General features: G+C 43.7%; 6 protein-coding genes and 1 long non-coding RNA gene across 13 annotated transcripts; 3 read left to right on the top strand and 4 right to left on the bottom strand.

Moving 5' to 3' along the window:
* Nucleotides 1–34,856: 34,856 nt before the first annotated feature.
* lsm3 (LSM3 homolog, U6 small nuclear RNA and mRNA degradation associated) lies at nucleotides 34,857–38,374 on the bottom strand. Its single transcript, NM_001146369.2, is given in 4 exon segments — nucleotides 34,857–35,444; nucleotides 36,911–37,006; nucleotides 37,373–37,483; nucleotides 38,330–38,374. Coding segments are annotated over 4 exon segments (309 nt in total). The 5' UTR covers nucleotides 38,351–38,374; the 3' UTR covers nucleotides 34,857–35,363.
* Nucleotides 38,375–38,692: 318 nt separating this feature from the next.
* LOC106583721 (gamma-glutamyl hydrolase) lies at nucleotides 38,693–46,858 on the top strand. 2 transcript variants are annotated; one of them, XM_045705452.1, is made up of 9 exons: nucleotides 38,693–39,135; nucleotides 40,757–40,871; nucleotides 41,084–41,134; nucleotides 41,247–41,331; nucleotides 41,659–41,827; nucleotides 43,074–43,159; nucleotides 44,599–44,689; nucleotides 44,991–45,128; nucleotides 46,737–46,858. In XM_045705452.1, the coding sequence occupies exons 1-9, from the start codon at nucleotides 39,033–39,035 to the stop codon at nucleotides 46,856–46,858; spliced, it is 960 nt and encodes a 319-aa protein (XP_045561408.1). In that variant the 5' UTR covers nucleotides 38,693–39,032. The 2 variants fall into 2 exon arrangements, 1 of the variants encoding a protein (XP_045561408.1); XR_006761345.1 differs by lacking the exons at nucleotides 38,693–39,135; nucleotides 41,247–41,331; nucleotides 43,074–43,159; ... (1 more) ...; nucleotides 44,991–45,128; nucleotides 46,737–46,858 and having other exon boundaries at nucleotides 40,211–40,871; nucleotides 41,659–41,927.
* Nucleotides 46,859–51,777: 4,919 nt separating this feature from the next.
* LOC106583720 (podocalyxin-like protein 2) lies at nucleotides 51,778–84,858 on the bottom strand. 5 transcript variants are annotated; one of them, XM_014168253.2, is made up of 9 exons: nucleotides 84,730–84,858; nucleotides 67,648–67,788; nucleotides 67,173–67,370; nucleotides 64,333–65,042; nucleotides 63,507–63,581; nucleotides 61,267–61,423; nucleotides 60,791–60,852; nucleotides 57,862–58,041; nucleotides 51,778–54,494 (listed from the first exon to the last, which is right to left on the bottom strand). In XM_014168253.2, the coding sequence occupies exons 2-9, from the start codon at nucleotides 67,655–67,657 to the stop codon at nucleotides 54,240–54,242; spliced, it is 1,647 nt and encodes a 548-aa protein (XP_014023728.1). In that variant the 5' UTR covers nucleotides 67,658–67,788; nucleotides 84,730–84,858; the 3' UTR covers nucleotides 51,778–54,239. The 5 variants fall into 5 exon arrangements, with proteins under 5 accessions (XP_014023728.1, XP_014023727.1, XP_014023725.1 ...); XM_014168252.2 differs by having other exon boundaries at nucleotides 84,734–84,858; XM_014168250.2 differs by lacking the exon at nucleotides 84,730–84,858 and adding an exon at nucleotides 83,728–83,995.
* A 4,044-nt stretch (nucleotides 84,859–88,902) lies between these two features.
* mcm2 (minichromosome maintenance complex component 2) lies at nucleotides 88,903–107,326 on the bottom strand. Its single transcript, XM_014168247.2, has 16 exons — nucleotides 107,240–107,326; nucleotides 106,247–106,431; nucleotides 105,899–106,062; nucleotides 105,634–105,758; nucleotides 105,352–105,490; nucleotides 103,410–103,629; nucleotides 102,951–103,158; nucleotides 102,636–102,770; nucleotides 102,160–102,351; nucleotides 100,355–100,448; nucleotides 94,409–94,659; nucleotides 93,726–93,965; nucleotides 93,327–93,569; nucleotides 92,868–93,050; nucleotides 91,065–91,220; nucleotides 88,903–89,543 (listed from the first exon to the last, which is right to left on the bottom strand). The coding sequence occupies exons 1-16, from the start codon at nucleotides 107,243–107,245 to the stop codon at nucleotides 89,433–89,435; spliced, it is 2,652 nt and encodes an 883-aa protein (XP_014023722.1). The 5' UTR covers nucleotides 107,246–107,326; the 3' UTR covers nucleotides 88,903–89,432.
* A 337-nt stretch (nucleotides 107,327–107,663) lies between these two features.
* ccdc51 (coiled-coil domain containing 51) lies at nucleotides 107,664–110,800 on the bottom strand. 2 transcript variants are annotated; one of them, XM_014168246.2, is made up of 4 exons: nucleotides 110,369–110,800; nucleotides 109,451–109,852; nucleotides 108,954–109,118; nucleotides 107,664–108,734 (listed from the first exon to the last, which is right to left on the bottom strand). In XM_014168246.2, the coding sequence occupies exons 2-4, from the start codon at nucleotides 109,790–109,792 to the stop codon at nucleotides 107,928–107,930; spliced, it is 1,314 nt and encodes a 437-aa protein (XP_014023721.2). In that variant the 5' UTR covers nucleotides 109,793–109,852; nucleotides 110,369–110,800; the 3' UTR covers nucleotides 107,664–107,927. The 2 variants fall into 2 exon arrangements, with proteins under 2 accessions (XP_014023721.2, XP_014023720.2); XM_014168245.2 differs by having other exon boundaries at nucleotides 110,390–110,789.
* A 1,865-nt stretch (nucleotides 110,801–112,665) lies between these two features.
* tma7 (translation machinery associated 7 homolog) lies at nucleotides 112,666–114,812 on the top strand. The gene is made up of 4 exons (XM_014168243.2): nucleotides 112,666–112,877; nucleotides 113,387–113,442; nucleotides 113,606–113,693; nucleotides 114,138–114,812. Exons 1-4 carry the CDS (start codon nucleotides 112,862–112,864, stop codon nucleotides 114,170–114,172), a joined length of 195 nt encoding a protein of 64 aa, XP_014023718.1. The 5' UTR covers nucleotides 112,666–112,861; the 3' UTR covers nucleotides 114,173–114,812.
* A 23,409-nt stretch (nucleotides 114,813–138,221) lies between these two features.
* Nucleotides 138,222–142,868, top strand: LOC123729673 (uncharacterized). Its single transcript, XR_006761346.1, has 3 exons — nucleotides 138,222–138,424; nucleotides 140,943–141,031; nucleotides 142,806–142,868. It is a non-coding gene; the product is annotated as an uncharacterized lncRNA (long non-coding RNA).
* Nucleotides 142,869–144,179: the final 1,311 nt, after the last annotated feature.

Genomic DNA, 144,179 nt, shown 5'->3' with positions numbered 1-144,179 from the left:
TCCCATCTATGATAGGGTGCTATTTGGGATGCAGCCATTATAACAATGGTATGTATGACATGACAACGACAGGAGAGTTGGCTACAGTATATATACAGAATGGCACCAGGCTAACATTGTAATAAAAGCTTATGGTCTTATTTAAATTATCTGAAATATTGTAACAGTGTTCAAAAAATAAATGCCTGTATGTTTTTCACTAATCTTGTTCCCAGCTGGCTCTCTCTCTATATATATATATATTTGGTAGCTATTGAGCTTGGGGACAAGGTTAGTTTTTCACTGAACAGGAATCAAGTTGTTTGATAATGGAAGATTATTGCTTTGGGTTGGTTCTGCCTGTTTCTGCTGCATAGAGAAGCCCAGCCCACAACCTTCTAACCAGAACTCGTAAATAGTTCAAATGAGGACAATCTAGAGTTTGTTTCCATCGTTATCAAGAAGTCATTTATGAGCATATTATGGAAACTTATCTTTGTTGGGGTTTTTTAGACAACTTTCTTTTACAACTTTTTTTTTTTTACTATCCAAGGCCACTGAGTATTCACCACAAGGTTTAGTTCTATTCTCGATTACAGATCAAGGTTTCACTTTACGTGTGTGTGTGTGTGTGTGTGTGTGTGTGTGTGTGTGTGTGTGTGTGTGTGTGTGTGTGTGTGTGTGTGCGTGGTAGGAGCTTGCGTGTGTTTAAAGGCAATCTCTCTAAAAACGTCAGTAATGATTTTGTCATTTTGCTCCTCCTGATATAACTTCAGATGTCCTTCCAAGGCCGCTGAGCCTTCACCAATAGAAACAAGGTCCAGTTCTCAATTTCTAAAGACAATTTCTAAAGACTTCAGTGATGATTTTTCTCATTCTGTTGTACCTTCCAAAGCCACAATATTTAGTTGTCTTCTCCATTACATATCGAGGTTTAGCTTAACTTAGTCTGTAAACATGTTTTTATTACCAGGCTGTTACTCACTTCTCGTTAGAGATCAAACCGATTCCTCTATCCACCCCCACCCTTAAAATACCTCTCTATTTAAATGCAATACTTCTCTCTTTGAATACAGCTCAGCTATGCAGCGCCGCCCTCATTTCTCATAAAACAGGAGTCAAGGGCATTATATACAGCCTTGCCAATAGCAGAATAGGCCCGCTGGCCTCACCACCATTGTAATCTGATAGAAAGAAGGGCCATTGGAGTGTTTTCTATGAAAGGTGCAGTAAACCACGTTTCCATCCACACTTTTTAAACCAGTAAAGTCATACTATATATAAAAAATCATGATAGCTGTGATGGAAACAGGAAGTTTGGGTACAATTTTATAAATGCCAACAGATACAGTAATTTGTTCAATCGACATGGTGGGATCTTATGCGAGAAATGGCGGTGGAAACGCCTTCATGTCAAATATTGATATACTAACCATCATACCGAAGTGAAGTTGACAAGTGATGATATGGTGTGTGTTCCTCCCACTACGACTCAGGAAAGCATGAAGTTTATTAGGCTACAGATTAAATAAATTATGATGAACTTCACAGGGTGGGGAAAATGAACAGTGATGAGCTTGATGCTCCTTTGTTATAAATATCGAGGGTCTTATTCTGGTGACGTGAAGATCAATGATTGACTGCCGTTTGACAAATACAAGTATTCTCACTCTTATCCATAATAATCTCAAGATGTTGGCTAGAGAGCACGTACCAAGACCAGAGTGGGCACATTTGCTATATAACGCAACAGTTTTTTTGTGACAAAACTATCGATAGAGTTGAAAATGAGATGGAAACACAATTAACTTTATATTTTTATTCAGTACATGAAAACCGAAGTGTTCAAACTAATTCCTCTACCCTCAAAATATGTTATTTTCATGTCGCACTGATTTTAATCTGCAACAAATCAGTTTGATGGAAGCAGATTTTTGAATATTTGCATGAAAATCTGTTCGCCAATTGGATGGAAACAATATACTCATTTTCCCAACAGAGATGTGTTCACATCAAATTGACTTGTTGTGGATAAAAGGCTGTGTGTGATGACGTAGTGCACATAAAAATGAGTTTTGCCGTTACATTTCCGTGTACCGAATGAAAAAGGCAATTGAAATGGGTTTCCATCGCATTTTCAGCTCTACGGATGGTTTTGTCACAAAAAATGTTGCGTTATATAGCGAATGTGCCTACTCTGGTCTATCGTCGGATGGGGCCACAGTGTCTCCCGACCCCTCCTGTCTCAGCCTCCAGTATTTATGCTGCAGTAGTTTATGTGTCGGGGGACTAGGGTCAATCTGTTATATCTGGAGTATTTCTCCTCTCTTATCCGGTGTCCTGTGTGAATTTAAGTATGCTCTCTCTAATTCTTTCTTTCTTTCCCTCTCTCTTTCTCTCTCTCTCTCTCTCTCAGAGGACCTGAGCCCTAGGACCATGCCTCAGGACTACCTGGCCTGATGACTCCTTGCTGTCCCCAGTCCACCTGGCTGTGCTGCTGCTCCAGTTTCAACTGTTCTGCCTGAGGCTCTGTAACCCTGACCTGTTCACCGGACGTGCTACCTGTCCCAGACCTGCTGTTTTCAACTCTCTAGAGACAGCAGGAGTGGTAGAGATACTCTGAATGATCAGCTATGAAAAGCCAACTGACATTTACTCCTGAGGTGCTGACCTGTTGCACCCTCGACAACCACTGTGATTATTAATATTTGACCCTGCCGGTCATCTATGAACATTTTAACATCTTGGCCATGTTCTGTTATAATCTCCACCCGGCACAGCTGGAAGAGGACTAGCCACCCCTCCTCGCCTAGTTCCTCTCTAGGTTTCTTCCTAGGTTCTGGCCTTTCTAAGGAGTTTTTCCTAGCCACTGTGCTTCTACACCTGCATTGCTTGCTGTTTGGGGTTTTAGGCTGGGTTTCTGTACAGCACTTTGTGACATCAGCTGATGTAAGAAGGGCTTTAGAAATACATTTGATTTGATTTGTCACAGCTCACAGATACAGTGTGGTTAGGCTAGTCTACATGCTGAGGTTATTATGGATAAGAGCAGGATTATTTTTATTTGTCAAATGGCAGCCAAGCATCGATCATCATGTCACCAGAATAAGACCCTCAATATTTATTGGAAAGGAGCATCAAGCTCATCACCGTGCACTTTCACCACCCTGTGAAGTTCATCGTAACTTATTTAATATATAACCTAATAAACTGCATGGTTTCCTGACGAGTCGTTGTGGGAGGAGGACCACACAACATGTCATCGCGTGACTCCAAGTTTACTTTGATATGATGGTTATTATATTAATTTTTGCACACATGGTTGTCATACAGTAGGTACATTCTGGATGAAACAATGCAGAAAATACACATTTTCCTAACTGCATGTTCTACTGTCACTTTGCCCATTTAATACATGTAAATGGCCTCTAAACTACACATCCAAAACACTGGTACATTTATCTACCACTCAATTTCAGCTGTCTTCACTGTCACTGTGCTCTAGCGATTGGGGCTAAAAAACAGATTGCCCTACTTTACTATGTTATTATCTTAAATGTTCTTGGAATTCAACAAACTCATCTGGCTGCTGCTGCTGCCATTCAGACCAGAATAGAGGTCTGGTGTTGGGGTTGGTTGGGTCTGGCAAGTCGTGTGGTTACTACTAAAACACATGATTGTAAGCTCACTCACGTGTCACAGTTTCACAACAGTTTGTGTAAACAATGAAATAATTCCCATGAGCACTCAACACAGTAGCTAGTTATCTTCCTACAGCAGGCATCATTAGTTATTTTCCTACAGCTGGCACCATTAGTTACCTTCCTACAGCTGGCACCATTAGTTACCTTCCTATAGCTGGCACCATTAGTTATCTTCCGACAGCTGGCACCATTAGTTACCTTCCTACAGCTGGCACCATTAGTTACCTTTCTATATCTTGCACCATTAGTTACCTTCCTATAGCTGACACCACTATCTAGCGTCGTATATCTGGCACCATTAGTTACCTTCCTATAACTGGCACCGTTAGTTATCTTCCTATAGCTGGCACCATTAGTTACCTTCCTATAGCTGGCACCGTTAGTTACCTTCCTATAGCTGGCACCATTAGTTACATTACTTCATCTGGCACCATTAGTTACCTTCCTATAGCTTGGACCATTGCTTACTTTCCTATAGCTGGCACCATTAGTTACCTTCCTACCTTCCACAACTAACCATGGTCTTCAGTTTAGAATGCAATTTCAGGCGAAATTAATAACACGAGGAGTAACGATAACTTGGCTACTAATACCGAGTCGATGTGCAGGCGTACGGGGGAATTGAGGTAGATATGTACATATAGGTAGGGACAAAGTGACAAGGCAACAGCATAGATAATAGACAGTAGCAGCAGCGTATGTGATGAGTCAAAAGAGTGCAAAAAAGGGTCAATGCAGATAGTCTGGGTAGCTACTTGGTCAACTATTTAGTAGCATTGTGGCTTGGGTGTAGAAGTTGTTCAGGGTCCTATTGGTTCCAGACTTGGTGCATTGGTATCGCTTGCTGTGCGGTAGCAGAGATAAATGTCTATGACTTGGGTGGCTGGAGTCTTTGGCAAATTTTAGGGCCTTCCTTTGACAGAATATTTTTTATTGTGAAACAAACAAGAAATAAGACAAAAAACTGAAAACTTGAACGTGCATAACTATTCACCCCCCTTCAAAGTCAATACTTTGTAGAGCCTCCTTTTGCAGCAATTACAGCTGCAAATCTCTTGGTGTATGTTTCTATAAGCTTGGCACATCTAGCCACTGGGATTTTTGCCCATTCTTCAAGGAAATCTGCTCCAGCTTCTTCAAGTTGGATGGGTTCCGCTGATGTACAGCAATTTTAAATCATACCACAGATTCTCAATTGGATTGAGGTCTGGGCTTTGACTAGGCCATTCCAAGACATTTAAATGTTTCCCCTTAAACCATTTGAGTGCTGCTTTAGCGGTATGCTTTGGGCCATTGTCCTGCTGGAAGGTGAACCTCCGTCCCAGTCTCAAATCTCTGGAAGACAAACAGGTTTCCCTCAAGAATTTCCCTATATTTAGTGCCAGCCATCATTCCTTCCATTCTGACCAGTTTCCCAGTCCCTGCCGATGAAAAACATCCCCACAGCATGATGCTGCCACCACCATGATTAACTGTGGGGGTGGTGTTCTCAGGGTGATGAGAGGTGTTGGGTTTGCGCCAGACATAGCATTTTCCTTGATGGCCAAAAAGCTCAACTTTAGTCTCATCTAAAAGAAACTTTAGTCTCATCTAACCAGAGTACCTTCTTCCGTATGTTTGGGGAGTCCCCCACATGCCTTTGGCCAACACCAAACGTGTCTGCTTATTTTTTTCTTTAAGCAATGGCTTTTTTCTGGCCACTCTTCCATAAAGCCCAGCTCTGTAGAGTGTACGGCTTAAAGTGGTCCTATGGACAGATACTCCAATCTCAGCTGTGGAGCTTTGCAGCTCCTTCAGGGTTGTCTTTGGTCTCTTTGTTGCCTCTCTGATTAATGCCCTCCTTCTGAAGGTAATTGGTTGCACCAGATCTTATTTAGGGGCTTCATAGCAAAGGGGGTGAATACATATGCACGCATCACTTTTCCATTTCTTATTTTCTAGAATTTTTTGAAACAAGTTATTTTTTTCATTTCACTTCACCAATTTGGACTCTTTTGTGTATCTCCATTACATGAAATCCAAATAAGAATCCATTTAAATTACAGGTTTAATGCAACAAAATAGGAAAAATGCCAAGGGGGATGAATACTTTTGCAAGGCACTGTATATACAGTTAAATTAGATCTTTAGGAAGAGGGGAAGGTTTGTGATACGAGATGCTTTTTGCCTTAGAAACCCCTGGTGGCAGAGCATTCCACAATGACATGGCTCTATACCTAATTGAGCGGCAAATTAAATCCATTTTTGGTTAGGTTACCGTGAAGAAACCCATAGTGGCATGCTTTCAGAAAGTTTTCACACCCCTTTCCACATTTTGTTGTGTTACTGTCACACTCTGACCTAGGAGAGCTGTGTTTTCTCTGTTTAGCTAGGCCAGGGTGTGATAGGTGGGTGGGCATTTTATGTTTTGTTTTCTATGTTTTGGCCGGGTATGGTTTCCAATCAGAGCCAGGTGTCTATTGTTGTCTCTGATTGGAAGCCATACTTAGGCAGCCTGTTTTTCATTAGTTTTTTGTGGGTAGTTGTTTTCCGTTTAGTTGTGAGTACCTGACGGAACTGTCTGCTGAAATTTTTGTTTCATTTGTAAATGTTCATTTTTTCATTAAACATCAAGATGAACATATTTCACGCTGCACCTTGGTCTACTCATTCAGACGCCTGTGACAGAACTACCCACCACAAGAAGACCAAGCAGCGTGCACTCTCCAGGAGGAGGAGCGGGACCAAGCAGTATGGCTCAGAGGAGTGGACCTGGGAGGAGATCCTAGATGGGGCAGGACCCTGGACAAGGCCTGGGGTGTATCGGCGTCCGCAATGGGAGATAGAGGCAGCGAAGGCGGAACGGCGATACTGGGAGGAACGGCTAGGCAAGCAACAGGAGGCCGGGAGGTAGCGGCAAAACATTTTTTGGGGGGGCACACGGGTAGACTGGCTAAGGTGAGGTTAAGACCTGAGCCAACTCCCCGTGCTTACCGTGGGGAGTGAGTGACCGAGCAAGCACCATGTTATGCGGTGATACGCACTGTGTCGCCAGTGCGTACTCACAGCCCGGTGCGCTCGGTGCAAGCTCCTCACCGTTGCCGTGCTAGAGTTGGCCGGCAGCCAGGACGAAGTGCGCTGGCTCAGCGTATCTGGCCTCCAGTGCGTCTCTACAGCCCAGGTAATCCTGTGCCTGCTCTATGCACGGTACCCCTCATTCACCAGCACAGCCCAGTTCATCCTGTACCAGCACTCTGCCCTTGCCGGGCTATAGTCAACATCGAGCCAGGACGGGTTGAGCCAGTCCTAAGCGCCAGACCTCCAGTGCACCTCCAAGGCCCAGTGTACCCTGTGTCTGCTCCGCGCACTGTCCCTCCAGTGCGCCACCATAGCCCAGTACGTCCTGTGCCTGCTCCACGCACTCTCCCTCCAGTGCGCCACCATAGCCCAGTACGTCCTGTGCCTGCTCCTCGCACTCTTCCCCCAGTACGCCTCCATAGACCAGTACGGCCGGTGCCTGCTTTGAGCACGCGGTCATCAGTGCGTCTCCCCAGTCTAGTGAGACCGGTTCCAGCTCGCCGTAGGAAGCCTCCAGTGATGATCAATGGTCCGAAGCCTCCAGTGATAATCTATGGCACGAAGCCTCCAGTGATGATCCATGGCCCGGAGCCTGTAGAGATGATCCATGGCACGGACCCTCCAGTGATGATCCATGGCATCGGAGCCTGTAGGGATGATCCAGGGCACGAAGCCTCCAGTGATGATCCATGGCCCGGAGCCTGTAGGGATGATCCATGGCACGAAGCCTCAAGTGATAATACATGGCCTGGAGCCTCCAGTGATGATCCATGGCACAAAGCCTCCAGTGATGATCCATGGCGCGGAACCAGTAGTGATGATCCAGGGCACGGAGCCTGCAGTGAAGGTCCCCAGTCCGGAACCTACAGAGACGCTCTCCAGTCCGGAGCCTCCAGCGACGCTCCCCAGTCCGGAGCCTCCAGCGACACTCCTCAGCACGGAGCCTCCAGCGACGCTCCTCAGCCCGGAGACTCCAGCGACGCTCCCCAGTCCAGAGCCTCCAGCGACGCTCCTCAGTCAGGAGCCTTCAACGACAGTCTGCAGCCCGGAGTCTTCAGCGACGGTCTGCAGCTCAGAGTCTTCAGCGACAGTCTGCAGCCCAGAGTCTTCAGCGACGGTCTGCAGCCCAGAGTCTTCAGCGACGGTCTGCAGCCCAGTCTTCAGCGACGGTCTGCAGCCCAGAGTCTTCAGCGATGGTCTGCAGCCCAGAGTTTTCAGCGACGGCCTGCAGCCCCGTGTCTTCAGCGACGGCCTGCAGCCCCGAGTCTTCAGCGGCGGCCTGCAGCCCCGAGTCTTCAGTGGCGGCCTGCAGCCCCGAGTCTTCAGCGACGGTCTGCAGCCCCGAGTCTTCAGCGACGGTCTGCAGCCCCGAGTCTTCAGCGACGGTCTGCAGCCCCGAGTCTTCAGCGACGGTCTGCAGCCCCGAGTCTTCAGCGGCGGCCTGCAGCCCAGAGTCTTCAGCGGCAGTCAGTAGTTCAGAGCATCAGCGGGCGGTGTGGGGGCTACGCCCCGAACCAGAGCCGCCGCCAATTATAGATGCCCACACGGACCCTCCCCAATAGGTTCAGGTTTGCGGCCGGGAGTCCGCACCTTTGGGGGGGGGGTACTGTCACGCTCTGACCTAGGAGAGCTGTGTTTTCTCTGTTTAGCTAGGCCAGGGTGTGATAGGTGGGAGGGCATTCTATGTTTTGTTTTCAATGTTTTGGCCGGGTATGGTTTCCAATCAGAGCCAGGTGTCTGTCGTTGTCTCTGATTGGAAGCCATACTTAGGCAGCCTGTTTTTCCTTTGTTTTTTGTGGGTAGTTGTTTTCCGTTTAGTTGTGAGTACCTGATGGAACTGTCTGCTGTCATTTTTGTTTCATTTGTAAGTGTTCATTTTTTCATTAAACATCAAGATGAACATATTCCACGCTGCACCTTGGTCTACTCATTCAGACGCCTGTGACAGTTACAGCCTGAATTTAAAATAGATTAAATTGAGGTTTTGTGTCACTGGTCTACACACAATACCCCATAATGTCAAAGTGGAATTATGTTTTTATAATATTTTTACAAATTAAATAAAAATGAAAAGCTGTAAGTCAATAAGTATTCAATCCTCTTGTTATGTCAAGCTTAAATAAATTCAGGATTAAAAATGTGTGGGTCAGTGTCCAGGCAGACTGGTGAAAAGTTCCTGGGCTGATCTCCTCAGCCCCTGGCTAGGAATTAAAGCAGACTGATAAGTGCCACACACTACAATTAAGCTATTGGATCTTATGCACTTCATGCAGTATGAATGGATGATACAGACAGATGCAGTGCTTTGAGCGGACATGATCAAACTGAAGAGAGCTTTTGGGGTTATACTTTGCCTGCATTATGTAATGCAAACACTCCCAGTGCTTTGGGGGCTGTGCTTTGGCAAAGTGGGTGGGGTTATATCCTGCCTGTTTGGCCCTGTCCGGGGGTATCATCGGATGGGGCCACAGTGTCTTCTGATCCCTCCTGTCTCAGCCTCCAGTATTTATGCTGCAGTAGTTTATGTGTCGGGGGGCTAGGGTCAGTCTGTTACATCTGGAGTATTTCTCTTGTCTTATCCGGTGTCCTGTGTGAATTTAAATATGCTCTCTCTAATTCTCTCTTTCTCTCTTTCTGTCTTTCTCTCGGAGGACCTGAGCCCTAGGACCATGCCTCAGGACTACCTGGTATGATGACTCCTTGCTGTCCCCAGTCCACCTGGCCGTGCTGCTGCTCCAGTTTCAACTGTTCTGCCTGCGGCTATGGAACCCTGACCTGTTCACCGGACGTGCTTGTTGCACCCTCGACAACTACTATGATTATTATTATTTGACCATGCTGGTCATTTATGAACATTTTAACATCTTGACCATGTTCTGTTATAATATCCACCCTGCACAGCCAGAAGAGGACTGGCCACCCCTCATAGCCTGGTTCCTCTCTAGGTTTCTTCCTAGGTTTTTGGCCTTTCTAGGGAGTTTTTCCTAGGGAGTTTTTCCTAGCCACCATGCTTCTTTCACATGCTTTGCTTGCTGTTTGGGGTTTTAGGCTGGGTTTCTGTACAGCACTTTGAGATATCAGCTGATGTACGAAGGGCTATATAAAAATACATTTGATTGATTGATTTGATTGCTCACAAGATAGAGCAGTCCAGGTATCAAACTCTTCTATTCTATCCTATTTTATTCGATTGTATTCTATTTTATTATATTGTATTATATTATATTGTATTATATTGTATTCTATTCTGTTGTATTATATTGTACTATATTATATTGTATTGTATTGTAATGTATTGTATTGTATTATATTGTACTATATCATATTGTGTTGTATTGTGTTGTGTAGTGTAGTGTATCAAGCCAAATGAAATCCATAAAGTATCAGATCAAGTACAGCTATTGTCTGTTGTGAGATGAGACACTGTACACATTCAGCCAGGTCACCCGTGATACAAGTCAGTATTCGACGTCTATCCTTGTCTGAGGATGTCGGGAGATGATGTTGAACTCGGCCACTAGGGGCAACAGTGAGCGCTCTTACTTTAAAGTAGGTTTGGCATTTGCTATGGCGTTGTGGACTGGAATAATAATCTGCCTTTGGTGCCAAAGGCTCCATAATTGCAAGTTTTCTTTGCAATGTTTTTTAAAACCCCATCCCAAACCTTAACCCTTTCCTTAACCATTCGGAGTTAATGCCTAACCTTAAGATTTCGAAGTTAATGCCTAAACTCCATCGTTCAATAATGGTCTACAACTCTGGGAGTTGGACAGAAAGAAAAATACTCAGTGTGTCAAAACAAAACAGAGCAGGGTTCGTGGGACATTCTCAGGATAACTCTGTCTCGCCACAAACCGTATTACTTTTCCATGTGAACTCGACTTCAAAACAACTCAGTAAAGCAGTAAGGACATGTTGCCAATGAATATCTCTGGTTGTGGTCAAGCCAGTGCTAATAGTCTGTGGCTTGGTGTCTACTGCTGCACGGAACCTCACAGTCTGTCTGTGGCAGACCTGGGTTGAAATAGTATTTGAAATGATTTAAAATACTTGATCTGTGCTTGACGGTGCTTGGCTGGCACAATGGAACAGTCCCAAAAAAACACCCATCTGGCACCGAGAGGGGTATAAAGATTTCTAATAGTATTTGAACCCAGGTCTGTAGACCATATGTTTTTACTGCTTTTCAATCTGTCTCTCTCTCGTCCTCTTATCCTCTCGTCCTCTTATCCTCTCATCCTCTTGATACAAACACTATGTCTGAGTCCCAAATGGCCCCCTATTACCTATTTAGTGCACCCATAGGGCTTTGGTCAAACGTAGTTCACTTTATAGGGAATAGGGTGCCATTTGAGACACAAATTATTACAACATAGCTACATGGAGTACACCAATATGCCTGTTCCATTTTCAGATACTGTACAGTACCTTCTAAAGGCCAGATTCCCAGACCCAGATGAACCCCTTCTCATCCCCCTGTAACCATTTCCCAGACCCAGATGAACCCCTTTCTCATCCCCCTGTAACCATTTCCCAGACCCAGATGAGCCCCTTCTCATCCCCCTGTAACCATTTCCCAGACCCAGATGAACCCCTTTCTCATCCCCCTGTAACCATTTCCCAGACCCAGATGAACCCCTTTCTCATCCCCCCTGTAACCATTTCCCAGACCCAGATGAACCCCTTTCTCATCCCCCTGTAACCATTTCCCAGACCCAGATGAACCCCTTTCTCATCCCCCTGTAACCATTTCCCAGACCCAGATGAACCCCTTTCTCATCCCCCTGTAACCATTTCCCAGACCCAGATGAACCCCTTTCTCATCCCCCTGTAGCCATTTCCCAGACCCAGATGAACCCCTTTCTCATCCCCCTGTAACCATTTCCCAGACCCAGATGAGCCCCTTCTCATCCCCCTGTAACCATTTCCCAGACCCAGATGAACCCCTTTCTCATCCCCCTGTAACCATTTCCCAGACCCAGATGAACCCCTTTCTCATCCCCCTGTAACCATTTCCCAGACCCAGATGAACCCCTTCTCATCCCCCTGTAACCATTTCCCAGACCCAGATGAGCCCCTTCTCATCCCCCCTGTAACCATTTCCCAGACCCAGATGAGCCCCTTCTCATCCCCCTGTAACCATTTCCCAGACCCAGATGAGCCCCTTCTCATCCCCCTGTAACCATTTCCCAGACCCAGATGAGCCCCTTCTCATCCCCCTGTAACCATTTCCCAGACCCAGATGAACCCCTTTCTCATCCCCCTGTAACCGTTTCCCAGACCCAGATGAACCCCTTTCTCATCCCCCTGTAACCCTTTCCCAGACCCAGATTAACCCCTTCTCATCCCCCTGTAATCATTTCCCAGACCCAGATGAACCCCTTCTCATCCCTCTGTAACTGACTGGATAGATACTGATCCCTGAATATGCTTATTAAATGTTATATTTCAGGTATTTTAAATGTCTGTACTGTCTACTTGTTAATGTTTTTTTTTTAAATGTATGTAAATTGAAAAGTATTTTTGTCTGTAATATTTTTTGTTGTTGTTATGTGTCGAAAACCAGGAAGACTAGATGGCATCATGGCGTCAGTTTATGCTGGGGATCCTTAAAAAATTCAATCAAAATCAAATGAAATATGTTCTCAGTCAACTTATCTGGTAAAATAAGTGTTAATACATAACCCCAGTCATAGTCTAATAAGTATGCCCGACGGAGAATTCCTAGGCTTAACCGGAACTGTTAAGAACAGAACAACATTCACCTCTCTTCAGAGATACAGTATTTTTCCCCAAAGAAGTCATGTGTTGGCAGAGTAGGACTGAACCCCAAATGAATCACTTTCAATGACATCAGTTTTGACACCTGGAGTCTAACTGCACAACAACTTTGTCAAATTTGTGTGAGTGGACATGGTGACAGATGAACGATGATGTTGGACGGCGTTGGATGGACTGTACAGAGCGTGGTCAACATAGAACATAGACGTTAGGCAAACACTCCAGCGCCCCCTTCAAATCCCTGCATCCTGCATCACTGTCCACATTTAAAAAGCCACAATGTTATATAGCTGTATCTGTAAGTGCACAAACAAACACACAAGCACACAAACACACAAACACACACATAATCACAGACACGCAGCCACAACCAAAAAAGGGACTAATTCCGTGGAACAACCCATTTCCTGTCAACAGTCGCTGACTATCATGGCATGCTAGTTATCTAACACCAGACAGACAGACAGACAGACAGGGCCATGGGTTTAATCATTACTGTTGAACCTCCTGACACAGGTAGCCCTGACCGAGATCAGAACCCTGGTCCAGCAACTGTCATGTGATCAGTTGATCTTGGCATAGCCATTTATGCCAAGAGATCTGAACCTCTAGATGAGGTCACTGAGTGTTGGGTGAAGGTCTCTACAGTCTACAGTATATTCCATTCAGCGGATACTGCACGCCATACATGGCGGATACTGGCTAATGACCTTAGACAGCTCACAACTCTCCTAGACTTCTTAGAGGGAGGGGTATGAGAGGAGTATGAGAGGGGTATGAGAGGAGTATGGGAGGGGTATGAGAGGAATATGAGAGTGGTATGAGCGGGGTATGAGAGAAGTATGAGAGGAGTACGAGAGGGGTACAAGAGGGGTACGAGAGGAGTACGAGAGGGTTACGAGAGGGGTACGAGAGGAGTACGAGAGGAGTACGAGAGGGGTACGAGAGGGGTACGAGAGGAGTACGAGAGGGGTGGGGGGGGAGTATGAGAGGAGAGAGAGGGGTATGAGAGGAGAGGGAGGGGTTTGAGAGGAGGGGGTTGAGAGGAGAGAGAGGGGTATGAGAGGAGAGGGAGGGGTTTGAGAGGAGGGGGTTGAGAGGAGAGAGAGGGGTATGAGAGGAGAGGGAGGGGTTTGAGAGAAGAGGGAAGGGGTTGAGAGTAGAGGGAGGGGTATGAGAGGTGAGGGAGGATAAAGCTGTTATGGCCTATATCTGAACTTGTGTACAGTATTAGGTAAACTACACTGAACATAAATGCAACTTGTAAACAGCTCATGTTTCATGAGCTGAAAAAAGCTTACTTCTCTCCAATGTTGTGCAAAAATGTGTTAGTGAGCATTTCTGATTTGCCAAGATAATCCATCCACCTGACAGGTGTAGCATATCAAGAAGCTGATTAAACAGCATAATCATTACACAGGTGCACCTTATGCTGGGGATAATAAAAGGTCACTCTAAAATGTGCAGTTTTGTCACAAAACACAATGCAACAGATGCCTCAAGTTTTGAGGGAGAGTGCAATTGGCATGCTGACTGCAGGAATGTCCACCACAGCTTTTGCCAGATGATTGAAGGTTAATTTCTCTACCATAAGCCGCCTTCAACGTCATTTTAGAGAATTCGGCAGTAAGTCCAAGGCCTCAAAACCACAGACGACGAGTAACCCAGGACCTCCACATTCGGCTTCTTCACCTGTGAGACCAGCCACCCGGACAGTTGATGAAACTGTGGTTTTGCACAACAGAAGAATTTCTGCACAAACTGTCAGAAACCGTCTCAGGGTAATTCATCTGCGTGCTCGTTGTTCTCACCAGGGTCTTAACCTGACTTTAGTTTAGCGTAGTAACCAACTTCAGTGGGCAAATGCTCACCTTCGATGACCACTGGCACGCTGGAGAAGTGTGCTCTTCATGGATGAATCCTGGTTTCAACTGTACCGGGCAGATGACAGACAGCGTGTATGGCGTCATGTGTGCGAGCAGTTTGCTAATGTCAACAGCAGTGGGGTTATGGTATGGGCAGGCATAAGCTACGGACAATGAACACACATTTTTGCATTTTTATCGATGGCAATTTGAATGCACAGAGATACTGTGACGAGATCCTGAAGCCCATTGTTGTGCCATTCATCCGCCGCCACCACCTCATGTTTCAGCATGATAATTCCTGGCCCCATGTCGCAAGGATCTGTACACAGTTCCTGGAAGCTTAAAATGTCACAGTTCTTCCATGGCCTGCATACTCACCAGACATGTCACCCATTGAACATGTTTGGAATGCTCTGGATTGACGTTTACGACAGCGTGTTCCAGTTCCTACCAATATCCAGCAACTTCACACATCCATTGAAGAGGAGTAGGTCAACATTCCACAGGCTACAATCAACAGCCTGACCAACTCTATGCGAAGGAGATGTGTCGCGCTGCATGAGGCAAATGGTGGTCACACCAGATGTGGACTGGTTTTCTGACCCACGCCCCTACTTTGTTTTTTAAAGGTATCTGTGACCAACAGGTCCATGTCTGTATCAGAGTATGTGAGCGGAGTTGAGTGGTTGGAGGTGGAGTGATGTTTGTGCTCTCCATGGGCTTTACAACCGCTCTGCTTAAAACATGCTCCATGCTCACAGGAAGAAATAAAACTGCTGCTCCAAATTCTCTCCATTTATTAAAATCACAATTTAACCAACACCCATCTATTTTTGTGACTAGCCTCTGAACCTACCATTTGGTTTTGAAGTATTGAAACCCAACCATATGATTTGAATGAAAAGTATTTGAATAAACATGAAAAGGTGAATGTAAGAAGCGCTCATTATTTCAAATGGGCTACATGTCGAATTAAACAGCATATAAATACTCTAAATAGGTCAGGAGCCAGACAGGGAGACTAAAAAGGAAGACAAATGAATTATTTAAGCTATATTATTTCAAGGCTTTAGCAAATAAAGAAATACATTGTGAAGCATTTGCGAGTGTGACACACTAGGCTGGTAGGGACATAAAAGGCTCAGCACTTAAACAACATTTTGTTGTACTAAATCATTAATTGCGCATATAGGCTGAAAATTTAATTACTTAGAATGAAATACAAATGAAACTAAAAATGACTTATTGGTGTCTTTGAATTCATTTTTAGAAACAGGAGTTTAGTCAGTATGTGGCTTCAGGCTGCTGTGATGGTGCCTGGAGAGCCGGCCAGCAGAGGAGAACATCCTTCCATAACTTACAGAGCCACTGGGGATGCTAAACACCCTTTTGGCCACTCTTGCCAGGCTGGGCAGAGATGCAGAGTCTATAGGTAGGCCTAAAGATCTTTAGGCAAAATAACCCAATCAATACTGGAAGCTCCTTGAATTTGGGAATATTCCAGGCCTATTGGGCCAAAATCAATTATGGCCTATTGTATAGATAATAGAACAACAATGAACAAAATGTTTAAGAGATCAGATATTTTATTTATAAATAGTTTGCTACAATGGCACAGTTATCTAACCACCTTGTTCCTTTCTTTTATCATGTGCACATAGAGTTGAAGTCGGAAGTTTACATACACTTAGGTTGGAGACATTAAAACTCGTTTTTCAACCACTCCACAAATTTCTTGTTAACAAACAAATAGTTTTTGTCACGCCCTGACCTTGGAGATCCTTTATTCTCTATTTTGGTTAGGTCGGGGTGTGACTAGGGTGGGCATTCTAGTTTCTTTATTTCTAGGTTGGCTTGGTATGGTTCCCAATCAGATGCAGCTGTCTATCGTTGTCTCTGATTGGGGATCATATTTAGGCAGCCATTTCCCCTCTGTGTTTTGTGGGATCTTGTTTGTGTATAGTTGCCTTGACCACTGCATAGCTTCACGTTCGTTTTTGTTCTTTATTGTTTTTGTTTGCCGGTTCACGTAATAAAGATGATGAACCCAAACCGCGCTGCATTTTGGTTCGATTCTTACAACAATGGCCGCGACAGTTTTGGCAAGTCAGTTAGGACATATACCTTGTGCATGACACAAGTAATTTTTCCAACAATTGTTTACAGACAGATTATTTCACTTATAATTCATTGTATCACAATTCCAGTGGGTCAGAAGTTGACATACACTAAGTTGACTGTGCCTTTAATTAAACAGGTTGGAAAATTCCAGAAAATGATGTCATGGTTTTAGAAGCTTCCAATAGGCTAATTGACATCATTTGAGTCAATTGGAGGTGTACCTGTGGATGTATTTCAAGGCCTACCTTCAAACTCAGTTCCTCTTTGCTTGACATCATGGGAAAATCAAAAGAAATCAGCCAAGACCTCAGAAATAAAATTGTAGACTTTACAAGTCTGGTTCATCCTTGGGAGCAATTTCAAAATGCCTGAAGGTACCACGTTCATCTGTACAAACAATAGCACGCAAGTATAAACACCATGGGACCACGCAGCCGTCATACCGCTCAGGAAGGAGACGCGTTCTGTCTCCTAGAGATGAACGTACTTTGGTGCGAAAAGTGCAAATCAATCCCAGAACAACAGCAAAGGACCTTGTGAAGATGCTGGAGGAAACAGGTACAAAAGTATCTATATCCACAGTAAAATGAGTCATCTATCGACATAACCTGAAAGGCCGCTCAGCAAGGAAGAAGCCACTGCTTCAAGACCGCCTTAAAAAAGCCAGACTATGGTTTGCATACCAAGCATACTTCCAAAGTTGTGGCAAAATGGCTTAAGGACAACAAAGTCAAGGTATTGGAGTGGCCATCACAAAGCCCTGACCTCAATCCTATAGAACATTTCTGGGCAGAAGTGAAAAAGTGTGTGCGAGCAAGGAGGCCTACAAACCTGATTCAGTTACACCAGCTATGGAGAGAAATTAGAGCGGGCGTGAAGGCCAACGCTCCAGCCTCTGGGAATCTCGATCCACACTCCAGTCAAATTGAGCACGCTCTGCTCACATACTCTGATCTGTATTCCCAGTCATGTGAAATCCATAGATGAAGGCCTCATTTTTATTTATTTCAATTGACTGATTTCCTTATATGAACTGTAACTCAGTAAAACCTTTGAAATGTTGCATGTTGTGTTTATATTGTTGTACAGTATGTATACTATGGCCTATGGAATCTGCTATTTTGTATGCATAACATTTACTATAGGAACTCAGTAACTTCTGACAACAGAAAACACTCCAAAAGCTTAATCAAAAGACTGTACAGGTTCTATACAGATTGGAGTAGCCTATAGCATACAGTATGTCACACACATTGCACATTGGGCTTTGTAATACACATTGAGCTTTGTAATACACATTGAGCTTTGTAATACACATTGAGCTTTGTAATACTCATTGGGCTTTGTAATGCTCATTGGGCTTTGTAATGCTCATTGGGCTTTGTAATACACATTGGGCTTTGTAATACACATTGGGCTTTGTAATGCTCATTGGGCTTTGTAATACACATTGGGCTTTGTAATACACATTGGGCTTTGTAATACTCATTGGGCTTTGTAATACACATTGGGCTTTGTAATACTCATTGGGCTTTGTAATACACATTGGGCTTTGTAATACACATTGGGCTTTGTAATACTCATTGGGCTTTGTAATACACATTGGGCTTTGTAATACTCATTGGGCTTTGTAATACACATTGGGCTTTGTAATACACATTGGGCTTTGTAATGCACATTGGGCTTTGTAATGCACATTGGGCTAAAATATGGCATGCACATTGGTCTGGTTCGGCGAAGGAGTAGCCCACAGTACGTTATGCATGCTGAACAAAAAACACAAACAGAAGCATTTTAAGTCTTGTTTTTCTCATGCTGCCAGTTCTCCTCTCCGCTGCCAGTCCTCCTCTCTGCTGCCAGTCCTCTTCTCCGCTGCTAGTCCTCCTCTCTGCTGCCAGTCCTCCTCTCTGCTGCCAGTCTTCCTCTCTGCTGCAAGTCCTCCTCTCTGCTGCCAGTCCTCCTCTCTGCTGCCAGTCCTCCTCTCAGCTGCCAGTCCTCCTCTCAGTTGCCAGTCCTCTTCTCCGCTGCTCGTCCTCCTCTCTGCTGCCAGTCCTCCTCTCTGCTGCCAGTCTTCCTCTCTGCTGCCAGTCCTCCTCTCTGCTGCCAGTCCTCCTCTTAGCTGCCAGTCCTCTTCTCCGCTGCCAGTCCTCTTCTCCGCTGCTAGTCCTCCTCTCTGCTGCCAGTCCTCCTCTCTGCTGCCAGTCTTCCTCTCCACTGCTAGTCCTCCTCTCATGCCAGTCCTCCTCTCTGCTGCCAGTCTTCCTCTCTGCTGCTAGTCCTCCTCTCTGCTGCCAGTCCTCCTCTCTGCTGTCAGTCTTCCTCTCTGCTGCCAGTCCTCCTCTCCACTGCTAGTCCTCCTCTCTGCTGCTAGTCCTCCTCTCTGCTGCCAGTCTTCCTCTCTGCTGCCAGTCTTCCTCTCTGCTGCCCATCATATGTGGTGAACCACACTTTTATTGTTGCATGAACAATTAAAACTTGGACTGCGTCTCAAACGCCATTCTATTCCCCCCTGGTCAAAAGTAGTGCACTATAAAGGGAATAGGGTGCCATTTGGGATGCAGCCTCTACATTGGCTTTGAAAGGCCCAAGGAACAGTTGACCTAAAGTAAACAACCAATGTAAACAACAGAAGCATTGTTTTATTACAGTCATGATCTAGAGCAATATTCCTTGCCTTGTTGTGTGTGTGTGTGTGTGTGTGTGTGTGTGTGTGTGTGTGTGTGTGTGTGTGTGTGTGTGTGTGTGTGTGTGTGTGTGTGTGTGTGTGTGTGTGTGTGTGTGTGTGTGCGTGCGTGCGTGCGTGCGTGTGTGTGTGTGTGTGTGTCTGTGAGAGAGTAGACAGAACATTGCATTAACCAGAAGGGTATTCCAATTGAAATGATTATTTACATCGTTAAAAATAACCCAGGATAATCCAACCGTAATGATCACTGCAGAATTTGCACATATCCCCGTCATTGTTCCTGGCAGGCTTCACAAAAATCTTAGGAATCACAACAATGAGAAATGAGAAATCGGAGAAGTAGTATTATTATATAGTATTATTCTGCTACGCACAGCATGACTAACACAGAGTCTGCGATCCCCAATGGAACCCCACGTAGGGCTCTGGTCAAAAGTAGTGCACTACATAGGGAAGATGGTGTGTAATTTGGGGACAAGACAGACAGACATTCATCCTATTGTTGTCACGTCCTGACCAGTAAAAGGGGTCATTTGTCATTGTAGTATGGTCAGGGCGTGGCAGGGGGTGTTGTTTTGGGGTTGGTTTGTTTCATGGGGATTTGTTCTAGTTTTCATTTTCTATGTTCATTTTCTATTTGTGGCTGAGTATGGTTTCCAATCAGAGGCAGGTGTCTTTCGTTGTCTCTGATTGGAAGCCATACTTGGGCAGCCTGTTTTTTCCTGTGGGTTGTGGGTGGTTGTTTTTCGTATAGTCCGTGTACCTTACGTAACTGTCGTTTTGTCGTTTGTTAGTTTTTGTTTAAGTGTTCCCTTTAATCCAAATAAAAGAAGATGAGCACTCAACACGCTGCGTTTTGGTCCAATCCTTCCGACAGATGTGACAATTGTTCACAGTACAAACACCGAGAGCAATGCCAAGGAGGGAGGCTGCCACATCATACAATTTACTTTTTACAAACAATGCCTTAGAAAGATTAGCTTCCCACAATGGACATATCCTCTTTCAACACAGTTTCAAATGCCTGGGGCAAAGCCAGCACAATGGACATATCCTCTTCCAACACAGTTTCAAATGCCTGGGGCAAAGCCAGCACAATGGACATATCCTCTTAGCAACACAGTTTCAAATGCCTGGGGCAAAGCCAGTACCGGGAAACATTCAGGTATTTAGTCCAGCTTTGGTGTTGCCATGGGCTGGCAGAGCAGACAGGCCTAACCTAAACCTACACAACAGGCCAGATTGATTAAGAATCCAGAACAAATATTCACAACACAACTTTGGTGAACACTGAGAATACAGGTTGCCTCTGTGTCTGTGTTTGTGTCTGTGTCTGTGTCTGTCTGTCTGTGTCTGTATCAGTATCTATGTCTGTGTCTGTGTCTGTCTGTGTTTATGTATGTGTCTGTATCTGTGTCTGTATCTGGCTGTGTCTGTAGTGGTGTCTGTAGCTGTGTCTGTATCTGTGTCCTGTGTCTGTGTCTGTGTCTGTATCTTGATGTGTCTGTAGTGGTGTCTGTAGCTGTGTCTGTATCTGTGTCCTGTGTCTGTATCTGTGTCTGTTCCTGTGTCTGTGTCTGTTTCTGTGTCTGTATCTGGCTGTGTTTGTAGTGGTGTCTGTAGCTGTGTCTGTATCTGGCTATGTCTGTAGTGGTGTCTGTAGCTGTGTCTGTATCTGTGTCCTGTGTCCTGTGTCTGTGTCCTGTGTCTGTGTCTGTTCCTGTGTCTGTGTCTGTATCTGTGTCCTGTGTCCTGTGTCTGTGTCTGTTCCTGTGTCTGTGTCTGTATCTGTGTCTGTATCTGGCTGTGTCTGTAGTGGTGTCTGTAGCTGTGTCTGTATCTGGCTATGTCTGTAGTGGTGTCTGTAGCTGTGTCTGTGTCTGTTCCTGTGTCTGTGTCTGTTCCTGTGTCTGTGTCTGTATCTGTGTCTGTATCTGGCTGTGTCTGTAGTGGTGTCTGTAGCTGTGTCTGTATCTGTGTCCTGTGTTCTGTGTCTGTGTCTGTATCTGTGTCTGTTCCTGTGCAGTACACAGATCTATCATGCTTTGGTGCCCCCGAATGTCTATGTGTTTGTGTTGTGTCTGTGGTGTATTGGAGTTGTGTCGCAGAGCATCATGGGTGTTGTGTGTGTTTGAGATGATCACGTTCCAGATAAATGGTTAAACTGATTCCTGTCTCCCATCTCATCATCACTGAACTGCTATAAAGACGTGGTTATGAAACCCACCAGACGTTTCGATGCTGCGCTTCTATTTTTTCAGCTTTGTTATGAAACATGGTGTCTTTGTGTGGAGTCACATTTGATCTCTGACGCGTATAGCCAATGATAACGACACCGAGTAGTGCACTCCTGTGCAAGTCTTCCAAACCAAAGCTTCTTTAATCAGCACCGTAACACACACACAAACTCACCGCTTCTGCAATCAGTTACTATGATCTTTTAAACGAGCAGCTGTGGTTCTGGAGGTTATGCAAGAAAAGGCTAGACCAGACAAGGCAGACCAGACCAGAGCAGGCCAGACGAGGGAAGAAGTCAAAGACTATCTGAAATCAAAGCAAACACTCAAAGTATTTGCATGCTCAAAATACTCTGATGAAGACGTCATGTGATGTCAAAACATCAGTATATCTGTGAAAACATCAGTATGCCTGTCAAAATATCAGTAAATCTGTGAAAACATCAGTATACCTGTCAAAATATCAGTATACCTGTCACAACATCAGTATACCTGTCAAAACATCAGTATACCTGTCACAACATCAGTATACCTGTCAAAACATCAGTATACCTGTCAAAATATCAGTATATCTGTCAAAACATTGGTATGCCTGTCAAAACATCAGTATACCTGTCAAAACATCAGTATACCTGTCAAAACATCAGTATATCTGTGAAAACATCAGTATACCTGTCAAAATATCAGTCTACCTGTCAAAACATCAGTATATCTGTCAAAACATCAGTATATCTGTCAAAACATCAGCCTACCTGTCAAAACATCAGTATATCTGTCAAAACATCAGTATACCTGTCAAAATATCAGTATATCTGTCAAAACATCAGTCTACCGATCAAAACATCAGTCTACCTGTCAAAACATCAGTATACCTGTCAAAACATCAGTATATCTGTCAAAACATCAGTATACCTGTCAAAATATCAGTATATCTGTCAAAACATCAGTCTACCTATCAAAACATCAGTCTACCTGTCAAAACATCCGTATACCTGTCAAAATATCAGTATATCTGTCAAAACATCGGTATACCTGTCAAAACATCAGTATATCTGTCAAAACATCCGTATACCTGTCAAAACATCAGTATATCTGTCAAAACATCAGTATACCTGTGAAAACATCAGTATATCTGTCAAAACATCAGTCTATCTGTCAAAACATCAGTATATCAGTCAAAACATCAGTATATCTGTCAAAACATCAGTATATCTGTCAAAACATCAGTATATCTGTGTTCATCCGATCATGGAATAAAGCCTGAACTAAGAAGATATATATCCCTGCCTGTTTGTTGAGTTCTCCAACCTGTTTACCATGAATTAGTCCTTTTTGGAAAGTTATTTATTGGGTAAGCCCTATCGCTAGATATCCAATAGTATTTGAACCCAGGTCTGTAGTCTAGCTGGAATACACGAATATGATCATGCAAACCATAAATACCCCAGCATAACCTTAACAGCTTCTAATGGTGTTATTCAAATCAACTTAAACAGCTTCTAATGGTGTTATTCAAATCAACTTAAACAGCTTCTAATGGTGTTATTCAAATCAACTTAAACAGCTTCTAATGGTGTTATTCAAATCAGATTAAACAGCTTCTAATGGTGTTATTCAAATCAACTTAAACAGCTTCTAATGGTGTTATTCAAATCAGATTAAACAGCTTCTAATGGTGTTATTCAAATCAACTTAAACAGCTTCTAATGGTGTTATTCAAATCAACTTAAACAGCTTCTAATGGTGTTATTCAAATCAACTTAAACAGCTTCTAATGGTGTTATTCAAATCAACTTAAACAGCTTCTAATGGTGTTATTCAAATCAGATTAAACAGCTTCTAATGGTGTTATTCAAATCAGATTAAACAGCTTCTAATGGTGTTATTCAAATCAGCTTAAACAGCTTCTAATGGTGTTATTCAAATCAGCTTAAACAGCTTCTAATGGTGTTATTCAAATCAACTTAAACAGCTTCTAATGGTGGTATTCAAATCAACTTAAACAGCTCCTAATGGTGTTATTCAAATCAACTTAAACAGCTTCTAATGGTGTTATTCAAATCAACTTAAACAGCTTCTAATGGTGTTATTCAAATCAGATTAAACAGCTTCTAATGGTGTTATTCAAATCAGATTAAACAGCTTCTAATGGTGTTATTCAAATCAGATTAAACAGCTTCTAATGGTGTTATTCAAATCAACTTAAACAGCTTCTAATGGTGTTATTCAAATCAGATTAAACAGTTTATAATGGTGTTATTCAAATCAACTTAAACAGCTTCTAATGGTGTTATTCAAATCAACTTAAACAGCTTCTAATGGTGTTATTCAAATCAACTTAAACAGCGTCTAATGGTGTTATTCAAATCAACTTAAACAGCGTCTAATGGTGTTATTCAAATCAACTTAAACAGCGTCTAATGGTGTTATTCAAAACAGTCTGAAACGGATGGCAGATCAAACAAGAAAGTTCAAGTTCAAGTTTATTTTGTCGAATGCACATGGTGTACACAGTCCAATGAAATGCTTATTGGCAGGTTCCCAACAACAAGAAAATAAATAAAGCTTAATAAAATAGAATAGAATAAAACTTCTGCATAAGTAGAAATAAGCAACATCTCAACTTGCTAAATCAAAGCATGAATCAGTAGTCGACAGCACATGAACGGCGTCAGGGCCCACCTTGAACAAACTGCTCCAACACTGCTGCCATAGGGGCCCACCTTGAACAAACTGCTCCAACACTGCTGCCATAAGGGCCCACCTTGAACAAACTGCTCCAACACTGCTGCCATAGGGGCCCACCTTGAACAAACTGCTCCAACACTGCTGCCATAAGGGCCCACCTTGAACAAACTGCTCCAACACTGCTGCCATAGGGGCCCACCTTGAACAAACTGCTCCAACACTGCTGCCATAAGGGCCCACCTTGAACAAACTGCTCCAACACTGCTGCCATAAGGGCCCACCTTGAACAAACTGCTCCAACACTGCTGCCATAGGGGCCCACCTTGAACAAACTGCTCCAACACTGCTGCCATAGGGGCCCACCTTGAACAAACTGCTCCAACACTGCTGCCATAAGGGCCCACCTTGCGAACAAACTGCTCCAACACTGCTGCCATAAGGGGCCCACCTTGAACAAACTGCTCCAACACTGCTGCCATAAGGGCCCACCTTGAACAAACTGCTCCAACACTGCTGCCATAAGGGCCCACCTTGAACAAACTGCTCCAACACTGCTGCCATAGGGGCCCACCTTGAACAAACTGAAGGTGCATGTTCACCACCAGCCTCCTGCTCCAGCAAGTCATAACCTATACCATGAGAGGGATATTAGTATTTTACCAGGTAAGTTGACTGATAACACATTCTCATTTACAGCGAAGACCTGGGGAATAGTTACAGGGGAGGGGAGGGGGGGTGGAATGGCCCAGATTGGGAATTTATCCAGGACACCAGGGTTAACACTCTTACGATCAGTGCTATGGGATCTTTAGTGACCACAGAGAGTCAGGACACCGATTTTTAACATCCCATCCAAAAGACAGCACCCTACACAGGGTAATGTCCCCAATCACTGCCCTGGGGCATTGGGATATTTTCATTAGACCAGAGAAAAGGGTTCCTCCTACAGCACTTCTAGCAGCATCTGGTCTCCCATCCAGGGACAGACCAGGACCAACCCTGCTTAGCTTCAGAAGGAAGCCAGCAGTGGGATGTGGGGTGGTATGCTGCTGGCTTAGGCTTTGCCCTTCTCGGCCTGACACAAATTATATATTTTTTTCAACCATACGTTACTGGGCACAACAACAACAACAAAAAAATCCCACTGCACAATGGATACTGGTCAAGTGGACTACACACACACACACACACACACACACAACAGTCGTAACCTTCTCAGATGGCACCGCAGAGTCTAGATGTAGACGTTTTGTACATTTTTAGAAGGCAATTTTTTCAGAAGGCTACTTACTGATGAGTCACTGTTCCCCTCCAGCTCAATGAGGAGACACTTATAAACCTTTACACACGCCTGAGCTGAGTCAAACCAAGCCCAACGGGACTAGACTGGCCTGTTTAGATGTACTGGTTATGACCAGCAGTGTCAACCAGCAGTACGCTACATTGGTTTTTGTCAACCAGCAGTACGCTGCATTGGACCAACACACAATAACATACAAATTCCAAGTGTTGTTTTATTTAACTAGGCAAGTCAGTTAAGAAAAAATTTGTATTTACAATGACGGCCTACCCCAGCCAAACCCAGACGATGCTGGGCCAATTGTGCACCACACTGTAGGACTCCCAATTACAGTTGGATGTGATACAGCCTGGATTCAAACCACTGTAGGGACTGTAGTGACACTGCTTGCGCTGAGATGCAGTGCCTTAGACCGCTGCGCCACTCAGGAGCCCTATAGCAGATAGACTATGTGAAAAATGATTAGAAGCAGGTCTATGAAGAGAAAACTGAGTTATATTTGGGATGCAATCTCACATAAATGGATGTATTTACAGTAAATCTGCCAATGCTCATTGACATGGTAGTGAGGTGATAGAATGGCTTTATACCGGCTAGCCAGGAGAGTGTGGTAATAGATAGCTACAAACATGCACAGCATGGGGCTTTTGTGTTGCCGGTTTATGTCAGTGATAATGTTTTGGGATTGTGTTGTTTTTCAAACAGTTCGTAGTAAATTCCTTCTGGGTATTATCATAAATATCCACCATTAGGCCTAGACTTGTTGTTGTGCAAGAAGCTGGTTACATGCATATTATCCAACCACACGACATAGACCACAAACACAAAACCAGACTGGCTTTTTTTGCTTTCTCCGGTTCCTTCTGTTGTTAGTCACTACAGTATATTGTTTTGATGGGTTAATTATTTTTGAAAAAGCAGTTTAATTCAAAACTCACCTTGAAAGTTTAATAAACATATAAATCACCTTGAGAGAGACGCAGTATAAATCAACCACATGAACACATGGTCAGTTTCAGGACACCACAGTAGCCCTTTAAATACAGACAGACCCAAACGATTTGATTCCAACCTTTCACAAGTAAATAAACTTTATAGAATTCCTTTGGTTAAGCTCCTAAGGCTACTTGCAGTCTGGTTTAACTCATTCCAGATTTCCATTTTACATAACAAACTTTGTTAGATGCCTAACACATTGTAATGTAGTAAATGGTGTAGCTGGTTGAGAGAATGCCAAGAGTGTGCAAAGCTGTCATCAAGGCAAAGGGTGGCTACTTTGAAAAATCGCAAATATAAAATATATTTTGATTTGTTTAACACTTTTTTTGTTACTACATGATTCCACATGTGTTATTTCATAGTTTTGACATTTTCACTATTATTCTACAATGTAGAAAATAGTAAAACAATTAAGAAAAACCCTTGAATGAGTAGGTGTGTCCAATATATGATTGGATGTATAGACATTATGGACAGTATGTTGATAGAATATTTAGTATATCTGTAGAATACATAGGATAGAATACTATATATACAGCAATAGTTGAATAGAATGGCATTGACTGGAATACAGTGTATACTGTGTATATGAAATGGATAAAATAGTATGTAAACATGATTAAAGTGACCAGTGTTCCATTATTAAAGTGACCAGTGTTCCATGTCTATGTACACAGGGCAGCAGACTCTAAGTTGCAGGGTTCAGTAACCGGATGATAGCCGGCTAGTAAGAGTGACTAAAGTTCAGGGCAGGGTACTGGGCGGAGGCTGGCTAGTGGTGACTATTTAGCAGTCTGATGGCCTTGAGATAGAAGCTGTTTTTCAGTCTCTCGGTCCCAGCTTTGATGCACCTGTATTGACCTCGCCTACTGGATGGTAGCGGATTGAACAGGCTGTGGCTCGAGTGGATAAAGTCCTTGATTATCTTCTTGGCCTTCCTGTGACACCAGGTGCTGTAGATGTCCTGGACGGAAGGCACTCTCTCAATTCAATTCAATTTCAATTCAAGGGGCTTTATTAGTATGGGAAACATATGTTAACATTGCCAAAGCAGACTCTCTTTCTCTCCCTCTCACTCTTTCACTTACTCACTCTCTCTCACTCACTCTCTCTCTGTCACTCTCTCACACGCTCTCTCTCACTCTCTCTCGCTCGCTCTCTCTCACTCTCTCTCTCACTCTTTATTTATCCAAGTTAATTAGCCTACAAATTCAATCAATCCGTTTGGATTGACGCTATATGTGAATCGCATGGAGATAAATATATATTTTACAATGGAGCCCCGATGCTGAGAGCCCACTTGGCACACCACGTCATTCCAACATTGATAATTGGGTAATATTTGGTTGAGACGTTGGTCAATTAGATTAGAATTTATATTTACCCACTCAAAAAAGACAGCCATAAGTTATCTGAATTCCCAATGTGTTATCACTATGCTTTCAATTATCTAAAAGCACAACCAAATTCCAATGGAAAAACAATGTCTGGTTTTTGGTTTAGTTGTCACCCAAATGTCTACCACTGCGCTTTCAACCATTTAAAAGCACAGTAAAGTTCAAATGTCAGATATTTTGTTTATTTATACAACAGATAAATGTGATATCACTGTGGTACTTCATCTATGAAGATAAAACACCAGGTAAAAAAAACCTAGGTGTCATTTTAGTTTTCTGAACATTAGGAATGTGACTAAAATAGCTTTTTACCACCTGAGAAACATTGCCAAAGTATTTCTTTCTTTCTTTCTGTCTCCGGTTGATACAGAGAGACTCATCCATGCTTTTATTACAAGCAGGTTTGACTACTGTAATTCTCTCCTGTCTAGTCTACCCAAGAAATCATTGGTCAGCTGCAAAACAGACAGAATGATGCAGCATGGGTACTGATCAAGACCAGACGGAGAGCACACATTACACCAGGTTCAGACATGATACATTACACTGTGTTTCAGGTCTCTGCACTCGCTGCCTGTGAGTTTTATCATTCATTTTAACATTCCTCTATTGGTTTTTAAATCAATCCATGATGGTGCAGCCCAATACATGTCAGACGTGCTTTTAAGTTCTGTACCCAGTAGGTCCCTCAGGTCCTCTGGCACTGGCCTTTTAACTCTCCCAAAGCCTAGGACCAAGAGGCATGGTGAGACAGCCTTTAGTTATTATGCCCCCAGCCTCTGGAATAGCCTGCCAGAGAACCTGAAGGGGGCCAAAACTGTGGACATTTTTAAAGGAGATCTTAAAACACACCTTTTTAGTTTTGCTTTTTGGTTTTTAGTCATTCACTTTTTGTTATTCTATTGTTTTCATCTTCTTATGTTTGTTGTGTACTAAATACTTCCATTTTTATTTTAATTGTTTTTTCTTGTGAAGAACATTGTGTTGCATTTCACGTCTGAAATGTGCTGAATAAATTAAGCTTGATTTGATTTGAATAGCAGGACCAAATGACCTGGATTGCATTTGAGATATCATTAAAAGTACATGGTGCAAATATCAACATTTGAAGGATATTTATCTTCTGCTTGGATAGTTCCAAATGTGCCACTGACTTAGTCTGGCTTTAACCTACAAATGAATCATTGATATGTTGGGTTCACGTATCCATCTCAACCAAAAAATCAATGTTAAAGAATAGGACTAAATCAAATACAATTTTAAATGCACTTTAAATAAAGTTTTATTTGATTTAGTCCTATTCTTTAACTTTGATTTTATGGTTGAGATGGAGACGTGAATCCAACATATCAATGATTTATTTGTAGACAAACAGGAAATAAAGCCAGACTAAGTCAGTGGCACAGATGGAACTATCCAATCAGAAGATAAATCTCCTTCAATTGTTGATATCTGGTTGCGTTGACAACCAAACACAATTCAATGTCACTCAATATCATTACCTTTTAAATCAACCAGAGCTGGAAGCACTAGGCCTATTGTACTGTCTACGTTTAGTTCAATTTGCAAACGCTATACAGGCCTAAATAGCATCAATGATGATTGATAAAGTAAGGTCACATTTCATTTGCTCTGTTAAACCTACCCTCCGGAATGACTTCAATAGCAACAGTGAATCTATTTCGTTTTTAAGTGGAGATCTCTCAACAATCATTCTCACATTTGCACATTGGTAATAGTCAGTGACAAATATCAAAGCTGGGCTTGGTTAAAACCTTAGATGGGAGAGCAAAGGGTAGCTGTAGAGAGAGAAAAAAATTCTGAAAGTGAATATAACATTGCATTTGAGAGGTACAAATAAAGGTACAAATTCAACATATGTTATCGAAGGTTTGTCTATGTTGAAATATGGTTACCACACATTCAAATCCAATGTGTTTTCCACATAGATTCCAGTTTTGCCCAGTGGGAGAGGTTATTGTTTCTGTGGGAGTATTATTATTTTATGAATAATTAACTGACTGGGATTTTATTAATTCCCAGAATGCATCACAAGAACACACAGAGAGAGATGCCATGGGTAATACATTGTTATCTTCTAAATAAGTTGCCTTTCATCTCTAAACAAACATCTGTTTACCAGAGGCCAGCCATATTAATGAAGACAGACAGACAGACAGACAGACAGACAGACAGACAGACAGACAGACAGACAGACAGACAGACAGACAGACAGACAGACAGACAGACAGACAGACAGACAGACAGACAGACAGACAGACAGACAGACAGACAGACAGACAGAGAGAAAGGGAGTAGAGTAAGAGACAGAAACAAAAGAAAGAGAAAGAGAAAGAGAAGGAGGAGAAAGTGGGAAGCAGCCTCCAGAAACAGAGGAGCTACTGTACGAAAGAGGATATACATTTAGTAGCCTACTAGTTTTCCACTCTCTCTGACTCTACTGTAAAGTATTGTACAGTACCTACTGCACAGTCACAGTGACCCTATTCGCCATATAGTGCACTACTTTTGACCAGGGCCCTATGAGTCGGTCCCTATGGGACCTGGTCAAAGGTAGTGCACTATAGGCAACAGGGTGCCATTTGTAACACAGCTATAAATCAGACATTTTAAATAAACCTGGTAAATGTCCTAAACTCCTAAGGCCATTCCTGTTGTTGTTGTGGTCGGCTGAATTGGCATCACTGCTCACGTGGCCCTTTCTCCTGCAACTGTCCTGTCCCCCTCTCTCTCTCTCTCTCTCTCTCTCTCCCTCTCTGGGGTTATATAATCTGCCAGGTTTAACAACATATTTGCAATATGAAGTGACACACCCACAAAGGGGGAGAACCATGAAAAATACAAATCACTCTTATCTCAATAAAACTACAATCGATTTCACTTGTTTTTGCAATGTAACATGTTTCCCATGCCAAAAAAATCCTATGAACTGAATTGAAATGAGAGATGTATTTATTGCCCATGCCAATAAAACCCTTTGAAATGAAATGAGAGAGAGATGTAACATGTTTCCCATGCCAATAAAACCCTTTGAACTGAATTGAAATGAGAGAGAGATGTATTTATTGTCCATGCCAATAAAACCCTTTGAAATGAAATGAGAGAGAGATGTATTTATTTCCCATGCCAATAAAACCCTTTGAAATGAAATGAGAGAGAGATGTATTTATTTCCCATGCCAATAAAACCCTTTGAACTGAATTTAAATGAGAGAGATGTATTTATTTCCCATGCCAATAAAACCCTTTGAACTGAATTGAAATGAGAGAGAGATGTATTTATTTCTCATGCTAATAAAACCCTTTGAACTGAATTGAAATGAGCGAGAGAGATGTATTTATTTTCCCTTTTCTACTATTTGCACATAATATGACATTTGAAATGTCCTAATTATTTTGGAACTTTTGTGAGTGTAATGTTTTCTGTTAATTTTTATTGTTTATTCCACTTTTGTTTATTATCTACTTCACTTGCTTTGGCAATGTTAACACATGTTTCCCTTGCCAATAAAGCCCTTGAATTGAAATTGACATTGATAGAGAGAGTGAGCCAGAGATAGAGAGAGCGAGAGACAGAGAGACAGAGTTTATCCATGTCTGTGCATAGTAACAAATGCATTCACATAGTACCAGTGAATTCAGAGGCCATTATAACACAATGATACAGCCAGAGACACTATCCCACATGGCACCCTTTTCTCAGTGACTTGACTTGGACTGAAATAGGTGCCGGTAATCAATTTGGGTGCAGGAGATCCACAATACTTTCCCACCAACATTCTACAAGAGGAACAGGAGCTCAAGCAGTAGAACATTTGAAGTGCTGGTACGGTGAGCTCCTGCTCAAGTCAACCACTGCCTATTCTCTATATAGTGCACTACTTCACCAGGACCCATAAGATCTGGTCAAGATTAGTGCACTATATAGGGAATGGGGTGCTATTTGGGATGTGAACAAGGCTAATGTTGTCTTTACACAAGAAGACAGTGGAGTGAGTGTATCTGGTAGTACTGAAGCACAACTGGCAACGAGATAGAGAAAGATGGTTTCTTGGGATTTCACCCGGTGAGGTTCACATGCCTCACCACTGTATCAACCCAGGCCCCCGTACAATCTCAGCTATATTCGGTGATAAACTGCTGTCACATGGTTATTATTAGTCTGTGGGAAGAAGATGAGTTAGGATGCATCCCAAATGGCAACCTATTCCCTTTATAGTGCACTACTTTTGACTGGGGCCCATAATGCTCTGGTCAGTAGTTCACTTTATGGTGAAATGAGTGTCATTTGGGATGCAGATGGTCCTCCTGGTTGGAGAATAAGTTACTTTTCTCTTCTCTAAAGAACAAACTGTCAGGGAGGGAATGCAAATATCTTGCATCTATTTTCTGAAACATCGCTCCTCTACACCACTAATCACTGGTGGGCAGGCCTGTTGAGGGAATACTGTGATTCCTTATAGACAGGTGGATCTACAGGGTCGGGGTCTCAAGAGGTCGTCTCAGAGTAGGAGTGCTGATCTAGGATCAGTTTTGCCTTTAAGATCACAATGAATATGCAGTCATTACATGAACAGGGGGGAGGGGGCCTGATCATAGATCAGCGAACCTACTCTGAGACGCTAGATACATACTGTGCAATCGGGAAAAGTATTCATAATACCCCATAATGACGAAACAAAAACAGTTAATCAAAATTAAATGCTAATTTATCAAAATACAAAACTAAAATTTACATAAGTATTCAGACCCTTTACTCAGTACTTTGTTGAAGCACCTTTGGCAGCGATTACAGCCTCGAGTCTTCTTGGGTACAAGCTTGGCACACCTGTTTTTGGGGAGTTTCTCCCATTCTTCTCTGCAGATCCTCTCAAGCTTTATAAGGTTGGATGGGGAGATGTTCAATTGGGTTCAAGTCCTGGCTATGGCTGGGCCACAAAGAGACTTAGAGACTTGTCCCAAAGCCACTCCTGCACTGTCTTGGCTGTGTGCTTAGAGTCATTGTCTTGTTGGAAGGTGAACCTTTTCTCCAGTCTGAGGTCCTGTGTCCTCTGGAGCAGGTTTTCATCAAGGATCTCTCTGTACTTTGCTCCGTTCATCTTTGCCTCAATCCTGACTAGTCTCTCAGTCCCATCCGCTGAAAAACATCCCCACAGCATGATGCTGCCACCACCATGTTTCACCGTAGGGATGGTTCCAGGTTTCCTCCAGATGTGATGCTTGGCATTCAGGCCAAAGAGTTCAATCTTGGTTATATCAGATCAGAGAATCTTGTTTCTCATGGTCTGAGTCCTTTAGGTGCCTTTTGGCAAACTCCAAGCAGGCTGTCAGGCTGTAGAGCTCTGTCAGAGTGACCATCAGGTTCTTGGTCACCTCCCTGACCAAGACCCTTCTCCCTCGATTGCTCAGTTTGGCTGGGCGGCCAGCTCTAGGAAGAGTCTTGGTGGTTCCAAACTTCTTCTATTTAAGAATGATGGGGGGCCACTGTGTTCTTGGGGACCTTCAATGCTGCAGAATGTTTTTGGTACCCTTCCCCAGATCTGTGCCTCATCACAATCCTGTCTCGGGGGTCAACGGACAATTCCTTCGACCTCATGACTTGTTTTTTTCTCTGAGATGCACTGTCAACTGTGGGTCCTTATATAGACAGGTGTGTGCCTTTCAAAATCATGTCCAATCAATTGAATTTACCACAGGTGGAATCCAATCAAGTTGTAGAAACATCTCAAGGATGATCAACGGAAACAGGATGCACCTGAATACTTATGTAAATAAGGTATTTCTGTTTTTAATTTCATGAAATTTGCCTAAACCTGTTTTCGCATTGTCATTATGGGGTATTGTGTGTAGATTGATGAGTCAAGGGGTCTGAATACTTCCCGAAGGCACTGGTCTTGACCCCATCTCTTCACCTAATACAATATAACTGGAGTTTGTTGGTGTTGTATGCATATAGACACATTTAACATTTCAATTAAGTGTCATATCAAATTGATTCATCAGGTCTGCCCAGTAACAGCAGTAGTCTTTATATCTTGTCAAAACAAAAACATAAGCCCAAGATAAATGCTCTGAACTTTTGTCGTCATTCCGCTTTGTCAAACTGCTTCGTTATTTCAGTCATTTGAAACATTTCTCTGTGACTATTAGCATAGTTGGTTCAAAGGGAGATCAAAGGAACTGATTGCCAGTCTGATTATATTTGTAATTATTTGATACTCAATTAATGTAATAATTGATACTCTGCAGCAAGCTACATGTGATTATTACAGATTTGAAATGCACCCAATTATTTGCCTGTTGAAATGATCCGATGGGGTGTGAAGATGAAAGATTGTGTATCGGAGTCTTAATGACAGCAGTCCTTTGCACACAAGATTTCACTTTTGTGTGTGTGGGGGGGGGGGGGTAAACCCATGTGTTTGAATAGAGGCAGAATAAATATATTGAAGTTACTTACAAAAGAAAGCCAAATGCATTCTGTTTCATCCGCCTCTGCTATACAATGCATATTGAACAGGCACGCTCTCAAAGTGAAACTCTGGAAGTGCAGACTTGGAGAAAAAAAAAAAAAAGCCTGCTCCTCTCTCCTCAATCAAGTGGATTTTAAGTCAAAACACAATTTGCTATCTCCTCCACCCTAAGCAGTGGAAAATTACAGTGTGTGGCTGGTGAGACACTAGACGTGTAGAGGATGTGTTAATACTGCCATCTTGTGGTTCTAGTACTAATGGACACTGAAGGGTTTGTGTTCCAATTCTCTAGCCTCCTCCTGTGTGCATTCGCTCCCCCTTGTGGATTTCAAAAAAGGAATGGACTCAAAACGTGCCATGAAAAATGCTATGCTTTAAAATTTGTATTCATTACGTTATTTTTGACATTAATACATTTGATAATTCATATTAATACTATAACCTCTTTCAAAACTCTTTTATCAGGTTGGTCGTAATTCATCTTTGTTGGTGAAAATGTTAAATTTTTTGCAAGGCTGAGAAGAAAGAAAAAAATACAGGACTCATGCTAAACGTAATACTCAAGTCAGCTTTATTAACATGGTTTTCCTTTTTTTTAGTCAAGTGACCATCAGACCGAACTTAATAACAAAATGACTACCGGATCGTCTGAGGACATGATTTCTTGTCTCAGCGTAGTTTACATGTTCATTACAAAAACATAAAAGACCAAACTTTGACAGAAATGCAAATACTGTGCAGTAGAGTGGAGCTTGTAAAATTAAAACAACCTAGCATGTTGGGGAATAGACGTGGTACTTGGAACAATTTCAAACCTGAATGAAACCATTACCTTGGTTAATGCATTTAATTTTATGGGGTAATATCAATGTTTTACACAATTCCCAGAGCGATCTAACTAAAATACCAGGCCAAATAATACTTCTGCTTTAACTTAAAACCATTGGTCATTCAAAACTCGCAAAAGGTAACGACTAAATAATTCTCTGCGATTTGTCAACAAAACAATTTTTTTATCCTTCAGGATCCAGGAACGCAGCAGAACATGGTGAGCTGCTAGCCCACCCTGAGCGGAGGAGCTACCAAGACGACTCCGTCACCTCTCACAAACAACATGGGGATGTTCCTCTTCGTTGACTGAAAAATAGAAAACCACATGATGGAATTACGTTGCCGTCCTGAACCTTCTTTCAGCATTTCAGTGTTACATTCCTAGGGCTGTCTGAGCACCTCTTCGGGGATCCAGAAATCTTGGTAAGAGGAGCGCCAGCACACTACCAACTACAAAGACATGTATTTAAACAATGCAGAATTTAATGGAAATAGATTTGATCGTAACTTCGACTTGGTTCGGAGATCCGTGACAAACAAGAAACCCCATTCCTTTTCTAGGGGTAATGAGTGTAAATGTTTTTAGAAATACCTACAAATCACTTCTCCAGGGGGACATTTAACGACAGAAATAGACATTTCAGCCACAACAGCTATTCTTGGGTTAGATCTCAGACACACAGTTGACAATGAAGGGGAAAAAAGCAGAGGGTGGTTGCCCTATCACTGATAGGACAATCTATGCCCCCCCCCTACGGTGCATTTCCTCTCAGTAGGACAATCTACGGCCCCCCTACGGTGCATTTCCTCTCAGTTGGACAATCTATGGCCCCCCTACGGTGCATTTCCTCTCAGTAGGACAATCTACGGCCCCCCTACGGTGCATTTCCTCTCAGTTGGACAATCTACGGCCCCCCCTACGGTGCATTTCCTCTCAGTAGGACAATCTACGGCCCCCCCTACGGTGCATTTCCTCTCAGTAGGACAATCTATGGCCCCCCCTATGGTGCATTTCCTCTCAGTAGGACAATCTATGGCCCCCCCCTATGGTGCATTTCCTCTCAGTAGGACAATCTATGCCCCCCTACGGTGCATTTCCTCTCAGTAGGACAATCTATGGCCCCCCTACGGTGCATTTCCTCTCAGTAGGACAATCTATGGCCCCCCTACGGTGCATTTCCTCTCAGTAGGACAATCTATGGCCCCCCTACGGTGCATTTCCTCTCAGTAGGACAATCTACGGCCCCCCCTACGGTGCATTTCCTCTCAGTAGGACAATCTACGGCCCCCCTACGGTGCATTTCCTCTCAGTAGGACAATCTAGCGGCCCCCTATGGTGTAACTAGCCTGATTCAGCTTATCAACCAGATAATTATTAGAAGCAGGTGTGCTAGATTAGGTTGTAACCTCAGGAGGTAGCTCTCCAGGAACAGTTGAATACCAGAGTCTCTCAGAGGTTGGAGATAAAACCTACAGGAGGGTAGCTCTCCAGAACAGGGTTGGAGTTAAACCTACAGAGGTAGCTCTCCAGGACAGGTTATTAACCACAGGAGGTAGCTCTCCAGGAACAGTTAGTTAAAACCTACAGGAGTCTCGAAATATTAACCACAAGGGTTCTCTCCAGGAACAGGGTTGGAGTTAAAACCTACAGGAAGGCAGCTCTCCAGGAACAGGGTTGGAGAAACCTTCACTAAAGTCTGAGACTTTAGGCCAAGCCCTGGTGTAGCCGAAATTTCTGCAGTTAAAAAGGTGGCGGAAGCCCTTTTTCATACCTTATAAATTTCTTCATACGTCTCCTCATCAATCTCTACTGTTGTCACCGTCTCCTCAACATCTCCCAAGATCATGTTCAAGTGCTGATCGTAGGCCTGGAACAAAGATAAACCGCATTAGACTCAGGCAGGCCTATAGTTTGGCGAGACAAGATGATAAAGCTCAAAATTCAGGATGACAGCTATACACAACATTATAAACTAGGTGATTCGGGCCCTGAATGCTGATTTGCTGACAGCCGTGGTATATCACGGTATGACAAAACCTTTATTATTAATGATCTAATTACATTGGTAAGCATTTTATAATAGCAATAAGGCACCTCAGGGTTTTGTGATATATGGCCAATATACCATGGCCAATATACCACATCCCCTTGAGCCTTATTTCTTAGACTACATCCTTGTTCAAACATTTTGCAACATTACAAAAGCAACCAAGATGATCACACAACTACCTACGTTCAATCTGCCCCTGAGTTCTCGGTCGTTTCTCATCTTAACATATATCCTTTCATCCAAACTGAGCCTGATCAGATCCAGGGGCTCCTCCACTGTGTTGGTGGTCGTTTGCTGCAACACAAAGCACATGGGGAAAGAAGTTGTTCACACTAGATATTGGTTTCATGCTAAATAGTTGCCTAACTGGTATTAGAATCACTTATCAGGCATAGACTATAGATTTGAATACATTTAACGTTACAAGAACTCTGAGGGGGGGGGAATGCAACGTCATTGTATTTTAAGTAAACGTTCAACACCTAGCTCTGGTCCAGGGCGTTAGTGCGCTGGACTACATCTATTCAAACCCATTACCTTTGCCTGAATTTCTAAATATACCGTCTGGAACATGACAGTGTTTGATTCTGGAAATGGGACTCTACAGGCCGGAATGTTTAAAACATATTTACACGTACTCTGCCCATTGTCCATGGTGTTAATCCTTCAGATACTCAAATTTCTATTAAATATATACAGTATCCAAAGTCTCGTTTAGCCGAATTGTTACAGCACGTGCCTTTGGTCATGAGCAAAACATATTTGCCATAATCATAGACCCGCGTTTTGAAGTTGGGTTATCAATAGCGTTACTTTCCGATGGATATTTTTCTCAGATGTCGACCAACACGACGGACAATCGGCAGAGTAAGCTTCAATATAATTCTATTCAACATACGTGTCTAGTTAGCGAATTGACTAATATACAAGCTAGATTGATATAGCTGGCTGCTAATCACCATGCTAGCTAGCCACTGTTGCCTCCATATTAAAACCACCCATGTTTTTACAATGATGTTGGCTAGCTAGCTGGTTGCCGTAATCTACTGATACAAACCGGTGTACAAGTCTATTTCTCTACTCTAAATAAATGTTTTGCACAGAGAAAGATTGACAATAAAACGTTTCGCTAACGCCAACCTGTTCAACTTCATCCGCCATTTTTGAACAGTTTCCCAGAATTCCTTGTGGTGAAGGGTATGTTCGATTTGTTCTCAGTAGACTGCGATTTACATGAGATGCACATGCAGAGTACCAGCGTTGCGTACATTAAGTATCCTACAAATGTAAATAATGTTGACTTCATTAATGGCGATTAATAATTTATCATAACTTGTGTAGAATATTTACAACCTCAGCTCGACCCTGATAAACAATAAATAACAGTCAATCAATGCAAAAGCGCCCCGCATAACCACGCAGATGGATGCGTTCCAGAGAGTATCAGATTTGGGAGGTCGAAAGTTTATTGAACGTGCGATTTTCCCATCCTTTCATGTTATTAATAGCCTACTTTAGCTTTTGCCTTTGCCTTTTGTGTTATAGCCCGGTTGCGATATGTCGCGCATGTCCATATGATTTGTGTCATTAGGTGTTGTTTTCATCATTGCACGCGTGACTGAAACCGAGCTGCGATTTTTCCCGCATGTCCTCGCGACGCGGGATGTAGAATGCAGGGATTAGTCATGCAACCGCAGTAGACTACACACCTCATCATCCTTCTCACCGATACCATCATCATACGGCGCTGCTGATCATTTAAACAGGAGGGCAAGAGTGTCTGGGAATTATATATATTTTCTGTTATTTATTTTATGTTTGTGTGGTAGGCTATCCGAGGTGAATGAGTTCTCCGGTTGCGGTTCTTGCGGTGCTGGCCGCTTGCCTTTGCGGTGTGCCTCTCCCCGTGGCTTGTAGGGACCATCTAAATTACAGACCAATCATTGGTAAACCATTCGAGATCCATCTAGGGTGAATGGGTATGTATGTCTCTCAGAAACGCTCCTTATGTAACGTCTTGATCTGTTTTATTCTAGAATGTTCTGGGACCATATTGTACCAATGTCAGCATGTAACTGTCAATTTTATAGGAAGTGGAAATGGAGAACTCTCACTTCAGAATGACATCTTGACTGTAGATGATCGATTTTTGATATTTATTTTTAATTGTTAGATTTCATGTTTTTCATTGATCAACACGAATCCTCATGTAGCCATTGTATAGTTATAGACGTTTCAATATTTACATAGGGAGTTCCTTTTGTGTAGCCAAGTAGGCTGAATGGCATTCATTTATAAAGGTTTCTAGCAGCAAAGCAGGTTTTGTGAAAGTATGTTTTAAAGCAGTTTATATATGTAAATGCCCCAAAGGAATGTAGGGCTAAGCAACTAAATAGTCTCTTGAAATCACCTATAGATGTTGCCAATCATGACTGAGAGGACGGTTAAGGGAAACGATTAATCTGTGAGATGATGATGGTTCTATTAAACACACATCTTTACATTAACACCATCCCTCAGCTTTACAGCAAACCAAGTGGCTGGGGTTGCTGGTTTGGTATTTTTTCCAAGGAGTGGTCTTGTTAGTCTTGTCCAAGCGAAAACGGCCCATAGGGCAGGAGTCTATTTCCTGTTTCTGTAGTGTGAGGCAACTTGATGTACAACTACATCCCCTGGACAGGATGCTAGTCTTGTTGTTGTAATGTAATCTGTTGTTGTAATGTAAAGTGTATTGTAATGTAACATGTGTTGTAATGTGAAGTGTAAAATGTATTGTAATGTAAAATGTGTTGTAATGTGAAGTGTATTGTAATGTTGTCACGATTCTCTAAGACAGAACCCAGAAGCAGACCAGGACAAGGTGAGTAAAATGAAGGTGAGTATTTATTGGTAGTCTTGATGTGTAAATTGAATAATCCAGGAGACGGAGCGGCAGCGGAGGTGAGTTGATGAGAGTAAATGGGTTGATCCAATGAAGTCACTGAATCCACCGACGGCCAGGCAAGGGAGTTGAATGTTCCGGGAGAATGACTGTAGACGGAGTAAACGGGAGTGAGTAACCAGTAACAAGTACAAAACAACAAGACTAGCTCAGGAAACATGAGGCTGATACGCTGACACAACATACTGTTCGTTGCTAACGATCCGGCAGGGAATGGATGTCAGCTCAGGGTTTATGAAGAGGTGATGATCAGGACCAGGTGTGCAGATGGCTGATGAGATGCAGGTGCGGATAATCACTAGATCTCCCGCCTAGCTTCGTCGCCTGGCAACCAGACAGGGTGCGTTCAGGAACCTCAGACAAAAGACTCCAAAACAGAAAACAGTCAGCTCAGGCAGAAAACAGACTCAGGAAGTGGGATTCCTGACAAATGTGAAGTGTATTGTAATGTAAAATGTGGTGTAATGTAAAGTGTATTGTGATGTAAAATGTGATGTTGTAATGTGAAGTGTATTGTAATGTAAAATGTGATGTTGTAATGTAAAGTGTATTGTAATGTAAAATGTGATGTTGTAATGTAGTGTAATGTAAAGTGTATTGTAACGTAGAGTGTTTTGTTATTTCAGGGGTCCTGGCCCAGGAGAACATAGTGGGAGACCCTCATGCTCAGGGATCCTCCTACATCGCTGCTTCCTATGTAAAGTACCTGGAGAGTGCTGGAGCCAGAGTTGTCCCCATAAGGTATGTGTGACTGACGTGCTTTGAACCAAGGCCTCTTGAATGCCAGTGCATTATCCCAGATAAGTCAAAGCCTAGTGATTTTCTAGGAAATAAAGCACAATGAAAGGCTTTGTAATCCACCTCACAGTTTTTTTTTTCTCAGTATCTGTTGAGTGTCAAAAGTATGTTGGCTGATTGTAATCATTTACTTCCTTCATTCCTTCCTCTGATAGAATAAACAGAACTGATGAAGAGTATGAGAATATATTTAACTCAATAAATGGGTGAGTGAAATTATTGTTCACTTATTTATATAACCGTAATCAGATACCTTCGTGGGAATAATTAAAATGTGAAGGACTATAGGCTATTTGATTGGTTGATTGGTTGTTGTAGGCTGCTGTTACCAGGTGGGGGTGTAGATCTGCAGACTTCCCGGTTCAGTTGTCTGTCAAAGATCTTCTATGATCTGGCTATCAAGGTACTCCATACCCACCAAAATGATATTTGGTTTTTATCCTTCATTGACGATAAATGTATTGAATTGTTTTCAATAACTATAAAATGGTTTCAAAGAATTAATACATTGTTAAATGTCCAATATATGGTACCCACAGTTTACAACACGGACAGCGGGTTCCATTTTGCTCCCTACCTCTTCCCCTTGTTCCTAATGTTTCTATGTTTACAGATCTGAAGTGTCTGGTTAGGTGTTAGCAGTGTAGTGGTTCAGCTTCCACTATATTACTTCTACCTGTTGAGCAGTACTCCTGTTGTTTCATGCTCGTGTTTTGTCATTGTCTTCCAGACCAACGATGCGTCTGATTACTTCCCCATATGGGGCACGTGCCAAGGCCTCCAGCAGATGACAGTACTGTCCAGCAACAAGAGCCTTCTGACTCTGACAGAGACCAAGGCTGTGGCCCTGCCTCTCACATTCACCCCAGGTCAGAGACCACACTGGGTTTCTGCATTCTGTATGTGTATAGGCCTGTGTTTGTCTATGAATATTGATATTCAGTGGTGTAAAATACTTAAGTAAAAATACTTTAAAGTACTACTTAAGTAGGTTTTGGGGTATCTGTACTTTACTTTACTATTAATATTTTTTACTACTTTTACTTAATTCCTTAAGAAAATATTGTACTTTTTACTCCATACATTTTCCTTGACACCCAAAAGTACTCGTTACATTTTGAATGTTTAGCAGAGCAGAAAACAGAACAGAAAACAATTCAATTCACACACTTATCAACAGAACATCCCTACTGCCTCTGATCTGGCAGCCTCTCACTAAACACACATGCTTTGTTTGTAAATTATGTCTGAGTGTTGGAGTGTGCCCCTGGCCTTCTGGAAATAAATAAAACATTTAAAAAATGGTGCCATCTGGTTTGCTTAATATAAGGAATTTGAAATGATTTATACTTTTACTTTTGATACTTAACTATATTTTAAACCAAATACTTTTACTCAAGTAGAATTTTACTGGGTGACTTTTACTTTTACTTGAGTCATTTTCTATTACTGTATCTTTACTTTTACTCAAGTATGACAATTGGGTACTTTTCCCACCACTGTTCATATTGGACTTGTACACTGCACAGATCAAGTTTTCTCTCATTGGAGTTCAAGATTGTGTTCATTGGGCACCAAATAGTAAACAAAACTGACTGAAACCAGGAGGGACTACCTGGACCTTTTAAAGCATTTTGCATTGCGTTTTACATTGCCTGCCTAAATGATAAAGTCGTCTTGACCAAAATGAACTGATAATTGATCTTGCCAATGGATTTTCAGCCTTTATAGCTAGACTCTGCAGTTGAAACAATAACAAGGCATTCACCCCACCTCTGTTTTGTTAAAAAGCGGAGGAATGGGCCTGGATTTAACTAACCCCTTTCAAATGCATAGACAGAGCTATGGATGCAAGGACTGACCATCCATGATATCAAAATGATTGTTTTAACCATGTTTTGAGGCTATACAGTGTTTGTTTACATTGAAGTTGTTTACAAATATTGGAGCAAAAAAAGCTTATTTTGGTTTCTGATGGGGTTTCTGACAGTGGAACTAAGCTTTTATAAGGCATTTATAAGTTATATTCTACAAGAATCAATGGGTATATATCATTACTTTATAAGTCCAAAGATGTCGGTAGCAACTAAGGATTCTAGCTTAAGGTTTTCGTTATCTTAGTTTTGACACAGCTTCCATGAACAGCCAAGGCCTTTCCCAGAGACCTGCTCCTGTCTCTGTCAGAAGACAACATCACCACCAACTTCCACAGCTGGAGTCTATCGCTACAGGTACTGATGGACTGGCTGGCTGGCTGACTGATGGACTGGCTGGCTGACTACAGGTACTGATGGACTGGCTGGCTGGCTGACTGATGGACTGGCTGGCTGGCAGACTACAGGTACTGATGGACTGGATGGCTGGCTGACTACAGGTACTGATGGACTGGCTGACTGGCTGACTACAGGTACTGATGGACTGACTGATGGACTGACTGGCTGGCTGACTAACTACAGGTACTGACTGACTGCTTACTGACTTACTTACTGACTACAGGTTCAGGCTGACTGACTCACTGACGACTGACTTACTAACTAACGGTTCTGACTGACTGACTGGCTGGCTGACTGACTGACTGGCTGACTTACTAACTAACGGTTCTTACTGACTGACTGGCTGACTTACTAACGGTTCTGACTGACTGACTGACGGACTTACTAACTAACGGTTCTGACTGACTGACTGACTTACTAACTAACGGTTCTGACTGACTGACTGACTGACTAACGGTTCTTACTGACTGACGACTGACTGACTAACTAACGGTTCTTACTGACTGACTGACTAACTAACGGTTCTTACTGACTGACTGGCTGACTTACTAACGGTTCTTTCTGACTGACTGGCTGGCTGACTTACTAACTAACGGTTCTGACTGACTGACTAACTAACGGTTCTTACTGACTGACTGGCTGACTTACTAACTAACGGTTCTGACTGACTGGCTGACTTACTAACTAACGGTTCTTACTGGGTGACTTACTAACTAACGGTTCTTACTGACTGGCGACTGACTTACTGACTACAGGTTCTGACTGACTGACTGACTTACTAACTAACGGTTCTGACTGACTGACTGACTTACTAACTAACGGTTCTTACTGACTGGCTGGCTGACTGACTGACTGACTGACTGACTGACTTACTAACTAACAGTTCTGACTGACTGACTGACTTACTAACTAACGGTTCTGACTGACTGACTGACTTACTAACTAACGGTTCTGACTGACTGACTGACTGACTTACTAACTAACGGTTCTGACTGACTGACTGGCTGGCTGACTGACTGACTGACTTACTAACGGTTCTTACTGACTTGCTTTAGGGAAGGGAAGAAAAAAAGGCTAGAACAAGTAATACTATTTCTGAGAATTATAATAATTTTTCAAACCACTGCGACGTAATACCACCTGAACCCGCCCCTGTCTGAAGCTATCTGAAAACGCTTTTGAATGTCTGTGCATCAGAGTTACCAGAATATAGCTAATTCCATCCTCTTCTGTCCTCCCATGACCTAGACTAGAGCAAGGAACTTCCTTCTCAGCCTCACTATAGTGTAGCGCAGAAAGACATTCAATTATGTGTTCTATTCAATTATATCACTGTAACATTTTTGATTCCGGAACGTTACAAAAGAACTAATGAACGTCGTGATTCATGTCAGCAGAACTACAGCCGGAATGCCAAGCTGAAACATTTCTACAAGGTTCTGACCACCAACACAGACGGACGGAGAGAGTTCATTTCTACCATGGAAGGTACTGTACAGTGTCTGAACATGGCTAGAGAGACTTCATTTGGCCATCAAGTGAGAGTGTTGTAACCATGGGATACTTGCAGTGGCATGTGTGTAAAATGCATTCACCTCAGTGTATTGATTATCAAGACCCCAGGTCCTTGTTAGCCACACTGTAACCGGAGCCTCGAGGTTCTGTTGACAAGCTGAATGTTTTCATTGTTCTGCTCTCTTGTTGTAGGGAAGCCATTGTAGACTGTTCCAGTGGCTATACTGTAAAAAGAGCCTAGATTGTACATTTTCATCTGTTTCCTCTCTGGTAGCGAATCACTATCCGTTCTATGCTGTCCAGTGGCACCCTGAGAAGAGTCCCTTTGAGTGGGTAGATAAGCCAGGTATGGTCCACTCTGCTGCCTCCGTCAGAGCATCCTTCTACACAGCACACTTCTTTGTCTCCGAGGGTGAGTTATTTTAGTCCACTTTTCTTTAACCAGGCAAATCAGTTAAGAACAAATTCTTATTTGCACCGCTGGCCTGGTGAGTGACTGTAGATTAGATATTGGACTGTACAACGCTGGCCTGGTGAGTGACTGTAGATTAGATATTGGACTGTACAACGATGACCTTTACATGACCTGTACATGACCTGTAGATGACCTGTCATCCTACAGTCATACGTTGTCAGAGAAGCAAAATGATATGTTAACCCAACATGACACTAACCCTACATTACACATGACACTAGCTCTACATTACACATGACACTAGCTCTACATTACACATGACACTAACCCTACATTACACATGACACTAACCCTACATTACACATGACACTAGCTCTACATTACACATGACACTAACCCTACATTACACATGACACTAACCCTACATTACACATGACACTAACCCTACATTACACATGACACTAACCCTACATTACACATGACACTAGCTCTACATTACACATGACACTAACCCTACATTACACATGACACTAACCCTACATTACACATGACACTAACCCTACATTAGACATGACACTAACCCTACATTACACATGACACTAACCCTACATTACACATGACACTAACCCTACATTACACATGACACTAACCCTACATTACACATGACACTAACCCTACATTACACATGACACTAACCCTACATTACACATGACACTAACCCTACATTACACATGACACTAACCCTACATTACACATGACACTAGCTCTACATTACACATGACACTAGCCCTACATTACACATGACACTAACCCTACATTACACATGACACTAACCCTACATTACACATGACACTAACCCTACATTACACATGACACTAGCCCTTCATTACACATGACACTAACCCTACAGTAGACATGACACTAACCCTACAGTAGACATGACACTAACCCTACAGTAGACATGACACTAACCCTACAGTAGACATGACACTAGCCCTACATTACACATGACACTAGCCCTACATTACACATGACACTAGCCCTACATTACACATGACACTAGCCCTTCATTACACATGACACTAACCCTACATTACACATGACACTAACCCTACATTACACATGACACTAGCCCCGCGTTAGACGAGACACTAGCCCCGCGTTAGACGAGACACTAGCCCCGCGTTAGACGAGACACTAGCCCCGCGTTAGACGTGACACTAGCCCCGCGTTAGACGTGACACTAGCCCCGCGTTAGACGAGACACTAGCCCCGCGTTAGACGAGACACTAGCCCCGCGTTAGACGAGACACTAGCCCCGCGTTAGACGAGACACTAGCCCCGCGTTAGACGAGACACTAGCCCCGCGTTAGACGAGACACTAGCCCCGCGTTAGACGTGACACTAGCCCCGCGTCAGACGTGACACTAGCCTGGTCCCATATGGTTGTGCTTTAAATCAACCAACTCCTTCTTTGACTATTATTGTAATGCCAGAGTATGGTGGCTACAGCACATACAGTAGGCCCACAGATCTGGGAGCATGCTAGCATTAAACACAGTTAGCTAACATCTTTTATTAATCTTCTCATCCTCCTGTTCACAGCCATGAAGAATCATCACAAGTTCTCTTCAGCCAGTGAGGAGGAGAGAGCTCTCATCTACAACTATTCTCCTGTCTTCACAGGTCTAGATGGTATATTCCTGCAAAAGTATTACTTTGATTAGATTTACAATTGATTCTAGTCTATGTACCTTTGCTATTATAAAAGATTGTATGGACTTTCTGTGAAATTTACATTTGTATTTGAGCTCTGATTGTAGCTGTAAAAACTATTGTTGGAATCAATGGTTATTGCAGTTGATGCAAGTTGTTGCTTTTTTATTATATAATTGTAAAAAGGTTAGCCTTTTTGATGTGATTTCAAGTCTTGAGAACTTTGTGTTGTTGAAAAAAAAAACTGTTTGTTTAAATGTACTAACATTGGATGTTATGATGCAGTGTTTTATTAACGGGAAAATATGTCAATTCTACCATCTTCCATGTAAGAACCATTACAACAACATGACTGGAACATCTGAAAATAGAACGAAACTGCCTGCACACAAATCTGTATGAAATAAATAAAAAATCTGCATAGAAAAGTCTTGGCCTAAAGGTTTTTTCAGTCCGCCTATTAGAGGTCGACCGATTATGATTTTTCAGCGCTGATACCGATTATTGGAGGGCCAAAAAAAGCCGATACCGATTAATCGGCTCATTTGTTTCAATCATTTATATTTATTTGTAATAATGACAATTACAACAATACTGAATGAACACTTATTTTAACTTAATATAATACATAAATAAAATCAATTTAGCCTCAAATAAATAATGAAACATTCAATTTGGTTTAAATAATGCAAAAACAAAGTGTTGGAGAAGAAAGTAAAAGTGCAATATGTGCCATGTAAGAAAGCTAACGTTTAAGTTCCTTGCTCAGAACATGAGAACATATGAAAGTTGGTGGTTCCTTTTAACATGAGTCTTCAATATTCCCAGGTAAGAAGTTTTAGGTTGTAGTTATTATAGGAATTATAGGACTATTTCTCTCTATACGATTTGTATTTCATATACCTTTGACTATTGGATGTTCTTATAGGCACTTTACTATTGCCAGTATAACAGTATAGCTTCCGTCCCTCTCCTCGCTCCTACCTGGGCTCAAATCAGGAACACATCGACAACAGCCACCCTCGAAGCAGCGTTACCCATTCAGAGCAAGGGGAACAACTACTCCAAGTCTCAGAGCGAGTGACGTTTGAAACGCTATTAGCGCGCACCCCGCTAACTAGCTAGCCATATCACATCGGTTACACCAGCCTAATCTCAGGAGTTGATAGGCTTGAAGTCATAAACAACGCAATGCTTGAAGCATTGCGAAGAGCTGCTGGCAAAACGCATGAAAGTGCTGTTTGAATGAATGCTTACGAGCCTGCTGCTCAGTCAGGCTGCTCTATCAAATCATATAATGAATTATAACATATTAACACACAGAAATACGAGCCTTAGGTCATTAATATGGTCGAATCCGGAAACTATAATCTCGAAAACAAAACGTTTATTCTTTCAGTGAAATACGGAACCATTACGTATTTTATCTAATAAGTCTAAATATTCCTGTAACATTGAAGGTTGTGCAATGTAATGTCATAATTAAGTAAAATTCTGGCAAATGAGTTCGCAACGAGCCAGGCGGCGCACTGTTGCATATACCCTGACTCTGCGTGCAATGAACGCAAGAGAAGTGACACAATTTCACCTGGTTAATATTGACTGCTAACCTGGATTTCTTTTAGCTAAATATTCAGGTTTAAAAATATATACTTCTGTGTATTGATTTTAAGAAAGGCATTGATGTTTATGGTTAGGTACAGTCGTGCAACGATTGTGCTTTTTTCGCAAATGCGCTTTTGTTAAATCATCCCCCATTTGGCGAAGTTGGCTGTCTTTGTTAGGAAGAAATAGTCTTCACACAGTTCGCAACGAGCCAGGCGGCCCAAACTGCTGCATCTACCCTGACTCTGTTGCAAGAGAAGTGACACAATTTTCCTAGTTAAAAGAAATTCATGTTAGCAGGCAATATTAACTAAATATGCAGGTTTAAAAATATATACTTGTGTATTGATTTTAAGAAAGGCATTGATGTTTATGGTTAGGTACACGTTGGAGCAACGACAGTCCCTTTCCCGAATGCGCACAGCATCGATTATATGCAACGCAGGACATGCTAGATAAACTAGTAATATCATCAACCATGTGTAGTTAACTAGTGATTATGATTGATTGATTGTTTTTTATAAGATAAGTTTAATGCTAGCTAGCAACTTACCTTGGCTTCTTACTGCATTTGCGTAACAGGCAGGCTCCTCGTGGAGTGCAATGTAAGGCGGTTAGAGGGTTGGACTGGTTAGAGGGTTGGACTAGTTAAGCGTAAGGATTGAATCCCGAGCTGACAAGGTTAAAATCTGTCGTTCTGCCCCTGAACAAGGCAGTTAACCCACCGTTCCTAGGCCGTCATTGAAAATAAGAATGTGTTCTTAACTGACTTGCCGAGTTAAATAAAGGTGTAAAAAAACAAAACAAAACAAAGAAAATTGGCCAAATCGGTGTCTAAATCGGTGCAAAAAAATACAAAAATAATAATCGGCCAAATCGGTGTCCAAAAATACCGATGTCCGATTTTTATGAAAACTTGAAATCGGCCCTAATTAATCGGCCATTCCGATTAATCGGTCGACCTCTACCGCCTATCTCCAATAATTTCCGGAATGTTAAAACGTTTTTGAGTGTAAACTTAAACAACTTAAACCAGATCTAAAGTATGTAAGAAAGATAACAGACTAATATATTTTTCAATAAGATCATCTTTAAGAACTTAACAATCACCACAATAACAGCCAGGGAGATTTTAAAATTCCCAAATTGATGCATTCAGGAGTATTTTTGTTATGGCATAGGGCCCCCATTGATTTTGTTATCATTTTTTGAGTCACTCAGATAGCACAAGCCATGTCAAACTGTTTTAAAACTGCAACATTTTATCTCCGCTACATGGCAAAATGTGAAGAATTTGCTTTAAAACACCCACCACCTAAGCCCCATTTGGATCCAGAAAAAACTCTGGAAATACATTGATAGCACATTTTAGTGCTCCCACAATAGTGTCTTTTATTGTTTACTCACCCATGTGTCAAACTAATGCTGCTATTTTTATTGACTTGGCCAAAGCTTTTGATACGGTAGACCATTCCATTCTTGTGGGCCGGCTAAGGAGTATTGGTGTCTCTGAGGGGTCTATGGCCTGGTTTGCTAACTACCTCTCTCAAAGAGTGCAGTGTAAAAAGTCTGAAAAACTGCTGTCTCAGCCACTACCTGTCACCAAGGGAGTACCCCAAGGCTCAATCCTAGGCCCCACACTCTTCTCAATTTACATCAACAACATAGCTCAGGCAGTAGGAAGCTCTCATCCATTTATATGCAGATGATACAGTCTTATACTCAGCTGGCCCCTCCCCGGATTTTGTGTTAAATGCTCTACAACAAAGCTTTCTTAGTGTCCAACAAGCTTTCTCTACCCTTAACCTTGTTCTGAACACCTCCAAAACAAAGGTCATGTGGTTTGGTAAGAAGAATGCCCCTCTTCCCACAGGTGTTATTACTACCTCTGAGGGTTTAGAGCTTGAGGTACTGTAGTCACCTCATACAAGCACTTGGGAGTATGGCTAGATGGTACGCTGTCCTTCTCTCAGCACATATCAAAGCTGCAGGCTAAAGTTAAATCTAAACTTGGTTTCCTCTATTGTAATCGCTCCTCTTTCACCCCAGCTGCCAAACTAACCCTGATTCAGATGACCATCCTACCCATGCTAGATTACGGAGACATAATTTATAGATCGGCAGGTAAGGGTGCTCTCGAGCGGCTAGATGTTCTTTACCATTCGGCCATCAGATTTGCCACCAATGCTCCTTATAGGACACATCACTGCACTCTATACTCCTCTGTTAACTGGTCATCTCTGTATACCCATCGACCCACTGGTTGACGCTTATTTATAAAACCCTCTTAGGCCTTACTCCCCCCTATCTGAGATACCTACTGCAGCCCTCATCCTCCACATACAACACCTGTTCTACCAGTCACATTCTGTTAAAGGTCCCCAAAGCACACACATCCCTGGGTTGCACGTCTTGTCAGTTCGCTGCAGCTAGTGACTGGAACGAGCTGCAACAAACACTCAAACTGGACAGTTTTATCTCAATCTCTTCATTAAAAGACTCAATCGTGGACACTCTTACCGACAGTTTTGGCTGCTTTGCGTGATGTATTGTTGTCTCTACCTTGCCCTTTGTGCTGTTGTCTGTGCCCAATAATGTTTGTACCATGTTTTGTGCTGCTACCATGTTGTTGTCATGTTGTGTTGCTACCATGCTGTGTTGTCATGTGTTGCTGCCTGCTATGTTGTTGTCTTAGGTCTCTCTTTATGTAGTGTTGTCTCTCTTGTCATGATGTGTGTTTTGTTCAAATTTTTATATACGACAAGTCAGTTAAGAACACATTCTTATTTACATTGACGGCCTACCAAAAGGCAAAAGGCCTCCTGCGGGGAAGGGGGCGGGGATAAAAATATATGTATATATTTTTTTATCCCCGCCCCCCTTCCCCGCAGGAGGCCTTTTGCCTTTTGGTAGGCCGTCATTGTAAATAAGAATGTGTTCTTAACTGACTTGTCTGGTTAAATAAAGGTTAAATAAATAAATAATAAATAAAATCAGCAAACAAAACCTTGTTGACATTGTTTCTTATCATCTATTGGGCCAATCAGCTGACATTGTCAAGCCATCTTCAACCAATGAGCTGACATCATCAAGCCATCATCAACCAATCAGCTGACATCGTCAAGCCATCAAGCAGTCAGCTGACATCATCAAGCCATCACTAACAACTCAGATGGTGTGTTCAAGCCATGCCAAAAAGTCATGAATATTCAGATTCAAGAACACATGCTTCCAGAACGGGGAGTTTACTTTTATAGTATACACTAGATGGTGCTATTGTAGCATTTTACAATATCACAAAGGCTGTAAGCAGTCCTACCAAAGGAACATTTCCCAAACGTTTATTTTCTATATATTACATGATACATAAATCCAAAACAGTGAAAGATTAATGAAAACTAATATGAGTTTAAAAAAACAAAATTTCGCACAAAAAGTTGTGGGGAAAAACTAGAAATCATGTTCATTTATAAATCAAAATAACAAATCTTCTAATCTCGTCTCCAGCCATCTCCCTTTCTTTCTGTCGTAGCAATGGAGCCTGGGGACAAGGTCAGTACACTTCTAATAGAAATAACACACACAAAACTTGATGACACTCAAAGATGCGATATTACTTCATCAATAACATCGACATTTTAACGACACTGAGCCACACTTATCGCAGTGTAGCTTTCAAGTGGATAGAGACAACACTGCACGAGCAATACATCGGAGCAGCCCACATAGACCTACTGCTGATTTCTCAGACCAATGCTATGTATTGGCCATTGAGAGGTTTTGAAGCCTTCGGGACGCCATGCTGGTACTCCCCAGTAAGAGCAGTCCTCCACAGGAATGAATGGAATTCTACAGTATTTCAATTAAATGTTCAAGGACAAAATTACATTTTAAAGTAATTTTTGTTGTTGTAGTGGGGACAGTAACATTAGTAATCTCTAAATAGTATGTTTTTATATATATATATATATATATATATATATATATATATATATATATATATATATATATATATATGTTTAGCTCACATAATATAATTTATAACGAATGTAGACATTAATAAATGGATTTATATAGCTTCACAAAAAATGTTTTACAATGGAGGAGTACCAAGATGGCTGCTCATTGGCGTCATTACAATGGAGGAGGAGTACCAAGATGGAGGCACGGAGGCTTCAACACAGCGCCCCCTATCAGTCATTTAGTGTATATATAAATAATTGGTTCTCCTATTCTCTGAACTTTCCTCTGTCGTGTTCATTAGGGAACGCAACGGAAAATGTTTTAAAACATCCTGCAACGGAATATGAAAATGTGTGTTTCTTATTGGACAAGTCAAGTAGTCCCTCCCTGATTCAGTCAGTTTTCTTCCGTTTGATGCCTAATGAACACAACCCTGGCGAGGTCAACCCTCCAATACAGAATTTAAAACACATAGTGGCTATCTGCTTGTTTAGTCATGCGAAATACAACAAACGAGGAGGGGACAGCATTAGTTTAGTAGCCTATCCCTACAATATACTATTTTTGGAAGCTAACACCCCCCCCCCACACACACACACAAAACAGTTTTAGCTTGTGTTACTGATTTAAGCATTTCAAATACTTATAGGCCAAGCACAGTGTAGGCTATGGGCGATGTGTGCCAGCATGCCTGCTTGGTGATATTGTTCCCTTTCTGTAAAATAAGCTGACCTCAAGCTGACTGTGCACTAAAAACATATCCCACCATTTTGAAGCAGTGGCAATACTGTCAGGCAGAGAAGATATATAGTTCACATTTAAATGACAGAATGTCATTAACGCCACAGAAGAAATTATAGCAGCATGACTTCAAATTACATTCATATTTACAGGCCTTCACTTCTAGTTAATAGCCCAAAACAATATTAGCTGTGCTTATAATCAGATAATTCAGTGTGATATATATAACTATAACTGAAAGCATTTTAAATACTGCCAGCCTCCCTCTGTTGTTTGGCAGTCTGGTTGCCAGATGTGCTTGTGCTTTAGCCAACCCCTTGTTTGTTACCATGCCACAGCAGCCAGAGATCAGTTTACTAAAGCAATCAGATCCGGCAACCAAACTAGTTATTTTGTTGACTTATTCTTGATTGTAAGGAGGCTGGGAGTAATGGATGCCTCCAAATTATTGTGTGATTTCGAACTAAGATCAGTGTGAACTGACCAGATGCAGAGCAGCCATTCCAACTTTACATAATACAGAATAGCTAGCATATAGCGTTTAAGTCTGCATTCAACATGTTAAATACAATATCCTAACTTCAACAGTTCCACTACGAACATTCATACTCATAACAGAGGGATATCTCCTCTATTCATTCAGATTGGATATTCTAACATTCAATGTTTCAACATTCTGAAAAGTCCCTGTAGCTGTACAGTGTTTAGTAATAGATGTGAATCATGCTTAGTTGACAAAAAAGCAGAGTAGATGATCAAGTCCATATCATATAATCATATAATCATAGTCAATAGATAAAACATCTAAGTAGCTTAAAGAAGTTGTTTCTTCTGATTAATTTACTTTGTGTGTGTGTTTCTAATTTGACAGCCGATGCATTCACAAGTTTCACAACACTGATGTTTTTTTTGCTTCTTCATCATGAGTTCTCTTTCTAGCCTAGTCCGACTCCCAGATCTGTTTGTGCCGTCTTTACCAAGCCAAATGTGACAATGACTATAAGAAGTCGGCAAGACAGCACAAACAGATCTGGATCCAGGCTACCTTTTTTCCATCCTCCTTCACTCTTCTTCTTCTCTTTACTAAAGGTGTGTGTCCTCTTCCATATTATCCTCTTCCTTCCCTCCAGGTTTGTTGACCAGGACCTGCCAGCCACTGCTCCCTCCCTCCCCCCCGGCCATCCCCCCAGACCCGGTCCCAGCCGTCAGTCCGTTAGCATGATGGTAATGGTGGTGTTTCTTCTCCTGCATCTCTGGCTGCCCTCCGTCACTCGTCACGTCCAGGGTGGGGTTGTCATGGCAGCCGTTCTCCACAAAATGGAGCTCCTCACCTCGAGTCTTCGGAGAGACCAGGAGAAAAAAAAAAATGTTTTAATAACATCAATAATATAAAATGACTTAAACATGAACAAACTGGAATGCAAGTCTTTTGTTGCATTGGTAAAACTAGTCAAATGAAATCCAAATCTAATCAAAGTTTATTGGTCGAGTACACAGTTTAACAGATGTTATAGCGGTGCAGCGAAATCCTCGTTATGTTAATAGCTCCTAACAGTGCATTCAAATGTCACACAAGTACACAAATAATCCAAAACTAGAAACGAGAAATCAAGAATGTCAGAAGGAATATCCAATTAACAAACCAAATAACACTGTCAGTAATCCAAATACAATGTATGAGTATGTACACCAACAATATGTACTAAGAATGATATGTACAGCAGGAAATATATTACAGTGAACTATATAAATACGTGGTGTATTTAAATAGTGTAACAAAATGCCACGTACATTAGTAGATATATTAGAATAAACTATGTGAATAATCCACTATATGAATACACACAGTGTGAAAAACTGTATAAAATAAATGGAAAGTGTTTAATGTCTCTACATGTATACAGTACGTGAGACAGGAGCGGAGCGTTGGCTGTGCAAGTGGGTTTGGGAGTTTGTGAGTTTGTATGTGTGTGTGTGTGTGTGTGTGTGTGTGCGTGCGTGCGTGCGTGCGTGCGTGCGTGTGTGTGTGTGTGTAGTATACAGCATGCACAACACACCAATAACTCCTCTACAATGCATTTGTTCCTAACAAAACAATGACTAGCACTTTCCAAGTCATCAAGCTGGTCTTACCCTAGTCTCTAGCTTAGGCAGTCATCAAGCTGGTCTTACCCTAGTCTCTAGCTTAGGCAGTTACCAAGCTGGTCTTACCCTAGTCTCTAGCTTAGGCAGTTATCAAGCTGGTCTTATCCTAGTCTCTAGCTTAGGCAGTTATCAAGCTGGTCTTACCCTAGTCTCTAGCTTAGGCAGTTATCAAGCTGGTCTTACCCTAGTCTCTAGTTTAGGCAGTTATCAAGCTGGTCTTATCCTAGTCTCTAGCTTAGGCAGTCATCAAGCTGGTCTTACCCTAGTCTCTAGCTTAGGCAGTCATCAAGCTGGTCTTACCCTAGTCTCTAGCTTAGGCAGTCATCAAGCTGGTCTTACCCTAGTCTCTAGCTTAGGCAGTCAACAAGCTGGTCTTACCCTAGTCTCTAGCTTAGGCAGTTACCAAGCTGGTCTTACCCTAGTCTCTAGCTTAGGCAGTTATCAAGCTGGTCTTATCCTAGTCTCTAGCTTAGGCAGTTATCAAGCTGGTCTTACCCTAGTCTCTAGCTTAGGCAGTTATCAAGCTGGTCTTACCCTAGTCTCTAGCTTAGGCAGTCATCAAGCTGGTCTTACCCTAGTCTTCAGTTTAGGCAGTCATCAAGCTGGTCTTATCCTAGTCTTCATCTTAGGCAGTTATCAAGCTGGTCTTACCCTAGTCTCTAGCTTAGGCAGTTATCAAGCTGGTCTTATCCTAGTCTTCAGCTTAGGCAGTTATCAAGCTGGTCTTATCCTAGTCTTCAGTTTAGGCAGTTATCAAGCTGGTCTTATCCTAGTCTTCTGTTTAGGCAGTTATCAAGCTGGTCTTATCCTAGTCTCTAGCTTAGGCAGTTATCAAGCTGGTCTTATCCTAGTCTTCTGTTTAGGCAGTTATCAAGCTGGTCTTACCCTAGTCTTCATCTTAGGCAGTTACCAAGCTGGTCTTACCCTAGTCTTCAGCTTAGGCAGTTATCAAGCTGGTCTTACCCTAGTCTTCATCTTAGGCAGTTACCAAGCTGGTCTTACCCTAGTCTTCAGCTTAGGCAGTTATCAAGCTGGTCTTACCCTAGTCTTCATCTTAGGCAGTTACCAAGCTGGTCTTACCCTAGTCTTCATCTTAGGCAGTTACCAAGCTGGTCTTACCCTAGTCTTCATCTTAGGCAGTTACCAAGCTGGTCTTACCCTAGTCTTCAGCTTAGGCAGTTATCAAGCTGGTCTTACCCTAGTCTTCTGTTTAGGCAGTTATCAAGCTGGTCTTCCCTATAGTCTTCAGCTTAGGCAGTTATCAAGCTGGTCTTCCCTATAGTATTCAGCTTTGGCAGTTACCAAGGTGGTCTTACCCTAGTCTTCATCTTAGGCAGTTATCAAGCTGGTCTTACCCTAGTCTCTAGCTTAGGCAGTTATCAAGCTGGTCTTACCCTAGTCTTCAGTTTAGGCAGTTATCAAGCTGGTCTTATCCTAGTCTTCTGTTTAGGCAGTTATCAAGCTGGTCTTATCCTAGTCTCTAGCTTAGGCAGTTATCAAGCTGGTCTTATCCTAGTCTTCTGTTTAGGCAGTTATCAAGCTGGTCTTACCCTAGTCTTCATCTTAGGCAGTTACCAAGCTGGTCTTACCCTAGTCTTCAGCTTAGGCAGTTATCAAGCTGGTCTTACCCTAGTCTTCATCTTAGGCAGTTACCAAGCTGGTCTTACCCTAGTCTTCAGCTTAGGCAGTTATCAAGCTGGTCTTACCCTAGTCTTCATCTTAGGCAGTTACCAAGCTGGTCTTACCCTAGTCTTCATCTTAGGCAGTTACCAAGCTGGTCTTACCCTAGTCTTCATCTTAGGCAGTTACCAAGCTGGTCTTACCCTAGTCTTCAGCTTAGGCAGTTATCAAGCTGGTCTTACCCTAGTCTTCTGTTTAGGCAGTTATCAAGCTGGTCTTCCCTATAGTCTTCAGCTTAGGCAGTTATCAAGCTGGTCTTCCCTATAGTATTCAGCTTTGGCAGTTACCAAGCTGGTCTTACCCTAGTCTTCATCTTAGGCAGTTATCAAGCTGGTCTTACCCTAGTCTCTAGCTTAGGCAGTTATCAAGCTGGTCTTACCCTAGTCTTCTGTTTAGGCAGTTATCAAGCTGGTCTTATCCTAGTCTTCATCTTAGGCAGTTATCAAGCTGGTCTTACCCTAGTCTCTAGCTTAGGCAGTTATCAAGCTGGTCTTACCCTAGTCTTCAGTTTAGGCAGTTATCAAGCTGGTCTTACCCTAGTCTTCAGTTTAGGCAGTTATCAAGCTGACACGGCCCGCTACCAAAACCTGCAGGCTCTCCTTCACCGCATCCAACATGAGTAAAACATTTAAATGTGTTAACCCTCGCAAGGCTGCCGGCCCAGACGGCATCCCTAACCGCGTCCTTAGAGCACGTGCAGACCAGCTGGCTGGTGTGATTACGCACATATTCAATCAATCCCTATCCCAGTCTGCTCTTCCCACAAGCTTCAAGAGGGCCACCATTGTTCCTTTCCCAAGAAAGCTAAGGTAACTGAGCTAAACGACTATCGCCCCGTAGCAATCACTTCCTTCATCATGAAGTGCCTCAAATTTCTTACCCTAGTCTTCAGCTTAGGCAGGCGTCTCTGCCAGCAGATATAGATTAGACCAGATGCGATGATGACCAGACAGACAGAACCTATGATCACCAGGACCACAAACAGCTTCCCGTAGTCACTACGCGTCTGACTGGGTCTGGAGTGACAGGTGCTAGCACTGCTGTAGCTCTGGATGCCAATCTGGAACCAGAACCAGACATATGGAAAAGTTCAGTTTCATCCAGACAGATTCATTAGTAGCCTGGTCCTGACAGATGAATATACAGTGCCTTGCAAAAGTATTCACCCCCCTTGCCGTTTTTCCTATTTTGTTGCATTACGACCTGTAATTTAAAAATATTTTTATTTGGATTTCATGTAATGGACACACACAAAATTGTCCAAATTAGTGAAGTGAAATGAAAAAAAATTACTTGTTTAAAAAAATTCAAAAAATGTTTTAATGGGAAAGTGGTGAGTGCATATGTATTCACTCCCTTTGCTATGAAGCCCCTAAATAAGATATGGTGCAACCAATTACCTTCAGAAGTCACATAATTAGTTAAATAAAGTCCACCTGTGTGCAATCTAAGTGTCACATGATCTGTCACATGATCTCAGTATATATACACCTATTCTGAAAGGCCCCAGAGTCTGCAACACCACTAAGCAAGGGGCACCACCAAGCAAGCGGCACCATGAAGACCAAGGAGCTCTCCAAACAGGTCAGGGACAAAGTTGTGCCGAAGTACAGATCAGGGTTGAGTTATAAATAAATATCTGAAACGTTGAACATCCCACGGAGCACCATTAAATCCATTATTAACAAATGGAAAGAATATGGCACTACAACAAACCTGCCAAGAGAGGGCCGCCCACCAAAACTCAAGGACCAGGCAAGGAGGGCATTAATCAGAGAGGAAACAAAGAGACCAAAGATAACTCTGAAGGAGCTCCACAGCGGAGATTAGAGTATTTATCCATAGGACCACGTTAAGCCGTACACTCCACAGAGCTGGGCTTTATGGAAGTGGCCAGAAAAAAAACATTGCTTAAAGAAAAAAATAAGCAAACACATTCGGTGTTTGCCAAAAGGCATGTGGGAGACTACCCAAACATATGGAAGAAGATACTCTGGTCAGATGAGACTAAAACTGAGGTTTTTGGCCATCAAGGAAAACGCTGTGTCTGGCACAAACCCAACACCTCTCATCACCCCGAGAACACCATATCCCCACAGTGAAGCATGGTGGTGGCAGCATCATGCCTAGTGGTTAGAGCGTTGAACTAGTAACCGAAAGGTTGCAAGATCGAATCCCCGAGCTGACAAGGTAAAAATCTGTCGCTCTGCCCCTGAACAAGGCAGTTAACCCACTGTTCCTAGGCCGTCATTGCAAATAAGAATTTGTTCATAACTGACTTGCCTAGTTAAATTAAGGTTAAACAAATGCTGTGGGGATGTTTTTCATCATCAGGGTCTGGGAAACTGGTCAGAATTGAAGGAATGATGGCGCTAAATACAGGGAAATTCTTGAGGGAAACCTGTTTCAGTCTTCCAGAGATTTGAGACTGGGACGGAGGTTCAACTTCCAGCAGGACAATGACCCTAAGCATACTGCTAAAGCAACACTCGAGTGGTTTAAGGGGAAACATTTAAATGTCTTGGAATGGCCTAGTCAAAGCCCAGACCTCAATCCAACCAATTGAGAATCTGTGGTATGACTTAAAGATTGCTGTACACTCCAAAAGGGTTCTTTGGCTGTCCCCATTGGAGAACCCTTTTTGGTTCCAGGTAGAAACCTTTTGGTTCCATGTTGTACCCTATGTGAAATGATTCTACGTGGAACCCAAAAGAGTTCTACCTGGAACCAAAATGGTTTTACATGGAACCAAAAAGGGTTCTTCAGTGTTATTTTATGGGGACAGCCGAAGAACCGTTTTTGGTTCTAGATTGTGTCTAGAATCTAAAAGGGTTCTTCGGCTGTCTCCATAGGAAAACAATTTGAAGAACCCTTTTTGTTCCAGGTAGAACCCCATGTAGAGCCCTTTTTACAGAGGGATCTACCTGGAACCAAAAAGGGTTTTCCTATGGGGACAGCTGAACTTTTGGAACCCTTTTGGAACCCTTTTTTCTAACAGTGTAGCTCCAGGAGCCGGTCCCCACTCTCCACACGGATCTCATCCTGATAACAACAACAGGAGAGGTCAAAGGTCACGGTCACAGTGAAAACAGGTGAACCAGGTAGCCTGGTTGTTGTCAGATCAGTTTGCTTTGTGCTTTTAACCAACTCCTATGAAGTTAAGTAACTAGCAGAAACAAAAACAGATCTGGGGCCTGAGGATAGGGTAGAGTAAACAGACAGACAGACAAACAGGAACCCATCCAACTTGAAGGAGCTGGAGCAGTTTTGCCTTCAAGAATGGGTAAAAATCCCAGTGGCTAGATGTGCGAAGTTTATAGAGACATATTCCAAGAGACTTGCAGCTATAATTGCTGCAAAAGGTGGCTCTACAAAGTATTGACTTTGTGGGGGTGAATAGTTATGCACGCTCAAGTTTTCAGTGTTTTTGTCTTATTTCTTGTTTGTTTTACAAGAAAAAATATTTTGCATCTTCAAAGTGTAAATCAAATGATACAAACCCCCCAAAAATCTATTTTAATTCCAGGTTGTAAGGCAAAAATATAGGAAAAATGCCAAGGGGGGTGAATACTTTTGCAAGGCACTGTACTACCTTGGTCCAGACAGATGAATTACTAGCCTGGTCCAGACAGATGAATTACTAGCCTGGTCCAGACAGATGAATTACTAGCCTGGTCCAGACAGATGAATTACTAGCCTGGTCCCAGAGGTGCTGTTTGTGCTCAGTCTACTCCTACGATGTGGATCAGACTAACAAACTACTGTAACATATATAAGGTTGTAAATTCCAAGGAACAAAAGCATCTTACCTTGTGTAAACCTTTCCTTATCTCCCCTAACATCGACAGCACATCCTTGGTGGCAATAACTCCTAAAAGACAGGCAGATTTCAGAAATAAATAAATAATATGCACAAGCCCAAGTAAGCAAGTTTTGTACTCCACTCCAGAAAAACTTGACTCAAAATTTACATTTTAGTCATTTAGCAGACACTCTTATCCAGAGCTACTTACAGTAGTGAATGCATTTCATACATGTTTTTTGTTCTTTTTTTTCATACTGGTCCCCCGTGGGAATCAAACCCACAACCCTGGCGTTGCAAACACCATGCTCTACCAACTGAGCCACACGGGACCACATTCCCTAATGATCTCCAGTAGAAACATGCTCATAAGTAGGTCTGGAACTTGAGTGAAGGGAGAAAGTGAACCAGAGCTGGGTCCTACACACAGCCATAGGTCCTACCCAATGATGTTATACAGTATGTCTGTAGACGTCCTCTTACCGTGTTCGCTGGCCAGTGTGATGAGCAGCTGGTGGTCCTGCATGGTGGGTTTAGAGAGAGAGATGAGCCAGGAGCCCTGAGGACTGTCCATCTTCCTAGAGAAGGCTGTTTCTAGTAGCTCCAGGAGCCGGTCCCCACTCTCCTCACGGAACTCATCCTGAGATGTCACAGGGTTAGGGAAAAGTTAGTTAGTTAGAGAAGGCTGTCTCTACACTTAAAAGCTACACTCCAAAAGGGTTCTTCGGTTGTCCCCATAGGAGAACCCTTTTTGGTTCCAGGTAGAACCCTTTTGGGTTCCATGTTGTACCCTATGTGAAATGATTCTACATGGAACCCAAAATAGTTCTACCTGGAACCAAAATGGTTTTACATGGAACCAAAAAGGGTTCTTCAAAGTGTTATTTAATGTATGTAGGTTTAGGTTCTAGAATGTATCTAGAACCTAAAAGGGTTCTTCGGCTTTCCCCATAAGAGAACAGTTTGAAGAACCCTTTTTGTTCCAGGTAGAACCCCATGTAGAGCCCTTTTTACAGAGGGGTCTACATGGAATCCAAAAGGGTTCTCCTATGGGGACAGCTGAAGAACCCTTTTGGAACCCTTTTTTCTAACAGTGCAGCTCCAGGAGCCGGTCCCCACTCTCCACACGGATCTCATCCTGATAACAACAACAGGAGAGGTCAAAGGTCACGGTCACAGTGAAAACAGGTGAACCAGGTAGCCTGGTTGTTGTCAGATCAGTTTGCTTTGTGCTTTTAACCAACTCCTATGAAGTTAAGTAACTAGCAGATACAAAAACGATCTGGGGACTGAGGATAGGGTAGAGTAAACAGACAGACAGACAAACAAATACACAACTGTTTAACAGTGGAGGATAAAAGAGAAGTCCAGGTGGTGATGTTGTCTGTTGTTGTCATTGCATGCATGTTTTAATAAATCAATATACTGCCAAGTATGGTGTTGAATTAATCACACTCCTGTGTAGGAGCTGCTGTTTCCAAAACAAAACATGTCGTTCTGTGGATCTGAGAGTTTCTCTCTTCCTCCCTGCTGGGTACTACTGGTTACTCTGCAGCGGTTGGCGTGACAACCCAAAAGGTCACATTGATTATAATCGCATTGCTTTGTGCTGTTTCCATGGTGACTGAAGACTCTTGGGTGATGGAGGGGGTGTGACGGATGGCGAGGAGGATGTTGTGTTTAAGGACCAACTGTCAGAGGACAGAAAGGGCTGTCTTCTGTCTGTCTGTTAGCTCCTGTTTGTCTCACAGTGAAGGACAACAATGGAGCTAATCTGAATCAATTGGCTAGCCTGGTTAAAAACAGACTGAACACTACACTCACTACAGTTTAACCAGGCTACCATCTGATGGCATCCCATCATGCCATATTGATTCAATTATAGATTCAACTAGTAGGCATGAAATTATTGTAGGGAATTGTCTAAGAAACAGCAACAATATAGTGCTGCATTACTATGGTCCTATAAAATCGGTATGATGTAAACTCAGCACAAAAAGAAACGTCCCTTTTTCAGGACCCTGTCTTTCAAAGATAATTCGTAAAAATCCAAATAACTTCACAGCATCATCGGACTGAGCTTTTTGTCATTGCAGACAATCTCAACGCTGTGCGTTACAGGGAAGACATCCTCCTCCCTCATGTGGTACCCTTACTGCAGACTCATCCTGACATGACACTCCAGCATGACAATGCCACCAGCCATACTGCTCGTTCTGTGCGTGATTTCCTGCAAGACAGGAATGTCAGTGTTCTGCCATGGCCAGTGAAGAGCCCGGATCTCAATCCGTTTGAGCACGTCTTGGACCTGTTGGATCGGAGGGTGAGGGCTAGGGTCATTCCTCCAGAAATGTCCGGGAACTTGCAGGTGCCTTGGTGGAAGAGTGGGGTAACATCTCACAGCAAGAACTGGCAAATCTGGTGTAGTCTGAGGGGGAGATGCACTGCAGTACTTAATGCAGCTGGTGGCCACACCAGATACTCACTGTTACTTTTGATTTGACCCCCCCCTTTGTTCAGTGACACATTATTTCATTTCTGTTAGTCACATGTCTGTGGATCTTGTTCAGTTTATGTCTCAGTTGTTGAATCTTGATATGTTCATACAAATATTTACACATGTTAAATTTGCTGAAAATAAACGCAGTTGACAGTGAGAGGACGTTTATTTTTTTGCTGAGTTTAGTTAGTCACGTTATGGTCCTCAACGTTGTGGTACTCACACAGTCAACGCTGTCTGACATGTTGAGGATGATGTAGCCCTTCCCAGCCAGATCGCTCCAGTCCACACAGATCACCTGGTGGTTACACGAAGAGAGGAGTTAATATGAGCAAGTATGAGGTTGTTAAACCAATCACAACCCTCAAAATATACAGTTCAATAGTGTGACAGAGTGGGTTCAAACTAGAGTCTCCTTAGTGTTAACCCGCTGAACTAAAGCTTGGGCATTACCTCAAGGAGCTAACAGAGTCTTCAGGTCTCAGGTTACTCATCATATGATCATAGTTTACTGAACTAGATGAGAGATACTACTGAACCGTTACCTGAACCCGTACCTGTACCTGAACCGTTACCTGAACCCGTACCCATACCTGAACCCGTACCTGTACCTGAACCCGTACCTGAACCTGTACCCATACCTGAACCCGTACCTGTACCTGAACCCGTACCTGAACCTGTACCCGTACCCAAACCCGTACCTGAACCTGTACCCGTACCTGAACCCGTACTTGAACCTGAACCTATACCTGTACCTGAACCCGTACCTGAACCTATACCTGAACCAGTACCTGAACCTGAACCTATACCTGAAACTGAACCTGAACCTGTACCTGAACCCATACCTGTACCCGTACCTGAACCTGAACCCGTACCTGAACCCGTACCTGAACCCATACCTGTACCCATACCTGAACCTGAACCCGTACCTGAACCCGTACCTGAACCCGTACCTGTACCCATACCTGAACCTGAACCCGTACCTGAACCCGTACCCAAACCCGTACCTGAACCTGTACCTGAACCTGTACCTGAACCTATACCTGTACCTGTACCTGCTGTATCTCCTGTGAGAGCTCTGTCTCTGTTAACAGCTCTGTTCCTCCATGTTTGACCTCCTGCTCCTCCTGCCTCCTCTCCTCCTCCTCCTCCTGGCCCTCCTCTGTGAAGCCGACTGTGGGGGCCAAAGAAGCAGAGGGGGCCGTGGTCAGGGGAGAGATGGCCCCTCCTCTTCCCCTGTCACTCCCAGGTCCTCCAAGGACCACTGTCTCCTCTTCCTCTTCATCCTCTTCCTCCAACACCTCCTCCCGGTCTTCTGTATGAGTGTTGTCCGGCTGGAGGGGCCCAAAGCTGGGGAAGACACCCACCTCTGGGAGGGTGGGTCTGGAGGTGGCGATGGAGACGTCAGGCTCAGTGGTGGGACTCTCCCTCTTCATCTCCCCATCCATCTCCTCTTCCTCTACCTCGACTGTGTCCCCAGGAGGTGATTCCTGGCCCCCGTGTACTGGGACATATTGTGGGTCTAAGGTGGTGGATTCTACAGGAAACACCGGGTCAGCAACAGGGATGGTGGTGGTGCTAGACAGGCCCAGGTTCTGGGCATAGCCAAGCTCTACGGGGAGGCCGCTGGACTCTCTCTCCATCTCCCATAACTCCCGCTCCAGGTTCTCCATCGCAGTCATGAAAGGAGAAGTGTGGTTCCCCTGTCTGGGTTCCTCCATAGGAGAGGTGGAGGACTGGGAGAGGGTTTGACTGTAACCTGAGAAAAATCAAGAAGAAATGGTAGTACTTGATTTTACAGTACAGAGATGACCAGGTATTTACTAGTACACACAGTAATAACCTATGAATTACTTGTTGTTTTATTTGGAATGTGGTAACAGATTAGGTTTAACTCAGGAAGGCTCTTTAACTCTGTGATGTGACATGTGTCAGTGTGACTGGGACAGATGTATTATCCACAACACAGACAGGAATGTCAATCCCTACCGAAAAAGTTTGGCATGAGCCCTCAAATCCTCAAAAGAGTTATACAGCTGCACCATTGAGAGCATCTTGACTGGCTGCATCACTACTTGGTATGGCAACTGCACCGCCTTCGATCGCATGGCGCTACAGAGGGTGGTGCGGACAGTCCAGTATATCACTGGGGCCCGAGCTACCTGTCATCCAGGCGGTGTTAAAGGAAGGCCCGGAAAATTGTTGAAGACTCCAGCCACCCAAGCAATAGACTGTTCTCTCTGCTTCCGAACGGCAAGTCTGACACCAACATGCTCCTGAACAGCTTCTATCGCCAAGCCATAAGACTGATGTATAGCTAACAAAAGGGCTATACGGACTACATGTATTGACAATTTTTTGGGGCACACTCACAGATCTCTACACACTCATTCACACATACACACACACACTTAATTTGCTCACATATACACACACACACACTCACATACAATCATTATATACGCTGCTGCTACTCTGTTTACCATATATCCTGATGCCTAGTCCACTTACCCCTATCTACCTCCACCAGTCCAGTATCCCGTCACATTATCAGCACTGGCCCTAGAACTGAGCCTGTATATAGCTTACTTCATTTCTCCTGTTCTTCTTATTTCTATTTCTCATGTGTTTTTGTTCTACTTTACTTTATATTAATAATATTTTTTGTACTGATATTGATTACTGCATTGTTGGGAAAGAGCTTGCAAGAAAGGCATTTCACTGTACTTGCACACATAACAATAAACTTGAAACTTGAAACTAGTGTTGCTTGGATTACAATAGGCTGGGTGGCAGCCCCCCCAGAATTACAGTCAGTCCCATTGAAACATGATGTACATTTAGAAACGATTTGCCAGACACAGATTAAACCTATCGTCCTGGAATAGAAAACTGAGAGTGACAGCATGTCCCACATGGATTCCTTTGTGTCATCTGTTCAGTGATCTCTGAGTTCAGTGGGTTAAAGAGAGAGGCTTAGTACTAAGAAAGAGAGGAGGACTGAGCTAATGCTGAAAGACAACTGGCATAACAATGAGTCTGGTACTGTACAGTAGACACTGTAACTCTTCTATCTCTGTCGAGTCATTCATGTTCGTCATGACGTTGAACGAACAAAGACAGAGAGGACCTAGCTAAAACACAAACAGACTCGGTTCCAAAACCATAGCCTGGTCCCAGATGTGTTTGTGCTGTCTTGCCAACTCCTATAGATTGAACCACCAGGCTAAGCTAGGCTACATAACAACAAGAGGCTACAGAGAATAAACTGCTGCTGATGCTTTCTGCCTGAAAGTCGACTCCACCCGATATCTGCAGCGTGGAATCCCATCTGTCACCACGGTACAGACCTGGGTTCAAATAGTAACTGAAATCATTCAGATATTTTAGTGTCTCCTCTAGCCTGCCTGGAGTACCAGGTGCGCGGGGATTTGCAGTTTTGGGACTATTCCATTTGTCTTTTAAGATAGGCGAGTTCAATCAGGCACAGATCAAGTATTTGAAATTATTTCAAATATCATTTGAACCCAGGTCTGCCACTTTGGCCTGTGTGTGCCTGTTTGGGCAGTGAAAGATATTCCCATTCCCCCTTCTGCATAATGCAACGAATCAGACTCCACTTTCTCTGCAGTGCTCTGCCTGTGCCCAGCCTACCAAAATAAACAGTACTGAGCCTAACTATACCCATTTCAGCAATACCATACTCACTTCTACAGCGTGTCTAGTGCTGCAGTTTGAGACATGTTACCTGCTGCCATGTATTCCCGCTATCAAGGGTGTTCCCTGTCCTTCTCCTGTCCTTGGCACGAAATAATGGATAAGATGTAGCAGGGGAACTCTGAAGTCTGACAGGAAGGACATACCACTGTCATATACATAGTCTACGTACCTCTGAGGGACTTCCTGTCTAGATCAGTGATGTTGACTTGGTCTCTGTCATTGTCCCAGAGGTTAACAGAGGACTGGAGAGGCTTGTTGTCTTCACCGTCCTCACTGAAGAACCCTGAGGACTCCTGGGACGTGTCCTGCTGGGAGGTCTCCCTTCCCTGTGAGGTTAGGCCTGGTACCGTGGTCGGGCTGCCTGGAACTACAGAGAAAAAAATGATACTTTACTGTCTTGATTTATTATTGTCAATCCACAGACATTTGTATTTTGCTTATAGCCCAACCCCAAAGACACAAACACTCTCCTTGGACCAGTTTCTCAGGGGTTAAATACCTTGCTCAAAGCGACAACGACAGGAGATTGCATCGAGGGTACTGATGCAAGTGAGGCTCTGGTTGCCATGCCCCACCAGATTTTTCAGTCGGATATTGTAATGAACCAGCAACCCTCTGGTTGCTGGCCCGCTTCTCTAACCTACCGGTCATCATCTCAGGCTGCTCCTCCACGTCTAGGTCCAGGTCAATGAGGGACAGAGGAGAGGGCTGGGAGGTGGACAGCAGGGTGGGTGGTCCATCACTCAACAGGGTGTCACAGGACAACAGGAACAACAGTGTGGAGCCTGGAAAGAAAGAGTGAAGGAAAGAAAGATTTCCACACAGTTCTTAGTTAATACCAGGTAAGTACCAGCTTAAATCAGCTGTGAAATAAACCAAGACAAGATTTTCACTGTCAACCGTTTTTTGGAAAAATAAATAGCAGTCAAATAGCCTTGTTCTCTGCGATTTTTCTACAGTGTTAAATTGTGGCTACATACTGTCTTATACGACCCGTGTGTATTTTACAGCAGCTGTTGTATGTGACTTGCCACAGGATAGGACACTGGCATGGCCGAGACAGATGGACATGAGGTAACTAAGCACTTAACCTGCTAAGACACTTTCTCCAGTCTAGTGCACTCTACTGCCACTTCCCTGCCTCCTTAACCCCAGTCTAGTCAACCCCAGCCTTTCCCCAGCTTATTATTAACCCCAGCCTGTCCACAGCCTGTCCCCAGCCTGTCCACAGCCTAGTCTTAACCCCAGCATTCTGCTGCCTGTCCGCAGCATAGTCTTAACCCCAGCCTGTCCCAGATGGCTTAGTAAGGCCTAGAGTCCAACCAGCTTAGTATCACAATCCACACTGTCTGAACACGCTTACTACACTACGGTGTCACACTGAGCTTAATCCCCTGTGTCTCTGTCACCAGGCCAGGCCCAGGTCACCGACCACATGGCAAGAAGTGTCACCAAAAGGCAAGACAGAAATACCAATCGTGGAACATAGAACCAAATATTGTGTGCGCAGGCCAGCTACCTCGAGTAAGTTAACAGTCTGTTAAGAGAGACTACCAAAACTGGTTCATTCCATATTCCCCAAACACATTTTCCATCCTAGCCGTGGCTTTCTCTATGCAGAGTCACGGAGTCTTGTAAAACAGGCTTTTTCACCACGCCAGGACACCGGCCCAGCCACATGGCAGAAAGAGTTACCAAGACAAGACAGAGGTTTATTCCTTCAAAACACATTTTCCATTTACCAAGCCGTGGCTTTTATATGCAGAGTCACAGAGGCTTGTAGTTAGATAAGGACAAGCCAGTGGAGCTGGCAGAACTTCTGTCACATTGATAAAAACTCAAACCCATCACTGTTCTCTTCCTGGTGTGGCTCTGTCTGTCTCTGCTGGCTCTTCAAACACATCACTTGTGTGTGTGTGTGTGTGTGTGTGTGTGTGTGTGTGTGTGTGTGTGTGTGTGTGTGTGTGTGTGTGTAAAGCAGAGGCTCCTAAGCAAAGCAAAAAATGAGGCTCATGGTACTGTATGTGCCAAAAATCTTCAATTCCTCCCAGCCACAAGCTAAAAATCTTCAATCCCTCCCAGCCACAAGCTAAAAATCTTCAATACCTCCCAGCCACAAGCTAAAAATCTTCAATCCCTCCCAGCCACAAGCTAAAAATCTTCAATACCTCCCAGCCACCAGCTAAAAATCTTCAACCCCTCCCAGCCACCAGCTAAAAATCTTCAATCCCTCCCAGCCACAAGCTAAAAATCTTCAATTCCTCCCAGCCACAAGCTAAAAATCTTCAATCCCTCCCAGCCACAAGCTAAAAATCTTCAATCCCTCCCAGCCACAAGCTAAAAATCTTCAATCCCTCCCAGCCACCAGCTAAAAATCTTCAATCCCTCCCAGCCACAAGCTAAAAATCTTAAATCCCTCCCAGCCACAAGCTAAAAATCTTCAATACCTCCCAGCCACCAGCTAAAAATCTTCAATCCCTCCCAGCCACAAGCTAAAAATCTTCAATCCCTCCCAGCCACCAGCTAAAAATCTTCAACCCCTCCCAGCCACCAGCTAAAAATCTTCAATCCCTCCCAGCCACAAGATAAAAATCTTCATTCCTCCCAGCCACCAGCTAAAAAGTTCCAATCTCTACCAGCTGCAAGCTAAAAAGCTTCAATCCCTCCTAGCCACAAGCTAAAAAGCTTCAATCCCTCCCAGCCACCAGCTAAAAATCTTCAATCCCTCCCAGCCACAAGCTAAAAATCTTTAATCCCTCCCAGCCACAAGCTAAAAATCTTCAAATCCTCCCAGCCACAAGATAAAAATCTTCCATCCTCCCAGCCACCAGCTAAAAAGTTCCAATCTCTACCAGCTGCAAGCTAAAAAGCTTCAATCTCTCCCAGCCACAAGCTAAAAAGCTTCAATTCCTCCCAGCCACCAGCTAAAAAGTTCCAATCTCTCCCAGCTGCAAGATAAAAAGTTCCAATCTCTCCCAGCTGCAAGATAAAAAAAACTCCAATCTCTCCCAGCCACCAGCTAAATAGCTCCAATCCCCCCAGCTGCAAGATAAAAAGCTTCACAGAGAAGTAAACATTTAAATCCCTTCACTGATACAGCCAGAGCGGATGTTCAGAAGCAAGTGCCAAGCAGCAAGTGACTTTTCTGGGTCTCTTCCTCTCAGCAGCTAATGCATAAATAAAAGTTAGCAGAAGCGAGAAACCCCCAACCCTCCACTGGCTAACTTGCCAGTCTGCAGGGGCTAAGGGTTTAGGGGTACAGGAGCTAGGGGTTTAGGGGCTAGAGGTTTAAGGGCTAGGAGTTTAGGGGGCTAGGGGCTTAGGGGTTTATGTTGGCATCTCTGTTGGTAGGCTACATAGCATGCCTTGGTTTTAGCTCAGTGGGCTAACACTGCTGCTGTGATCAACTGGGTTTGAACCTATGTCTCCTGAACAGTCACACCATACGGCTTGTGTTAGCCCGCCGAGCTAAAGGCTAAAACTCAGGGAGCTAACACAAGCCTTCAGGCAGGTCTCAGGCAACATACGGCATCATGGAAACATGTTCCACTGAACCACATCCATTACACTGGGCTATTGGCCAACTATCATAGTACTGCTCTGGCTCTGTGCTCTCTAAGTTCCCACATGGCTTCGCCTGTGGCTAACCTTGGGTACCTTCCCAATGACTCCCCAATACCTACATAGTGGCTCTGGTCAAAAGAAGTGCACTATGCAGGGAACAGGGTGCCATTTGGAAAGCAGCTCTTAATCACCGAGGGGCTGACGTGAACAACAGTGCTGTATTCTACATTTAGCTTCAAGGACAAGACTTGAAGGTCACAGGAGAAAGACTATGGCCTAGGTCCAATCAAATCAAGCGTTAACTGGCGATAGCAGACACCCGATTAGCGGATGTTTTGGCAATGTTGGAGGTGGAACTGCGTTGGAAGCCATCTTGCGATCATTGCCACACCCGTCCCACTCACGTTACAAGTTCAGAAGGAAAAAGTGTAGGCTGTATAGAAAATAGAAAAATCATTCAACTAAATAACGAGGGTTTCTATCATTATAAAGGAGGTGTAGATTACATCTCACATTCCAGTGTTCCTAATGGAGGTGTAGATTACATCTCACATTCCAGTGTTCCTAATGGAGGTGTAGATTACATCTCACATTCCAGTGTTCCTAATGGAGGTGTAGATTACATCTCACATTCCAGTGTTCCTAATGGAGGTGTAGATTACATTTCACATTCCAGTGTTCCTAATGGAGGTGTAGATTACATCTCACATTCCAGTGTTCCTAATGGAGGTGTAGATTACATCTCACATTCCAGTGTTCCTAATGGAGGTGTAGATTACATCTCACATTCCAGTGTTTCTAATGGAGGTGTAGATTACATCTCACATTCCAGTGTTCCTAAAGGAGGTGTAGATTACATTTCACATTCCAGTGTTCCTAATGGAGGTGTAGATTACATCTCACATTACAGTGTTCCTAATGGAGGTAGATTACATCTCACATTCCAGTGTTTCTAATGGAGGTGTAGATTACATCTCACATTCCAGTGTTCCTAATGGAGGTGTAGATTACATCTCACATTCCAGTGTTCCTAATGGAGGTGTAGATTACATCTCACATTCCAGTGTTCCTAATGGAGGTGTAGATTACATCTCACATTCCAGTGTTCCTAATGGAGGTGTAGATTACATCTCACATTCCAGTGTTCCTAATGGAGGTGTAGATTACATCTCACATTCCAGTGTTCCTAATGGAGGTGTAGATTACATCTCACATTCCAGTGTTCCAACGTGTAAACCAGGCCGTGTTCTGTTAATGCGACTCCCTGCAGCCAATTACAATGTCCGTTTTAGGTAAAATGCCAGGAGCCACTTGTGGATTTGACAGTTCTAACGCAGTTCCACCTCAGACATTCCAAAACAACCACTATGACCATGTTTATGGAGTTTTACCACTCACAAAACTTTACTTTCAACGTCATTTCATTTACCAATATGTGATGTGAAAGGACACTACTCATAAACAACAGCAACAAGCACAGCATCAATTATAGTCAATGTGGATTAAATCAAATTGATACTCTTGATAATTATTTCTTTACTTGGAACAGGATTTTAGGATGATCCCTGACTGATTGTGCAAAATGTTTTGCTTCTTCAGTTGATCCAATTCTCTCTTGCCCCTAAATCTCTCTCTGTTGGAGTCAGATTCCCTCTAAATCTCTCTGTTGGAGTCAGATTCCCTCTAAATCTCTCTGTTGGAGTCAGATTCCCTCTAAATCTCTCTGTTGGAGTCAGATTCCCTCTAAATCTCTCTGTTGGAGTCAGATTCCCTCTAAATCTCTCTGTTGGAGTCAGATTCCCTCTAAATCTCTCTCTCAGATTCCCTCGAAATCTCTCTGTTGGAGTCAGATTCCCTCTAAATCTCTGTGTTGGAGTCAGATTCCCTCTAAATCTCTCTGTTGGAGTCAGATTCCCTCTAAATCTCTCTGTTAGAGTCAGATTCCCTCTAAATCTCTCTCTCTGTTGGAGTCAGATTCCCTCTAAATCTCTCTCTATTGCAGTCAGATTCCCTCTGTTCACTGGATCACATAGCAGCCAATTGTTTATTTTACCTTTATTTAACTAGGCAAGTCAGTTAAGAACAAATTCTTTGTGATTCAGCTTGGATTCGAACCAGGGTGTCTGTAGAGACACCTCAAACACTGAGATGCAGTGCCTTAGACCACTGCGCCGCTCGGGAGCCCTTTGTTGCAGGGGAATCATGTGGAGTATCAAATCAAACTTACAGCAGGTATAAAAGTTGATTCCCACTACATCCTTCACATGTGCAATCGCTGCTCTGCACCCCACTGGACATTGATTTTGTGTGTGATTCTTCATCTTTAGTTGAAGCCCACACACATGTCTTCGTGAGTGTGTGTGGTGTGTATGTGTGCCTGCATGTGTGTGTGTGTGTGTGTGTGTGTGTGTGTGTGTGTGTGTGTGTGTGTGTGTGTGTGTGTGTGTGTGTGTGTGTGTGTGTGTGTGTGTGTGTGTGTGTGTGTGTGTGTGTGTGTGTGTGTGTGCCTGCATGTGTATGTGTGTGTGTGTGTGTGTGTGTGTGTGTGTGTGTGTGTGTGTGTGTGTGTGTGTGTGTGTGTGTGTGTGTGTGTGTTTGTAGAATGACATGTAGTAGAACGACACAGGTTCCAGCTACTTTGTTATCTGTATCACAGGATTTTCACAGGCGTCTCCCCATCATGGTGGTCAATAGCATGATAAATGACTATTCTCTGCTCTCAATAGTTTCCAGGATCCTGCTGTCTGCTGTAGGTGCACTCACAATCACTGCACCGCATTGGACATCCTTCATACAGATATATTCAATCTCTCCCTATCCCAGTCTGTTGTCCCCACATGCTTTAAGATGGCCACCATTGTCCCTGTACCTAAGAAAGCAAAGGTAATTGAACTAAATTACTACCTGCCTATAGACATAGATTAGGAATCACTGGCCACTTTAAGGAAATGAAACACTAGCCACTTTAATAATGTCTCTGTATCTGCATTACTCATCTCATATGTGTAAACTGTACTCTATACTATTCTACGGTATCTTAAAACTAAAACTAAATGCATGCTCTTCAACCAATTGGTGCCTGCACCCGCCCGACTAGCATCACTACTCTGGACGGTTCAGACTTAGAATATATGGACAACTACAAATACCTAGGTGTCTGGCTAGACTGTAAACTCTCCTTCCAGACTCATATTAAGCATCTCCAATCCAAAATGAAATCTAGAATCGGCTTCCAATTCCGCAACAAAGCCTCCTTCACTCATGCTGCCAAACATACCCTCGTAAAACTGACTATCCTACCGATCCTTGACTTTGGCGATGTCATTTACAAAATAGCCTCCAACACTCTACTCAACAAATTGGATGCAGTCTATCACAGTGTCATTCGTTTTGTCACCAAAGCCCCATATACTACCCACCACCACAACCTGTATGCTCTTGTTGGCTGGCCCTTGCTACATATTCGTCGCCAAACCCACTGGCTTCAGGTCATCTATAAGTCTTTGCTAGGTAAAGCCCCGCCTTATCTATTCTTGTTAGAGCCAGTTTGCGCTGTTCTGTGAAGGGAGTAGTACACAGCATTGTACGAGATCATCAGTTTCTTGCCAATTTCTCGCATGGAATAGCCATCATTTCTCAGAACAAGAATACACTGACGAGTTTCAGAAGAAAGGTCTTTGTTTCTAGACATTTGGAGCCTGTAATCGAACCCACAAATGCTGATGCTCCAGATACCTAACTAGTCTAAAGGCCAGTTTTATTGCTTCTTAATCAGAACAACAGTTTTCAGCTGTGCTAACATAATTGCAAAAGGGTTTTCTAATGATCAATTAGTCTTTTAAAATTATAAACTTGGATTAGCTAACACAATGTGCCATTGGAACACAGGAGTGATGGTTGCTGATAATGGGCCTCTGTACGCCTATGTAGATATTCCATAAAAAATCTGACGTTTCCAGCTACAATAGTCATTTACAACATTAACAATGTCTACACTGTATATCTGATCAATTTATGTTATTTTAATGGACAAAAAATGTGCTTTTCTTTCAGAAACATGGACATATGTAAGTGACCCCAAACTTTTGAACGGTAGTGTATATTCTTAATCCATGACTTACTTAGATTTGTGTGTATTGAGTGTATGTTGTGAAACTGTTATATATTACATATTAGATATTACTTCACCGTCAGAGCTAGGAACACAAGCATTTCACTACACCCGCAATAACATCTGCTCAACGAGTGTATGTGACCAATAAAATTGTATTTGATTTGATATCCTTTACAATCACTGCATCACAATTGGACATACTTCATATCCTTTACAATCACTGCATCACATTGGACATCCTTCATATCCTTTACAATCACTGCATCACAATTGGACATCCTTCATATCCTTTACAATCACTGCATCACAATTGGACATCCTTCATATCCTTTACAATCACTGCATCACAATTGGACATCCTTCATATCCTTTACAATCACTGCATCACATTGGACATCCTTCATATCCTTTACAATCACTGCATCACATTGGACATCCTTCATTTCCTTTACAAGGATGAAGTAGCGAAACCACACGTGTCAGTGTCAGTGTGCATGTGAATGGTTTGGGTCATTATACTGTTATCTCCATCAGTAATCAATCAGTTATCTGTCCTAAAATGTGCATTCATGAGGGTGAATAGCATGATTAATTACTATTCTACCTGCTCTGCATGGGTTCCAGGATGCTGGCTGCTTGCTGTAGGAGGACGGCTGGGCTGCAGACAGACAGAGGCTGACTTTGCAGCACTGCGTAGGCTGCTAGGTAGCTTTAACTGTGGGTAGTAGTAAGATTTATAGTCCCTGGTCTCTTGGCATGGCTGCCAGCAGTGCACATTGCTCACAGCAGAAAACTGTGAGCTGGTGGGAAAGTGGACAGAAACTCATACACAAAGGTGTATATGAGTCTGACTCAGGATAGGTATGTCTGACTTAGGATAGGTGTGATATCTGTCTGACTCAGAATAGGTCTGATATCTGTCTGACTCGGGATAGGTGTGATATGAGTCTGACTCAGAATAAGTCTGATATCTGTCTGACTCAGGATAAGTCTGATATCTGTCTGACTCAGGATAAGTCTGATATCTGTCTGACTTAGGATAGGTCTGATATCTGTCTTATTCAGGATAGGTCTGATATCTGTCTTATTCAGGATAGGTCTGATATCTGTCTTATTCAGGATAGGTCTGATATCTGTCTTACTCAGGATAGGTCTGATATCTGTCTTATTCAGGATAGGTCTGATGTCTGTCTTAGGATAGGTTTGATATCTGTCTGACTCAGGATAGGTTTGATATCTGTCTGACTCAGGATAGGTCTGATATCTGTCTTATTCAGGATAGGTCTGATATCTGTCTGGATGTCAGAGGTAGAAGAGAACCCTATCCTGGTTCCTTCTGAAGCAGTCAGTGAAATGCAGGATGGAGAAGCATAAACAGCTACACATCTCTATCGGCATAGTAAATAACCATTTAATAAGGCTTAATATCTCTATCGGCATAGTAAATAACCATGTAATAAGGCTTAATATCTCTATCAGCATAGTAAATAACCATGTAATAAGGCTTAATATCTCTATCAGCATAGTAAATAACCATGTAATAAGGCTTAATATCTCTATCGGCATAGTAAATAACCATGTAATAAGGCTTAATATCTCTATCGGCATAGTAAATAACCATGTAATAAGGCTTAATATCTCTATCGGCATAGTAAATAACCATGTAATAAGGCTTAATATCTCTATCAGCACAGTAAATAACCATTTAGTAAGGCTTAATATCTCTATCAGCATAGTAAATAACCATGTAATAAGCCTTAATATCTCTATCAGCATAGTAAATAACCATGTAATAAAGCTTAATATCTCTATCAGCATAGTAAATAACCATGTAATAAGGCTTAATATCTCTATCAGCATAGTAAATAACCATGTAATAAAGCTTAATATCTCTATCAGCATAGTAAATAACCATGTAATAAGGCTTAATATCTCTATCAGCATAGTAAATAACCATGTAATAAGGCTTAATATCTCTATCAGCATAGTAAATAACCATGTAATAAAGCTTAATATCTCTATCAGCATAGTAAATAACCATGTAATAAGCCTTAATATCTCTATCAGCATAGTAAATAACCATGTAATAAAGCTTAATATCTCTATCAGCATAGTAAATAACCATGTAATAAGGCTTAATATCTCTATCAGCATAGTAAATAACCATGTAATAAAGCTTAATATCTCTATCAGCATAGTAAATAACCATGTAATAAGGCTTAATATCTCTATCAGCATAGTAAATAACCATGTAATAAGGCTTAATATCTCTATCGGCATAGTAAATAACCATGTAATAAGGCTTAATATCTCTATCAGCATAGTAAATAACCATGTAATAAGGCTTAATATCTCTATCAGCACAGTAAATAACCATTTAGTAAGGCTTAATATCTCTATCAGCATAGTAAATAACCATGTAATAAGCCTTAATATCTCTATCAGCATAGTAAATAACCATGTAATAAAGCTTAATATCTCTATCAGCATAGTAAATAACCATGTAATAAGGCTTAATATCTCTATCAGCATAGTAAATAACCATGTAATAAAGCTTAATATCTCTATCAGCATAGTAAATAACCATGTAATAAGGCTTAATATCTCTATCAGCATAGTAAATAACCATGTAATAAGGCTTAATATCTCTATCAGCATAGTAAATAACCATGTAATAAGGCTTAATATCTCTATCGGCATAGTAAATAACCATGTAATAAAGCTTAATATCTCTATCAGCATAGTAAATAACCATGTAATAAGCCTTAATATCTCTATCAGCATAGTAAATAACCATGTAATAAAGCTTAATATCTCTATCAGCATAGTAAATAACCATGTAATAAGGCTTAATATCTCTATCAGCATAGTAAATAACCATGTAATAAAGCTTAATATCTCTATCAGCATAGTAAATAACCATGTAATAAGGCTTAATATCTCTATCAGCATAGTAAATAACCATGTAATAAGGCTTAATATCTCTATCAGCATAGTAAATAACCATGTAATAAGGCTTAATATCTGTATCAGCACAGTAAATAACCATGCAATAAGGCTTAATATCTCTATCAGCATAGTAAATAACCATGTAATAAAGCTTAATATCTCTATCAGCATAGTAAATAACCATGTAATAAAGCTTAATATCTGTATCAGCACAGTAAATAACCATGCAATAAGGCTTAATATCTCTATCAGCATAGTAAATAACCATGGAATAAGGCTTAATATCTCTGTCCCTCCATAGCCAGCTTCTTGTATAAAAGTAGCATTCAGTCAAGGTTATTGCAATTTGGCGGAACATCGGCGTTACAGTATTTTGGATATTGAATCATTCCTCATGTTGTGAGCCAGTCAGCCAGCCAGCCAGTCAGCCAGTCAGTCAGCTAGCCAGCCAACTAGTCAGCTAGCCAGCCAGTCAGCCAGCCAGCCAACTAGTCATCTAGCCAGTCAGTCAGCCAGCCAACCAGTTAGCCAGTCAGCCAGCCAGCCAGCCATCTAGTCAGCTAGCCAGCCAGTCAGCCAGCCAACCAGTTAGCCAGTCAGCCAGCCAATCAGCCAGCCAGCCAGCCAACTAGTCAGCTAGCCAGCCAGCCAGTCAGCCAGCCAACCAGTCAGCCAGCCAGCCAGTGCAGAGGAAGGCAATGTGTTGAGGTAAATGCATATCACAGAGCTGGTGAAGCGAGGGAGTTGGAGAGATAGAGGCCTATACTGTACAGAAGTGCTGTCCTTGTTCTGTCTGGGCCTGTGCTAGAACCCAAATGTATTCTACAGTAGGTCACAGCACTGGACCAATAGAACAACGGGGTAATATCAGTGATAGAGAAGAAACGGGGTAATATCAGTCATAGAGAACAACGGGGTAATATCAGTCATAGAGAACAACGGGGTAATATCAGTCATAGAGAACAAGGGGGTAATATCAGTCATAGAGAACAAGGGGGTAATATCAGTCATAGAGAACAAGGGGGTAATATCAGTCATAGAGAACAAGGGGGTAATATCAGTGGTAGAGAACAAGGGGGTAATATCAGTCATAGAGAACAAGGGGGTAATATCAGTCATATAGAACAAGGGGGTAATATCAGTGGTAGAGAACAACGGGGTAATATCAGTCATAGAGAACAAGGGGGTAATATCAGTGGTAGAGAACAAGGGGGTAATATCAGTCATATAGAACAACAGGGTAATATCAGTCATATAGAACAACAGGGTAATATCAGTCATATAGAACAAGGGGGTAATATCAGTCATATAGAACAACAGGGTAATATCAGTCATATAGAACAACGGGGTAATATCAGTCATATAGAACAAGGGGGTAATATCAGTCATAGAGAACAAGGGGGTAATATCAGTCATATAGAACAACAGGGTAATATCAGTCATATAGAACAACGGGGTAATATCAGTCATATAGAACAAGGGGGTAATATCAGTCATAGAGAACAAGGGGGTAATATCAGTCATATAGAACAAGGGGGTAATATCAGTGGTAGAGAACAAGGGGGTAATATCAGTCATAGAGAACAACAGGGTAATATCAGTGGTAGAGAACAACGGGGTAATATCAGTCATATAGAACAAGGGGGTAATATCAGTGGTAGAGAACAAGGGGGTAATATCAGTCATATAGAACAACAGGGTAATATCAGTCATATAGAACAACAGGGTAATATCAGTGGTAGAGAACAAGGGGGTAATATCAGTGGTAGAGAACAAGGGGGTAATATCAGTGGTAGAGAACAAGGGGGTAATATCAGTCATATAGAACAAGGGGGTAATATCAGTCATATAGAACAAGGGGGTAATATCAGTCATATAGAACAAGGGGGTAATATCAGTCATAGAGAACAACGGGGTAATATCAGTCATATAGAACAACAGGGTAATATCAGTCATATAGAACAAGGGGGTAATATCAGTGGTAGAGAACAAGGGGGTAATATCAGTCATATAGAACAACAGGGTAATATCAGTCATATAGAACAACAGGGTAATATCAGTGGTAGAGAACAAGGGGGTAATATCAGTGGTAGAGAACAAGGGGGTAATATCAGTGGTAGAGAACAAGGGGGTAATATCAGTCATATAGAACAAGGGGGTAATATCAGTCATATAGAACAAGGGGGTAATATCAGTCATATAGAACAAGGGGGTAATATCAGTGGTAGAGAACAAGGGGGTAATATCAGTCATATAGAACAAGGGGGTAATATCAGTCATATAGAACAAGGGGGTAATATCAGTCATATAGAACAAGGGGGTAATATCAGTGGTAGAGAACAACGGGGTAATATCAGTCATATAGAACAAGGGGGTAATATCAGTCATATAGAACAAGGGGGTAATATCAGTCATATAGAACAAGGGGGTAATATCAGTCATAGAGAACAACAGGGTAATATCAGTGGTAGAGAACAAGGGGGTAATATCAGTCATATAGAACAACGGGGTAATATCAGTCATATAGAACAAGGGGGTAATATCAGTCATATAGAACAAGGGGGTAATATCAGTCATATAGAACAAGGGGGTAATATCAGTCATAGAGAACAAGGGGGTAATATCAGTGGTAGAGAACAACGGGGTAATATCAGTCATATAGAACAAGGGGGTAATATCAGTGGTAGAGAACAACGGGGTAATATCAGTCATATAGAACAACAGGGTAATATCAGTCATAGAGAACAACGGGGTAATATCAGTGGTAGAGAACAACGGGGTAATATCAGTCATAGAGAACAAGGGGGTAATATCAGTCATAGAGAACAAGGGGGTAATATCAGTCATATAGAACAACGGGGTAATATCAGTCATATAGAACAAGGGGGTAATATCAGTCATATAGAACAACAGGGTAATATCAGTCATAGAGAACAAGGGGGTAATATCAGTGGTAGAGAACAACAGGGTAATATCAGTCATAGAGAACAACGGGGTAATATCAGTGGTAGAGAACAACAGGGTAATATCAGTCATAGAGAACAAGGGGGTAATATCAGTCATAGAGAACAAGGGGGTAATATCAGTGGTAGAGAACAACGGGGTAATATCAGTCATAGAGAACAAGGGGGTAATATCAGTGGTAGAGAACAACGGGGTAATATCAGTCATATAGAACAACAGGGTAATATCAGTGGTAGAGAACAACGGGTAATATCAGTCATATAGAACAAGGGGGTAATATCAGTCATATAGAACAACAGGGTAATATCAGTGGTAGAGAACAACAGGGTAATATCAGTCATATTCTCGTTGGCTATTATGAGAATATGAGAGACAATAATACAAACTACGAAAACTATGAAATTATTCAACTGGATCTGGTGAAGGGATGTTACCTGGTGCCAGATCTGTCGCTGGCATGCCATGACTGTTTACAATGTCTGTTACCTGGTCCCAGATCTGTCGTTGGCATGCCATGACTGTTTACAATGTCTCAAGCAATACATGCCAGATGCCCAACACATTTACATGGTTGGGTGTATTACTTCCCCTTTAAGAGGCATTAGAAGAAGACAAAAAGGATCCATGAAATGCATTTGGTGTGTCATCATAGTGCTCTCTGATTGGCGGTCATCATTTGGTTTGTCATCATAGTGCTCTCTGATTGGCGGTCATCATTTGGTTTGTCATCATAGTGCTCTCTGATTGGTGGTCATCATTTGGTTTGTCATCATAGTGCTCTCTGATTGGTGGTCATCGTTTGGTTTGTCATCATAGTGCTCTCTGATTGGTGGTCATCATTTGGTTTGTCATCATAGTGCTCTCTGATTGGTGGTCATCGTTTGGTTTGTCAACATAGTGCTCTCTGATTGGTGGTCATCATTTGGTTTGTCAACATAGTGCTCTCTGATTGGTGGTCATCATTTGGTTTGTCAACATAGTGCTCTCTGATTGGTGGTCATCATTTGGTTTGTCATCATAGTGCTCTCTGATTGGTGGTCATCATTTGGTTTGTCAACATAGTGCTCTCTGATTGGTGGTCATCATTTGGTTTGTCAACATAGTGCTCTCTGATTGGTGGTCATCATTTGGTTTGTCAACATAGTGCTCTCTGATTGGTGGTCATCATGTGGTTTGTCAACATAGTGCTCTCAGATTGGTGGTCATCATTTGGTTTGTCAACATAGTGCTCTCAGATTGGTGGTCATCATTTGGTTTGTCATCATAGTGCTCTCTGATTGGTGGTCATCATTTGGTTTGTCAACATAGTGCTCTCTGATTGGTGGTCATCATTTGGTTTGTCATCATAGTGCTCTCAGATTGGTGGTCATCATTTGGTTTGTCATCATAGTGCTCTCTGATTGGTGGTCATCATTTGGTTTGTCAACATAGTGCTCTCTGATTGGTGGTCATCATTTGGTTTGTCATCATAGTGCTCTCTGATTGGTGGTCATCATTTGGTTTGTCAACATAGTGCTCTCTGATTGGTGGTCATCATTTGGTTTGTCAACATAGTGCTCTCTGTCTTTTTTCACAGCTGAATTGAAAGTCATTGAAAGAAATAGAAAAGGTGTCATAATGTATTTATTTCGCAAAGATCCTTTCTGTAATCAACTGTAATCAGTTACCAGGCTGCAAGAGCATAGCCACAATATCAGAATGAATAGCCCTCTCTTGACCTGGACTAGTCTCTAGCACTACTTTATCAACATTAAAGCTTGCTTTCCAGTTGTCTACAGACATGCTTCATTCACAGTTTTGAACAGTAACCATTATACAAAAATATTTCAACCAATAGCGTATTTGATAGGCATACAGGTGAAGCGTGTGATGATTCTAGATTATAATCTGAAGATTGTCGTGATTCTAGATTAACATTTGAAGCATGTTTAATTTTCTTTGTTATTTTTTTTTACTTGGTCAAGTCAGTTAAGAACAAATTCTTATTTACAATGATGGCCTACTGCGGCCAAACCCTAAACCGGACAACGCTGGGCCAATTGTGCGCCACTCAATCACAGCTGGTTGTGATACAGCCTGGAATCGAACCAGGGTCTGTAGTGACACCTCTAGCACTGAGATGCAGTGTCTTAGACCGCTGCGCCACTCGGGAGCCCATGATTCTAGATGATCATCTGAAGTGTGTCATGATTCTAGATGATCATATGAAGTGTGTCATGATTCTAGATTACAATCTGAAGTGTGTCATGATTCTAGATGATCATCTGAAGTGTGTCATGATTCTAGATTACAATCTGAAGTGTGTCATGATTCTAGATGATCATATGAAACGTGTCATGATTCTAGATGATCATATGAAGCATGTCATGATTCTAGATGATCATATGAAGCGTGCCATGAGTCTAGATGATCATATGAAGCGTGTCATGATTCTAGATTATCATATGAAGCGTGCCATGATTCTAGATGATCATATTAAGCGTGTCATGATTCTAGATGATCATATGAAGCGTGTCATGATTCTAGATGATCATATGAAGCGTGTCATGATTCTAGATTATGAAAAGGTTAAAGAACTAAATTCAAATAACGATTATTTAATGTTCTTAGAACATTATTGTAAATTCACTAAAATGACACTTCTCTTACTTGGACAGATTTAGGTTTCAAATTCAAACACAGGTCTTCTTCAATTCACTCTATTGCAACAATCAGTGCACTTATAATGAACCTCACTTCAACAAAGCAGTTTGTTGCCAATGATAGATTGAGCCTACATGGATGTTTCTTTCCTTCCATACATGCAGGCCTCTTGGGCATTAGAATGATGTTGACAGTTTTATGCGTCTGTGGATATTGCTTTGGAAAATACGGTAGCAGCCTTATGATCACTATAAATCCTATATGGCAGGGTTTATTATGGCTTCTGTTGATATTCCACAGTCATCATCATGTGAGAATAAACAATTGCAATGATAATTGAAACAATAGATTCATTCAAAATCTTGTATCAGCCAATGTTTCAATAACCAAATGCAACAAATGGAAGAGTAAGACTAAATCGACCGCGTGTCCAATCATGCGACACTGAAATAGCTGCGCAGAACTGCCATAATAAAAAAACAATACTTACTAAATATAAGCGTGCGATGCAGGCCAGCCATAACTGCAGCATAAACACTTCCAAAATGTTTCAATTGAGATGTCTGATTGTTGTTTTTCAGCTGCGGTAACGGACAGATGGAAGGCACGTCATAGCAAATAGTCTGGCTGGTTAGGACGTAAAGACCGCTAGGCGTGATAAACGGCTGAACTTGGATGCACCGGTTCACGATTATCTGCAACTGAGCGCTGTGGCTGCGTGGAGACAAGTTTGCTGTGACAGACGCTGCTACCACAGAGTTTCTAATCCCAGAGGCGCAGCATCGCGAGACTTCCGGGAACGCTTACAAGGCAGACCAGACCAAGCAGACCAGGCCGGGGTTTGGGAAGTCAAGGAGAGAGGTGGCATAATAAGCATCTGTCAGACAAGTATTACAAGCTAGGTTTCCATCCATTTTCCATCTTGGTAAGGGGCCGGCGTTCGCCCATTGATCAGCTCATTATAGATTAGTATAACAGAGAAATTGCACAAAAACCTGTAGGCTAATAAATTGCATACTTCCCCAAGTCGTAGTGGGAGCACCACACACCATATCATCGTATGACTCCAAGTTAACATTGTTATGATGGTTATTATGTCAATATTTCGGCATAAAGAAGATTTCACCGGCATTTCTTGCATAATACATGTTACCGACACTATAAGATCCTACCATGTCGAATTATCTGTCGGCATTTATAAAATTGTACCGAAACGTCCTGTTTCCATCACAGCTATTAAGATTTTTTTATATATATATAGTATGACTTACTGGCATAAAAATTGTGGATGGAAACGTGGTTACAGAATGTCAACAGTGAGACTTCAGAGGGCAATGCTCTGCTCTGATTTACATGCAGACAGTAGCTAGGTTTCCATCCAATTGGCAACAGATGTTCATGCGAATATTCTTAAAACATTTTCCCACCAGGAATGTGTTTCCATCAAATAAAGTCTGTGTGTGATTAAGTAGTTCACGTAAAAAATATGTACCTACTCTGAGGTGCGTTCAGTTCGCTTGAACGTTTGCTACATTACCGAACCGGTTGTGTTGAACGACACGTTTCCCCAAAACGTTATTGTACATTCTTTAACAGACTTTGAGATACGTTTGCTACCGTTTGGTGGGTGTGGCTTGAAGCAATGAGGGATGTATTTAAAAGGGTAGTGGCCATACTGACAGCATTCCCTAACCCACATCCAAACCCCTCACCGTTTCTCAACTGGTCGTTCAGTACAGCACTGTTTCCGTTCTATTGAATGTTCCAGAACGTAAAACTTTACTGAACGCAGCCCTGGATTTGGCACTTGCCGCTGTAGGCAACTGTGCTGATAGGCTAGTCTACATCAGATTGTGGAGGTGTCATAATACCCCTAAACCTAGGTCAAACAGGGAAATGGTTACTATTTGCCATATCTTAATTTTAAGCCTACTAGAACGTGTGTGCACTCAGGCCTGGAAGGAAGCAACATTTATCCTGCTACCCAAGAATAGTAAAGCCCCCATTACTGTCTCAAATAGCTGACCAATCAGCCTGTTACCAACCCTTAGTAAACTTCTGGAAAAAAGGCTGCTTGACCAGATACAATGCTATTTTACAGTAAACAAATTAACAACAGACTTTCAGCATGCTTATAGGGAAGGGCATTCAACAAGCACCGCATTTACACAAATGACTGATGATTGGCTGAGAGAAATTGATGATAAAAAAGATTGCGGGAGCTGTTTTGTTAGACTTCAGTGCAGCTTTTGACATGATCGATCATAGTCTCCTGCTGGAAAAACGTATGTGTTATGGCTTTACACCCCCTCCTATATTGTGGATAAAGAGTTACCTGTCTGACAGAACATAGAGGGTGTTCTTTAATTGGGTGGAGGGTGTTCTTTAATTCTTAAACAAAATCCAGTTAGAATTAGGAATTCCCCAGGGCAGCTGTCTAGGCCCCTTACTTTTTTCAAACTTTACTAACGACATGTCACTGCCTTTGAGTAAAGCCAGTGTGTCTATGTATGTCAGCTACTACAGTGACTGAAATGACTGCAACACTTAACAAAGAGCTGCAGTTGGTTTCAGAATGGGTGGCAAGGAATAAGTTAGCTCTAAATATTTCCAAAACTAAAAGCATTGTATTTGGGACAAATCATTCACTAAACCCCAACTAAATCTTGCAATGAATAATGTGGAAATTTAGCAAGTTGAGGTGACTAAACTGCATGGAGTTACCCTGGATTGTAAACTGTCATGGTCAAAACATATTGATAGAACAGTAGCTAAGATGGGGAGAAGTCTGTCCATAAAAAAGCGCTGTTCTGCCTTCTTAACAACACTATCAACAAGGCAGGTCCTACAGGCTCTAGTTTTGTCGCACCTGGACTACTGTTCAGTAGTGTGGTCAGGTGCCACAAAGATTACAATTGGCTCAGAACAGGGCAGCATAGCTGGCCCTTAAAAGTACACAAGGAGCTAATATTAATGATATGCATGTCAATCTCTCATGGCTCAAAGTGGAAGAGAGACTGACTTCATCACTACTTGTTTTTGTAAGTGTTGACAAGCTGCATGTAACGAGCTGTCTGTTTAAACTTCTAGCACACATCTCGGACACCCATGCACGCCCCACAAGACATGCCACCTGAGGTCTCTTCACAATCCCCAAGTCCAGAACAGACTATGGGAGGTGCACAGTACTACATAGAGCCATGACTACATGGAACTCTATTCCACATCAGGTTACTGATGCCAGCAGTAGAATCAGATTGAAAAAAACCCCAGATAAAAATACACTTTATGGAACAGCGGAGACTGGGAAGAGACACACACAAAGGTACAGACACATGCATACGAACACAAGCGCTAGCACACACGTACATTGTAATATTGTTGTATGGTGGTATTATACATTTTGTATTGTAGATCTGTAGTGTTGTAATACTATTATATGATGTACTGTTTTATCTTTTGTTTGATATGTAATGTAAGTGCCTTAATGTGTTTGGACACCAGGAAGAGTAGCAGCTGCCAGGGGGATCTCTAATAAATACAAATAGTTTTCCACCATTCATTTTTCCATATAGGGAATTTCAGAAACACTTCAAATAAGCCTGTGTTTCGTGTAGGCTTACGTTGGCGTGACGTTTTGATATCCATCTAAATCTCTCTCGGACAAGGTGACTTTTATCAATATATTCGGCTCTATTTACTCTCAATTTCGAAAATGCTAATTAGCATCAAAGTAGACATCATGCAAGACTACAACTCCCTGCAAGCTCCCGCACTTCATCTCCAGCTGACACCTTTGCCAACAGGTATTGTGTCAATTTAAAACTTGCACAAGACCGTTCACAGAATTGTCAATTTAAAGAAATGTAGCCAATTTATGAATTACTACATTTAGCTAACATTAGATAGTTAATCCAGAAATTCTTACATTTTCCTTGATTCGGCAGTCTCGTCCAGATCATCATGGCATTTGTAGTTCTTTGTGATAGCCACATTAGCAGCTAATTAGCATTTCATAAAATACTGGTGAATATATATAAAAACTGGTGAAAATATTGATAAAAGTTGTCTTGTCCTAGAGAGTTTTACACGGTTATAAAATGTCACGCCAGGGTGTCACTACAGACACCCTGGTTGAATCCAGGCTGCATCACAACCGACTGTGATTGGGAGTCCAATAAGGAGGCGCACAATTGGCCCAGCGTCGTCCGGCTTTTCCCGGTGTAGGCTGTCATTGTAAATAAGAATTTGTTCTTAACTGACTTGCCTAGTTAAATAAAGGTTAAGTAATTAAAAAAAAATAATCAGCATAAAACTTTTGGATGGAGAACTGGTTGCAGTGATTTTTAACCAGAAAAAAACACCTTTATAAATTCTACCAATGACTCTAGGCTATAACGATGTGTATTTATTTCTATGTCACCCACACACCCATTAATGTTGATTCGCTGATAGAAGAGCTGTACACGCAGCAGGCCACTAGGACTACAGATGTTGATCCTTGCTGTGGCAGCAGGTGACAACCTGTCCACAAAGGACACTATGGGTCCTCCTAAGTACACTTTCTGACCATGTCTTCAGTACACATGACAAGCTTCAATAATTGTCATTTATTATCAACAACAGAAAATCCCTGAACTCTAGTCCCAGACCAGAACTGGAAAGGATGAAGGTCAGCATAAACTCATAGGTACAGATGGAGACCATATTAGAACATCAAGAAGACTGTGATAGTCCAACCTGAAATCACAGACTATCCACAACACCTTCTCTCATGGACAGACTACGTAAACATATACAGAAAAATATAAAATGCAACATGCAACAATTTTAATATTTTACTGAGTTACAGTTCATTTTAGGAAATACGTCAATTGAAATAAATTCATTAGGCCCTAATCTATACATTTTAGTCATTTTAGCAGACGCTCTTATCCAGAGCGACTTACAGTAGTGAATACATACATTTCCTACATTTTTTTCTCTGTATTGGTCCCCCGTGGGAAACGAACCCACAACCCTGGTGTTGCAAACACCATGCTCTACCAACTGAGCCACACGGGACCCTCTATGGATTTCACATGACTGGGCAGGGTTGCAGCCATGGGTGGGCAAAGGCCCACCCACTTGTTAATCAGGCCCTCCCACTGGGGAGCCAGGCACAGCCAATCAGAATGAGTTGTTTCCTAACAAAGGGGCTTTATTACAGAGAGATGCTCCTCAGCACCCACCCTCAGACAATACCAAAAGTGAAGAAGCCAGATGTGGAGGTCCTAGACTGGCAGTTTACATGTGGTCTATGGTTGTGAGGCCAGTTGGACATACTGCCATATCTCCAAAACAACATTGGAGGCAGCTTATGGTAGAGAAATTAACATTCAATAATACTCACACTGGCAAGAGCTCTGGTGGACATTCCTGCTGTCAGCATGCCAATCGCACGCTCCTTCAAAACTTGACATCAGTAGTATTGTGTTGTGGACAATACAGCACGTTTATGGACCCAACACAAGGTGCACCTGTGTAATGATCATGCCATTTCATCAATTTTGATAATCCATCCACCTGACAGGTGTGGGCTATCTTGGCAAAGGAGAAATGCTCACTAACAGGGAAAAAACACATTTTTGCACAAAATGAGAGAAATTAGCTTTATGTGCATATGTAAAATTTATGTCATTTTTTTTTTATTTCAGCTCATGAAACCAACACTTTACATGTTGCGTTTATTTCTTTGCGACGTGTACACGGTGCAGTCAAAGAATGATGCAATATTTTAGTTCTGGGTCGACTGAAATTAACCCTGAACTATTGTAGTTCATCTTTCAAAAAAACTAATACAGCTAAACAATTACATTACAAAAACTCTTACATTTGATAACACACAAGCTGTGTTCCAAGATGAGAAAGTTGAAAAGTTCGTAATGAAGAAATATACAGTTTACGTTCACACAAGTCGTACATGAATCCAGACTAATTGTAACATTGATAAGAAACTGGGCCATTTTACAACTTATTAGAATTCTTCCAACAGGATGACAAACATTTACAATTATTTACACATCCAGACTGAGATAGTGCCCCAAATGGCACCCTATGGGCCCTGGTCCAAAACTAGTGCACTACATAGGGAATAGGGTGCATTGAGAACGCAGAAGGTAGTCTTTTTCCCCAGGCAACAGCAGATCGACAGATTTAGAACTGCTGTAGGATCAACTTCTTCTTCATGTCGTGAGAGAACTTGTTGGATCGGAACGCCTCGCTGTCATAGAACGCTGACAGGTTGTGGATGCTGATCTGTCTGGCCTGGGGAAGGAGAGAACACAACAATTCAACTATACTGAACAAAAATAAAATGCAACAATTAAAAAAGATTTTACTGAGTTACAGTTCATATGAAGAAATCAGTCAATTTAAATAAATTCATTGGGCCTCAATCTATGGATTTCACATGACTGGTAATACATATGCGTCTGTTGGTAGCAGATGCAACCCCCCCACCCTCCGCAAAAAAATGTCCGACAGGATCTCGTCACGGTATTCCTTTTCATTCAAATTGCCATGGATAAAATGCAATTGTGTTAGTTGTCCATAGCTTATGTCTGCCCATTCCATAACCCCAAAGCCACCAGGGGGCACTCGTTTTACAGGAAACTGCTTGCCCACACAACGCCATACATGTTGTCTGCGTTGTAAGGCCAGTTGGACGTACTGCCAAACTCTGAAATGACTTGAGGTGGCTTATGGGAGAGAAACAAACGTTAAATTCTCTGGCAACAGCTCTGGTGGACATTCCTGCAGTCAGCATGCCAATTGCACTCTCCCTCAACTCGAGACATCTGAGGCATTGTGTTGTGTGACAAAACTGCACAATTTAGAGTGGCCTTTTGTCCCCAGCACAAGGTGCACCTGTGTAATGATCATGCTGTTAAATCAGCTTCTTCACATGCCCCACCTGTCAGGTGGATGTATTATATTGGCAAAGAAATGCTCACTAACAGGGATGTACACAAAATTAGAAAATAAGCTTGTTGTGCGTATGGAACATTTCTGGGATCTTTTATTTCAGCTCATGAAACATGGGACCAACAATTTACATGTTGCGTTTATATTTTTGATCAGTGTATATCAGCATCGACAAAGTTAAAACATTTTGCCCAAGGGGAAGAACAGAAATAGAAAGCAACTTCACACTACTTCTCTATACCACCTTTACTCCACACAGAAGCGTACAAAGTTCTCCCTCCATTTGGAAAATCTGACCATAATTCTATCCTCCTGATTCCTGCTTACAAGCAGAAACGAAAGCAGGAAGCACCAGCAACTCGTTCAATACGGAAGTGGTCAGATGACGCGGATGCTACAGGAGTGTTCTGCTGCACAGAGAGGAATGTTACGGGATTCATCAAATGGTACACCACCTCAGTCACTGGCTTCATCAATAAGTGCATCAACGACGTCGTCCCCACAGTGACTGTACGTACATATCCCAACCAGAAGCCAAGGATTACAGGAAACATTTGCACAGAGCTAAAGGCTAGAGCTGCCGCTTTCAAGGAGCGGGACACTTATGAAATCCCGCCATGCCCTCAGATGAACCATCAAACAGGCAAAGCTTCAATGCAGGACTAAGACTGAATCCTATTGCGCTGACGCTGTTAGCATCTTGCTAGAATACAATGAGGGAGAGGAGACCGAGAGGAAACCATCTCAGATTGAGATTGCACCCTGGTTAGCAGCTTGGTATAGTACATTACAGTAGAAATGTAAGTAATACATTTTACACCATTCATTAAGACACCACCATCATGACTAGCAGCTCATTACCTTGTCCACCAGGTCTTTCTCTGGGATCTCGATGGTGTCCTGCTGTGCTCCGTACCGGTTCCTCTGATACGCCACCTGCTCCGACACCAGCTGCTTCAGGATGAACAGCAGCAACTCATTGTTGTCTTTTCTGAACGCCAGGTAACGGGCAAACGTCTAGAGAGAGGAGGAAACGAGGGATAAGTTAGCAGACCTGCCAACCCTGTCCAATTTTTTAGAGTACCAGACACGTGCGGCATATTGATTCAACATGCGCCGAATTGAGATTCCCCCACACGCTCGTGCGTATGCTGTTTGTGAGTCTGATCGCAATTATAGAACTGTACCAAATCAAGTCTATAAAAAAGGTCAGAATACTTTCTTTCTTGGCAGCCTTCCATTTACACACATGGTAAAAGTCACTAAGCAGATGTAAATAGAAATAATAGAGGGCCTTTATTGGTGGAGATTACATGTACAGTGTAGAATGGAGATGATCATCTAGAACGGTTTTCTAAGCACAAGTTTAGTCTCTATAGTAGAGGAATGCTCGTCACCTCTCAAACAGGGCCAATCACAAGTTTGGGCTTTTTTTAGACACGGTTCCTAATCAACACTAAAAGCAAAATCATTTTGAAAACATAAAAAAACTAAATAATCGCATCGACAGACCGCAAACTGGCTACACAAAGCTTAACAAGGCTAAGCTTGTTCAGTAGGCTCCCGCAAAGGGAACCCGACCGCTCGCTGTTCAGTAGGCTCCCGCAAAGGGAACCCGACCGCTGTTCGCTATTAAGAGTCCGGTGTTTCAGCCTATGTAAAAGGTGCCCATTGTATTTCTTTGCAGCCCATACATCATTTCAGATTTTTGAAATTGATACAAATCTAAAATCTAGTGCCAAGGCATTTTAGAAGCATTGCCTCTATAGCTAATACCGGACACTCGTTCAATCTTCTAAACTCCCCACTCCATTTAATGACAAGAGATTTATATTCATTTTTTATTATACTTTTTGTTACATGGATCATAATTAGTTTCAGGTTGCGTGATCCTCGTAATGTTAAGTGGAAAATACACATTTAATTCTGCGTCCCGTTAGTTGTATCACAATCGCACAAATACGACCAGTTATTTTTCATATTTGCATTTCTTTCGCTAGCAAATGCGAGTGAACTGCTGGTACTTATAGAGCCCACTGAATGTCTTATGTTCGCTAATGTTGAAACAATTAGTGTTTACCTTTCCACAACACACGGAGTGGAAAAGGGATTTGTCCATGCGTTTATGTACAGCTGACAGTCAGTATTCATCTCCATGTCCGCTGACACAAACTCCGTACATGTCTGTGTGATGCAGCTCGAGAATCGGATGTTAGATTTACTCAGTGGATTTGTTTTTTTATTAAAATGTAAAAAATTAAAAAAAAAGATAAAAGAAAAAAGACAATTGATTTCTGCTTTTAACTCAGATCTAGACAGAGAATTGCATAGTTGGTGCATGTTCGCAGGTCTACGTTAGTTTCAGAATAAAAAGCAGCAGCTTGTCGTCTAGCCTGAGCGCCAGGTAACATCTAGAGGACCAAGAACCAGTGTTTGACATAGTGGATTCACTGTTGTGACACAGACAGTCCAATCCTTATACATTAATAGTGTATGACCACTAAGTGGAGACAAATCTATGTTGGGCTTTTTCCCTCCTGCACCATCTTACCCTTTACAGAACTAGAAGAACACATATTACCCTTTTCCGTTGCAAAACGTTTTGCTACAATTTGCTCTAGTGAACACGACCCACGTATAGTCTAGCACATTCTCTGTGCTTACCTTCCTCATGCTCCTCATGACGCTGAACTTCTGAGTGTCGATGAAGCTCTCCAGCATGACTCTGATGGCCATGTTGACGTCATCCTCCACGACGTAGTCTCGGAGGTGCATCCTGGCGTGGGCCTCAGCCATGCGGATCATAGACTCGATGTGACGCACCGTGATGGGGATGCTGCCTGTCGCCTACAGACACATTCACTTATTGAATTATTATTGGCAGTAGACAGTTTGGACATGTGATGGTCACGACACCCCTCAAGGACATAATACATGTTGAAGTATCCGTTTCAGGTTCAGCATCAACTCAGAAAGGGAATTGAAATATAAATGAAATATTCTGAGACATGAAATCGACCCATGCCAGCTAAGGGCCTTGCATTATCTCCCCAGGCTTTAGCTCAGCTAGCTAGCTTACAGTCTTACCGGCTGAGGGCTCGAACCACCGGTTGTGACACTCACCATGGACTCTTTGCGCAGATCGCTGTAGATGTGAGCCACCTTATCCTGGTCCATCTGGTTGAGTTTGGGCCGGACCCTTTCCTTGGAGTACATGATGTATTTCCTCAGCAGCTCCTGGGGGATAGGAGGTACGTCTGTGGTGTTGGGCAGAACCACCTCCTCCAAGCCAGCCATGCCACCCTCCTTGTTGCTGGGATGATGCTTGATGTGGCTGCCCACCACGAAACGAGCCAGCATCTCATCCTGTAAATGGTGGACAAAGACAAGTCAGAAGGTTGCAATATTGCAAAGAACAAGTGTCAATTAATTCAGCGAACTAACAAAACATCCGGTCATATCATTATAGGGATGATGCGAGAACAACAATAGAAAGCTGAGAAGTTGGCCAATAGTCTTTACCTGCACTGGGTCCACAGTATCTCTGACAACACACAGGATGTCAAAACGAGACACGATGGGCTCGGTCAGATCCACGTTCTCAGAGAAGGTCAGAGACGGGTCGTAGCGACCACCGATAGGGTTGGCAGCAGCGATGATAGTACAGCGTGCCTGGAGCGAGGTGACGATGCCAGCCTTGGAGATGGAGATGCTCTGTTGTTCCATGGCCTCATGGATACTGGTCCTGTCTGCATCGTTCATCTGGAGAGAAGAGACATGTTCAGCACTGCAGTCTACAGGAGTGTCACTGACAGGAAAAACTACACTTGTTATTCCATGTTATTGTTAGGTCTTCCTGACCTGAAAATACTCATGGCCCTGCACAAGGCACTGAACAGTTTTAAATGAACAAATCCTTTACTTTGAATGTTGCTGGGAATATACTATACTTGGTCTCCTTAGTCTAACCTACACCTTAACAACCCCCCCCCCACACCTTAACAACCCCCCCCCCCCCCACACACACACACACCTTAACAACCCCCCCACACCTTAACAACCCCCTTTCCCACCCAAACCTTAAAGTCAATGAGACAGACCCCTCTGTCCACTAACACCAAGGTTCTAGCCTCTAGTCCACTCCCTTAGTCTAACTCTAATCCAAATCCCTCTCTCCCATCATATCAAGCCTTTCTCCCTCTCACCTTGTCAAACTCGTCGATAAGACAGACCCCTCTGTCCGCTAAGACCAGTGCTCCAGCCTCTAGAGTCCACTCCCTGGTGACCGGGTGTCTCTGTACGTAGGCGGTCAGGCCCACAGCGGAGGCTCCCTGGCCGGTGGTGAACACCGCTCTGCTGGCCACCTTCTCAACATACTTCAAGAACTGGGACTTGGCCGTACCAGGGTCACCGCACAGGAGCACGTTGAGGTCACCTCGCACCTTGTGCTTCCCACCTGGAGAAAAGAGGAAGGCCAGACGCATCAGAACAGAGGAAGGGCTAGACGCCAGACGCGTCAGAACAGAGGAAGGGCCAGACGCCAGACGCGTCAGAACAGAGGAAGGGCCAGACGCCAGACGCGTCAGAACAGAGGAAGGGCCAGACGCCAGACGCGTCAGAACAGAGGAAGGGCTAGACGCCAGACGCGTCAGAACAGAGGAAGGGCTAGACGCCAGACGCGTCAGAACAGAGGAAGGGCTAGACGCCAGACGCGTCAGAACAGAGGAAGGGCTAGACGCCAGACGCGTCAGAACAGAGGAAGGGCTAGACGCCAGACGCGTCAGAACAGAGGAAGGGCTAGACGCCAGACGCGTCAGAACAGAGGAAGGGCTAGACGCCAGACGCGTCAGAACAGAGGAAGGGCTAGACGCCAGACGCGTCAGAACAGAGGAAGGGCTAGACGCCAGACGCGTCAGAACAGAGGAAGGGCTAGACGCCAGACGCGTCAGAACAGAGGAAGGGCTAGACGCCAGACGCGTCAGAACAGAGGAAGGGCTAGACGCCAGACGCGTCAGAACAGAGGAAGGGCTAGACGCCAGACGCGTCAGAACAGAGGAAGGGCTAGACGCCAGACGCGTCAGAACAGAGGAAGGGCTAGACGCCAGACGCGTCAGAACAGAGGAAGGGCTAGACGCCAGACGCGTCAGAACAGAGGAAGGGCCAGACGCCAGACGCGTCAGAACAGAGGAAGGGCTAGACGCCAGACGCGTCAGAACAGAGGAAGGGCCAGACGCCAGACGCGTCAGAACAGAGGAAGGGCCAGACGCCAGACGCGTCAGAACAGAGGAAGGGCCAGACGCCAGACGCGTCAGAACAGAGGAAGGGCCAGACGCCAGACGCGTCAGAACAGAGGAAGGGCCAGACGCCAGACGCGCGTCAGAACAGAGGAAGGGCCAGACGCCAGACGCGTCAGAACAGAGGAAGGGCCAGACGCCAGACGCGTCAGAACAGAGGAAGGGCCAGACGCCAGACGCGTCAGAACAGAGGAAGGGCCAGACGCCAGACGCGTCAGAACAGAGGAAGGGCCAGACGCCAGACGCGTCAGAACAGAGGAAGGGCCAGACGCCAGACGCGTCAGAACAGAGGAAGGGCCAGACGCCAGACGCGTCAGAACAGAGGAAGGGCCAGACGCCAGACGCGTCAGAACAGAGGAAGGGCCAGACGCCAGACGCGCGTCATAACAGAGGAAGGGCCAGACGCCAGACGCGTCAGAACAGAGGAAGGGCCAGACGCCAGACGCGCGTCAGAACAGAGGAAGGGCCAGACGCCAGACGCGTCAGAACAGAGGAAGGGCCAGACGCCAGACGGCGTCAGAACAGAGGAAGGGCTAGACGCCAGACGCGTCAGAACAGAGGAAGGGCTAGACGCCAGACGCGTCAGAACAGAGGAAGGGCTAGACGCCAGACGCGTCAGAACAGAGGAAGGGCTAGACGCCAGACGCGTCAGAACAGAGGAAGGGCTAGACGCCAGACGCGTCAGAACAGAGGAAGGGCTAGACGCCAGACGCGTCAGAACAGAGGAAGGGCTAGACGCCAGACGCGTCAGAACAGAGGAAGGGCTAGACGCCAGACGCGTCAGAACAGAGGAAGGGCTAGACGCCAGACGCGCGTCAGAACAGAGGAAGGGCTAGACGCCAGACGCGTCAGAACAGAGGAAGGGCTAGACGCCAGACGCGTCAGAACAGAGGAAGGGCTAGACGCCAGACGCATCATAACAGAGGAAGGGCCAGACGCGTCAGAACAGAGGAAGGGCCAGACGCCAGACGCGTCAGAACAGAGGAAGGGCCAGACGCCAGACGCGTCATAACAGAGGAAGGGCCAGACGCCAGACGCGTCAGAACAGAGGAAGGGCCAGACGCCAGACGCGTCAGAACAGAGGAAGGCTAGACGCCAGACGCGTCAGAACAGAGGAAGGGCTAGACGCCAGACGCGTCAGAACAGAGGAAGGGCTAGACGCCAGACGCGTCAGAACAGAGGAAGGGCTAGACGCCAGACGCGTCAGAACAGAGGAAGGGCTAGACGCCAGACGCATCAGAACAGAGGAAGGGCTAGACGCCAGACGCATCAGAACAGAGGAAGGCTAGACGCCAGACGCATCAGAACAGAGGAAGGGCTAGACGCCAGACGCATCAGAACAGAAGAAGGGCCAGACGCCAGACGCGTCAGAACAGAGGAAGGGCCAGACGCCAGACGCGTCAGAACAGAGGAAGGGCTAGACGCCAGACGCGTCATAACAGAGGAAGGGCTAGACGCCAGACGCATCAGAACAGAGGAAGGGCCAGACGCGCCAGAACAGAGGAAGGGCTAGACGCCAGACGCGTCAGAACAGAGGAAGGGCTAGACGCCAGACGCGTCAGAACAGAGGAAGGGCTAGACGCCAGACGCGTCAGAACAGAGGAAGGGCTAGACGCCAGACGCATCAGAACAGAGGAAGGGCCAGACGCGTCAGAACAGAGGAAGGGCTAGACGCCAGACGCGTCAGAACAGAGGAAGGGCTAGACGCCAGACGCGTCAGAACAGAGGAAGGCCAGACGCCAGACGCGTCAGAACAGAGGAAGGGCCAGACGCCAGACGCGTCAGAACAGAGGAAGGGCTAGACGCCAGACGCGTCAGAACAGAGGAAGGGCTAGACGCCAGACGCGTCATAACAGAGGAAGGGCTAGACGCCAGACGCATCAGAACAGAGGAAGGGCCAGACGCGCCAGAACAGAGGAAGGGCTAGACGCCAGACGCGTCAGAACAGAGGAAGGGCTAGACGCCAGACGCGTCATAACAGAGGAAGGGCCAGACGCCAGACGCGTCAGAACAGAGGAAGGGCCAGACGCCAGACGCGTCAGAACAGAGGAAGGGCCAGACGCCAGACGCGTCAGAACAGAGGAAGGGCCAGACGCCAGACGCGTCAGAACAGAGGAAGGGCCAGACGCGTCAGAACAGAGGAAGGGCCAGACGCCAGACGCGTCAGAACAGAGGAAGGGCCAGACGCGTCAGAACAGAGGAAGGGCCAGACGCCAGACGCGTCATAACAGAGGAAGGGCTAGACGCCAGACGCATCAGAACAGAGGAAGGGCCAGACGCCAGACGCGCCATAACAGAGGAAGGGCCAGACGCGCCAGAACAGAGGAAGGGCTAGACGCCAGACGCGTCAGAACAGAGGAAGGGCCAGACGCCAGACGCGTCAGAACAGAGGAAGGGCCAGACGCCAGACGCGTCAGAACAGAGGAAGGGCCAGACGCGTCATAACAGAGGAAGGGCCAGACGCGCCATAACAGAGGAAGGGCTAGACGCCAGACGCGTCAGAACAGAGGAAGGGCTAGACGCCAGACGCGTCAGAACAGAGGAAGGGCTAGACGCCAGACGCGTCATAACAGAGGAAGGGCCAGACGCGCCAGAACAGAGGAAGGGCCAGACGCGCCAGAACAGAGGAAGGGCTAGACGCCAGACGCGCCAGAACAGAGGAAGGGCTAGACGCCAGACGCGCCAGAACAGAGGAAGGGCTAGACGCCAGACGCGTCATAACAGAGGAAGGGCCAGACGCGCCAGAACAGAGGAAGGGCTAGACGCCAGACGCGTCATAACAGAGGAAGGGCCAGACGCGCCAGAACAGAGGAAGGGCTAGACGCCAGACGCGCCAGAACAGAGGAAGGGCTAGACGCCAGACGCGCCAGAACAGAGGAAGGGCTAGACGCCAGACGCGTCAGAACAGAGGAAGGGCTAGACGCCAGACGCGTCAGAACAGAGGAAGGGCTAGACGCCAGACGCGTCAGAACAGAGGAAGGGCTAGACGCCAGACGCGTCATAACAGAGGAAGGGCTAGCGCCAGACGCGCCAGAACAGAGGAAGGGCTAGACGCCAGACGCGTCATAACAGAGGAAGGGCTAGACGCCAGACGCGCCAGAACAGAGGAAGGGCTAGACGCCAGACGCGCCAGAACAGAGGAAGGGCTAGACGCCAGACGCGCCAGAACAGAGGAAGGGCTAGACGCCAGACGCGTCAGAACAGAGGAAGGGCCAGACGCGCCAGAACAGAGGAAGGGCTAGACGCCAGACGCGTCATAACAGAGGAAGGGCTAGACGCCAGACGCGTCAGAACAGAGGAAGGGCTAGACGCCAGACGCGTCAGAACAGAGGAAGGGCTAGACGCCAGACGCGTCAGAACAGAGGAAGGGCTAGACGCCAGACGCGTCAGAACAGAGGAAGGGCTAGACGCCAGACGCGTCAGAACAGAGGAAGGGCTAGACGCCAGACGCGTCAGAACAGAGGAAGGGCTAGACGCCAGACGCGTCAGAACAGAGGAAGGGCTAGACGCCAGACGCGTCAGAACAGAGGAAGGGCTAGACGCCAGACGCGTCAGAACAGAGGAAGGGCTAGACGCCAGACGCGTCAGAACAGAGGAAGGGCTAGACGCCAGACGCGTCAGAACAGAGGAAGGGCTAGACGCCAGACGCGTCAGAACAGAGGAAGGGCTAGACGCCAGACGCGTCAGAACAGAGGAAGGGCTAGACGCCAGACGCGTCAGAACAGAGGAAGGGCTAGACGCCAGACGCGTCAGAACAGAGGAAGGGCTAGACGCCAGACGCGTCAGAACAGAGGAAGGGCTAGACGCCAGACGCGTCAGAACAGAGGAAGGGCTAGACGCCAGACGCGTCAGAACAGAGGAAGGGCTAGACGCCAGACGCGTCAGAACAGAGGAAGGGCTAGGACGCCAGACGCGTCAGAACAGAGGAAGGGCTAGACGCCAGACGCGTCAGAACAGAGGAAGGGCTAGACGCCAGACGCGTCAGAACAGAGGAAGGGCTAGACGCCAGACGCGTCAGAACAGAGGAAGGGCTAGACGCCAGACGCGTCAGAACAGAGGAAGGGCTAGACGCCAGACGCGTCAGAACAGAGGAAGGGCTAGACGCCAGACGCGTCAGAACAGAGGAAGGGCTAGACGCCAGACGCGCGTCAGAACAGAGGAAGGGCTAGGACGCCAGACGCGTCAGAACAGAGGAAGGGCTAGACGCCAGACGCGTCAGAACAGAGGAAGGGCTAGACGCCAGACGCGGCTCAGAACAGAGGAAGGGCTAGACGCCAGACGCGTCAGAACAGAGGAAGGGCTAGACGCCAGACGCGTCAGAACAGAGGAAGGGCTAGACGCCAGACGCGTCAGAACAGAGGAAGGGCTAGACGCCAGACGCGTCAGAACAGAGGAAGGGCTAGACGCCAGACGCGTCAGAACAGAGGAAGGGCTAGACGCCAGACGCGTCAGAACAGAGGAAGGGCTAGACGCCAGACGCGTCAGAACAGAGGAAGGGCTAGACGCCAGACGCGTCAGAACAGAGGAAGGGCTAGACGCCAGACGCGTCAGAACAGAGGAAGGGCTAGACGCCAGACGCGTCAGAACAGAGGAAGGGCTAGACGCCAGACGCGTCAGAACAGAGGAAGGGCTAGACGCCAGACGCGTCAGAACAGAGGAAGGGCTAGACGCCAGACGCGTCAGAACAGAGGAAGGGCTAGACGCCAGACGCATCATAACAGAGGACTGTGTAGCCCTCATTCAAGAAAATTACTGAAAATTCATTTTTTTATTTTATCAAACAGCCAACTCAGTTTAAAGGAAGGTTGTTCTCCAGAAGGAGCGTTGGCTACCGCTGATGTTGAATGGGTCACCAACCTGGGTTCTTGGGCTCTCCACCAAACAGAGCCAGAGCCAAGCCTCTCTTGATGTCTTCATGGCCGTAGATGGAGGGGCCGATACTGGCGAAGACCTGCAGAGAGAAAGGAGACAGCCCAAGGGATGAACAGAGTGTACCGGTGGGGATGAACAGGGCGTACCGGTGGGGATGAACAGACGAAAGAAAATACAACAAAAAGCCAATCTACGGATATTGACAATTAACATTTGCTATAGACCCTGACCAGGTGAAAGCTATGATCCCTATTGATGTCACCTATCAGTGTAGATGAAGGGGAGGAGACAGGTTAAAGAAGGGTTTTTAAGTCTAGAGAGATGAATTGTGTATGTGTCCCATTCAGAGGGTGAATGGACAAAACTAAATATTTAAGTGCATTTGAACAGGGCATGGTAGTAGTTACAACGGTTTGTGACAAGAACTGCAACGCTGCTGGGTTTTTAACACTCAACAGTTTCCCGTGTGTATCAAGAATGGCCCACCACCCAAAGGACATAAAGCCAACTTGACAACTGTGGGAAGCATTGGAGTCAACATGGGCCAGCATCCCTGTGGAACACTTTAAACACCATGCCCCGATGAATTGAGGCTGTTCTGAGAGCCAAAAGGAAGAGGGTACAAATGAATATTAGGAAGGTGTTCCTAATGTTTTGTACATTCAGTCTATATTGTGCCAAAAGCCATTAATAATTGTTTCCACAGTACGTCAATGGGCTTGTATCTGTTATTAAATAAACCATACATAAAAGACGGAAAGACTTGTGACCACAAGGTCCTCCTACCGTACCAGCAGGGTCCCTCCTAACTCACCCTCTCTGATGTGTTCATGGTCTGACAGTTTACCAGTAGGTGTTACTAACTCACCCTCTCTGATGTGTTCATGGTCTGACAGTTTACCAGTAGGTGCTACTAACTCACCCTCTCTCTGATGTGTTTGTGGTCTGACAGTTTACCAGTAGGTGCTACTAACTCACCCTCTCTGATGTGTTTGTGGTCTGACAGTTTACCAGTAGGTGCTACTAACTCACCCTCTCTGATGTGTTCATGGTCTGACAGTTTACCAGTAGGTGCTACTAACTCACCCTCTCTCTGATGTGTTTGTGGTCTGACAGTTTACCAGTAGGTGCTACTAACTCACCCTCTGATGTGTTCATGGTCTGACAGTTTACCAGTAGGTGTTACTAACTCACCCTCTCTGATGTGTTCATGGTCTGACAGTTTACCAGTAGGTGCTACTAACTCACCCTCTCTGATGTGTTCATGGTCTGACAGTTTACCAGTAGGTGCTACTAACTCACCCTCTCTCTGATGTGTTTGTGGTCTGACAGTTTACCAGTAGGTGTTACTAACTCACCCTCTCTCTGATGTGTTCATGGTCTGACAGTTTACCAGTAGGTGCTACTAACTCACCCTCTCTGATGTGTTTGTGGTCTGACAGTTTACCAGTAGGTGCTACTAACTCACCCTCTGATGTGTTCATGGTCTGACAGTTTACCAGTAGGTGCTACTAACTCACCCTCTCTGATGTGTTCATGGTCTGACAGTTTACCAGTAGGTGCTACTAACTCACCCTCTCTCCGATGTGTTCATGGTCTGACAGTTTACCAGTAGGTGCTACTAACTCACCCTCTGATGTGTTCATGGTCTGACAGTTTACCAGTAGGTGCTACTAACTCACCCTCTCTGATGTGTTCATGGTCTGACAGTTTACCAGTAGGTGTTACTAACTCACCCTCTCTGATGTGTTCATGGTCTGACAGTTTACCAGTAGGTGCTACTAACTCACCCTCTCTCCGATGCGCTCGTCCTTGGACAAAGCCACGATGGCCTTGATGTCCTCGTCAGTGAGCTCAGCCACGGCCACTTTGTTGTCTCTACGAGCGATATGATTGGCCATGATGACCGTAGCGAACACTGGGAAGCCGTTGGCCATGTTCAGAGAGCCGTCATAGTTGTTGTTGTAGATGCCTGTCAGTTCCTGGAGGGAAAGAGCAGTTGTTAATAACCTAGCTACCTAGTCATAATAAGTCAACATTCTCTTTGACAACTCCAGACATGTTGCTGGGATGAGAAAATAAAAACAAGTAAAAAACATGGATGTTCAGAATGGCCTCGTCTTCATCAAGTACCTACTAAAATCATACTTAATGCAATGACATGCGTCTTTCGTCTCACAGCCCCGTACATCCCACTAGCAGACTATGTTAGTGCCCTACAGTGTTGAGAATTAGAGAGATTAGTTCTGTTATGAGTCAAACTCACTATTTCGTCTCCAGGTTTGCATTGGTCCACCAGGTCAGCCAACAGGATGGCATCTTTGGAGCGTGGGAGGCGGCCAGCGGCCATCTTCCCGGGGCTCTCCTGGATGGTGATTCGCTGGTAGTTCTGGTACACAGTCTGACAAAAAAAACATGTCTTATTTCTTGCCTTTATCTATTAGTCAGCCCCTCAGCCTTCACACTCTGGTGAAGAATCAGCCCTGGCGCTGAGGGCAGAAGCCTGGCTTCCGTTCCTGGTTCAACCTTATTAGATAGTATTTTTATTGATCCACTCATTTCTATTGGTCGACTGACTCACCAACTCCATATTAATGTCGAAGGGGCCGAAAGACTGGCACTCAGGGCAGGACCCTGGCTTCACTTCCTGGTTCTGGGACTGGAAGAAGGGCCCCAGGATGAAGTTACACTTGTTACAGTTGTACTTGACCATGCCCAGCTGAGGCAGAACACCTGTACAGCAGGTCACCACTCCACTGGTACGGATCAACTGGTTCAGGTGGAGTTGTCTGGAGAGGAGAAAATTAGCATGTTATTGTAAAAGCAATCATATTAATCCTGTGATGCAAGAGGCTCAGTATCAGCCTGGGTGCATGGGAGTTCCCTCAACTCTACTGCAATGTTGTTGTAGCTCTGTGATAACTGTAGAGGAGACTAGCCTCTCGCTCTGTTGTTATTGCAAAAGTTGGCCTGATCTAATGCTACATTTGTATCGCGGAGTCTACTTTTAAATCATGGAAGACATGTGATCAGTATTTACCGGAGGGATCTCAGCTCCTCGACGAGGGGCAGGTTGCAGATCCTGACGTGGATCTCGTGAGCGATGCGGTCGTATTTTGGGTACATGGCCAGGACTACCTCCTTGGCTGCCTCGTCAAATATCTTCAGCATCTCAGTAGGCGCCTCCGGCAGGAAGTAGGCCAGGACATGCTCCCTGGCTGCTAGGTCCTCGTAGTTCACCACCAGACTCTCCTTGTTCTCTGGACGGGGTTGGTTTAAATACATCAGTAATAATCTTTCTTCAAGACCGTGAACCTTTAGACACAGTCAAGGTCAACCCATTTCAAAGATCAGTTCAAGTAAAGCCAGGAGCAGAATCCCTAATGTTGTACTTCATATAGTTTGTTCTCTATCCTCTTTTTAAATAGTGAGCCAATGTGGTTTTCAGCACTTCCCTGACTGATCAAAACTAGTTCTCGGGCCTCCCGGGTGGCGCAGTGGTCTAATGCACTGCATCGCAGCTGTGCCACCAGAGACTCTGAGTTCGAGCCCAGGCTCTGTCGCAGCCGGGAGGCCCATGGGGCGGCGCACAATTGGCCCAGCGTCGTCCGGGTTAGGGATATCCTTGTCTCATCGTGCACTAGCGACTCCTGTGGCGGGCCGGGCGCAGTGCACGGTGTTTCCTCCGACACATTGGTGCGGCTGGCTTCCGGGTTGGATGCGTGCTGTGTTAAGCAGTGCGGCTTGGTCGACCTTCGCCTCTCCTGAGTTCATATGGGAGTTGTAGCGATGAGACAGTAACTACTAACAATTGGATACCACGAAAAAGGGGGTAAAAAATGATTTACAAAAAAAAAATCAATATAAAAATAAAATACGTATTATGATATGGTATAGTGAGGTCCCTGGCAATTCCCAGCCCTAGTATAGATAGTGAAAATTACCAATCACCTTGTGACTCTGCAGTCCAACTTCAGAACAGACCTAACAAAACTCCTGATACAAATACACTACATGCGGACACCTGCTCGTCGAACATCTCATTCCGAAATCATGGGCATTAATATGGAGTTGGTCCCCCCTTTGCTTTCGAGAAACCATTTTTTGTATGGACCTCACTTTGTGCACGGGGGCATTGTTATGCTGAAACAGGAAAGGGCCTTCCTCAAACTGTAGCCACGAAGTTGGAAACACAGAATCGTCTAGAATGCCGTTGTATTTCCCTTCACTGGAACTAAGGGGCCTAGCCCGAACCATAAAAAAATAAATAAACAAGACCCAGACCATTATTCCTCCTCCACCAAACTTTACAGTTGGCACTACGCAGTCGGGCAGGTGGCGTTCTCCTTGCATCCACCAAACCCAGATTTGTCCGTCAGACTGCTAGATGGTGAAGTGTGATTCATCACTCCAGTGAACGCATTTCCTCTGCTCCAGAGTCCAATGGAAGCGAGATTTACACCACTCCAGTCGACGCTTGGCATTGCACATGGTGATCTTAGGCTTGTGTGCAGCTGCTCGGCCATGGAAACCCATTTCATGACACCCCTGACAAACCTTTCATGTGCTGATGTTGTGTCCAGAGGCAGTTTGGAACTCAGTAGTGAGTGTTGCAAGCAAGGATAGACACATTTTACACACCTCAGCACTCCCGTTCTGTGAGATTGTGTGGCCTACCACTTAGCGGCTGAGCCGTTGTTGCTCCTAGACATTTCCACTTCACAATAACACTTACAGTTGACCGGGGCAGCTCTAGCAGGGAAGCGATTTGACTGACTTGTTGGAAAGGTGGCATCCTATGACGGTGCCACCTTGAAAGTCACTGAGCTCTTCAGTAAGGCCATTCTACTGCCAATGTTTGTCTATGGAGATTGCATGGCTGTGTGCTCGATTTTATAAACCTGTCAGCAACGGGTGTGGCTGAAATAGCCGATTCAACTAATTTGAAGGGGTGTCCACATATTTTTGTATATATAGAGTACCTTTGCACATGTCGCTGATCTTCTCCTTGAAGACATTGTGGCCGTTCTCATCTACGTGGGTGCGCAGGAAGTTCTTGAAGCGGTGGTAGATCTCCAGACGTGGCGCGGCCATGACCACCCACTCCCTGACAGAGTGGCCCTGCAAGCAATCCATCCATCCATCAATACATCCATCAACCAATCAACCGTTTGTTTAGCACATGTTGTACAAGGTAAAAATACAATGCCCTTCACAGAAAAATAAATAAATAATATGAATGAATATGATAAATATTTTATTACCTTCATGTCCTCCAGGTTCTCGATGCTCTCGATCATTTCCTCGTCGTCCGCCCCGGTGCCCTCTGCAGCCCGCTCCGCTAGGCGACGCCTCCGGGCCGGGCGCTCTTCATCCTCATCCTCACTGTCTGTTAGAAGGAAGAGGAAGGTGATGAGGAGTTTCTTAAACTGACCATTGTGTGTCGTTTCAATCCCACTATGTAAGAGTAGAACAATTAATCTTATGGTCAGAAAATATTTAAACAGACTATGACAAAGAACTTCTCACCATACAGTAGTCCTCTCCTCAGCCTGCCTCCCTGCTCCCTGTCTCTCCTCCTCATGGCGTCCTCAGCAGCAGCCCTGGCTCCAGGAGACAGCTCCGATAGCTCCTCATCAAGATCCAGACCCTCCACCTCATACCTGTCCAGCTCAGGAATGGCTCGGTAGTCTCTGCATGGGGAGGGATGGGAAGAATGGATAAGCAAATCATATTGTATTATATACCTATATCATTTGTGGTATAAGTGCTTAGTAAACATGCTAGAACCTGAAAACACTACATGTAAAGCACAACAGTACAAGACTACAGGGTCTGAACACCTCCCTCCCTTTCTCTCTCTCCTCCCTTGTTCACCTCTCCATTGCATCTCCAATCAGTTCCTCCCCATCTCCCTCCTCCTCAGGCAGAGTTCCTTCACCCAGGAGCCCCTCAGACTCATCCTCGAAGGGGGGCAAGTCTCTCCCGGGGCTGGAGGTCAGTTCCCCCCGCCTGGAGCCTCTGCTGGGGCTGGTTGCCATGTGATATGACTCAGATGAATCCTGACAACGGGAAAAGACAAAGCAGTCAAAATCAGCTGTATTTTGCATTGATACATTTGCTACAGACGTTACATTTCATATATTACAGAGTCCATCTATTGTCTCAACACACATAGTTTAGTGCTAGCTAGCATGCTAGCTGAGATTAATATACCTATTCCTTAAACATGGTGAACAAAGGCTCAAACTGTGGAAAGCAGTTTACTAGCCAGCTAGCTAACGTTAACTCGGTAACAGTCATTTACTGCTGCATTTAAAATGAGTCATTTAGCAGCTAACTTTCATAGTGACAATGATGTGCCTAGTTATGATGGCTGACAAACTGGCGAACTGTTGCTAGCTAGATAATAGAAGCCACGCAGATCAAATGTTTTGTGTAATTTAGTTAGTTAACTACATGGCAATGAACACGCTAATTTACCTATATAATATAAACGTTTAACTACAGATTTTAGATCAGTTTGATGTCTGACTAGCTAGCGAACTAATAAAGATGGATAATCACGGATGTAACGTTAACCAGAACATGATTTGTCTGTCACAGACAACGTGAGTCGATTCCTGACAGTTTCTCAACTTTGACTGGCGAGCAAAAGACACCACGAACAACAGAACTCCTCAGATAATTCATCAAGGAACATAAACAACTTTCAATGTAATGGGCTTTATTGGCATGGGAAACATGTTCACATTGCCAGAGCAAGTGGAATACATAAACGTGAAATAAACAATTAACTATCTGTCAAATAAGAAATATGTTGAAACATATAAAGTGAATATATTGCCGAGTTTGATGATAATCACTCACCGCCATTATTCCGTGCTTGCTCGTCTCTACTGCTGCCACGCAAATGGTTTTTTTTTTTTACCACTTACTTTTCCCGCCAAATCTTCACGTGATATACAAAGCGCGCGAAATATCATGAATATGTGATAATGGAACCAAAGAGCAGCATTATGATTGGTCAGAGCATAAAGAGTACTCTGTGATAGGTCAATCTAATGTAAGGCAGGATTCTTTGGATGCACTCGATTTGTTTCACTCAGAAAGCCGGGTAGCTGATTATCAGTTTTACTGAAGACATGACAAACAGAATTGTGCCGTGTTCTCACATATTGACCATCTTTTCTTTGTGAAATACACATGATATATTACGCTCATTTTTACAGGAATAATACATTATTTTTGCACTAATGTTTAGAACCATTTACATTAAAAAGATGACAAAATATTTGACAATGTATTACATTTTAATAGACAGTGCTCTAATTCAAATATTTTACAATGTATTACATTTGCTTTTTATCTAGATACAGCACTCAAATTATTTTAGCTTCACACTCAATATATACAGTATTGATTTAACATCAGTGCATGGTTCATTTTGCCTGTAGTAAAAACAAACAGCAATCACAATATTAATTTGTAATTATTTCTTTGTAAATCAAGATGGACCCTGTAAGATTAATATCACTCTTACAGTACATAACATTAGTTAAACACCTCTAAAGAGGATATACAGTGCAGGAACAGTGACAGCAAGTGCACCATAAGCCAGAACAGTGTTGTACATGGTAGTCTGGCTTATTGAGGCCTCAAGTCTTTTCTCTGTCTGGTCAAGACCTTGCATGACACTCTTAGTGTCGCAAACAAACGTCTGGGAATCTTGCTGACTTATAACTACTGACGGCTTTTCTTCCCTATGATAAGTCTCAATCAAGTTTTGAACAGCCAGAAGTTCTGATTCCACCTTCCCAACACTCTGTTCAAGCTGACCTAACTGTGGCTGGATGCCTTCTATAAGACTCTGTGCTTTCTGACTATAGAACAATATCTCTTTCAGAACTGCCTCGGAGGCACTCGGAGAAGGCTGGGGTGGAACCACGATGGGTTCCGGAACCCGAACAGCCACTGGCTTCTTCACATCCTTCTCAGCTACCAGCTGAGCTGCTCTATGCTGAAGTGTAACCCTCAGGGTTTCTATTAGGCCTCTCAGCTCCTGTTGTTGAGACTTATGCATACCGGCCTGGACTTTTATAGCCTCCTGTAGACTAACAGGTCCTTTCTGAGCCTCCAGTAGTAAGGTCTTCAGCTCCTGTAGGCGTACTCTGTTGATATAGGTTGACCCCATGACCCCTATCAAAGCTCCGAGCACTGAGCCTATCACAGACCAGTTCTTTGTGCGCTCCGCCCGAGTCCGCTCTTTTTCGTGGCTCTCACGCACACCAGCTGAGAATAAGGCAAACTTCTCTCGTTCTGCACCCTCTGCATTCTCATAGGCTGTCCGCAGGCGACGCTCCTCCTACAAAATGGTGAGAATGCCTTATTTCTTTAATAAAAATGTATACAACAACTAAAGTCGGCAATGTGAGTCTCCTCAACTCAAGCACAACAAACTGCTTTGCAGCTGACACTGTGTGAGTGCGCGTATTTTTATGGGATTGGGCAATGTGACAGCAAAAAGATACATTCATATTCAACAATGGATTGTACATCTGATTATGTCTCTTGACAGTATTACCTGCAGCAGCTTGTGCTCCAGTGTGGCCAGCTCCAGGTAGTGGGCCTCCTCTCGTGAGACCCGATCCAGTCGGTCTCTCACCTCCTTCAGCCTGACCTGTAGGGCCTCCAGGCTGCAATGGGCCTCGCGCACCATGCCTCTGGCCACCATGAAGGCCCTCTCTGCCTAAATATACAGATGATTAGAAATTTAGGGAAAGTATATGATCTGACTGGAAAAACCTCTGAGGCCTTAGTTATAGGCTATGGGTCTTGAGCTGTTCAGATTACAAGTTTAGGAAGCTGTGCGAGGAATAGAAACGGGAGTTTCCCTGACCACTTGACCTGAGCAGGAAGAACTCTGGGCACTAGTTATAGGTCTCCAGACAACATCTATACACAGGACCCAGAGTTTCCCCCCTTGTAAGGTCATGTGGTCAGGAAAAACTAAGCCTCAAGTGATGAAATAGCGAGATAGAGAAACATACCACAACCTTCAGTTTCCTGACTTGGACTTACCTCTGTGACTTGAGACTGAGCATCTCGGACTTCATTCAGGCCGACAAACTCCTCGTACCTCTCCCACCAGTAGTTAACTGTGTTTGACGCAGTGCTCACAGACTTCTGTCCCCACTGCTTCCCCAAGTCAGTCAGATTCTGTATTGTAGCCACAGCACGCTCTTGAATAGGAACAACAGGTTTGTCTGCTCCGTCATCTTTTGGAGATGGTGGCGGTTGTTGTTGTGTGCTGTAGGCCCTGCTGAAAGACACTGTCCCTCTAACCATGCCAGTGATGTGGAAACGGTAGAGACATGATGTCCCATGGCACCATGGTATGAGCTGTTTACCTCTGTACCTCATTGAGAAACCAGTGGGTTATATTCACTATGATGCTAAAGCACAAGACATTGGAGCTGCCACCTGTGTACAAATAACAATTTTTTTTTAAAATAATAATAAACAAGACAGTACAGTACAGTCAAAGCCTGTTGATGTTAGAGGTATCAATGAATGTTTATCAATGTTTTATAATGTTTCGACGTAGCTATCAAAAATGATTGAATAACTCTAGTTAGTAACGTTACAGTCTTAGTTACTGTACTTGTATCTCCCTGGCATTTCCTGTATCACCTCTGCTTCAAATATGCTGGGCTATCTGGAGGATAATATCTACATTTCTGCAACACTGCAGAAGCTCGGTTGACCTCTACAATGCTGGTGTTAATGGTTTCATTGAAAATCTATGGCCATTTTGGAAGTCATCCATGATGCAGTGGCTTAGACGCCCAATACATTACCATAGATAGCGGCCTAGCTAGCGTAGCTACCTAGCTAGCTAGCAGCTGACAGTTTTTAAACTTGCTTTAGGCAACCCAGGGCTAAATACACATCATGTTCTAGTCCTGGCTATTTTTCTCTGATTTGTTTTTTTTGTACCTAATAAGAATAATCACGTACCGGTTGTCTTCAAGTACTGAGCAAATTATCAGCTGGCTACAAAACGTACATAGTAATTTTATCATAAAATGTTTATGATCAGGCACATCACAAATATTCTGCATCCGGTTTAGAGTGGAAGTAAGGTCCTAACAGCGCGGATTAGAAACAAAGATTGTCTAATATATTGTCAAGATAGTCAAGTGACCGCTCTAACAATGAAAATACGCGTTCTCAAATATGTAAGAAAAGATTATGGATTATGGACAAGATACACGTCTCTGCCCTAACAGTGGTAGTCGTTGTCCACAAAACGTCTGTCTAGCTCCCGCCTATCCTTTCTTTGGATTAGTGGCTACATCTAATTTTTGTCATATTTTTTTGAATATTTGATGAGGGTTGTTGACGTCAACAGCCTGTATTTGATGAAGAGAGACGCTATATTTTTTATTTAACTAGGCAAGTCAGTTAAGAACAAATTCTAATTTACAATGACAGCCTACACCAGCCAAACCCTAACGATGCTGGGATAATTATGCGCCGCCCCCTATGGGACTCCCAATCACAGCCGGTTGTGATACAGCTTGGAATCGAACCAGGGTCTGTAGTGACACCTCCAGCACTGAGATGCAGTGCCTTAGACTGCTGCGCCACTCGGGAGCCCTAGTTTATGAATATGCATAGCAATCTCGAGACAACTCCAATATAAAGTGTTTTTTCTCAAAGTTTCCGGAATGTTACGTGTCCTATTTATATCAGTACAGTCATAACAACTTAAGCATTATGAAACTTCTATTCGATCAATAAACCTCACAGAGCAAATAAGCCATTACATTTTTTGGTTGACCAAATTCGTCACTCTCTCATTGACCTCCGTTTGAAAACCCCATGCTTGGTGAGCGAAACAAACGAAAATAGCCACCTGCTGGAGGGAGACAGATTTTCCACCGAGTTGGTCCTCTTCCTCTATGATATAAAGCATGCAGGAAGAGACCAGATCAGGTGGGACCATTCTAGTCAATGAGAGAGTAAACAAGCATGCGATCAACAGGCCAAAGAGACAGATATAGCTAGGACTCATCCTTGTATCTGTGCCATTATAGTGTCTATGACAGCATGGGCAGCGTCATTGAGGCTATCTCAATTTAAAGCTGTCCATTTTCATTTTATTCATTGGCAGATTGCTCCCAGCTCAGGAATCCCCACCCAGTTAACTCCTTTAAAATGGTGGAAGCCCTCATTGGCAATGTCCACGCTATAATAGGTTATATCCATGATGAGTGGCGCAGCGGTCTAAGACACTGCATCTCAGTGCAAGAGATGTCACTACAGTCCCTGGTTTGAATCCAGGCTGTATCACATCTGGCTGTGATTGGGAGTTCCATAGGGGGGCACACAATTGGCTGGGGTAGGCTGTCATTCTAAATAAGAATTTGTTCTTAACTGACTTGCCTAGTTAAATAAAAAAAATGGTACTCTATTTATCTCTATAGTAACAGTCATAACTCTGATATAAAGAGCGTGTTTGTAAATTCAATCTGGAGTGCCAGAGTGTGTTCTGGGGTTCATAAATTCAGAGCGCTTTGCTCTCGGAGCGTTCAGAGTGCACACTGGATGCTCTGGCCAAGGAGTAGGATTCATGCAAGCGTTCTGACCTCAGTCAAGCACCAAAGCTAACTGGCTAACTTGTTAGCTACTTCCAGACTCAAATGAGAGAACCTCACTGACCATTTTACTCGCCCTAGTAGACCTGGTTAGGCTGTTTTCATGTTATCCAGAGCGTTGGTAACTGTACCTGTGCTGCTGGCAACAATTGAATTACATTTTTTGATGACGTTTACTGACACCGGCCATATTCAATGGTTGTTGAGCGTTTGTAAATTCATCAGTTATTCAGCGCTCTGGCACACTCAGACGAGAGTGCTCTGAAATCGGAGTAGATAGCCAAGAGTGAGAAAAGCTGTCATCAAGGCAAAGGGTGGCTACTTTGAAAAATCTCAAATAGAAAATATATTCAGATTTGTTTAACACTGTTTTGGTTACTACATGATTCCACATGTGTTATTTCATAGTTTTGATGTCTTCACTATTATTCTAAAATGTAGAAAATAGTCAAAAACAAAGAAAAACCCTGGAATGAGTAGGTGTGTCTAAACCTTGACTGGTGCTGCATATTGTTTTTTTCGTTGTTTGTGTGGATTTTTGTTCACTATATTTTCCCGATAGTGGAATGACTTTTCTTTAGTGAAGTTTTTCACCCCCGTCCAGTTGATGGCGACAATACACCTGTTTTTTGTGTAGTTCGCCAATAAACCAGAAGAAGAAGAAGAAGAAGAAGAAGAAGAAGAAGCAGCAGCAGCAGCAGCTTATTTTCGTGGACAGACTTTTGGCGGAGTAGAATTTCTCGCTTAGCCTCTTCCTCTCTGTTAGAAAGCAACTGCGAACACGCTAGCTCAATTGTTTTATTTAGATTTTATTGAAACACTCGCAAATATGTCCGGAAGAGAAGGTGAGATTCACATTTACATATTTGACATACACCTCGATATTTATTTTAAGGTGTAAAGTAATAATGACGCTACTAGATAGAAAGTTGGTTAGCAACGACTGTCCAGTCTAGCTCGCTAACAACGTAATGTATGTATCTAGCTAGCTGGAATAGCTGGCGCCTGGCAAGTCTTGCTACTAATTTAGGCTAGAAAGCTGAGTCTTTTTACTGTGATGGCATTCGTATGTACCATATATGCCCATCCATTGCTGATTGCTCAAACCATCGTACTAACTACTCCTAGGTAATACATATATCAAAGTTATGGTTGATGGTTAGCTGTGTAATGTGTGAAACTGTCCCGCATGTCATGATCAGTTTAGCTAACTAGCCTCCTACCTTCTGAACGCTTCTGTGTGTGACGCGCTTATGCGGTATTCATTCATTCATTCATTCATTCATTCATTCATTCATTCACTATACATTGATTCATATCGATTGATTGATTGGGATATGTTCTTGTCTCATAGGTGGTAAAAAGAAGCCCTTAAAAGCTGCCAAGAAAGCGACTAAGGAGATGGATGATGTGAGTTTGTCATTGTTTGCACGATGTTATATGTAGCCTGTATCATTTAATATAAACTTCTAATGAGGGAACACTCAAGTGTTTTTCTAAATGTTGGAATTAAAATGTAGCCTAGTGTATTTCCAATGTAATCCTGATTCCATTTGCTTTATGTCAAATCCAGGATGAAATGGCCTTCAAACAGAAGCAGAAAGAAGACCAGAAAGCCTTGGATGCATTGAAGACGAAAGCAGCAGGAAAGGGACCATTAAGTAACAATGGATTCGTTTTTGTTGACGATCAGAATCTAATCAGGATTCCTATGTTTTTTCTGACTTACTGAACAGCCCAAAGTAATCAAAAGGTGGACTTTCAATTCGCCCAAAATTTACCCAACAACCCATACACTGACTCCACATATGCAGAGTTATTTTCCCTTGCCAATGTTTGTAACTGTTTTATACTGCAGCGGATAACGCCCATTAGCCCAAAGAAAAAGCATTGCAAGTCAACGCTGAGCTGAGGAGAATAGGTCTAGTGATTCTGATGTCGCTAGGTGGCAGTGTTGGCTTTCTGGGTTTTCTTGCCTTGTCATTCAATGTACTCTGCTTGCCACCGCTGTTTTAGTAGTCCCTCTTGTCTACTTGCATTTTCTAGAGAAAGTTAAACATATTTTGCATGGTTTTCTCATTCTCTTGATTTTCCTTTTCTTTCAGCTGGTGGAGGAATCAAGAAGTCTGGAAAGAAGTGATTATACATTAGGAAGACCATGTACTCATTTGTTGTTAAATCGCAGCCCCCTGTCAAATCCAACCCCTGCTAACCCCCCCCCCCTTTATTTTTTTCATTTGGGTCCATTGTAGAAAGCGGAAAAACATGTAATGACCTTTTTGAATAATTTCCAATGTGTTCTTGTCAAGAAAGTTCTGAAATAAACTATTGTAACTACTGCAGTACTTTCACTCAATCTATATTGAGATTCTGTCAAACACATCAGTATTAGCTACACTAGACATGCATACAGTACTAATATGACTAGTATTGTGGTAAGTTCAATGTAACTTTTCCCAAGCTTGATCATCTATCTTCAGCACCAGTTTCTCTAAATTCAGCTTCTCTGGTTGGATAAAGGCTTCCTCTCAAGCTCCATCACCTCCTTCACTCCCTCTGTCCATGTACAGGGTTCTATTTCCCAGTCCGCAAACCTGAAAATGAGTGAATCTTATCTACAATTTTTTTTTTTGGTGCATTTTTCTGCAGTTTTTTTGTGTGTGTGGAGTGATATTTGTAAAGGTGTTGCTGTTTTGTTCTGTGTTTAATACCCTGTTTTGACAATTTTCTTTAAGAGGAAAGTTTGGGAGATTCAGAATAAAGATCAATGATGCTGCTTACTCTGTTTTGTTGGTGTTGATCTTTTCAGCTCTACCTCCACAGGGTAATGGTGGCTCACCTTCAGGGCTTAATAAAGCACAGTAGTTACATGTTGAGACATGAGCCAGACGGCTCAACTTTGACATGTACTGTATTTCTATAGACAGGTTGTCACAATGTAGGCTACTAACATGTTCATTTCATCTAGTGCATTTGGAAAGTATTCAAAGCCCTTGATTTTTTCCCCCCCACATTTTGTTACGTTAACCTTATACTAAAATAGACAATGTTTTTCCTCTAACCCATAATAATGAAGCAAAAACTGATTTTAACTTTTTTTGCAAGTGTTACAAATAAACATACCTTATTTACCTAAATATTCAGACCCCTTTGAGACTTGAAATTGAGCTCGGGTGCATCCTGTTTCCATTGATCCTTGGTTTTTCTACAACTTGATTGTCCACCTGTGGTAAATTCAATTGATTGGACATGATTTGGAAAGGCACACCTGTCTATACAAGGTCCCACATTTGACAGTGCATGTCAGAGCAAAAACCAAGCCGTGAGGTCCAAGGAATTGTCCGTAGAGCTCAGAGACAGGATTGTGTCGAGGCACAGATCTGGGGAAGGGTACCAAAAAAATGTCTGCAGCATTGAAGGTCACCAAGAACACAGTGGCCTCCATTCTTAAATGGAAGAAGTTTTGAACCACCAAGACTCTTCCTAGAGCTGGCTGCACGGGCCAAACTGAGCATTTGGGGGAGAAGGGCCTTGGTCAGGGAGGTGACCAAGAACCCGATGGTTACTCTCTGATAGAGCACTAGAGTTCCTCTGTGGAGATGGTTGTACTCTTGGAAGGTTCTCCCATCTCTGCAGCACTCCACCAATCAGGCCTTTATGGTGGAGTGGTCAGACGAAAGCCACTCCTCAGTAAAAAGCACATTGACAGCCCGCTTGGAGTTTGCCAAAAGGCACCTAAAGAACTCTCAGACCATGAGAAAAAATATTCTCTGGTCTGATGAAACCAAGATTTTATAACATCTAGACTAACAGGGGGTTTCCTTTACATAGACACAGAGACAACCATTGCAATTGGATAATAGAACTCACTGGGATGAGCTTGCTTTATGCAGGTTTGTATCGTGTAGGCCTACGCAACTGTAAGTAAAAAGTAACACAGTCAAACTACTGTATGTAATTAGTATTGTGTTTGATTCATTTCAGTTCATCATTTTGGATTGAAAAGGTCAAGGTAGTCTCACCAGCCAGCCCAAGTTTGAATATAGCCTAAAGTAAATGTAATCACATTTTCTCCTAACACAAGTAAATGGGCTACATAACATTACCACTTCATTTACCCTGGCCAGAAGAATAGCTGCAGGAAGTAGTTTGGGAGTGGTGTTGCTACGATTCTTAATGGGGGGAGGGGGATGCTGTGTTGGAGATGTCTATGTTGGGTCCTCTAATACAGGACTGGTAAAGGCCCAGTGCACTACTTTGGTGAAAACATTTAAACAATATTTATTTGAGTGTTTACCAGCATTTGTAACTAGTCTGATAATTATCTGTACAAAACTGTTAATCTGATAATACTTGTGGAATATAAAATGCTTGCTTGATATGTTTTCCAGTTTCTTCAAATACTTTGCAAATGATTTCAAAACGGAAATGGTCTATTTATTCTTTTTTAGTAGACACTCTTACCCAGAGCAATTTACAGTAGTGAGGGCATTCAGGTCCCCTGTATGAATCCTGGAATTTCAAGTGCCCTGCTCTACCAATTGAGCCACATCACATCACATCATCACAAACCACTTGATGTCTCAATGTACTCATTACTGCATTGTGCATTGTTTATCGTCATGGTGATGGAAAGTCTACAGGTATGAACCTAGATGACCAGCCTATGTACAATACAGTAATATACATTTACAAGTGGTTTGAAATGATGGCAAATTAATACTGCACTAAAAGAGGTTGTTTTTACATTTTATTTTATCAAGAAAAATATTTTATTTGATGTGGATGTTTTGTGTCTTGGCCCATAACTTTGCACCTTTTGATGTAAATGTTTGAGGACAGGGTTTTGTTCTTTCTGGATTCCGTTGGAATGACATCACAGAGAAAGTTACAGGGCAACAACTCTTATATATCCAACTATTGAATCCAGCAAGATTCTGTTCTTAATTATACAACTACCTTTTTTGCCAAAGCAGTTATGTTGAGAAAATGTTTCAGCCCCATTACAGACGTCTATATCGGTTTTTATTAATATTTGGTTTTAGTTCAGATTTTTCAAGGGTGCTCAGTACCCCTACTTCCCACAGCTAGGGCAAGAGGGCACAGTGGTACCCCTACTTCCCACAGCTAGGCCAAGAGGGCACAGTGGTACCCCTACTTCCCACAGCTAGGGCAAGAGGGCACAGTGGTACCCCTACTTCCCACAGCTAGGCCAAAAGGGCACAGTGGTACCCCTACTTCCCACAGCTAGGCCAAGAGGGCACAGTGGTACCCCTACTTCCCACAGCTAGGGCAAGAGGGCACAGTGGTACCCCTACTTCCCACAGCTAGGCCAAGAGGGCACAGTGGTACCCCTACTTCCCACAGCTAGGGAAAGAGGACACAGTGGTACCCCTACTTCCCACAGCTAGGGTAAGAGGGCACAGTGGTACCGCTACTTCCCACAGCTAGGGCAAGAGGGCACAGTGGTACCCCTACTTCCCACAGCTAGGCCAAGAGGGCACAGTGGTACCCCTACTTCCCACAACTAGAGTAAGAGGGCACAGTGGTACCCCTACTTCCCACAGCTAGGGTAAGAGGGCACAGTGGTACCCTTACTTCCCACAGCTAGGGCAAGAGGGCACAGTGGTACCCCTACTTCCCACAGCTAGGGTAAGAGGGCACAGTGGTACCCCTACTTCCCACAGCTAGGGCAAGAGGGCACAGTGGTACCCCTACTTCCCACAGCTAGGGTAAGAGGGCACAGTGGTACCCCTACTTCCCACAGCTAGGGTAAGAGGGCACAGTGGTACCCCTACTTCCCACAGCTAGGGTAAGAGGGCACAGTGGTACCCCTACTTCCCACAGCTAGGGTAAGAGGGCACAGTGGTACCCCTACTTCCCACAGCTAGGGCAAGAGGGCACAGTGGTACCCCTACTTCCCACAGCTAGGGTAAGAGGGCACAGTGGTACCCCTACTTCCCACAGCTAGGGTAAGAGGGCACAGTGGCATTGGCTGTAGGCTGTAGGCTGTGGTTGTTATCAGTAGCCAAGTTGAGCTGACTGAAAAATCATCGCATTTTCTTCCCCTACAGTTTAGGTGTAGGCTGCTGCAACATTTCTGTGAAGAGTTCCCTACTTGTGTCTGTCAGGAGTGATATGTTATCACGTTTGTTAAATACATGCCGGAGGAAAGTGGAGAGCGGCACACGCTTTGCTAGATTACATGCTTTGTGCCGGGCCTGCACAATTTGTGATTTCTGTGAATCTGATTTGCCAAGATACATAACAGAAAGCACAGAACCTGCACCTCTTCGAAATAAAGGACAGATAGGCCTACATTGTGCGACTAGAGTAGTACTCCAGTCCAAGTAACACGACTCGAGTCCACATCTTTGTTATTTGCTCAATGAAATTGCATTTGTATGGATTTTAATTATAGCGCTCAGGTTTCTGCTTACCAGTGTTGAGACATTTTAAAGCAGAGAATGTAAGGCTCCCTGGCGAACAGAGGAGTACTGATTTGCAGAGTGTAGTGTAGCTTTTTATTGGCCCTGTAATGACACCTGTAATGAGTGATACTTATCATGTAGGGCCAGGAGTTTCCCTAGTTGTATATTTTATAGCGTCACATGAGGGAAATCACTTGACTTACTTATTTAATTCCACCAGGAACGTTTCCACTGAAGTGCCTCTCTTGTCCACCACCTCCAGAATCACTATGATGTCATAGCGAGACACAATCTGATAGGACGAATGGAAGGAAAAGGAGAAAACGTTCATTATTTTATCTGTTTATATGTAGGATAACATCCTTGTTTTGAGGATAGTTTGCCAAATGTTTATCTGAGGGAATTATAAGATCACGAATACAATCATATACTGTTGAAGTGGGAAGTTTACATACACCTTAGCCAAATACATTTAAACTCTGTTTTTCACAATTCCTGACATTTAATCCGAGTAGAAATTCCCTGTCTTAGGTCAATTAGGATCACCACTTTATTTTAAGAATGTGAAATGTCAGAATAATAGTTGTGAGTGATTTATTTCAGCTTTTATTTCTTTCATCACATTCCCAGCGGGTCAGAAGTTTACATACACACAATTAGTATTTGGTACCATTGCCTTTACTTGGGTCAAACGTTTTGGGAAGCCTTCCACAAGATTCCCACAATAAGTTGGGTGAATTTTGGCCCATTCCTCCTGACAGAGCTGGTATAACTGAGTCAGGTTTGTAGGCCTCCTTGCTCGCACATGCCTTTTCAGTTTACCCACAAATTTTCAATAGGATTGAAGTCAAGGCTTTGTGATGGCCACTACAATACCTTGACTTTGTTGTCCTTATCCCATTTTTTCCAAAACTTTGGAAGCATGCTTGGGGTCATTGTCCATTTGGAAGACCCATTTGCGACCAAGCTTTAACTTCCTGACTGATGTCTTGAGATGTTGCTTCAATATATCCACGTAATTTTCCTGCCTCATTACGCCATCTATTTTGTGAAGTGCACCAGTCCCTCCTGGAGCAAAGCACCCCCACAACATGATGCTGCCACCCCCGTGCTTCATGGTTGGGATGGTGTTCTTCGGCTTGCAAGCCTCCCCTTTTTCCTCCAAACATAACGATGGTCATTATGGCCAAACAGTTCCATTTTTGTTTCATCAGACCAGAGGACATTTCTCCAAAAAGTACGATCTTTGTCCCTATGTGCAGTTGCAAACAATAGTCTGGCTTTTTTATGGTGGTTTTGGAGCAGTGGCTTCTTCTTTGCTGAGTGGCCTTTCAGGTTAATGTCGATATAGGACTTGTTTTACTGTGGATATAGATACTTTTGTACCTGTTTCCTCCAGCATCTTCACAAGATCCTTTGCTGTTGTTCTGGGATTGATTTGCACTTTTCGCACCAAAGTACGTTCATCTCTAGGAGACAGAACGCGTCTCCTTCCTGAGCGGTATGATGGCTGCGTGGTCCCATGGTGTTTATACTTGCGTACTATTGTTTGTATAGATGAACGTGGTACCTTCAGGTGTTTGGAAATTGCTCCCAAGGATGAACCAGACTTGTGGAGGTCTCCAAATTAAACCAAAACAAGTTTAATAGTCCATGTGTTTATTGCCCTCTGTGTGGGTTTTTATGATAGTGCACAACCAATGTGTATCGTCTGCTTCCAACTCACACTCTCATACACATATAGATCCCCTGAACACAGCTCACTCACCTGAATTCTGATCAGCTGATCACACACCTGTATGTCATTTACACACACTGTTTAGTTCATTCTTTGCACCCCATCATTGTGAGGTATTGTTTGTTTTGATACACATTCTATTCGAAGCTCTGTTTATTTCCATATTATTCCTCCCATGTATCATAGTGTTGGCCATCCTCACTAACGATGCTTTTTGCCTGTTCCCTGCCTGTACTTTTGCCTGTCAGATTTCCTGTCATCAACCTTTTGCCTGATCTCCCGGACTACGTTATTAGCCTTTTCCCTGCCTGTACTGTTACCTTTTTGGAGTCCCTGTGTATGACCTTTCTGCCTGCCCCTGGACCTGGGACCCAGCTACCTGCTTCCTCCTGTGGTCCTTTACTAATAAATACCTGCTGCGCTCTGCGCTTGAAACCAGCTCTCTGTCTCCCATCATATTCATTACACAATACCTCATAAATGGCTCAACACAAGAAAAACATGCGTCAGGACATGCATTAGGATATACTCAGTACATCTGGCTAGATTCTTGTTAAAATTCCTGATGCAAAGGTAGTGTTTCTATTGGCATGGTCACATGATGAAACTATTTTAGTGAAAGGGTTGGAAAGCATGTCTCTGAGTACACTTATTTAGAACCCTTAAAAAAGGGTTCTTCGGTTTGACCCTGTAGAACCCTTTATGGTTCCAGAACCTTTTCACCAAACAAAGAACCCTTTTAGAGACCTTTATTCTGTAGAGAAGGTCCCTGTAAATAAAACTCTTTCTAAGAGTGCAGTCATGCACCTTGTTCAGTGGCCCTGTGAGATCTATAACAACCCTCCATTATCTTCAATGGCAGAAGATCTCCTCATGGTGTGAAAAAACAGGACTATTTCAGCGCTACACGTGAATCTGCTAGAGAACATAATAGTAGTTTACAAACTATGTAATATGACGGTCATTACATTGTACATTTAATACTGAAAATCTAATTTGTACTAGAGTCTCCTTCAAAAAATGAATTATTTATATCAAGGGATTAAGCTAAAAATGTCCTTTCATTGTGTTAGGTTAAAGGTCCTCTGTTTGATATCCAGAGTACTTGTCATATCAGCGGTCACTCCTGGTTGGGTGGAGGTGAAACCAGTTGATCAAGGTAGGATGGAGCTGGATAAACTGGATCTGAGGATTTCAAATTCAAATGCTTCAAGATGAGTTGATCTGCTGACAACAGAATGGAGGGCTATTTCCCTATGGAACACGTTGCAACATCGCAGCTCCACAGTCTGTGGTTGCAACTCTAATACAGTAATACAACTGTGAGCCAGCAGTTGTACCACTATTTAAATGTATCCTTTATTTAACCAGGAAGTGCTGTTAGATGAGAATGTATTTCTGAGGGAGACCTGGCCAAAGCAGCATTTCCATACAGTTCTTTCAACAAAGTTTTCAGAGGTGTAGGCTTAGTCACTCCAGATGTGTAATTCCTCACCAGATGTGAAATTCCTAGTTGTGAGGAATTCCACCAAGCAGGACAGATAAAAAAATGCATGAAGTCACTTTAGTCCTACAGTGACTCAACCTACGGACTAGGAGTAGGTTACTGTAGCAACAGCGTGTGACTGATTCTAACTTGTTGTGCAATAAACAGGGTTTCTTCTCACAGAACAGTAGTTCTGGATGACTGGCTGGAACAGAATTATGAATTCAATGTCATGTAGGTAGCATGCAAAAACAATCCAGCATATTTCAGGCAAATTAAACCACTAGAGTTGTAAAAGGATGTAACATGATCTCTGTTGACAAGCTCCAACATGCTCAGACATTACCTGTGGTATATTGTGTGGGAAGGGGCTTACAAGAATGTTCTATCTGGTTTCTTTCACTGACAAACTTGCAAAAACAAATTAGATATTTTACCATCAGTTCAAATACCTCCAAACCCTAATTGCACCATAATAACAGAAGGCTTAGAACAGTGTGCATTTGTATTGTAGCCTTGGACAAGATCACCTGATTCAACTTGTCAACTAATCATCAAGCCCTCGATGAATTAAATCAGCTATGTTTGTCCTGGGCTACAACATAAAGGTGTGCTGTTGGGGGAACTGGAAGACTGGAGTTTGTAAAAACCTGCTTAGAGAGGATTATCTCTGTAGAATTGGCTACATTTCCAACATTTCACAATTCCTCTAGTCTTTTTTAGCAAATCATAACGATAATCAAGAAAATCATTGAAAACATTGCAAGTATTTCAAATAGTTTGTGCTGGAGTCTGCATACAAATGAAGGAATACCTAATATATGTAAATTCCAGTTTGACTTCACTTACCTGAAGGGATGATTTACGATGTTGTGGTGTAGTACAAAATGTGGTATCTTCTTTATCAATAAACAACTGTAACTTTCCGGGGCTTGACCTTCTTATAGAGATCATCTATTAGAATGATCTATGAATCCTTGCTCTCCTGCTCCTGACTCCTGCACCTCCCTCTTCTTAGGAGGCACCTAACAATGGCTATATAGAGGGAGTAGAAAATAACATGGCTATATAGAGGGACTAGAAAATAACATGGCTATATAGAGGGAGTAGAAAATAACATGGCTATATAGAGAGAGTAGAAAATAACATGGCTATATAGAGGGAGTACCAGTACCAAGTCGATGTGCAGGGGTACGAGGTAATTGAGGTAGATACAGTACTAGTCAAAAGTTTGGACACACCTACTCATAGAGATTCGACCATGAATACTTGATTCACACAGTCTCCTCTGAACAGGTGATGTTGAGATGTGTCTGTTACTGAAACTCTGCGAAGCATTTATTTGGGCTGCCATTTGGTAACTCTAATGAACTTATCCTCTGCAGCAGAGGTAACTCTGGGTCTTCCTTTCCTGTGGCGGTCCTCATGAGAGACAGTTTCTTCATAGCGTTTCATAGCACTTGAAGAAACGTTCAAAGATCTTGCATTTTTCCGGAGTGACTGACATTCATGTGTTAAAGTAATGATGGTCTGTTGTTTCTCTTTGCTTATTTGAGCTGTTTTTGCCATAATATGGACTTGGACTTTTACCAAATAGGGCTATCTTCTGTATACCACCCCTACCTTGTCACAAGACAACTGATTGGCTGAAACACATTAAGAAGGAAAGAAATTCCACAAATTAACATTTAACAAGGCACACCTGTTAATTGAAATGCATTCCAGGTGACTACCTCATGTAGCTGGTTGAGAGAATGCCAAGGGTGTGCAAAGCTGTGATCAAGGCAAAGAGTGGTTACTTTCAAGAATCTCTAATATAAAATATATTTTGATTTGTTTAACACTTCTTTGGTTACTACATGATTCCATGTGTTATTTCAGTTGTGATGTCTTCACTATTATTCTACAATGTAGAAAATAGTAAAAATAAAGAAAAACCCTTGAATGAGTAGGTGTGTCCAAACATTTGACTGGTACTGTATTTAGCATGGTTTTATCAATGTCTAGATTTTTCCCTTTTGTTCAGCTGGTGCAGGTGCGGAAATCCCGGGGGGGACACGACCCCCCCATCCTGGGAAAAATATGATTTGTCCCCCCCCAATATATCACTGAAACATAACTATGTAATTTAAATCATATTAATAATACGCAATGAAAGCAATTGTGCTGATTATAGACACTTAATAGCACGTTTTTAAGTTTCAAAAGATTGCGACCCCCCCACCCTTTGCCTCACAATGGTTTGATCCACTGCCAGTTCCTTTGTTGGCAAGGTAACAGAGGGGTCGTGTCTACTGTCTGAAAGGCACTCAATGAACGTAACTGACGTGAGGTTAATCTAGTCAATCGCGCACACACACTAGCTGAATATGCAGTGCTAGCGCGCAAATATTAACTATTAAGCTAGCTAGTACCTATTCCATTTATGTGGCGTCGTCAAAGATGGAATCTTTGCTATCGTCAATTTATTCCAAGATCAGCATGCAGATGATGTAAGTTAGTGCTTCAAAGTCCCTGTGATAAGGTTAGCGATAAACTGAAGTCCAAACTGAACAGAACTACACTCTCTTCTACCATTGTCTTAACCTGTTATGGCTAGGGGGCAGTATTTTCACGGCTGGATGAAAAACGTACCCGATTTAATCTGGTTACTACTCCTGCCCAGTAACTAGAATATGCATATAATTATTGGCTTTGGATAGAAAACACTCCAATGTTTCTAAAACTGTTTGAATGGTGTCTGTGAGTATAACAGAACTCAAATGGCAGGTCAAAACCTGAGAGATTCCTTTACAGGAAGTGGCCTGTTTGACCATTTCTTGAACTTCTTTGCCACCTCTATCTTTTACAAAGGATCTCTGCTCTAACGTGACACTTCCTACGTCTTCCATGGGCGCTCAGAGCCCGGGAAAAACCTGAATGTCGTCATCCCAGCCCCAGGCTGAAACACATTATCGCCTTTCTCAAGTGGCCGATCAAGGGACTGTGGGCTTAGGCGCGTGCCCTGGCCGCCCCCGTCTTTGTGATTTTTCCTCTGTTTGCCGAAAAGGAGATTCCCGGTCGGAATATTATCGCTTTTTTTACGAGATAAATTGCAAAAAAATTGATTTTAAACAGCGGTTGACATGCTTCGAAGTACGGTAATGGAATATTTAGAATTTTTTTGTCACGAATTGCGCCATGCGCACGACCCTGATTTACCATTTCGGATAGTGTCTGGGACGCACGAACAAAACGCCGCTATTCGGATATAACGATGGATTATTTTGGACCAAACCAACATTTGTTATTGATGTAGCAGTCCTGGGAGTGCATTCTGACGAAGACAACAAAAGGTAATCAAACTTTTATAATAGTAAAGCTGATTTTGGTGAAGGCTAAACTTGCCGGGTGTCTAAATAGCTAGCCCGTGATGGCTGGGCTATGTACTTAGAATATTGCAAAATGTGCTTTCACCAAAAAGCAATTTTAAAATCGGACATATCGAGTGCATAGAGGAGTTCTGTATCTATAATTCTTAAAATAATTGTTATGCTTTTTGTGAACGTTTATCGTGAGTAATTTAGTAAATTGTTAGCAAATTCCCCGGAAGTTTGCGGGGGTATGCTAGTTCTGAACGTCACATGCTAATGTAAAAAGCTGTTTTTTGATATAAATATGAACTTGATTGAACAAAACATGCATGTATTGTATAACATAATGTCCTAGGTGTGTCATCTGATGAAGATCATCAAAGGTTAGTGCTGCATTTAGCAGTCTTCTGGGTTTTTGTGGCATTATATGCTAGCTTGAAAAATGGGTGTCTGATTATTTCTGGCTTGGTACTCTGCTGACATAATCTAATGTTTTGCTTTCGCTGTAAAGCCTTTTTGAAATCGGACAGTGTGGTTAGATAAAGGAGAGTCTTGTCTTTAAAATGCTGTGAAATAGTCATATGTTTGAAAAATTGAAGTTTTTGTATTTTTGAGGAATTTGTAATTCGCGCCACGCCTATCATTGGATATTGGAGCAGGTGTTCCGCTAGCGGAACGTCTAGATGTAAGAGGTTAAATATATTTAATGGTCTCGTTGCAAAAGCTAAATTGTCGCAAGGGAACTTTTATTTATTTATTTTATTTCACCTTTATTTAACCCGGGTAGCAAAGATTATAGCAAACAGCACTGAAACTGAATTGGTGCTCGCTAGCTTTGCAAATTCAGCTATTTGTAACAGTTGTCGTACTGGAGAGAAGACCAAGGCGCAGCGGGAATGTGAATACTCATACTTTTAATAAACTCAAGTAAGGCATCCACAGGAAAAACAATAAACACGACAGCAACAGTCTTGCAGGCACACAAAATGCAGTGCAAAAACAACTACCCACAACCCCAAAGAAAAACACACACTACTATATACGACTCCCAATCAAAGGCAACTCAACACACCTGCCTTCAATTGGGAGTCCTAATCACCAACACAACACTTAAAGAAAATTGTCAAAACGGGGTAAAGACAAAAAAACTAAACAGCGTCATCTTTACAGACAAATCATTCCACACACACATTCACATATCAATCCATACACAGACGCACATATGACCCGACACAGAAAAATAATTGTAGATATAACAAAACAAATCTGATTTTCAAGCTCTGCGACTGGGAAATAGAACCCTGTACATGGACAGGAGGACAGAGGAAGTGAGTGAAGAGGTGATGGATCTGGAGAAGAAGCCTTCTCCAACCGTAGAAGCTGAATTTAGAGATACTGCTGCTGAAGATGCGGATGGTCAAGCTTAGGAAAAGTTACGTTGTGATTAAATCTTACCTCAATACTAGTCATATTAATACTGTATATCATATTTGTATGTCTAGTGTAGCTACTGATCTAAAACTGATGTGTATCTTGACCGAATCTCAAATAAAGATGATGGAGTGAAAATCCTGCAGTAGTTACAATACTTTATTATTTACAAGACCACATTGGAAATTATAATTCAAAAAGGTAATTTCATGTTTTCCTCTTTTTACTATTGATCGAAATGAAAGAAAAAAAACTGAGGGAGAGAGAGGGAGGGGGGTTGGATTTCAAATATATATAGGATATCAAAGTGAAACAGTTCTCTAAAGACACAAGAGACAATAATACAAGAAACAACACTTCTGTAGCTTGTCAACTATGCGTCTGTCTATCCCTGTTCTCTCCTCTCTGCACAGGCCATACAAACGCTTCACACCGCGTGGCCGCTGCCACTCTAACCTGGTGGTCCCAGCGCGCACGACCCACGTGGAGTTCCAGGTCTCCGGCAGCCTCTGGAACTGCCGGTCTGCGGCCAACAAGGCTGAGTTCATCTCAGCCTATGCTACCCTCCAGTCCCTAGACTTCCTGGCGCTGAAGGAAACATGGATTACCACAGATAACACTGCTACTCCTACTGCTCTCTCTTCGTCTGCCCACGTGTTCTCGCATACCCCTAGAGCATCGAGCCAGCGGGGTGGTGGCACTGGAATCCTCATCTCTCCCAAGTGGAGATTCTCTCTTTCTCCCCTGACCCATCTGTCTATCTCCTCATTTGAATTCCATGCTGTCACAGTTAACAGCCCTTTCAAGCTTAACATCCTTATCATTTATCGCCCTCCAGGTTCCCTTGGAGAGTTCATCAATGAGCTTGACGCCTTGATAAGTTCCTTTCCTGAGGATGGCTCACCTCTCACAGTTCTGGGTGACTTTAACCTCCCCACGTCTACCTTTGACTCATTCCTCTCTGCCTCCTTCTTTCCACTCCTCTCCTCTTTTGACCTCACCCTCTCACCTTCCCCCCCTACTCACAAGGCAGGCAATACGCTTGACCTCATCTTTACTAGATGCTGTTCTTCCACTAATCTCATTGCAACTCGCCTCCAAATCTCCGACCACTACCTTGTATCCTTTTCCCTCTTGCTCTCATCCAACACTTCTCACTCTGCCCCTACTCGGATGGTATTGCGCCGTCCCTACCTTTGCTCTCTCTCTCCCGCTACTCTCTCCTCTTCCATCCTATCATCTCTTCCCTCTGCTCAAACCTTCTCCAACCTATCTCCTGATTCTGCCTCCTCAACCCTCCTCTCCTCCCTTTCTGCATCCTTTGATTTACTCTGTCCCCTATCCTCCAGGCCGGCTCGGTCCTCCCCTCCTGCTCCGTGGCTCGACGACTCACTACGAGCTCACAGAACAGGGCTCCGGGCAGCCGAGCGGAAATGGAGGAAAACTCGCCTCCCTGCGGACCTGGCATCCTTTCACTCCCTGCCCCCCTCCACATTCTCCTCTTCTGTCTCTGCTGCTAAAGCCACTTTCTACCACTCTAAATTCCAAGCATCTGCCTCTAACCCTAGGAAGCTCTTTGCTACCTTCTCCTCCCTACTGAATCCTCCTCCCCCTCCCCCCCCTCCTCCCTCTCTGCGGATGACTTCATCAACCATTTTGAAAAGAAGGTTGACGATATCCGATCCTCGTTTGCTAAGTCAAACGACACCGCTGGTCCGTCTCACACTGCCCTACCCTGTGCTTTGACCTCTTTCTCCCCTCTCTCTCCAGATGAAATCTCGCGTCTTGTGACGGCCGGCCGCCCAACAACCTGCCCACTTGACCCTATCCCCTCCTCTCTTCTCCAGACCATTTCCGGAGACCTTCTCCCCTTCCTCACCTCGCTCATCAACTCATCCTTGACCGCTGGCTACGTCCCTTCCGTCTTCAAGAGAGCGAGAGTTGCACCCCTTCTCAAAAAACCTACACTCGATCCCTCCGATGTCAACAACTACAGACCAGTATCCCTTCTTTCTTTTCTCTCCAAAACTCTTGAACGTGCCGTCCTTGGCCAGCTCTCCTGCTATCTCGCTCAGAATTACCTTTTTGATCCTAATCAGTCAGGTTTCAAGACTGGGCATTCAACTGAGACTGCTCTTCTCTGTGTCACGGAGGCTCTCCGCACTGCTAAAGCTAACTCTCTCTCCTCTGCTCTCATCCTTCTAGACCTATCTGCTGCCTTTGATACTGTGAACCATCAGATCCTCCTCTCCACCCTCTCCGAGTTGGGCATCTCCGGCGCGGCCCACGCTTGGATTGCGTCCTACCTGACAGGTCGCTCCTACCAGGTGGCGTGGCGAGAATCTGTCTCCGCACCATGCGCTCTCACCACTGGTGTCCCCCAGGGCTCTGTTCTAGGCCCTCTCCTATTCTCGCTATACACCAAGTCACTTGGCTCTGTCATATCCTCACATGGTCTCTCCTATCATTGCTATGCAGATGACACACAATTAATCTTCTCCTTTCCCCCTTCTGATAACCAGGCGGCGAATCGCATCTCTGCATGTCTGTCAGACATATCAGTGTGGATGACGGATCACCAGCTCAAGCTGAACCTCGGCAAGACGGAGCTGCTCTTCCTCCCGGGGAAGGACTGCCCGTTCCATGATCTCGCCATCACGGTTGACAACTCCCTTGTGTCCTCCTCCCAGAGTGCTAAGAGCCTTGGCGTGATCCTGGACAACACCCTGTTGTTCTCCTCTAACATCAAGGCGGTGACCCGATCCTGTAGGTTCATGCTCTACAACATTCGCAGAGTACGACCCTGCCTCACACAGGAAGCGGCGCAGGTCCTAATCCAGGCACTTGTCATCTCCCATCTGGATTACTGCAACTCGCTGTTGGCTGGGCTCCCTGCCTGTGCCATTAAACCCCTACAACTCATCCAGAATGCCGCAGCCCGTCTGGTGTTCAACCTTCCCAAGTTCTCTCACGTCACCCCGCTCCTCCGCTCTCTCCACTGGCTTCCAGTTGAAGCTCGCATCCGCTACAAGACCATGGTGATTGCCTACGGAGCTGTGAAGGGAACGGCACCTCCATACCTTCAGGCTCTGATCAGGCCCTACACCCAAACAAGGGCACTGCGTTCATCCACCTCTGGCCTGCTGGCTCCTCTACCTCTGAGGAAGCACAGTTCCCGCTCAGCCCAGTCAAAACTGTTCGCTGCTCTGGCACCCCAATGGTGGAACAAGCTCCCTCACGACGCCAGGACAGCGGAGTCAATCACCACCTTCCGGAGACACCTGAAACCCCACCTCTTTAAGGAATACCTAGGATAGGATAAAGTAATCCTTCTAACCCCCCCCCCTCCCCCTTAAAATATTTAGATGCACTATTGTAAAGTGGTTGTTCCACTGGATATCATAAGGTGAATGCACCAATTTGTAAGTCGCTCTGGATAAGAGCGTCTGCTAAATGACTTAAATGTAATGTAAATGTAAATTTCACAGGGGGCTGTGATTCAGCAACATATGAGTGCATGGTCTTCAAATGCCAAATACCTTCTTTCCAGACTTCTTGATTGTTCCACCAGCTCAGGGGTGAAAATCTGATATCAACTTTGGAGGGGACAATTACAGGAAATTTTCTCAAGAGCAATTCCTGAGGGGGACACCAAAAGTAGTGCTGTAACACATAGCCTACATTGTAATATGGTAAATGTATATTGAGGAACCAAAGAAATAAGGTGTTTGCCGTACTCCTAACTACCGGTACCCAAAACTACACAAGTAATCACAACAGCAATACCATTGCCTTTAACAAATCTTAGTTCAGTTACCAGTTTAAGTTGAGAGTGGGGGTATCCATGGCATTTTCCAATTATTTTCCTATTTTACAAGTCAAAAAAATTAGAACCTTTCATAATGTTGCCAAACAAAGACTCAAACTTACCTGAGACTCCCTGTCTCTGCCAGTCTGTCCCTGCATATCTGTCCCCAACTCTGCTGTCTGTGTGCCTTCTGTTCCCTGCTCTGCCTAATGACATCATTGTGAAACATTTCCATTAGAATTTCATTTCTTTCTTATGAACATTTTATCAACTAGTCTTTGAGATATTAGGCTACTAGGGTTCTTACTATGCGTTTTGGTGTACTGAAAAATACTCTGATGTCCGTCTCTTATTTTTCTGCCATTTTTTCTACCTGGCTGGCTGGCTGGCTACACACACACACAGTGTGTAGGCTATTTACAGTAGGAGATGGGCTTCTATCATCTTATCTTCTATCATTCTATTTGGGCTTCGATCTAAAAGGTAGCTAGCAAATGTGAAATGGATTAAAATGACAAGAGTTGACAGCTGTATGAGTTCACCATTTACACAACATATGCTGCAACCTTTTGTAATTTTAATAGTTTGTTTCATATTGGCTGGCTTCCAACAATAGTGTCACGTCCTGACCAGCAGAGGGAGCAATTGTATTAGTTTTGGTCAGGACGTGGCAGGTTTTTGTGTGTTAAGTGTTGTGTTGGTGATTAGGACTCCCAATTGAAGGCAGGTGTGTTGAGTTGCCTTTGATTGGGAGTCCTATATAGTAGTGTGTGTTTTTCTTTGGGGTTGTGGGTAGTTGTTTTTGCACTGCGTTTTGTGTGCCTGCAAGACTGTTGCTATCGTGTTTATTGTTTTTCCTGTGGATGCCTTACTTGAGTTTATTAAAAGTATGAGTATTCACATTCCCGCTGCGCCTTGGTCTTCTCTCCAGTACGACAACTGTTACAGAACTACCCACCACAAAAGGACCAAGCAGCGGAAGAGGAAGGAGCCACAGGAGTACAGCGTGATGGACCAATGGACGTGGGAACAAATCCTGGATGGAGAGGGACCACGGACTCAGGCTGGGGATTATCGCCTCCCGCAGTGGGAGATTGAAGTGGCGAGAGCGGAGAGGCGATTCTATGAGGAGAGAGAGCGCAACGAACAGGTGGAGGCAGCCAGAAGAGCGGAGGCAGCAGGAAAAGGGAGCGAACGATATGCTGGAACACGGCTGGCGAGGAAGCCGGAGAGGCATCCCCAATAATTTTTTTTGGGGGGGGCACACGGGTAGTTTGGCCAGGCCAAGGAAGAGCCGTAAGCCAGCTACCCGTGATTACAGGGAGGTGCGTATGAGGTGGAGGGCTCCATGTTTCGCTGAGGTACACACCATCTCGTCTATACGTACGCACAGCTCAGTCCGCTCTGTACCAGCGCCCCGCATGTGCCAGGGCGAGGTGAGCATCGAGCCGGAAGGGGTGATGCCAACCCTGCGCTCAAGACCGCCAGTGCGCCTCTACGGTCTGGTGTTTCCCGCTATATGCACTAGCATGGAGGTGCGTGTCTCAAGGCAGGCACGTCCAGTACCAGCACCACGCATCAGGCGTCTAGTGCGTCAGCCCAGCCTCGCCAGTCAAGAGTCGCCAGAGCTGCCCGCCAGTCAAGAGTCACCAGAGCTGCCCGCCAGTCAAGAGTCGCCAGAGCCGCCTGCCAGTCAAGAGTCGCCAGAGCCGCCCACCAGTCAAGAGTTGCCAGAGCCGCCCGCCAGTCAAGAGTCACCAGAGCCGCCCGCCAGTCAAGAGTCGCCAGAGCCGCCCGCCAGTCAAGAGTCGCCAGAGCCGCCCGCCAGTCAAGAGTCGCCAGAGCCGCCCGCCAGTCAAGAGTCGCCAGAGCCGCCCGACTGCCTGGAGCTGCCAGAGCGGCCCGACTGCCCGGAGCTGCCAGAGCGGCCCGACTGCCCGGGGCTGCCAGAGCGGCCCGACTGCCCGGGGCTGCCAGAGCGGCCCGACTGCCCGGGGCTGCCAGAGCGGCCTGACTGCCCGGGGCTGCCAGAGGGGCCCGACTGCCCGGAGCTGCCAGAGCGGCCCGACTGCCCGGATCAGTTAGAGCGGCTCGACTGCCCGGAGCTGCCAGAGTGGCCTGCCTGCCCGGATCTGCCAGGGTGTCCCGCCTTTCCTCCGGCCCAGCCTGAGTGGCCCGCCTTTCCTCCGGCCCAGCCCGAGTGGCCCGCCTGTCCTCCGGCCCAGCCCGAGTGGCCCGCCTGTCCTCCGGCCCAGCCCGAGTGTCCCGCCTGCCCGGATCTGCCAGAGTGGCCCGCCTGCCCGGATCTGCCAGGGTGCCCCACCTGTCCTCCGGCCCAGCCCGAGTGGCCCTCCTGTCCTCCGGCCTAGCCCGAGTGGCCCGCCTGTCCTCCGCCCAGCCCGAGTGGCCCGCCTGTCCTCCGGACCAGCCCGAGTGGCCCGCCTGTCCTCCGGCCCAGCCCGAGTGGCCCGCCTGTCCTCCGGCCTAGCCGAGTGGCCCGCCTGCCCGGATCTGCCAGAGTGGCCCGCCTGCCCGGATCTGCCAGGGTGCCCCACCTGTCCTCCGGCCCTGCCCGAGTGGCCCTGCTGTCCTCCGGCCCAGCCCGAGTGGCCCGCCTGTCCTCCGGCCCAGCCCGAGTGGCCCGCTTGTCCTCCGGCCCAGCCCGAGTGGCCCGCCTGTCCTCCGGCCCAGCCCGAGTGGCCCGCCTGTCCTCCGGCCCAGCCCGAGTGGCCCGCCTGTCCTCCGGCCCAGCCCGAGTGGCCCGCCTGTCCTCCGGTCCAGCCAGAGTGGTCCGTCTGCCAGGGTCAGCACGAGTGGCCCGTCTGCCCGGCGCAGCTATCGGCGCCACCGAAGTGGGCGACGCCGAAGGTGGAGCGAGGTCCACGTCCCGCACCTGAGCCACCTCCACGATAGGTGGGTTGGGGAGGGAGGGTGTTGCACAGTGCCGTCGTTGACGGCAGCCACCCTCCCTTCCCTCCCTTATTGTTTAGGGGTTATTGTTTATGGGTTTTGTTGGGGTATTGGGGATTTTTTTGTGTGGTTTTTTTTGTAAGGTGCATTCCGGGGTCTGCACCTTGAGGGGGGGGGTACTGTCACGTTTTGGTCAGGACGTTGCAGGTTTTTGTGTGTTAACCTCTATGGGCTAGGTGGGACGCAAGCGTCCCACCCGTGGTGCACTCCATCAACAGCAGGTGCATTTCAAGAGCGGCAAATTTGAATCCAAATAAATGTCAAAATTCAAATTTTTCAAACATACAACTATTTTACACCCTTTGAAAGATAGACATCTCCTTAATCTAACCACGTTTTACGATTTCAAAAAGGTTTTACGGCGAAAGCATAAATTTAGAGTATGTTAGGACAGTACATTTACAAGTGTTGTGTGTAATGTTTTGTCAATTCAAAGACAGGGTCACCAAAACCATAAAACCAGCTAAAATGATGCACTAACCTTTTACAATCTCCATCAGATGACACTCCTAGGACATTATGTTAGACAATGCATGCATTTTTAGTTCTAGCAAGTTCATATTTATATCCAAAAACAGCGTTTTACTATGGCATTGATGTTGAGGAAATCGTTTCCCTCCAATAACCGGCAGTCAAGTCAGCACCACAAATTAAATAATTAAAATTAGAAAACATTGGTAAAATATTATATTGTCATTTAAAGAATTATAGATTTACATCTCTTGAACGCAATCAACTTGCCAGATTTAAAAATAACCTTACTGGGAAATCACACTTTGCAATAATCTGAGCACTGCGCCCAGAAAAATACGCGTTGCGATACAGACTAGCCGTCATGTTGGGGAGATCTAAAATCGAAAATACTATGTAAATAATCCATTACCTTTGATTCTCTTCATCAGATGTCACTTCCAGGTATCACAGGTCCATAACGAATGTAGTTTTGTTCAAAAAAGCTCATCATTTATGTCCAAAAATCTCCGTCTTGTTAGCACATGATCTAAGCCCGCCGGACTTCACTTCATGAACGAGGGGAAAAAATATATTTACGTTCGTTCAAACATGTCAAACGTTGTATAGCATAAATCATTAGGGCCTTTTTTAACCAGAACATGAATAATATACAAGGCATTCTCTTTTATAACGTATTGGAACGAGGGTACCCAACATGAACTCGCGCGCCAGGTGTCTAATGGGCCATCATCGTTCCATGGCTCTTGTTCGGTCAGATCTCCCTCCAGAAGACTCAAAACACTTTGTAAAGGCTGGTGACATCTAGTGGAAGCAATAGGAAGTGCCAAAATATTCCTCAGCCCCTGTGTTTTTCAATGGCATAGGTTTAAAGGTAATACAACACATCAGGTATCCACTTCCTGTCAGAAAATGTCTCAGGGTTTTGCCTGCCAAATGAGTTCTGTTATACTCACAGACACCATTCAAACAGTTTAAGAAACTTTAGGGTGTTTTCTATCCATATATAATAAGTATATGCATATTCTAGTTACTGGGTAGGATTAGTAACCAGATTAAATCGGGTACATTTTTTTATCCAGCCGTGCAAATACTGCCCCCTAGCCCTAACAGGTTAAGTGTTGTGTTGGTGATTAGGACTCCCAATTGAAGGCAGGTGTGTTGAGTTGCCTTTGATTGGGAGTCGTATATAGTAGTGTGTGTTTTTCTTTGGGGTTGTGGGTAGTTGTTTTTGCACTGCATTTTGTGTGCCTGCAAGACTGTTGCTGTCGTGTTTATTGTTTTTCCTGTGGATGCCTTACTTGAGTTTATTAAAAGTATGAGTATTCACATTCCCGCTGCGCCTTGGTCTTCTCTCCAGTACGACAACTGTTACAAATAGCTGAATTTGCAAAGCTAGCGAGCACCAATTCAGTTTCAGTGCTGTTTGCTATAATCTTTGCTACCCGGGTTAAATAAAGGTGAAATAAAATAAATAAATAAAAGTTCCCTTGCGACAATTTAGCTTTTGCAACGAGACCATTAAATATATTTAACCTCTTACATCAAGACGTTCCGCTAGCGGAACACCTGCTCCAATATCCAATGATAGGCGTGGCGCGAATTACAAATTCCTCAAAAATACAAAAACTTCAATTTTTCAAACATATTACTATTTCACAGCATTTTAAAGACAAGACTCTCCTTTATCTAACCACACTGTCCGATTTCAAAAAGGCTTTACAGCGAAAGCAAAACATTAGATTATGTCAGCAGAGTACCAAGCCAGAAATAATCAGACACCCATTTTTCAAGCTAGCATATAATGTCACAAAAACCCAGAAGACAGCTAAATGCAGCACTAACCTTTGATGATCTTCATCAGATGACACACCTAGGACATTATGTTATACAATACATGCATGTTTTGTTCAATCAAGTTCATATTTATATCAAAAAACAGTTTTTTACATTAGCATGTGACGTTCAGAACTAGCATACCCCCCGCAAACTTCCGGGGAATTTGCTAACAATTTACTAAATTACTCACGATAAACGTTCACAAAAAGCATAACAATTATTTTAAGAATTATAGATACAGAACTCCTCTATGCACTCGATATGTCCGATTTTAAAATTGCTTTTTGGTGAAAGCACATTTTGCAATATTCTAAGTACATAGCCCAGCCATCACGGGCTAGCTATTTAGACACCCGGCAAGTTTAGCCTTCACCAAAATCAGCTTTACTATTATAAAAGTTTGATTACCTTTTGTTGTCTTCGTCAGAATGCACTCCCAGGACTGCTACTTCAATAACAAATGTTGGTTTGGTCCAAAATAATCCATCGTTATATCCGAATATCGGCGTTTTGTTCGTGCGTCCCAGACACTATCCGAAATGGTAAATCAGGGTCGTGCGCATGGCTCAATTCGTGACAAAAAAATTCTAAATATTCCATTACCGTACTTCGAAGCATGTCAACCGCTGTTTAAAATCAATTTTTTGCAATTTATCTCGTAAAAAAGCGATAATATTCCGACCGGGAATCTCCTTTTCGGCAAACAGAGGAAAAATCACAAAGACGGGGGCGGCCAGGGCACGCGCCTAAGCCCACAGTCGCTTGATCGGCCACTTGAGAAAGGCGATAATGTGTTTCAGCCTGGGGCTGGGATGACGACATTCAGGTTTTTCCCGGGCTCTGAGCGCCCATGGAAGACGTAGGAAGTGTCACGTTAGAGCAGAGATCCTTTGTAAAAGATAGAGGTGGCAAAGAAGTTCAAGAAATGGTCAAACAGGCCACTTCCTGTAAAGGAATCTCTCAGGTTTTGACCTGCCATTTGAGTTCTGTTATACTCACAGACACCATTCAAACAGTTTTAGAAACATTGGAGTGTTTTCTATCCAAAGCCAATAATTATATGCATATTCTAGTTACTGGGCAGGAGTAGTAACCAGATTAAATCGGGTACGTTTTTCATCCAGCCGTGAAAATACTGCCCCCTAGCCATATCAGGTTAAGACAATGGTAGAAGAGAGTGTAGTTCTGTTCAGTTTGGACTTCATTTTATCGCTAACCTTATCACAGGGACTTTGAAGCACTAACTTACATCATCTGCATACTGATCTTGGAATAAATTGACAATAGCAAAGATTCCATCTTTGACGACGCCACATAAATGGAATAGGTACTAGCTAGCTTAATAGTTAATATTTGCGCGCTAGCTCTGCATATTCAGCTAGTGTGTGTGCGCGATTGACTAGATTAACCTCACGTCAGTTACGTTCATTGAGTGCCTTTCAGACAGTAGACACGACCCCTCTGTTACCTTGCCAACAAAGGAACTGGCAGTGGATCAAACCATTGTGAGGCAAAGGGTGGGGGGGGTCGCAATCTTTTGAAACTTAAAAACGCGCTATTAAGTGTCTATAATCAGCACAATTGCTTTCATTGCGTATTATTAATATGATTTAAATTACATAGTTATGTTTCAGTGATATATTGGGGGGGGGACAAATCATATTTTTCCCAGGATGGGGGGGTCGTGTCCCCCCCGGGATTTCCGCCCCTGCACCAGCTGAACAAAAGGGAAAAATCTAGACATTGATAAAACCATGCTAAATACAGTACCAGTCAAATGTTTGGACACACCTACTCATTCAAGGGTTTTTCTTTATTTTTACTATTTTCTACATTGTAGAATAATAGTGAAGACATCACAACTGAAATAACACATGGAATCATGTAGTAACCAAAGAAGTGTTAAACAAATCAAAATAAATTTTATATTAGAGATTCTTGAAAGTAACCATTCTTTGCCTTGATCACAGCTTTGCACACCCTTGGCATTCTCTCAACCAGCTACATGAGGTAGTCACCTGGAATGCATTTCAATTAACAGGTGTGCCTTGTTAAATGTTAATTTGTGGAATTTCTTTCCTTCTTAATGTGTTTCAGCCAATCAGTTGTCTTGTGACAAGGTAGGGGTGTTATACAGAAGATAGCCCTATTTGGTAAAAGTCCAAGTCCATATTATGGCAAAAACAGCTCAAATAAGCAAAGAGAAACAACAGACCATCATTACTTTAACACATGAATGTCAGTCACTCCGGAAAAATGCAAGATCTTTGAACGTTTCTTCAAGTGCTATGAAACGCTATGAAGAAACTGTCTCTCATGAGGACCGCCACAGGAAAGGAAGACCCAGAGTTACCTCTGCTGCAGAGGATAAGTTCATTAGAGTTACCAAATGGCAGCCCAAATAAATGCTTCGCAGAGTTTCAGTAACAGACACATCTCAACATCACCTGTTCAGAGGAGACTGTGTGAATCAAGTATTCATGGTCGAATCTCTATGAGTAGGTGTGTCCAAACTTTTGACTAGTACTGTATCTACCTCAATTACCTTGTCCCCCTGCACATCGACTTGGTACTGGTACTCCCTCTATATAGCCATGTTATTTTCTACTCCCTCTATATAGCCATGTTATTTTCTAGTCCCTCTATATAGCCATGTTATTTTCTACTCCCTCTATATAGCCATTGTTAGGTGCCTCCTAAGAAGAGGGAGGTGCAGGAGTCAGGAGCAGGAGAGCAAGGATTCATAGATCATTCTAATAGATGATCTCTATAAGAAGGCCAAGCCCCGGAAAGTTACAGTTGTTTATTGATAAAGAAGATACCACATTTTGTACTACACCACAACATCGTAAATCATCCCTTCAGGTAAGTGAAGTCAAACTGGAATTTACATATATTAGGTATTCCTTCATTTGTATGCAGACTCCAGCACAAACTATTTGAAATACTTGCAATGTTTTCAATGATTTTCTTGATTATCGTTATGATTTGCTAAAAAAGACTAGAGGAATTGTGAAATGTTGGAAATGTAGCCAATTCTACAGAGATAATCCTCTCTAAGCAGGTTTTTACCAACTCCAGTCTTCCAGTTCCCCCAACAGCACACCTTTATGTTGTAGCCCAGGACAAACATAGCTGATTTAATTCATCGAGGGCTTGATGATTAGTTGACAAGTTGAATCAGGTGATCTTGTCCAAGGCTACAATACAAATGCACACTGTTCTAAGCCTTCTGTTATTATGGTGCAATTAGGGTTTGGAGGTATTTGAACTGATGGTAAAATATCTAATTTGTTTTTGCAAGTTTGTCAGTGAAAGAAACCAGATAGAACATTCTTGTAAGCCCCTTCCCACACAATATACCACAGGTAATGTCTGAGCATGTTGGAGCTTGTCAACAGAGATCATGTTACATCCTTTTACAACTCTACTGGTTTAATTTGACTGAAATATGCTGGATTGTTTTTGCATGCTACCTACATGACATTGAATTCATAATTCTGTTCCAGCCAGTCATCCAGAACTACTGTTCTGTGAGAAGAAACCCTGTTTATTGCACAACAAAGAGAAGTTAGAATCAGTCACACGCTGTTGCTACAGTAACCTACTCCTAGTCCGTAGGCTGAGTCACTGTAGGACTAAAGTGACTTCATGCATTTTTTTATCTGTCCTGCTTGGTGGAATTCCTCACAACTAGGAATTTCACATCTGGTGAGGAATTACACATCTGGAGTGACTAAGCCTACACCTCTGAAAACTTTGTTGAAAGAACTGTATGGAAATGCTGCTTTGGCCAGGTCTCCCTCAGAAATACATTCTCATCTAACAGCACTTCCTGGTTAAATAAAGGATACATTTAAATAGTGGTACAACTGCTGGCTCACAGTTGTATTACTGTATTAGAGTTGCAACCACAGACTGTGGAGCTGCGATGTTGCAACGTGTTCCATAGGGAAATAGCCCTCCATTCTGTTGTCAGCAGATCAACTCATCTTGAAGCATTTGAATTTGAAATCCTCAGATCCAGTTTATCCAGCTCCATCCTACCTTGATCAACTGGTTTCACCTCCACCCAACCGTGAGAGACCGTTGATATGACAAGTACTCTTGACCTTTAACCTAACACAATGAAGGGATAGTTTAGCTTAATCCATTGATATAAATACATCTTTTTTTGAAGGAGACTAAGGTCTCTATTTAATTTACAATGTAATGACCTTCATATTACATAGTTTGTAAACTACTATTATGTTCTCTAGCAGATTCACGTGTAGCGCTGAAATAGTCCTGTTTTTTCACACCATGAGGAGATCTTCGGCCATTGAAGATAATGGAGGGTTGTTATAGATCTCACAGGGCCACTGAACAAGGTGCATGACTGCACTCTTAGAAAGAGTTTTATTTACATGGACCTTCTGTACATAATAAAGGTCTCTAAAAGGGTTCTTTGTTTGGTGAAAAGGTTCTGTAACCATAAAGGGTTCTACAGGTCAAACCGAAGAACCCTGTTTAAGGGTTCTAAATAAGTGTACTCAGAGACATGCTTTCCAACCCTTTCACTAAAATAGTTTCATCATGTGACCATGCCAATAGAAACACTACCTTTGCATCAGGAATTTTAACAAGAATCTAGCCAGATGGACTGAGTATATCCTAATGCATGTCCTGACGCATGTTTTTCTTGTGTTGAGCCATTTATGAGGTATTGTGTAATGAATATGATGGGAGACAGAGAGCTGGTTTCAAGCGCAGAGCGCAGCAGGTATTTATTAGTAAAGGACCACAGGAGGAAGCAGGTAGCTGGGTCCCAGGTCCAGGGGCAGGCAGAAAGGTCATACACAGGGACTCCAAAAAGGTAACAGTACAGGCAGGGAAAAGGCTAATAACGTAGTCCGGGAGATCAGGCAAGAGGTTGATGACAGGAAATCTGACAGGCAAAAGTACAGGCAGGGAACAGGCAAAAAGCATTGTTAGTGAGGATGGCCAACACTATGATACATGGGAGGAATAATATGGAAATAAACAGAGCTTCGAATAGAATGTGTATCAAAACAAACAATACCTCACAATGATGGGGTGCAAAGAATGAACTAAACAGTGTGTGTAAATGACATACAGGTGTGTGATCAGCTGATCAGAATTCAGGTGAGTGAGCTGTGTTCAGGGGATCTATATGTGTATGAGAGTGTGAGTTGGAAGCAGACGATACACATTGGTTGTGCACTATCATAAAAACCCACACAGAGGGCAATAAACACATGGACTATTAAACTTGTTTTGGTTTAGGTAATTACATCCTCTCTCTGGAATCGTTGCTTGTTTGAACAACTAGCAGTTCATTATAGTTTTACATGGATGTGATTTTATTTATCTCTTTTTCCAGCAGCAGTCATGAAGGTTGCATCTTTCAACATCCAGAAATTTGGGAACCATAAGCTATCAAACCCAAACACCCTTGCTACCCTTGTGAAGGTACAGTTACAGTTGAAGTCAGAAGTTTACATACACTTAGGTTGGAGTCATTAAAACTCGTTTTTCAACCACTCCACAAATGTCTTGTTAACAAACTATAGTTTTGGCAAGTCGGTTAGGACATCTACTCTGTGCATGACACAAGTAATTTTTCCAACAATTGTTTACAGACAGATTATTTCACTTATAATTCACTGTATCACAATTCCAGTGGGTTAGAAGTTTGCATACATTAAGTTGACTGTGCCTTTAAAAAGCTTGGAAATTTTCAGAAAAGGATGTCATGGCTTTAGAAGCTTCTGATAGGCTAATTGACCTAATTTGAGTCAATTGGAGGTGTACCTGTGGATGTATTTCAAGTCCTAACTTCAAACTCAGTGCCTCTTTGCTTGACATCATGGAAACATCAAAAGAAATCAGCTAAGACCTCAGAAAAAAATTTGGAGACCTCCACAAGTCTGGTTCATCCTTGGGAGCAATTTCCAAACACCTGAAGGTACCACGTTCATCTATACAAACAATAGTACGCAAGTATAAACACCATGGGACCACGCAGCCATCATACCGCTCAGGAAGGAGACGCGTTCTGTCTCCTAGAGATGAACGTACTTTGGTGCGAAAAGTGCAAATCAATCCCAGAACAACAGCAAAGGATCTTGTGAAGATGCTGGAGGAAACAGGTACAAAAGTATCTATATCCACAGTAAAACAAGTCCTATATCGACATTAACCTGAAAGGCCACTCAGCAAAGAAGAAGCCACTGCTCCAAAACCACCATAAAAAAGCCAGACTATTGTTTGCAACTGCACATAGGGACAAAGATCGTACTTTTTGGAGAAATGTCCTCTGGTCTGATGAAACAAAAATGGAACTGTTTGGCCATAATGACCATCGTTATGTTTGGAGGAAAAAGGGGAGGCTTGCAAGCCGAAGAACACCATCCCAACCATGAAGCACGGGGGTGGCAGCATCATGTTGTGGGGGTGCTTTGCTCCAGGAGGGACTGGTGCACTTCACAAAATAGATGGCGTAATGAGGCAGGAAAATTACGTGGATATATTGAAGCAACATCTCAAGACATCAGTCAGGAAGTTAAAGCTTGGTCGCAAATGGGTCTTCCAAATGGACAATGACCCCAAGCATGCTTCCAAAGTTTTGGAAAAAATGGGATAAGGGCAACAAAGTCAAGGTATTGTAGTGGCCATCACAAAGCCTTGACTTCAATCCTATTGAAAATTTGTGGGTAAACTGAAAAGGCATGTGCGAGCAAGGAGGCCTACAAACCTGACTCAGTTATACCAGCTCTGTCAGGAGGAATGGGCCAAAATTCACCCAACTTATTGTGGGAATCTTGTGGAAGGCTTCCCAAAACGTTTGACCCAAGTAAAGGCAATGGTACCAAATACTAATTGTGTGTATGTAAACTTCTGACCCGCTGGGAATGTGATGAAAGAAATAAAAGCTGAAATAAATCACTCACAACTATTATTCTGACATTTCACATTCTTAAAATAAAGTGGTGATCCTAATTGACCTAAGACAGGGAATTTCTACTCGGATTAAATGTCAGGAATTGTGAAAAACAGAGTTTAAATGTATTTGGCTAAGGTGTATGTAAACTTCCCACTTCAACAGTATATGATTGTATTCGTGATCTTATAATTCCCTCAGATAAACATTTGGCAAACTATCCTCAAAACAAGGATGTTATCCTACATATAAACAGATAAAATAATGAACGTTTTCTCCTTTTCCTTCCATTCGTCCTATCAGATTGTGTCTCGCTATGACATCATAGTGATTCTGGAGGTGGTGGACAAGAGAGGCACTTCAGTGGAAACGTTCCTGGTGGAATTAAATAAGTAAGTCAAGTGATTTCCCTCATGTGACGCTATAAAATATACAACTAGGGAAACTCCTGGCCCTACATGATAAGTATCACTCATTACAGGTGTCATTACAGGGCCAATAAAAAGCTACACTACACTCTGCAAATCAGTACTCCTCTGTTCGCCAGGGAGCCTTACATTCTCTGCTTTAAAATGTCTCAACACTGGTAAGCAGAAACCTGAGCGCTATAATTAAAATCCATACAAATGCAATTTCATTGAGCAAATAACAAAGATGTGGACTCGAGTCGTGTTACTTGGACTGGAGTACTACTCTAGTCGCACAATGTAGGCCTATCTGTCCTTTATTTCGAAGAGGTGCAGGTTCTGTGCTTTCTGTTATGTATCTTGGCAAATCAGATTCACAGAAATCACAAATTGTGCAGGCCCGGCACAAAGCATGTAATCTAGCAAAGCGTGTGCCGCTCTCCACTTTCCTCCGGCATGTATTTAACAAACGTGATAACATATCACTCCTGACAGACACAAGTAGGGAACTCTTCACAGAAATGTTGCAGCAGCCTACACCTAAACTGTAGGGGAAGAAAATGCGATGATTTTTCAGTCAGCTCAACTTGGCTACTGATAACAACCACAGCCTACAGCCTACAGCCAATGCCACTGTGCCCTCTTACCCTAGCTGTGGGAAGTAGGGGTACCACTGTACCCTCTTACCCTAGCTGTGGGAAGTAGGGGTACCACTGTGCCCTCTTACCCTAGCTGTGGGAAGTAGGGGTACCACTGTGCCCTCTTACCCTAGCTGTGGGAAGTAGGGGTACCACTGTGCCCTCTTGCCCTAGCTGTGGGAAGTAGGGGTACCACTGTGCCCTCTTACCCTAGCTGTGGGAAGTAGGGGTACCACTGTGCCCTCTTACCCTAGCTGTGGGAAGTAGGGGTACCACTGTGCCCTCTTGCCCTAGCTGTGGGAAGTAAGGGTACCACTGTGCCCTCTTACCCTAGCTGTGGGAAGTAGGGGTACCACTGTACCCTCTTACCCTAGCTGTGGGAAGTAGGGGTACCACTGTGCCCTCTTGCCCTAGCTGTGGGAAGTAGCGGTACCACTGTGCCCTCTTACCCTAGCTGTGGGAAGTAGGGGTACCACTGTGTCCTCTTTCCCTAGCTGTGGGAAGTAGGGGTACCACTGTGCCCTCTTGGCCTAGCTGTGGGAAGTAGGGGTACCACTGTGCCCTCTTGCCCTAGCTGTGGGAAGTAGGGGTACCACTGTGCCCTCTTGGCCTAGCTGTGGGAAGTAGGGGTA

This window comes from Salmo salar, chromosome ssa22 (genome assembly GCF_905237065.1).
Source record: "Salmo salar chromosome ssa22, Ssal_v3.1, whole genome shotgun sequence".
NCBI classification, from domain to species: Eukaryota; Metazoa; Chordata; class Actinopteri; order Salmoniformes; family Salmonidae; genus Salmo; species Salmo salar.
This window is presented reverse-complemented; position numbering and strand designations above follow the sequence as displayed.

Coding starts and splice junctions, on each gene's coding strand:
- LOC106583721 (XM_045705452.1), top strand. CDS start 39,033: ATGAGTTCTCCGGTTGCGGTTCTTGCGGTGCTGGCCGCTTGCCTTTGC. Junction 40,872..41,083: donor GCCAGAGTTGTCCCCATAAG/GTATGTGTGACT, acceptor TTCCTCTGATAG/AATAAACAGAACTGATGAAG. Junction 41,332..41,658: donor TCTATGATCTGGCTATCAAG/GTACTCCATACC, acceptor ATTGTCTTCCAG/ACCAACGATGCGTCTGATTA.
- LOC106583720 (XM_014168250.2), bottom strand. CDS start 83,758: ATGGCTGGCCTGCATCGCACGCTTATATTTA. Junction 65,043..67,172: donor AGACAGGAAGTCCCTCAGAG/GTACGTAGACTA, acceptor GATTTTTCTCAG/GTTACAGTCAAACCCTCTCC. Junction 58,042..60,790: donor TAAGGAAAGGTTTACACAAG/GTAAGATGCTTT, acceptor TTCTGGTTCCAG/ATTGGCATCCAGAGCTACAG.
- mcm2 (XM_014168247.2), bottom strand. Junction 106,063..106,246: donor ATTGGAGATGCAATGGAGAG/GTGAACAAGGGA, acceptor CTCCCCATGCAG/AGACTACCGAGCCATTCCTG. Junction 91,221..92,867: donor TCATGAGGAGCATGAGGAAG/GTAAGCACAGAG, acceptor TCCTCTCTCTAG/ACGTTTGCCCGTTACCTGGC.
- ccdc51 (XM_014168246.2), bottom strand. CDS start 109,792: ATGAGGTACAGAGGTAAACAGCTCATACCATGGTGCCATGGGACATCA. Junction 109,119..109,450: donor CTCAGTCTCAAGTCACAGAG/GTAAGTCCAAGT, acceptor CTGTATATTTAG/GCAGAGAGGGCCTTCATGGT. Junction 108,735..108,953: donor TGGAGCACAAGCTGCTGCAG/GTAATACTGTCA, acceptor ACCATTTTGTAG/GAGGAGCGTCGCCTGCGGAC.
- tma7 (XM_014168243.2), top strand. Junction 113,443..113,605: donor CGACTAAGGAGATGGATGAT/GTGAGTTTGTCA, acceptor TGTCAAATCCAG/GATGAAATGGCCTTCAAACA. Junction 113,694..114,137: donor AGCAGGAAAGGGACCATTAA/GTAACAATGGAT, acceptor CTTTTCTTTCAG/CTGGTGGAGGAATCAAGAAG.